Source organism: Lytechinus pictus, chromosome 1 (assembly GCF_037042905.1).
Source record: "Lytechinus pictus isolate F3 Inbred chromosome 1, Lp3.0, whole genome shotgun sequence".
In the NCBI taxonomy this organism is placed as follows: Eukaryota; Metazoa; Echinodermata; class Echinoidea; order Temnopleuroida; family Toxopneustidae; genus Lytechinus; species Lytechinus pictus.
This window is the reverse complement of record NC_087245.1, coordinates 24991973-25136151: the sequence shown is the minus strand read 5'-3', so window position 1 is coordinate 25136151 and position 144179 is coordinate 24991973. Positions and strand designations below refer to the sequence as shown.

Genomic DNA, 144179 nt, shown 5'->3' with positions numbered 1-144179 from the left:
ATTTGTTAACGTGAAACGGAAATAAATCAAATCTATTATGACCATTCTATACTTTTTTATTTCACATCTGATATCGACGAAATTTCATTGTAATGACTGTTTTCTGTATTTATCTAAATACCCTTTTGTTGGTGTGGGCTTATTGACTTTTGATAAGACTTAATGAGGAAGTATATACATTCAAAGAACATTGCCACAGCTTCTATATCCGTGAGTGGTACATGATTTTTTTTTATTTGGGGGGGGGGGCTTTTGTTTGAATTTATTCAATTTTCATTATCATCATTATTTTTCACTCAATCTAGATTTTTTTTAATTCATCTCATTTTTTTTTGGATTTGTTGGGCCCAAAACTTAAACCCTTAACCCACCTTTAGGGACAAATTTCAAGAGAAAATGGTACATACATTGTATTCAGGGATTTAAGGCAAAAAACTTAAGCCCGTGTTTGGGGTTTTGTCGTAAAAATTGGACCCTAACATTTCGTTCCTCAAACCTCAAGAAATACATCGAAAAAATATATAACAATGATTCAAATACATATCATCATAGATTCGCTGTTTAATTGCTGTTTTTGTGAAACATTCGTATTAAATGATGATAGTTAAAAGGAAACGAATTTAATTTGAAGTTTTACTAAAAGGCTTATAATCCAGTTTGCAACAGTTTATTCAGAGGTTCGAATGAAGTATAATAGGTCACCAACAAGGGCTCCAGTGGTGAACTTGATGGATAGCTTTGATATAGCCCTATGTAATTTGTCGACCCAAATAAAAATGAAACTTTATCTTGATCCGAAACATTTTTTTATTATATTTGTCGCATTTTTAACAGCTGTTGAATATGCGTGGAAAACTATATGATAAACAATTCAGTTCTGACTATTTGTATTGATACCGAAGCCCGCAGTGCCAGAAGAGCGACTCTTCATATTTTTCCCCCATTGATGTTATTGGCACAACTTTATGATACAGCATATTTTTGCCTGGGGCTAGCTGCGTCAAAATATGCATTCACCCTTCTCAATGGCATGGAATGGTGCGCAAAAGGATGTAAATAATTACAATTGCTTGATTAATAAAACCTGTTGTTCCTCAGGAAAAAGGCCCAATACTGAATGCTACCCTACCCCCGCCCCCCCCTTCAAAGAAAAAAAAAAGAATCAAATGACCTTTATGAAGTGAACTACTTCTACATCTCTTTGCCGCTATCCTTTTTTTTTTGTGTTCAAAATGTGGGCGACAATAATAAGCCCTCTCACTGATATGCTGAAATAAAATTGTTCGTGATGAAACAAAAGTTCAGAAAGAACAGGTCGGCTACAGTTGTAATAAATTCGTCATTGCTTGACCGTGCCTTAACTTGGCAAACATTGATTGAATCTTAACTATTCCTCTCGTGTCACGTACAAAGCCTGCAAACTTCAAGGTGTGGCGCTAACATGAAGGGGGGTGCCTTTAAAAAGTAACAGTAACCAATAGGATACTAAGGTATGCGGGGTTTTCAAGTCTACATGGGTAATAAATCACATTTATTTATCCAAAGAAATCAAAACGATAATGACCATTTTAATCGGAATGGTATCGGCCTATTCATAAATGCAACCATCCACTCCAGAACCGGGCGAATTCAATGATTGGAATATGCAAAATTATTCTGAAATTCTGGGGAAAAATAGAAATTAGGGCAAAGTATAGTTTGATTGCAGTTCAAGTATAATCAGAAAAAATAATAAATCTATACTAGTTTTAAAAAGTTGTATTACATAATATTAATGTATGGTATTCATGAGGCGCCGAATATATAGTTGCCTATTAATGGTGCACTATTATATTAATACCCCGGTTTTTAGCTCCAGTTGCTAAGAAGGCGCTTGTTGCATTCAATGAATTAATCATGCCGGGTACCCATTCACCTCACCTGGGTAGAGTACAGGACAATTTGGGTCAACGATATTACGCTTTAGCTTGGATTCGAACCCGCGTCCCTCAGCATTAAAGGCTAGGGTAAGAATCACAAGACCATAACGCTCCAAGCATGCCAAGTAAAACAATTTGAATTTCGCCCTTTTCATCATCTTTTTTTTTTTACCGCGGTGAAGGATCAACTCCTGTATCATAATGCACAAAGTTACTGAAATGCCGTCTTAATTTGTAAAAACGTTTTCGCTTTTATAAGTATTTACATTTTTAAAGATTCCGGGGCAGGTTAACCCGGAAATCAATCCGTCTGGGGCCGCATTCCGTTCCGGGTCAAAAATGGCCCAGAATGAGGTCAGATGAGACCTAGGATGGAGTGTGGAACAAAACGGAAAAATGTAATTATGTAACACACATTTTGTTAATTACATGAATGAAGGAAAGAGAACTACAAGAATATATGGTATCTAATCATTAGTCAATGGCGGGGCGGGGGCTTTTTTTTAACTATTCATTCAACATTATTTTGTCTAAATCAAATTTATCCGATTTGAAAGCTATAAATCAGCATTCCTTGTCCGACTTCCTTCCAGAGCTCCCATCCCTCCTTTCAGTTTTGTTTTCTACTTCCACATGATTCCTTTCAAGCCAGGTGGGATTTGCGGCGGGGGGTATGTACCTATTTTTGTCAAATCATTTTTGACGAGAAATTGCCCCCAATGTTCGTAAAATTTGACCTCTTTTTATTTTTTTGCTCGTCAGAACTATTTAACATCAGAGGCGTATTTCAGGCAAGCATTTTTATGACACTGAAAACATGCTGTACTTTTTTTGGAACACTTGCAATTGCATGAGAGAAGCATAAACTCCAAACAATGATTAACTTTCAAAGCAATACTTAATCTTATGATAAACACTGCGCTTCGCCCAGATATATACTGAAATCTGTTGAAGATCATTCTGATTCTGACAAGAACAATGATTTAACGAAAAACACACCTTATGTGAAAAATATGTGTACCAGTAGCCCTCAACCCAACATTGCCTGTAAACCAATGGCCAATCGTACCGATATAACGGTGGGAAGAAAATGGAAAACACGTTCACTATTCATTTTGTATTTTATAATTATGACATATAGAATATTTCAATTTTTGCCGATTTGACGATAAGGACTGTCGATGAAACAAAAAAGCTTGCAAGAATAATAAAGCCAAATATTCAAGAATAAATCAAATCACGTTTTACATCATAGTCAGAAAAAAAAGATATTTCATATATTTTATTTCGTATGATAAAATGCAAAAAAGAAGTGAGTGGATTACGTAATCATTTCCCTCATTTGCATATCACGGTCACCAGTGTTGTACACAACAATGGTGAAATCAAACGAAACTTTTAAAATGTCATAATTTTCTTATTTTACATCCGATATGTATGACATTTTGGGGTTTTGCTTGTTTCATTTTCTCCTTTTATTCAAATAAACTTTTCGTTGGGATGGACTCGCCCTTCAAGTTTAACAGACAAGCAGACAACAAACAACATAGCATATCGGATATTTATATTGGTGACGATGAAGATATTGAAACGATGCACATCACATGGCAAAGAGATGAATCAGAGAAGTGAAGCGCATTATGTCTTATATCTATGCTAATTGTAACGAATAGACCTATATCGGCCTACACGAAGAAGCATCTTAATGACCCACTGACCGCGTGCAGTCATTACCTTTGATAGCGTCTGGACCTTGTCCCAATATCTGCATTGATTAAACTTAATCGAACATTTCCTACGGTTTTTAATCACACAAGATCTAGAACAAAAGTGGCGTTCTTACCTCTAGTAGAGCCTCCAGTACACTGTCCGACCATCGTCGTGATAACATTAGCACAAACTCACATTAATAACATCCAATATGAATATAATGTAATATGCCTGATTAGCATAGATGCAGTCTACATGTAAGCTCTATTGGTATCTAGCTATCTTTGTATCTATCTGCACATCCCTCCCCTTTCGCCCCATCCTCTCTGATTATTGTCATCTGCTCAGGATGATAGGCTCATATCTCAGACGTTTGTTTCATAGTTGAAAAGTCATGCGCACATAATTATTGTTTCCGAGACAGTGATGAACAGGGGGTGAAGCCAGTGTATTTCAATATGGGGACATGGTAGGATGATCTGAATATGGCGGGTTTTTTAATAAAGAAGGGTGCTACCTAGTTCCACACTTTGTTTCTTTTCATTTCGTATTATTTATTTACTTATTTATTTATTTGTTTATTTATTTATTCATTCATTTATTTATATAACTTATAAATCAAAGGGGCGACCTCTCCCGTCCCTTTCCCTCTGACACCGCCCATTTGTAACGAATCACAGATAATGATGAAACAACCTAATTAGACTCTCCAGTCCCTTATTCCCCTGTGACGTACAGATTCCAAAGTTATCATGTTCCCAACCATTACATAGAATATCACTTTGCCAGGATTTATATATTTATTCATGAGAACAATCATGAGATAAAGTCTTAGCATTACACTTTAAGTCATTTAAATTTTGGCTCTATTGTGTTCGTAAGATGGCCATCCGCGAGACGTAAGAAGTACTCAACGTATTCTTAGGAAAAACGTACTAACATCGTTAAACGGAAACTCGCTTCTTTTTTATTAGAATGACATCAAACGGTGTTCGTAGGAAGCCTTGAGAACGTATATAGGCTCCATTTACGAATCTTTAAGAACTCTAAAATTCGTATGAACAGGGACATTCGTATGACGAAACAACCTTACTAATAATTATATGGGAATGAAACTTTGGCTTTGGAACAATTCGTTCTGTTTTTAACTACGGACCAGCGAGCAGGAAAAAGCAAAAGAGAGTGACGAGGTTATAGTGGCGCCATTAGAAAAAAGGGGGCATAAATGTCAATGACTTCCAGAAAGACGCCACGAAAATTCAGATCATGGCATGAGGCCTACATGTTTTTATATATTTATTCCGATGTTGTCTCAATGCAATCTGTACTTTTATCCTGAATTCCATTCAATATTTTTACGCTCTTACTGTTGCCCTCTTAAAATTGTATGCGTTAACCAGAATCAGTTCACAATGATTACATATTCATTTTTATACAATCTATATTCATATTATTCATTTTATTATTCCTTGCTCCTTGTGAAACCTTTTTCAATAACGTGATAGCAGCCTAATTCATTCAATTCTTTCATTTTAAAAATATTTAGTGTAAATTCTTGTCAAACTATTTAATTTTATGATCTTTTCTTATTAGTAACAACATATATCATGTCATTTTTGTTATTTTGTTTGATTTACCGTATATGTTATGCTTCTTTCATATGTGTTTACTTTTTACTTTGTATTGTATATGGACCCCATGGAAGAACAGTATAGTCATGTCGACTAAACTGATAATGGGCTATCCATCCGTTTTGCTTTTTTGTGTTTTTATACGGAAAATAAATACTATACTATACTATACTATAGGCCTGTGGCACGATAACAAAAGATTTGATGTAATCATGAGGGTCGAATTGGACTGCATGTCATTCGGTCTGACTGTTCCAATACCAAGAGGCGGAATTGCCCTTTAAAAAACCATACCACAGCACTGGCAAAGTTCGCAAGAATGATATAGTATTAATCCTATGATATGGTATTAATCTCGTCACCCAATATCAAAGAACAAAAAAATATAAAAAGCCAGCTTTAGGGTGGCGACTCGTGCTGAGGGGATATCCCCCATCCCTCCGTCTCTCTTCCCCTCTCTCTCCGGCAAATTTGAAAACTGGAAAGAGCAATATATATAATGTATAATGCTGTAGAGGCGTCGATCCTGGGAGGGGATGCAGGGGGCGATCATCTCCAATGAAAATATTTTGGCGTAAAAATACTATTAAACATGCAAAGTTGTCAATTTTCCGGCGCATTACGCGAGCAAAATGTTGTATTATAATATGAGCGCGCCATTTTTTAAACTGCATTTTTGCCCCCCCCCCCCATCCAAAACATGGGTCGACGCCATTATGGTGTCAATATTTCATAGCACCAATCCAGTCTGCAAATGCTCTAAAATAAAAATAAAATAACATTTTCACATCTCAAACCAGCAAAGTTTCTCATTTTGATTGCTGTGTATACGCTGCTTGGCAAAGTTAACTATTGTTTTGATAAGTAAATATGACTATGGCTTCACTCATTTTTAAGTGGAAGTACTTCTAATAAAAATGCACAGCTATTCCAGTGCATTGAATTAGACAATGCAAAATAGTCTCATAATCAATGCTATCAAAATTTGCCCCCTCCTCTGTTAAAACATTCAAAGGAAGGAATGAGATTTAATTCTTTGATTTGCCTTTCCGATATCCGAGAATGATCAAATCGCTCTCAATAAAATTCTCCCCTTCACTCATTTCTTTTTAATTAATTATTGTCATCATTTCAGATATTATGTTCGATCAAATTCATGATGATGACGTAATTATGCATAAGGTTCTATTAAAAATGCCAACTGACATGGACATGATCGGGAAATATTCTAAAATCCCTCATGATTTGAAAACTGTAAACAACGGCATCTAGGAAATTGTTTCTTTTAATAATGTTTGAATGCGCCTATTAGAAGCGTTAACTTTTATCGCTAGGTCAATAGCTCCCCTTCACTACCTTGCTTAATCGTTATGTAGGCCTACGTGTTGTAGTTGTGCAAAATGTAAAGTTTCCCTTCTCGAAAAAAAAAAAAATATTTATCACACATTCAAAGCGCCATCTAGGTTTCTAGTCTCGCCCGCGGTCTTGAAAGAAATTCAATTTCCTTGCTCGGATTAGCGATTTAACTTTCAAATTTCACTTCGAGTGCCTAAAAAAATAACATCAATAACAGTATTGCATAATGATAATATTAAAGGATTTTCATAGCTAAAAGTGAAATATGATGAGAATGTGTAATTTTCTTTTCGTCTCTTTTTTTCTTACTGACTTTTCGTTTTCTTACCGACTTTTCGTTTTCTTTCCCTTTCTTTCTTTCGTTCTTTCTTTCTTACGTTCTTTTTTTTTTCTTTCTTTCTTTCTTACTCTTATCCACCTTCAGTTTGCTTTTCTAATACATCCCTGCACGGCCTATAAAGTTACAACATAAGTTTGAAAAGATGACATGGGGCATGTCATAGCTTCGAACGGTGGGGATGTTAAATAACATTTTCTTTTCATTAAAATATTGAACTTGTCAATTTTAAGATCGGATGAATGGTAAACTTTCGCCGTGTGTACACATAGGCAAAATTCTAAAAGGTTTTTTTTAAGCATCCTCTTGAATTAGCCCGTATCCGCCAGAATACTCTCGAATTTGGATACGCGCACGCAGGGGGCGGCACCAGTATTTTGATAGGAGCAAGTCAACACAAAGATGACGTAATTTTTCTCAATAGAACAAAGGGAGTACTAATACGTAGTGTTACATGACCCACATCTCTCTCTCTTTGATATATATATATATATATATATATATATATATATATATATATATATATATATATATTTATTTTTTTTTAAACAAAATTAATTTGCTTCCGTCTTTCCTCTTCCCCTCTTTGGTTACCACCTCGCATGGACTCAAGGGGCGATCGCCCCTGCCTCCCTTTAGCACCGCCCCTATATATCAATGACAGATATAACGAACACGGTTGTAAAACGAGAGACTTATTTTCTAAGACTGGTCGTCTAATTACACATCGGTTTAACCGGTCATCATCGAAGACGACACCATGTGACTCTACCCTAAGCTATGCCCAATGACAACATACCAGGACAACACCGGGATACCGAAGACCCTCTTCAGATGGCTGACTAATCTATCACTGAAAACCTTCAGGATGAACTGTTTTTCTTTTGTACGTTGTAGAAACTGTGATATTATAAGCTGACACCAGTTGGTTCCTCGAGGCCACAGCTGAGGTGCTAAACTTACACCGAGAGATTAGACAGTTAGTTAGAAAGTTACAACCAAAGGTGCTGTGATACAATTATAATATCTCCCAATGGTGTTGAACTACTATTATCACAACTTTACCACCAAAGTAAAACCTGGTGAAGTGTTCTTTGTATACCGACCAACGCCACTGTGTTTTTTTTGCTGTATATCGGCCTGGAAATTTTCTTTTATCTTTAGTTTAGTACCCCCCCCCCAAAAAAAAAAAAAAAAAAAGGAAGCAAAGTTACGTTTAGGAAGGAAGAATAAAATAAGATTTTCAGAAAATTGCCATGAAAGGCTTCATATTATTTTGCAAGGAAAGTTCAGCATCCTTTGATTTTTGTTTAGATCTAATTTCGGTTTCTGCTTTTTATTTTTACTAGTGGGTATGTATAAATTACCAACTCATTTTTTCAGCAATCAAAACGATGAAAAAAATTATTTCAAAAAAATTGCAAAGTTTCATGATAAACCAACCATAAAGGAAAAAGAAATGATGAACACGGTTTGGAGGTCTACTGCACACGACAGCTAGTAAAATGATTAGTCTTTCACCTGACTGTGTAATAAATAGTATACCATTATTGAATAAAAGAGGATGTTACAAAACATCTGTGATTTGATTCGAGATAAACAGTATTTGTGGTTTTAGGAATACACCATTCATATATTTCATCAATTTAAAATATCATCCACATAAAAACATCATTTTTGCGCTTGCTTGACTCACTTTTATCTGTTTTTCTACAGAAATCGTGCCCTTGATAAAAAAAAAATCACCCCCCTGAAAACTATAGCCCCATGCACTGCCTTTGGTTGTTGGATGTCTCCCTCATTATCGAATTCTGCGGAATGGAATTACGGCAACGATTGTGAAATGTCGCCACCATCGTTAAGGTGAAGATAGTATAATGATTACAGATATAAAAATATAATAATGTAAGAGAGTTGAAGGCGACTTAAGAATCCTGCATTTTCCAGTGTCGTGAAAAGTTCATTTCATATTAAACTACAAAACAATGTCATTTACCATCAATTCTTTTTAAGACACAAAAATTATAAAATTCAAAGCCTCTCTTAAGTTTGGGGAATCCACCCCCTACCCCAAAAAGATTAGACTCTTTTTTCAGTTTACATTGAATTATTATGAATGAGTATGTTGATATTTTTATGGTGTTAATCATTAGGATTGTATTGAAATATTTTCAAAAATTATCTTTATTATTGGAAGATAAGTGTTGAAAATGCCATTTGTATAGATAACAAGTGGAGCGCCTTTGGCAGTCTCGCCTGCATTACGCTATTCAATATAGCAGCAGTGCTGACTTTGAAAATGACTATAAAATAACTATTCACAAAAAACACCATTCATATAATAATACACTACTTCGTGCATTGACCCTAAATGACATTTGACCTTGATCAAGTGACCTACGACTTGCGCAAGATGAGCAATGATACCGGATTACAACTATGTCCACATTTCATTAAAGGGGAATCCAACCCAAATAAAAACTTGTTTTTATAAGGAAAAGAAAAATCAGACAAGTTGATAGGTGAAAGTTTGAACAATATTGGACAAACAACAAGAAAGTTATGAATTTTTAAAAGTTGTAAGTATTGGTAATCACTATACCCATGGAGACTTCAAATTGGCCGCATATGGGATGTCATAGTGATGTAAGGCAAGGACTACTCTTCCATGTACTCCAATACATATTATGGCTAAAATGTCATTTTTCCCAAAAGTTTTATTTCAAATTGTATTTTTCTTTCATGAGGATATAAACCAATATACTACATGGGTTATATTTGGATTACTGCCCCAGGGGAATGGGTACTTAGGAGAAAACCACAAATCCCTGATAATAAAGTACATGGCCTATGGGAAAGTTGTCCTTGCCCCTTGTCATAATTTACTTACCCAGTTGCCAATTTGAAATCTACATAGTATTAGTGAGCTCAATTTTAAAGCAGCTATAACTTTCGTATTGCTTGTCCGATTTATTTCAAATTTTCACCATTCTGTTTCATTTATTTTTCTCCTTCCCCACACATCATTTTATGGCCAAGGCTGGATTCCCCTTTAACTATATCCATAAACTTTCAAAGTTATGATGGCAATTCAAAAATTACCTACAACTTGGCCAAAGTTCATCGACTTTAAATGACCTCCGACATTGGTCATGTGACCTGAAACTCGCACAGGATGTTCAGTAATACTTAATTAAAGGTCAAGTCCACCCTAGAAAAATATTGATTTGAATAAATAGAGAAAAATCAAACTAGCATTATACTGAAAATGTCATCAAAATCGGATGTAAAATAAGAAAGTTATGACATTTTCAAGTTTCGCTTATTTTTCACAAAACAGTGATATGCACAAATGAGTGACATGTAAATAAGACAGTCGATGATGTCCCTCACTCACTATTTCTTTTGTTTTTTATTGTTTGATTTATACAATATTTCATTTTTTACAGATTTGACAATAAGGACCAACTTGACTGAACCATATAGTATTAAACAATGCTAATACCACATGTTCAATTAGATTTTGTTTTCCTACTTGACAATGTAGAGAAAATTAGAATATTTCATATTTTACATAATAAAATACAAAAGAAACAGTGAGTGGATGACATCATCAGTTTCCTCATTTGCATACCGACCAGGATGTACATTATATCTGTTTTGTGAAAGTAAGCGAAACTTTAAAATGTCATAACTTTCTTATTTTACAACCGATTTTTATGAAATTTTCAGTGTTATGCTTGTTGAATTTTTCTCTTTTTATTCAAATCAACTTTTGTTGGAGTGGACTTGTCCTTTAATTACTCTTATGTCCAAGTTTTATGAACTAAATCCACAAACTTTCAAAGTTACGATGTAATTTAACAAAAAACCCAACATGGCTAAAGTTCATTGATCCTAAATGACCTTTGACCTTGGTCATGTGACCTGAAACTCGGGCAGGATATTTAGTAATACTAAGTTATGATGTCAAAAACGTAACCTTAGGTTAAGATTTGATGTTGACGACGCCGCCTATATTGGCTCGCTCTACTATGCAGGCGAGACAAAAAAAAAATCCTTGAGAGGGCGCTAAGTATAATCCAACGTTTATGAGAAATAGACCAAAACGCTTGTCTACTCCCATGCTTGTCTACTCCCAATTTTCCGGGCGATTCCAATTCACCATTAGGCCATAAGGCAGTCATTTTTCATTTTTTAACAGCTTCTTGCAGTTATTAAGGGTGCCGTATGCATGGCAGGGGTCGTGGAACCGGGGATGGGGGAACTTCATTCTAATTATGATTTTCAAAAATAAATCATTCAAGACACCTTTATAGTTTTGACATGATTTCATAAGATTGCATGTGTGCAGTAGCGAGGGAACCCAGTGGCGTAACAGGCGGGGGGGCAGGGGGGGGCAAGTTGCCCCCCCTGGCGGATTTCACCGGGAAAATAAAAGAAAAACGGGGGAAAAAAAGAGGGAGAAAGAAAGGGAAAGGGGAAGGAAAGGGGAAAAGGAAAGGAGGAAAAGGAAAGGGAAAAGTGAAAAGAAAACGAAGAAAAAACTTTTTTTTAATGGAAAAGGAAGGAAAGCGGGAAAATGTACGAAAGAAGAACATCTGAGAAAGAGCAAATCATTCCGAAATAGGCCTATGTAATGCAATATAGCACAGTGGGAAATAAATCAAAAGATGACAAAATGGCAAATTGCGGGAAACGAAGGTAGAATGTAATTAGTCAAAAGCTAATGGACTGCATACAACATTGTGCTTTAAGCTTGCTAAATGCGGGGCTAAATTGTATGCAAATAAGCTACCGGGGCTTTGCCCCAGACCCCATGTACGCAGTAGGGGCTCTTCATTTATAACCTCCAAATGGCTTCAATCACTGGCAGACAGGCGGGGGGGGGGGGTCTTGGTTCCACACCCAAGAGGAAATAAAATAAATTATAGGAGACAACGTATAATGAAATGAATGGAAACAATAAAAGGTGTTATTTGCTGAATATAAGTGAAAAATATGTCACATAATTAGAATTTAATTTCAATAGGCTTTTTTTTCCAGCTCGCTTTGCACGCTGGCGACTTTTTACAAATTTTTCCCACATTGCAATGTTTTGCTCCCGCAAAATATTTGGTTCATTACGCAACTGGGTTGAATAAATGTGTTGTGTAAAATTAAGCTATATTCTGTATATGCCCGCGATTTGATTAAAATAGCGGCAATCTGCGAGGTTTAAATGGCTTTGATATCAAGAAGTTCCGGGGGCTCCGCCCCGGACCCCAACCGCACAGCACAGCGTATGGAAGGGTTGGGCCATGGCTTCAAAAAGTTCTACAAACAAGAACAACAAAAAAAAGGAGGAAAGAAAAGCAAAGGAAAAGTGTAGGATATGATTTTATTTACTGAAAAAAAATCGCTCAAAGTTAGATTCTCAGGAAAAGGTGATTTTTATCGCTCGCTTCGCTCGCTCGGGACTTATATAAAGCAGCTTTTTAGCACATGTGCTATAATGCGCCCTTCGGTTTTTTTTTTTTGCTCTTCACGCTACTGCCGCACAGAATCCTGTTCACAGTGGCGTACAGACCACAAAAAAAGGAATCTAAAGAGAGAAGAGTGAAATATATTATTCTTTGGATATCATATCAAAATCTATCACAAAATTGGATTTTTGTATTAAAAAGGTCAAAATTTTTGCTCGCTCGCTTCGCTCGCTCGCAACTTTTTTTTAAAGATAAATTCTGCCTGATACGCAATATCTGGCCTTCTCAAAATAGTCGCCTCATTACACCATTACACCTGTTCATACCATGATATGACCGGGAAATTTTTGGCTCTCGCCCCCCCTGGCCACCGACCCCTGTTACGCCGCTGAGGGAACCGGAATGGAAACATCAGTATGAGGTTTTGTGGCTTAGTGGATAAGTTTCCTGAGATTTCCTGACTTTGAACCACAGGGACTGAGGGTTCGAATCCCATCGCAGCACTCGCGTCATTTGCCAATCTCCACCCATGCATGCGTAGTTAATGAGTACCCGGTATAAGAAGAAATTTCCTAAATGGTCCACCCGGCCACCGTCCTGAGCCCGTATTGTGAACGATCTTTAATCCTGTGGACACAAGTATCGCTTCTACTTTTAAAAACGCCGTGAGAAGATTCACCTACCCGATATCCGTACAATTGGTAAAATACTGATAATAAAATAAAAATCCTGGCGCACCTAAGATTCCTGCAGAAAATGACCAAATTGTCAGGTTTTACTAGCCGTAAGTGCCCTGGAATGTAATTCTGTTCTGACAGAGGCGCCTGCGATGAACTGATAATCGCAAGAAGCCCGGAAGCTTACCGTAAGTGACCCGGCCAGCACCCTTACACATTGATGACGGGGCCCTTGCACTATTTTACATTAGACTACATATTTCACCCTGTATCGATGTATTACTATCATGACTATAGGCTTATGTGGAGCCCTTAAACAGTTACAACTCAATTTTAGGCAACTCAATTTTGCGCCACGAAAATGCAAGAGCTCGTCCCAAGTTTGACTGGTTGAAAATCGGGTTTCGTGTGATTTTTAGAGTATCGTTAGATCGCAACTCTTTCTGCCACGGGTCCCACTTCACTTAAATATCAGCTTTGTCTCAGTCTCGTCTTCGATTTTCTACGTTGTATTTCGTTAGAACATTGAGAATTCAGTAAAAAAGGAAATCATATATGAGCAATGTGCGTCACGTTGCATAATCACCGGGCTGCGTTCCCGAAGTCATTCAATGTCGGTTTCTGAATTTAAATAGCAACTTGAATCATGATTGAAAACGCTATTACAAAATGCGGATATAATGAGGAACGAAGCAGGGGCGGATCCAGCTTTCGCCAATAGGGCGGGGGGGGGGGGGCGAAAATTTTTTTTAACCTATATTTTCCCCGATCGGCCGCTCAAAGTTGATTTTCATTTGTTTCTTTGAAGGGGTAGTCCTAACAGTCATCTTAGCTTTATTTTAAAAAAAAACATAAATAATGTCATATAAGCCCTAATTGAATAGCACGAGCGCGAACTATTTTTTTATAGAAAATTTCATGTATTTTGTCCTGAAAATTGAACATTCTGAGCAATGAATGTGATCGTGATCAAGATGTATATGTAACTAAATCATTGCTGCAAGCGCGAATCGCGAGCAGAAATTTTTTAATATACGTTCTGGCCTGATGGAAAACAGACCGTAAGGACTATGACATTGTGACATTTTGACCTAAAAATTAGACATTCTAAGCACTTTTTGTAATCATCTACAGAATTGGTATATAACTAAACATTTCATGCGAGCGCGAAGCGCTAGCGAAAAAAATGAGATTTAGACCTAAAACGGGACACACTATTCATGTTTCGTAAATCACAGAAGGAAGACTATTACATAAATAATGCGAGCGCGAAGCGCGAGAAGAAAATTTTTGATATTCCGATATGAAACTGGATAATTCAAGCACGTTTTGAATAAAGAACAAACTGCGTGTTTTTGAGATTTAGACCTAGAATCTGGGCATTCTAAATACATTTCTTTTATTATGAAAATCAAAAAAGCGCGAGCTGAAAAAAATCAATGGCGATCTGAAGAGGGTCAATTTAAGCACTATTTGAAGCATCGTAGAAAAATTTTAAAGTGGAGCGCGAAGCGCGATCCGATTAAAAAAATATTATTTAGACCAAGCACCCAGGGAAATTGCAAGGACATTTCGTCATCATATGAAAATGACATTTTTTGCTATTCCTCTTCCTAAGCGCGAGATGAAACTTGTCGACATCGATATTCCATTCTGAAAAAAGGGACAATTTCATTATTAGGAATTCATGAAACTGTTAACTTATTTATCAATCTAATATTAATGAGAGCTCGAAATCTGTTGATATTAAGGCCTAAAAACCGGACATTTGAAGCATTTTTTAAATATTGTTTTACGGCCAACTTGTGCACATAATTATGGTAATCTTCCTATGCAGAGCTAATTGGCCGTTGATGGAGTGCAGGTGACCCATATGCAGGAGATTGTCTGGATGCGCGCGCAGTTGCAGTAGCGTACGTGGTTTACCTATATGTGAACTAATTAAGAGAATACGTTGCCAATGCAAGTAGGCCTGGAATCGGGCCGGCCGTTACGAGGCTGTAAATTAAACATGGGTATGATACCTCCTTCGTACTTTTCTTTCTGTTTTTCAGCGTTTCTCTCTGAAGTGAAAAGGACATTTTTTTTGGTTGCCAAAAAATAGGGGGGGGGGCGGGGCGGGGCCGGCTCGCCCCCCCCCCCTTGGATCCGCGCCTGCGAAGGATGTGAATTTTGATTATTTGCCTCTCCCTTCTCGCGACACGATATGCGTAATGTGTGGTGCAAATAATTGAGATTAATGTCACGATCACACGGCCATGTTACGGACCTGCGGATGCCTGCGTACATTTTGGATAATGATAATGCATAATGTCTGCCCCCAATAACGAAAATTTGAGCAAAACTCAGCAAAAATTTACCTAAATTCTGCCGACGATATGGATTGGTTACGGATGTTACGTACATGAATTACGGATTTTACGAGTAAAACCTGCGGATGAGCCCATCCGCTGCCAACCCGTTGACACATGTAACGGGCGGCTTACGGATGACTTACGGACGATAATTACGGTTAACGCTTAAGTCTACGCATGTCGGCTTCTACTGGCGTCCGCACCGTTCGCATCCCACGTGGATCTAAATAATTTTGATTGGCGCATATATTCTGTTTTGAATGAGAGCGCCATTAAAAACCAATCAACAATAACAACAACCTTGCTCCATGCAGTCGCATTTCATCAAGTCTGAGAGCTAGTTGCAGTTTTTCCTCCACCAGATGCTTACTTATATTTCATTTTTATTTTTTTATTTCTGATATTTTGACAGGGTAGCCCATTCACCAATAAGTAGTGGTCTTCCATGGGGCACTGAATAACAATAAACATATTTACAAAATGCATAACGTATGTACAGAATGTTACGGCATTAAGATTCACATGAGGAATTGAATGTAAAACGAGACATTAACAAACTTAGCAGCAAACAAAACGCAGACGGGCACTCGTTTGACGTATAATCAAATATCAATAAATCAAATTAACTAAGAACGACATCTTGAAAATACTGATAATATACACCAAATCATCAAGGTCATGCTAACACAAAATACGCACAACAGTGGATGTTCCGCAAGTTATTTATAAATTACAAGTTCTTTTAAACATTCTCTTAAATGAAATGACAGAAGGAGCTGTTCTTTGAATTATCAAGCTTATTCCATTCAAATATTGAAGAAACAATTGGACTACACTTATAACAATCAGTGCGAAACTTGGGCACGCGTAAATATCCACTGTCTCTCTGTCTGGTATGATGTTCATGTACATCATTTGGATTGGTTAAGTTTACCTGACGGTAAGAAGGTGCTAAATTATGAACACATTTATATATCATCAAAACGCGACTGAGCTCAAATCGTTTGTCTATAGTGTCATCCATTTAAGACTTGCGAACAAATCAGCCGACGGTGTGTCGTATGTCTTGTTCAATATTATTCTTGCAGCCCTCTTCTCAATTTTTTGCAGCTTAATTGTATGGGATTGAAATCTATTCGACCATACAGCAGAACAGTAATCAAATCTTGGCAACACTAAACTGTTATAAAGCAACTTTAAGGACTGCACAGGCAAAGAACTTTTCGCTCTCTTTATTATGCCAATACTTTTCTGAGTAAGTTTACATACATTTTCAATTTGTTTTGACCATTTCAGTTCTTCATCTATCAAAACTCCTAAGCATTTGGTGAATTGAACTCTATTTATCAAATCAACGTTTAACGAAATCGTGAAAGAATCTATTTTCCTGAGATTAGCACGAGAACCTATTATCATGACACAAGTTTTTTCAGTGTTGAGGACGAGCTGATTATCTTTAATCCATGCCATGACCTTGTTTAATGCAACAGTTAATTTTTCTTCCAAAACTGTCGCATCATTTGCACTGACGGTAAGTGTCGTGTCGTCAGCGTACATATCTATGATACCTTCATGAATACATTCAGGTAAACTATTAACATATATTGAAAATAAAAGGGGACCTAGAATAGACCCTTGTGGCACGCCTAATTTGACGATTGAAGGGTGCGATTTGGCTCCTTTGAATTGTGTCACTTGTTGTCGATCAAATAAATATGATTTAAACCAAGTGATAGTCCTATTTCTACAACCAATGCAAGCTAATTTCTTCAAAAGCAGCTCATGGTCCACGGTATCAAAGGCCTTCCGAAGATCTATGAACGCAACTCCAGAAATTAAATTGTTATCAATGTTTAACGACCACTGATTTACAAGTTTTGCAAGGGCAGTAGTTGTTGAATGCATAGGCCGAAAACCAGATTGATTTGGGTGTAATAAATCATTCACGTCCAAGAATTCACTTAACTGTTGGTGAACAGCCCTTTCTAAAATTTTACTCACGATTGGTAATATAGAAATGGGGCGGTAATTATTCAACGAAGACATATCACCAGATTTAAATATTGGTACTACCCGAGCCTTTTTCCATTCACGAGGAACAACTCCAGTAGAAAGGGATTTGTTAATAATATCACAAAGGGACTCTGCGATAACATTTTTTGTCATCTTTAAAAGTTTGCAGTTGACATGATCTTCCCCAGTTGATTTATCTATACTCAGATTATCAATCTGTTTCAAAACAAAATCTCTAGTAATCAACTTTAGCTCAAATTGAGAGTGAATTGAACCAACATTTGTATCATCTTCTACTTGAACTCTCTGTTGAGACGTATCCCTTTGTAGGTCCTTAGTAATATTAGTAGCATTTGAAATGAAAAATTCATTAAATGTTTCAGCAATATTTGCATTGCCCGATACATCTGTTCCATCTACGTTTATGGTGTTGGGAGAAATAGGTATACTGACTTGGGCACAAGTTCTCTCAAACATCTCCACATTTTCTTACTATTGTTATCCGCAGAAAGATTTTTTTTAGATTTTCAAAATTCCCGCTGCAGATCTGCGTATATCTGTCTGTCTGTGGATTCTGCGGATTGAAGTACGCATGGATACGGATCCTGGCGGATGCTTCCGGATTTATCCGTAAGCATCCGCAGCTACCTTATATAGGTGGCCGTGTGACTGTAGCATTATGTAGCGTTGCAAGAAACTTTAAATCAAGCTTAGCAAGTCTATTTTCGTCCCTAAATCAATCATAAGTTTCGAAATTGCCGAAAATTTCAACAAAATCGGATGTAAAATATGAAATGACGCCTTTTGAAGTTTAGCTTTTGTCCATGAAACAGTTATCCTATTAAGGATGCGAATGAATGGGTGGCCTGACCAATTCACTAAAACTTTTAAATCTTGAAATATAAATATTTTAAATTTATCTTCATTACAATGTAAAAAAAATGTGATTCCTCCTTGGTCATAAGAAATTGCATGTGCAACCTATTCCGATGCAATGAAGAGGTTTTTTAATCGTCAAATCTGCAATCTGTGTCTGATTTGTCACCCGTGGCAGCAAGTATACTCGTGTAAAATAATTAAATAATCCAAATTACGCAACTGAAAACATCTGGCGGTTCATCAAAAATTGATTTCACAAGTAATATTTAACATAATATAGACCCCATTTTAACGTTCCAGGATGTAATGTTACCTCTTCCTCATTTTCCTATAAAGTATAGTAAGGACCTATTGAAGTGTTTCTTTTGAAGCGGGGGCTCGGGGGGGGGGGGGGGCGAGGCTCCCATCTTAGTGAGATATGCCAGTCATTTCAACGTAGGACGTTTATGACCTGCCCACGAAAACATTATGTAGCTATTTGATATATATTCCTTTCAGGTAAATGTTGAGGCCTTAACTGACGCTAGTACATAGAGATGATCTCGAATTAACTATTTCATTTAGTTATTTATTTATCTATTTATCTATTTTGTTATTATAATTATCATTATTGTTATGATTATCATTACTATCATTATCATCATCATCATCATTATCATCACTATTATTATTGTTATTATTTTTATGATAAAAATCATCATCAAAACTAAAAAAACAAAACAAAACAAAGTAAAAACTATTCCAATAATTATTTTATAATAAAAACAAATTGGCCGAAGATTGTAGAAATGTAAGTCATATGGTTGCGTCAACGGAACAATACAATGGAAACGTGTTATCAATATCTTTCAATAGCGAAATTGGAGGACCTCTCAAGGAGATTCTGATTAACAGTACTGCCATGGAAATTACGTAGATTTTTCTTATGGGGGGGGGGGTAAAATGGTAAAGGAGGTCAGGGAGTGGTTTTAATTGTGTTTTCAAATGAAAATCGTTATATGAATTGATAGTGAAAGAAAATGTTTTAGTTCGGTAACCATGAATCATGCACCTTCCAACTCTTGCTATTCTTATTTTTCGCTTTTATCAGTATTATTGTCAGCATTATAATTATCAACATTAATTATCACTTTCATCATCATCATCATCATCATCATCACCATCCTCATCGTCATCATCGTTATCATCATCATCATCATCATCATCGTCATCATCATCATCATGATTATTATCATCAAAAGTAGGCATAGTTGTGGTAGTGTGGTTGTAATAGCGGCAGTGTATAAACCGCAACGAGTGCAAAGCAAAGACTACAGTTTACAGTGATGTGACTTACTCTTTGTTGGTTTCCATAGTGACGAGATGCTGAAGGTGTACAGAAGAAACAGACGACATGTTTCATAGTAAGGAGTAACTGATTAACAAGGAGAAACTGCAAAATGACATCACTGCAACGCACGGCAAACTTGAGCAATATTGCTACAATAACAATAAGATCGGTCCTGATCAATGCGAAAGAAGTCTCTGGGAAATGGCTTTGACATGCTCCTTCATGCCATGTCACTCCATTGTAGGGCAGTTGACCGGGAGCGATCATCAAACACAACTTAGAGCACAATATTACCTATGTAATAAAAAAGTAATAATCCATTGCGGTTGTCACATGACAACCTTGTTTGTGGTGCCTTTATTACCACCATTCAGAAGAACTTTGAATCACATTTTGTCATTGGTGACACCCCAATCCCAGGGCATGAAACTTTCTGGAAAGTCGAGATAAACACTGCTGTCTAGTTTGCAGATGGAGACAGGAGAATAGCAGTGTGTCTTCTCCCTGGTAACGAGGCAAGATGATGCGGGGTTAGTTTGTCCTCCGGCCCTGTCACAGCGGTATAGTTGGATGAAATACTTCGTGGTATGGAGTTAGTCTCAACGACCATACCAGTATCTAACTACATTATTGGGGGAAGGTTTGGAATGGCGGGGGAGGGGGGGGGGGGGTCTCCTTGAACTTTCTACCCATACGTCATGATCTGCCCCCTCAAAATATACTCATTACTCCTTCTTGATACATGTATGCACCACGTTCAGAAAACAGAGAAAAGTACGAGATGAAATTAGGAAAGTCTTTTATTGACCATTGACTTTTGACAAAATGTTGACGGAATCGTTACTTTTTTTTCAAATGTCGCTTTATTTCTGTAATTGTTGACTCTCTCAATGACATGTGCATTAAACGAATTTAGGCTTATTCTCTGTCCTATCAAAAGTCACAAGCTTAGATTTCTTTACATCAATTCACAGCCAACTCCTCACTTCTCCTCTTATAACATCCTGTCTCAAGTTGTGAATATGTTTTGTTCTTTGCACCATTGTCATTAGCTGTTAATATTTACGCCTACACCTCAACCCTAATGGCTTTCATATGAAAATTTATATATATTCATTTATTTATTATCACTTCTTGGGTAACTGCTTTTTTATAGTGACCTGTGAAATCTTTTGTGGTAAGCAAATAATCACCGTTGGTGATAGTGAAGGGCGCAAACGATCACTTTCTATTTGAGCTGGATGCGGGCTGGATGTAGCTATCTTTCCGAAGCAAAGCTGAGAAAAGATAGCTAGTACATCCAGCTTGCCTCGTCACCTGAAATCAAGAGGGGATTACATGCTTTATATATCACATCGGGAACCACTATTCACACGTCTCTACAACAAGTGTGATTATGAGGCTATGTGTTGTAGCTCAGTGGATAAGTCTCCGGCCTTTGAACCACAAGGTACGGGGTTCAAATCCCACCCCAGGACTCCCGTCGGTTGGCAAGGCGATATACACTTGCCACTCTCCACCCAGGTGTAGTAAATGAGTATCCGGCAGTTACAAATTATTTGAACGTTCTATTTCCCGATAATAGTAGCCGTGCTAAAGCCGGTGAAATAGTATGCAGCGCTTAGAAACATTGTATTAAGCGCTTTATAAATGTTGCATATCATTATTATTTTTGACAAGCATTGACAAGAAAATAAAAAGGTTTTCACTTGTGTATGAGCGACATATTCCCATAAAAATATATATTTGTGACTTTCAAGGGGGCACACTGGTGTAGGAACGGCATATTTACATTGAAAATCTGAATTATGGCTCTCAAAGGGGGGGGGGGGGGGCCGGATGTGCTCCCTGTATCCGACACTGCTAGAATTAAAGATAAATTCCAGTTTTGGTAACGATCTAAAAATGACTTTTTACAGAATCTAATATAATGACCACCTAAATGTCTGTTTGTATGAATAAAAAATATGTGCCAAAGGATTCTGGAAGAAATTGTGTAATTGCTGAGAAATAAGCAAAATAAGCGCGGATTCGGTCACTTCCGTCGGGTCTTTATTTTAGCAATAATAATACAGTGTCCCACGTGTGCCTATCTGTGTTGGTGATCTTCAGTGTGAACATTTTTCAGCGTAGATTTCAAGATTTCACAAAGTTCAGTTTATGTAACTGTACCAGATCTAGATCCTCGATGATATACTGACAATTAAGCCTTGTTTTACAGACTTTCTCATGAAATCAGTGTTTACTGCAAATACTGGAATTTCTCTTTAAATGTCGTACATGTGCTGGCTCCTACATCGGGGCATTAGTTGGTAAGCACAGAGCAAAGAGAAAAAGGAGAGCCCGTATGTAAGTCCATGCCTCCCAACTAGAAAAAGATGGCTGAAATTAAAGACTGGTTCGCCTCTATAGCTGGACGCAATTTATAAGCAAACAAACAAATTGGGGGCGCCATGAAAACAACGATTCACAATTAGTAGCTCATCTACCCTCCCAACGCCTCTGATTTATTCCTGTATAACCTGTCACTGTTAGTTTGAAGAACTAGGCCAACATCTTGGTCAAAATGGGCATCCTCTAACTCGGAGAGAGTAGACAATGCTGTCACTTCTTGCACAACATTATTTCGTCTGTTAATCAATAAAATGAAGTGAATGGAATGTATTTATTGTCCTTTGTACAGTGTTGTAGGAAATTCCTTTCACATCGGGTTCACAAAATTACAAATACGTATGCACATAGACAAACTGAAATAGGCTTACAATACCGTTGGGATTACATACAAAATGCCTTATACGTTTTTAAGTACAATGCAAATATAGATATTAATTGATTATTCAATTATTCAAGTATCAATTGGTTTGTTGGTTTTGTGATTTATATAATTCTTATGAAGCAGTATTATAAAGATTTCAATGATCGTAGATCAAAATGCCGTATACGTTATTTTTAATTAGAATAAGTACAATGCAAATATAGATATTATTTGATTTTTTTCAATTATTCAAGTATTAATTGGTTTTGTGATTCATGTAATTCCTATGGAGCAGTATCACAAAAATCTAATTCTATCTATATTGTTTTCTATTTTTTCCTTCTTGTTTAAACTACATGTAGTTTATAATCAGAGTGAACTCCCCTTTTTAAGGAGAGAGCGAGCGAGTTAAGTTATAGAGTTATTAATGTTTTGTGAAACAAAGCGCTGAAAGACAAATTCACAAACGGGTCTATAAGATGGGATTAACCTCGATTACAATATGGGTAATTCACAAATTTCATGATATAGATACGGTCGCTGGTTTTATTTTTCAAGAAGATCATACCATTTCCCTCGTTTTTCATGAGATGTTTGGCACACGTACTCTTTAGAATATGAGGAACGATATCATATGAAAATTTTGTGGATTTTAAAAGAAATTCATGTTCTATCGTAAGTAACATTTTTTGGGGAGCGCAGACATATGCCCCCTTTAATACCGTATTGGGTGGCAGTAATACAGTGAAGGAAGGAAAACAATCCATTTTGTATTTCGTACCATCGTCGCTTCTTATGGTCTTCCTATATATACTTGTTCTGCAAACAACCAACGCCATCCTCCGTTGGCAAGAGATGATTGTTGGTGTCAAATCAAATTATGGTAGCAATCTCTCGAAACTTGATGGGACAGACCAGGTGATGAGAAAGGCAGCCCCACACCCCACCCCAAAATCAATTTCAGGATGGAATGACATTTCTGAAACAGCATACTCGTATTAATCCATAAAGTGAACATCCCGGTGTACTGATCACTGGTCGGGAATCGGCAACTCGAGATAATAACAGTGCGCCTAAGAAATGGCGCTATGTAAAATGCATATTATTAGTATCATTATTATCATTACCATGAATATCATTCGTCCTATTATTAGCATTATCATTATTATTAATGTTATTATGATGAATATTATTAATTTTATTGTTATTATTAATATTATCATTATTCATCAATATTATCATTTTCAACGTCCTTATTATCAATATTATTCCCTTGTTGACTATAGAACTGGGTTTCATCAAATTGAGCGAGGACAATCGCGGGACACGATACGGAGTCCTTCTGGCTTAGTCATGTTGGTACCGTCTTGGGTTGTCGCTGGTAACGTCCTAGTTGGCTGATTTCGAAATCCTGTCCGATCTTCCGAAGTCCATCCAAGTTCTAATTGGGTGAGGTCCAGGCCAATTTTACGTTCGATTTCATCATGGGCGACGTCTTGGAATCCACCGCGTTCATAGCGTTGTACATCATAGGACTCATCGCAGAGCTTGTTTGAAGATAATGTTGCTCTTTACTCCCAGCAGGGAAGTGAGAGTGAGAAACAAGCGGTTGATCGGCGGAAGCGACCCTTTCCAATGTTCCACATTTACTTCGTTTTTGCAGTGATGTTGAATACAAACAAGAATCTGATTCCGAAAATAGAAATCCCTGCCTACCAGGGCTCTTCGACCAACCTATAAACTGCTTGTCTTTGGACGGAGGAGACGATGAATTAAAAATGGGTATGGGCGTGGATTTCGTTCTCATCAAGTCAAGTTTATTTCCCTCTGGAATCCCTTGTACATGTTGTAGACGAGACTTGATTTTCTTGAAGCCATAGTTTTGCGCTTCGAGCAGATTGCCATCTTCTTGAAGATCTACGGGTTTTCTTTCATAATCAGATTCTTGAGTAATGGTTTGGGATATCCCTATGCTCGTGTAGTAACAGTCCTGGAGCCATTTGCAATCAGAAATGCATGATGGCACGTCATGCCCACTATGTACAAACACTGACGGAGTGACATTGATTGTTGGTACATGTTGATCGAAACACTCATTGTTCAGACCTGAACATAGGACTTTCCTCGGTACTGGGCTGGCATTGGTTTCACTGCTTCCCAAAATTACACCTTTCTCCGCCATTTCAGGGTTTCGTCTACAAGGAATAGGCAAACAAAAGTGGAGAAAAAAATATAATCAATCTAGAGCAACATCCAAACATAACGATGTTGGCGGCGCGATGTCTATGGCCGTTTCTGAAGTCAGGTTTAACTTAGACCATGGTCTGTAAACTCTGTGCTAAAATTATGGAAAGCCCAAAAATGTCAAAATTTTCCTTACATTGTAGGCCTATGTTTCTTATGTTAACTGTGCTCTAGCCCAACCCGAGAATGGTGAAGAAAGCTATCTTATTTATCCTTCCGAAACAGTTAAGAATGATTTTGAGAGAAAAATGAGCTGACACAATGAAACTAAACTTTTGGGGATTTATGCTACTATTGGCTATCCATAGTTAAACCACAATTTTAAACCTGAGTTTACATTAAACGCGACTTGTAAAAGAACCAAGGGGGGGGGGGTCGTTGATGTACTTTTTTCTGATGAGCCCCTGTTGCTGATATAGCAGATTAAAAAATTAGGAAAATACTGCTACATGAGATGAACATTCATATTTTCTCAACCCGGTCATTGAGTCTCCTTTTTTCTTTTCTTTTTTTTTAGAAAATAAGCGACGTTTATTTGCCTTGACAGCGAGTGTTATCCATTAAGTTGGTGAAAATCAGTATAATTGTCAATTAATTTGATATCAAGTTGCTCTATAAACACATTCAAATGAAAAAAAAACCATGATAAATATGATCATGAACTCATTAAAAAACATATAGAATTATTACTGCCATCATGTGTTGATTTTGTGATTTTCCCCCAAATTTTCTCCACATTTTTCCCTGAAGGGCCAGATGGGACTCCAATATAACCTGAAAGGGTCAGAGCTGAGTGAACTGAGAGATTTACATAAAATAAACATAGTGTGGAAAGCGCAAAGTTTATTCATTTTTGCGCTTTGAGCACAACATGAGCGCGAAGCGCAAAGATCCTTGCGGCCTGAAAGCTCAGGGAGGTTCATGATATTTTCTAATGCAATTTGGCAATTATGTTGGGAGTATTTTGTAAAAAAATCATAACATTTTTTTATATGAAACACAGGAGAAATGACACAAGATTCTAGAATACAAAGAGTTTCAATATTTTATTAAGAAAAAAGTGTACTTCTTTATAGAGGATATTAATGAAAATTATACTTTTATCAGTTTTAACACATACCAGGAACTGAGGAGACAAATGTAAGTAAGTATAAATAGTTTGGTATTCAAAGTACAGTTGTATACCAGGCCTGCTGTGGACTCCAGTGGCGTAATGAGCCATACATTTTGAGGGGGGCAGACATGGCGCGTGGGGAAAAAGTTCGAAAATTCTGCAAGTGATCAAAGCGAACGAGCTCAATTTTGTGCCCTTTTTAATACATACATCTAGTTTTGTGATGGGCATAAAAATTCAGAAGATAAAAATCGCATTTTACCCTTTCTATTTTTTCCGTTGACATATTTGTTTTAACTTGGTCGTGATTATTTCGAGGTTCCAGGGCCCTCAAGCCCCCCCCCCCTCCCAATATGTTTACCGGTGGTAGACTGATAAATCTTTCCCCATGTGTGTCACTTTCAGTAGAAAATGTTGCACTGTCTGTAGCAACGCGTTGCTTAAACATTGGCCAAAAAAGGAGTGATTCCCAGATGAAACAACTTGTGCAAATCAATTTAACTTTCATTTCCTTTCTAATACCTCGGTCACATTTGTTCTATGGCGACCGTACGGCGAGTCGAAAACAGCCGTTTTATTCATTTTTATTCAAACCACTTATGTATAGCTTGAACAAAAAATGTTCGAGTAAATGTGACAGAGGTATTACGGTCGCATGGACACATATTGAGGCATGTTTAATGTTGTGGCGTATAAGTGATAAAGAAGAGAGAAAAAAAAATAGTAGTCTCGCGGGCCTGACCCGGGGGCCTGATTGAGAAGCTCCCTACTTTAAGAAACACATTTAACATGTTTGTATACGTAAAGCAAGTAAGTAAAAAACAAACGTTATCTAAAAACGTAACAATAAACGAATTTATATATAAATTCGAGTAAAATATGATAATTATGTCGGATGATGTACTTACTTATTCTGACTATTCACTTTCTTACCTACACAACCCGTTCACTCACAATCATCATTTCATTCCCAGAAAAGAGTATGTTTGAAAGAAGAGATTGATAAATCAAAGAAAAGCAATTTGCTAATGTTTATTTTATGAAAGCATGTCATTTTCTGATCACCAATTGGTACGCACCCATATCAACTATTTGAAGAAATACTATTCAGCTCCTTGCAAATATCAATTATCTGGGATTGTTTGGGTTTAGTTAAAAAAAAAAAAAAAAAAAGCTTCTCATAGATACCTCATTTCGACTTACAATAGATCAAATTGTATATTCACAATGATAATATCTGTCATTGAGATTGTGAAGGCAGTGCCAAGCCAACGAGTGAATACATACTTATCCTCATTAATTTCATGGGCGGATCCAGCTTCTTTTGGCAATAAGGGGAGCCGAAAAATATCTTTCCTCGATCGGCCACAAAAAGGTGACTTTTGTTGTTTATCTAAAGGGGGTAAATCTATCCATGCTAACTAAATACTAAATTTTAAGTACATCTTGACTTTATCCTCATAAACATGATAATGAGTTCTATCAGGCCTAAATAAATAAGCGCGAGCTCAAACTTTTAGATATTTCATGTATTTAGACCCGAAGATAGCACATTCTGAACAACTTTGTAATCATGAACAAGATGTACATCTCAATAAAAAAATTACAACAGTTCTAGAAGATCCCCATTTTACGTTAAATTTCAGATGTTGAGGGTATATATGGTTTCAGAATTTGGGACCGTGCACCCATACCCCTTTCAAATTCGAGTGTCTCCCGGTTATAAATTAATTTAAGAACGGTTAAACACGTAGTGAATTGTCGCCCATGGATAATTAAAACATGTATACTGTTCAATAAAATGTGAGTTTACAAACTAATTTATATTACAATCACCGAGTTATGATTACATCAGTCACCATTATCATAGCAAAATAAATTTTAGAAGTTAGATGACACGAGATCAAAAAAATACCACGAGGCCGTCAACAATTTCAATCTCCAATGGCAATGTCCTGCGCCTATCAATTGCACATTTCTCTCAAGAAAATTACAGTGTGTACTTTACATCTTTCTTTTGTATTATTTATATTACGAGTACATGCTTTCTGATTTTGCATACACGTATTGCACAATCATTTGAATGCATAAATAAAGGCAAGCAAGCAAACGAACTAAGCGATAAAATGTAAAATAACTAATATATCAGAGAAGTGAAAAATCCTTTTACCTTTACAGATTGGTGATACGCGAGACAAAAAGGGTAAATGATGTGATAAAGGTTAGCTTCAGATCCAGGATGCTCTCGTCTCGCCAGCAGTCATCCCCATGTGAGAAATGAATAAAATGTATTTTAAATGCTTTACGTAGTTGCCTTTTATATCATACAGGAAACAAACTTTTCGGTCTTCCCCATAATTAGATTGCACGTCATACTTCGTCATCTTATAGAATGACGAAAGCACTCGCGCAAAACGCGAGACAGAGAACGCAGAGAACGAGTGAGATGGATGGTAGGTGGAGAGAGAGAGATAAAAGAGAGAGAAAAAAGAGCTTTAAAGTACTGAATGGGTAGAACTTTCAAGAATGGATAGAGATTTGATTGAATGGTTTTGCGATACTGCAACAATTAACAAGTTAGATTGATTATAAATTTGATTCATTTCTTTATTTACAGGAAATAAATCATACACTAAACAAAATTTTAAAAAGTATCTGACATATCTTGAAGAGTCAGTTCTGAGTAATCCTAAATTATGATAGTCCAAATTATCCGATTTAGCTGGCAAGGAGTTCTTTAAAGGGAATGAAACCTTTGGAACAAGTGGGTTTGTGTGGAAAGAGAAAAAAATCAAAGAATAAGATCAAAGAAAGTTTGAGAGAAATCGGTCAAATAATGAGAAAGTTATGAGCATTTGAATATTGCGATCACTAATGCTATGGAGATCCTCCCATCGGCAATGCGACAAAGATATGTGATGTCACATGTGAACAACTTTCCCTGTGAGGGACTATAAAATACCCGTAAAATGTCATTTTTTGCTCTTTCTTATAGTGATACAAACTTCTTTATCCATAATGTATTTAAAAAAATCCGTATTACATGCCCTCTTATAGAAAGAATACATGATATACTGATAGATGTGATAAAAGAGGCAGTTTAAGTGAAATATAAAGAAAAGTAATGGGAAAGTTGTTCACAAGTGACATCCCACATCTTTGTCGCATTGACAACTGGAGGATCTACATTATGATAATGATCTAAACTTCAAATGCTCATAACTTTCTTATCATTTATTCAATTTTCTCACACGTTTGTTGATCTGTTTCTTTGATTTTTATGCTTAACACAGTCTATCTTGTTTCAAAGGTTTCATTTTCCTTTAAGTTAGAGTCTACAATGTGGGCGATGAAGAAATTGATGTTAAAACACAATGAATAATTACATTCACTGTAGTGGGTTGAAATGTCCGTGAAGACGAAGTGGATGATGGTAATTGGTAAACAGTTGATTTCAGTAGTCCATGGGTTGAAAAATGTTCACTAGAACAGGTTGATGATCTCGATGAGAACTGAGAATTCCTCCCTCAAAATTGGAAACAGTTTATTGATGGTGTGCAAATAATTCCACAGAAGTTAATTCTGTATTTCACATAGAAGTGAATAATACTCTGTCATGAAGACTGGCGTGAAAATCTGAGTTCTGATCTGATTATAATGATGTCATTGAACAAGCTGCTTATATACAGTGCTTCCCACAAAATAGGAAAGTCGTTTTCAGATATAAATTTCACCATTATTAAATATTTTTTTACTATTAAGTTGATACTCATGGTAAGAGAAGTGAAATCTTACCCCTCATTTGAAACCAACAGCTTAGCAAGTCGTTTACGCATGGCAGATTACAAACAATAAATATCGAGGCATGTCAGAAACGATTTGCGCAGAAACGTTTGAATCTGATTCCACTCTCATTTCAGGGATAAGTGAGAGGAGCTTAATAATTGGGTGGGTGACTTCGGCAGCCACCTGAAGGAATAGGCTTCGATATATCAGCACTTCTTATTATGTAGCCAAGAGAGAAAAACCTACTCTTTCGTATCCAAGTGGTTTTTAGACAATGAAATTAGCTTGCTATATAACAGAAACACTTGGCCTCAATGGATTTGGCCTCAATAGATTTTCCCATAAAAAGCCGCCATACGGAAAATGGGTGGGTGAATTCGGCAGCCATCTGAGGGGATAGGCTTCAATGTGCCAGCACCTCTTTATATGTAGCTGATAGAGAAAAATCTATTTTTTCATCTCCAAGCTTTTAGAGAAAAGTTTTACATTTTAGGGTTCATTAGTTTGCAAAGTTTATTTTATCTTCATCTTCAGAGTATAGCCACCATTGGACTTACTGCTGTGTTATTCATCATCAAGTTATAACCATCTTCAATGAATGTGTACACTTTATTATGAAATGTACATCTTGTATTGCTTTGTCTTCATTTGAGACTGGTTGAAAATAAATGTGCAATAGATCCGACAGCTACATAACAAAAGCTTCAGTAAATTACTGTTATCCATCATCGCGCAATCTGTAGTGGATATCGACGGCTGATTCTTTGTGTAAATTTGAAATTTAATTATTTGTGTATCTAGCGCCCTCTTTCGGAAATATTCATATAAATATTTATATTTCATTCGTTAAAAATGACCCTTTAAACACTTATCTAAAAAAAAGGTATGGATTTGATATTATCAAGGTACAATGTTTCAGCCCATTCAATGATAAAGAAGAAATTTAGGTTTAAAAGATCAAGACGTTAAGTGGTTTCAGACCGCCTCAAAGAACTGTTTCCCCATCTCACACAAGATTTACGATTTGACCCATACTATTCACAAGCTTACTCAGACCATGCCCAAACCACGAGTATATCATTAAATATAACAGCCGCGGAACCGGGGCTGGGGGTTTCAGCTACTCCATTATTTTCCAAAACCGTGTGCAAAAGAATAAAAATTACCATCTGATTTTGATTTTCTGCATGTTCCCTCTTCCCTTTCAAACCCGTTCCGGGGCCCCTGGTATAATATCTACCGGGTATCTCTATAACGATTCATGTCTTTAATAGGATCGCAGTGGATTACAGCGTATCTATGTGAAACAATGTGAGGCAATGTTGCCATCAGGCACGTACCGCAATACATTATTAATCGGTGGCATACCGTGGGTTATGACATGGGGGAGGGGCACCAGCAACAATTTTGAGTCACTTAGTGGGCACGCGAAGCGCGCTCAATAGCCAGGTATAGTAATAGTGACATTTTAAGGACTGTGCCATTAAGATGATAATTTTGTATCGCACCGATGAAAGAGTGCGAAGCGCGAGCTGAAATCTTTTGATTTTCAGACCTAAAATAGGGACACTGTAAGCACATTTTTGTAATCATGATAAGTACCTGTCTCACTAAATAAACAATGCGATCGCAAAGCACAAGCTGATTCTTTTTATATATTGAACCCAAACAGGGACATTTTAAGGAATTTTAAGGAATTCAGTTTTGTAGTCATTGTAATCATGAACATGATACTATCTCACAACTCAAATATTGCGAGCGCGAAGCGCGAGCTGAAAATTGTTGATATTTAGGCCTGAAAAGGGGTATTCTAAGGCTTGTTTGTAGAAATTCATTAATATCAAAGGCCTACGTATTTCACCTGACCAAATGATGCGAGCGCGAGCACAAATTTTTGATATTCAGACCAAGAGTCATTTTAAGGAATGTTTATAGGAATTCGTGAAGAGCAGACATATCTCACAAAACCACTAATGTGAACGTTAGCACGGACTGAATTTTTTTATTTAGACCTTAAATGGGGGCAATCACTTTAAGTACTCATGAAAAAGAATCGCATGTCATTATATGAAATGATAAAACTCGAAGTGCGAGGAAATATATTTGGTATATATTGACTTGAAAACGGGATGTTTTAGTACTTAAGTACTTAATCCCCTTGAACATGATTATTTATCTCATTTAACAGACAATGCGAGCACCAGAAATGATTAACACATAGGCCCTAAGCAAATTATGTTTCATAAAATTCTGAAAAAAATATTTATGTCATATTATTAAGTATAATATAACATAGCACAATACAATATACAATAATTTCTTCTTTCCCACTAGGTTTCTCTTTCTTTCTTTCACCAAATATGTGCACGAAATCATTTATTTTCGCTTCCTCGCTTTTAAGTTTTATGCGTCTTGCCCCCCCCCCCCCCCAGCAGGAAAAAAATCTGCGTACAGCCTTGGTAGAAAGAACCACGGTGCAAATCATCCTAACCATATCAAATGAACTTATTTTTTTTAAAGTATACAAAATGAATAGGTGTTGCATTTGGATGACTGATAATTATGAATTCATGATAATGGTTCGAAATATAATAACAATATTCTGCATGTATCAGTAGAAAACGAATATAAGTAGTATCCATGTATATAGCCTATGCGATATATAGTGAGCGATAAAAATATGATCTGAATGCGCATTAAACATAAAAAGAAAACATACAGGAGTTGAGGGAGGAGGCTGGGGGTGTAGAAAGAATAGATACAACCAACAAGGATCAATTTTCAGTCAGAGTCCTTTATAATGGTTGAAATTTTCTGATTGGACGCTTTCGCTTGTACTTTGAGTAGGCCTAGACACGAATTTGTAATGTTGTTGTTTGACATTTTAGGCGTTCAATAGACCAACGTACATGCATGCTTTATACCTTGTATGGTTTCTGATTTACCATATATTTCAAATAGTGTTTCAATATTGCACTGAAAGACAGTATATACTGGAGAAAAAAATGACGTAAGATAAATATGTCAAATGCGTGGTTTGTGCCATCACATGGATTATAATTATGTTAATGTCAATCAATGGAATGTAATGGTAAAGGTAGTGATAAATACTGATGCTGCTGATGATTATGATGATGACGATAGCAATAGTAGTAATATATAGTAAAAGTGTTATTGAGACGATAATATAATTGATAATAGTAGTAACAATAATACTAAAATAATATCAATAATAACATTGATAGTAATAGTAATAATAATAAAAACAGTAATAAAAACAACCGTTATAAAAATGATAATAGTGATAATTATGATAATACCAATAAGAAGAAGAAAAAAAAAGAATAAGGAAATTGAGAACATAAAAACGATAAGAAATAATGATAAGATTAAACACGTTTATTCTACAGTGTATAAGTAAGTCCTCACGCAAGGAAATCTTTTGTAAGACTTTAAAAAAAATGTGCCTCTCAGCAAAACATCATGATACATTAATTGTGATTCGTGCATAATTTTAGAAAATGTTATTTATGCAGATCAAGCCTGGCAAACATAATATAAAGACACTGTGTTCCGGTTTGATGGCTGATTTCACTAATGAAATTCCGTTTCCGTGTTTTTTTTCCTGAATTCCATGTGTTTTAGTTCTTCCCCGTTTCGGTATCGCAGAAGACTGGGAACTCTACCATTTTTACAATTCCTGGAGGATCCAGTGTCATTATATTCCTCCATCCCATCATTCGACTCGAGCTATGGCCCCGACAATGAGAAGGCCTCATTTCACAAAGTAAAACGGATATGAAATCGGTAAGCAATTTTATGTTAATTGAAATAAGGATTATGTTTATGCAATAACTTGGATGACAAATATTCGAGTGAAAATTCAATTATGAGGGGAAAAAAGATATCAAAGTAATAGGACAATCTGAATTCGGAAATCTTTTGGAATTCTTTTGAAAACTGATAATCGTATTCAAAGCGAATGTGGAATTTATTATTATTATTATTTAAAAGAAGATTATTTGGGATTTTTTCTATAAAAAGAAATAGGCCCTTCCTGTATCTCTCATCATCTTTTTTTAAATGGTGATTTGAAGAACTGTTAAAAAACCATCTGAAATAGGCAGAAGGCGATCAAAAATATACACAAGACGCATGTAACTATATGCATATAGCAACTATATATATATATATATACACACACACATACACACCCACACACACACACACACACACACACACATATATATATATATATATATATAGAAATAGTCTGCTTCGGCATATGGAATAAAATAATCATAAATAGTTTGGTAAATGCCGTAGAAATAAAATATGCTCCTTTTAAAATCTACGATTTTATTTCTACGGCATTTACCAAACCATTTATGATTATATATATTTATATATATTATATATATAGTGAAACTATATTTACATCATAACTGTAACTGTATATGAAACTATGTATATCATAATATAGCTGATTGAAAAAAGTCAGCTACGTTCAGCGTAAACTTTCATGAACGGAAGCGTCGTATTGCAGGAGATCCGATGTGTTTTATGTTATTATCAATGACATCCTCACTGTTTAAACAAAGAACACGTATCATATTGTAGCGATTGTCCACGGGAGAAAAGAAAAGGTTGAGATTTTATGTAACTAGACATATTTACATGGGAAACAGTTCTATCAACTTTGCTTAATACCAGAAAGAACAATTTGATATGATCAGGTTTTTATTAAATAGTTTTTTCTTTTCATTTTGCATTATTTTGTTTGAGAGAGTAGAACAAGGGCCAGTGAAGAACTTCAAGTGCGGGAGGAGGCTTCGAAAAACGAGCGTGAGTCACACAGACGCAGACTCCGCCATTTAGGGGAGCTATATTCAACCGAAGATTGTATTGCACTGGATATCGATAGGTCGTGCTTCTAATTCAAGTGTGACTGGTGAAAGTGTGTTGTTACTGAGCATTTACAATGGATGAACAATAAAGACCATAGCGAGGGTTCATTCTGAACAGATGATGCACTGCTTGTTCGTTCTTCATTCATTCATTCATTTATTTCCGAAGGTTAGCAAATTATAGATCCTGTTTTGAGTTTTCCGTCAATTTGGTGCAACACTACAGAGACATTGAACTTCACGTTCATGTATTTAAGGTTTTGATTGGGATAGGCCGACGAAACACCACCAGCAACATAAGGTAAGTACTCCTATTTTTGATATTGCATGCATTGGTGTTTCCTTGGTAGTAATGAACTTCCTGGAGAATGGACAAACACTGGTTTTGCAATCATAATAATACTTGTTTATGTTGTACTAAATGTCAAGAATTGAAACATAATAATAATAATAATATTCCGCATTTATATAGCGCTTAACACATCGGAACGACGTCTCTAAGCGCTTTACAGATATATTATTACCCCGGTCATCGGATCCTTGCATGCCCGCATACAATGTATGCACCTTCTCCACTCCCTGGGGAGCATTCCAACAAGAGTTCTAAGACTCAATTGCTAGGCATACTACATAGGCTTTCGCATCTTACCAGGTACCCATTTAACACCTGGGTGGAGAGTGGCAAATTGTGGATTGACGCCTTGCCAAAGGACGCTAGGCCATGGTGGGATTCGAACACACGACCCTCTGATTACAAGGCGAGAGTCAGAACCGCTACACAGAACATGCACATTTTGTTGTTTACATGGCGTCTGAATTGCCTTTGCGTCATAAAAAAAACCGTAGATCAAAAACTGGTAAAGAATTTGTGTTATATTGGTTCTTCTCTCTTTTCTGCAGGGGAAACAAAGAATATCATAATTACTGGGGAAATTTGAAATTCTACCAAAAAACCCTTACACAATGAACATAACGTCCCATTGCTGAATTTATAGCCTTATTTTCTATCTCTCTGAATATCAATATAAATGATGATGTTGTGGGGCTGACTTTACATTTAATCTACTGTCTTCTTGTCCACTCATCACATGGTCTAACTTTCAGTGTGATATCACTTTGTCCATCAACATTTCGTTTAACAACTATTTAGCCCAGCATAGGTAGGCTATAACCATTTTGTCTGTCTTCAGGTTGTCTTATATTCATTTTGTCTCCATCAATTTCGTCAACATATCAGTCTACTACTAATACTACTACTACTGCTACTACTACTACTACTACTTTTACTACTTCTACTTCTACTACTACTACTACTACTACTACTACTACTACTACTACTAGTGCTACTACGACTACTTCTACTATACTACTACAATTATACTCTTCTATTACTACTTCTACTACTACTACTACTACTACTGCTACTACTACTATTCCCCCCTACAATCTAATAGCAGGGGGCAGTTGCTCCCCCCCCCCAGAAATTTAAAAACGTATATTTTACTGAAAATTTTCACATCAATCACTAAATGTGCAAGAAATTCAATTTCACTTTAGAAAAAGCAAAAGCACCCTCATGGCAAGCTCGGTCGCTTCGCTCTATCGCCTTCTAGCCTTCCAAATTCTATAATGCGTCTTTTCCCCCGGTAAAAAAAAATCTGCATACTACCCTGGGATTGTGTACATCAGGAAATAAACCATAGACTGTAGCTGAATCGCATATATCAGACAATTGACTGGTTCCATTAGAACGAGTCTATTTTGTACAAATTCTTTCATCTAAAGTAGATTGCTTATTATAATTATGATCGGACTTCTACACACAGTTGCTTACTATAGGTATTCTGACCCGCGCCCACTTTTGTGTGTATTCATCAGCGGCGTAACAGGGGTCGGTGGCCAGGGGGGGGGGGGGGGGGCAAGAGCCAAAAATTTCCCGGTCATATCATGGTATGAACAGGTGTAACGAGGCGACTATTTTGAGAAGGCCAGATATTGCGTATCGGGCAGAATTTATCTTTAAAAAAAAAGTTGCGAGCGAGCAAAAAATTTGACCTTTTTAATACAAAAATCAAATTTTGTGATGGATTTTGACATGATATCCAGAGAATAATATATTTCACTTTTCTCTCTTTAGAGTTTTTTTTGTTGGTCTGTACGCCACTGTGAACAGGATTCTATGCGGCTGTAGCGTGAAGGGTAAAAAAAAAACTAGGGGCGCAGTATAGCCCATGTGCTTAAAAGGTGCTTTATATAAGTCCCGAGCGAGCGAAGCGAGCGAGAAAAAAAAATCAACTTTTCATGAGAATCTAACTTTGAGTTTTTTTTTGACATTATATTCAGTAAATAAAATCATATCCTACACTTTTCCTTTGCTTTTCTTTCCTCCTTTTTTTGGGATCTTGTTTGTATAACTTTTTGGGGCCATGTCCCAACCCTTCCATACGCAGTGATGTGCGGTTGGGGTCCGGGGCGGAGCCCCCGGAACTTCTTGATATCAAAGCCATTTAAACCTCGCAGATTGCCGTTATTTTAATCAAATCGCGGGCATATACAAAATATAGCTTTTACACAACACATTTATTCAACCCAGTTGCGTAATGAACCAAATATTTTGAGGGGGCAAAACATAGCAATGTGGAAAAAAGTTGTAAAAAGTCGCCAGCGTGCAAAGCGAGCTGGAAAAAAAAATTGCCTATTGAAATTAAATTCTAATTATGTGATAGATTTTTCCATTATATTCAGCAAATAACATATTTCATTATACGTTGTCTCCTATAATTTCTTTTATTTCCTCTTGGGTGTGGAACCAAGACCCCCCCCCCCCCGCGCACCTGTATGCCAGTGATTGAACGTGATTTAACGGGGGGGGGGGCGTTATAGAGCCATTTGAAGGTTATAAATGAAGAGCCCCTACTGCGTTGGGTCTGGGGCAAAGCCCCGGTAGCTTATTTGCATAAAATTTAGGTAAGCTTATAGCACAATGTTGTATGCAGTCCATCTTTCTTCCCGCTCTTTAATTTCAATCATCGGCAGCCCGGTCGTGTTATTATTTTTTTTCGTGTCCCTTTTCTTTGTTTTCCAATTAAGCTTTCGACTAATTACATTCTACTTTCGTTTCCCGCTATTGTTTGCCATTTTATCATCTTTTAATTTATTTCCCACCGTGCTATTGCATGACATAGGCCTATTTCGGAATGATTTGTTCTTTCTCAAATGTTCTTCTTTCGTACATTTTCCCGCTTGCCTTCCTTTTCCATTAAATTTTTTTTTTCTTCGTTTTCTTTTCATTTTTCCCTTTACTTTTCCTCCTTTCCTTTTGCCCTTTCCTTCCCCTTTCCCTTTTTTTCTTTTTCCCATTTTTCTTTTATTTTCCCGATGAAATCCGCCAGGGGGGCAGCTTGCCCCCCTTGCCCCCCCCCGCCTGTTACGCCACTGGTATTCATATAAAAATATGTATCAAAGGTAGAATAATGAGACTCGCCAGGGGGGCAGCTTGCCCCCCCCTGCCCCCCCCGCCTGTTACGCCACTGGTATTCATATGAAAATATGTATCAAAGGTAGAATAATGAGACTCGATCTATTTTTTTTCAACATGAACAGTAGGACCTGTATCAAGTATAGTTTGTTCCAGAAGTTGTGAGTTAAATCTTTATATCATGTGACATTTTACCAGTTCAAACGAAAGGTTTGTTTTGTAATCATTGCTTGACTTAGCTTATATTCGGAGAAAATTGTTATTTAATGCTTTGCATTATTTTATCTTGACAAACGTTCGGCAGCAAAAAATGCAAATCACTTCCTTTATGCTGTATGTGATTCTGTTATGTATAGCCGCATTTGTTCTTCAATGAGTTGAAAAGTATCAAATGTATATTATTTGACATGAGCAGTTGAATAATGTATAGGTTACGTCATTAGGGCTCGATAACCAGGTGAATTTAGGGAGCTGGGGGTCCATTCTCGCTTCTTTTAAATCGAAATTTGAGAGAAAATGATCAAATTACCTTCTAATATTCTGATACGATGACACTTTTTGAATGATGAAGGAGCTTGAATGTGAAAATATCAGTCCGCCCAACGAGGAGGTAGTGAGTTCATCCCGTGCGAAGCGCGGAAGTTCTGACCTTTCATTAATTTTGAGAGGGGAAATGAGGCGATTGATGGTATACTTTAATCGAACTCCGGAAATGGACGGTTTCATCCGACATGAAAGAATTAAACAAAAACTGCAAGTTCGTATGTCATCATCATAATTTTGTTTAATTTCGTTTTTTTCCCCATTTTGTTCAGATGGAAGAGTCAGCACCAAACTCAAGGCATGAAAGCAGTAGGCTCAAATCGGACGAGCAGACGACGTCGAATTCGAAAGAAATTGTGACGTCCTGTGGATGGTGTGATTGGCGCCCTCGATGGCTTCAACGATTTAACTCTCAACGTTGGCTTCTGGCTTCATTGAGTGGAGCCGCTTTCATGACGGTAAGCAGTATTCCAGTTCAGATAAGATATAATATGTTAAACTTCCATGGCAGGTTTGAATATGATTAATTTTGAAGCCGCTGATTAACCGTATATTTTCTGAAAATAACTATGAATTTAAATTGGATCATTGTTATTCTTTTCATTAGTTTGGTCGGAAAGCTTATTTTTATAAATACACAATTTTACTAAGTTACTCATAGGAGTATCTTCATTTCCTCTTACCGATACCTAAATTCTTTTTAAAAATGTATCAATTACAGGTATCATGATGATAACAATAGGTTATATATTTATAGCACCTTCAGAGCATATATCTTTAAAATATATACCCATAAAAAGAAGATTTTTGAAACAGGAATGCCCCGGGAGGGATACTGCTGCTAAGACAGAATTGTTTTTTGCAGTATAAGAAAAGATAGATTTTGCTCTGCATCAAGTTACTGTATATGATTACGGGGCATAAATACTTCAATCAGTCAATGGGAATCAGGCACTGAGGCGGATCAGCGAAAACGATTGTTAACGTTTGGAATGATAACGGTTCTTAATAGTCATCGCTTCACTCGTTATTTTGAATACTAGCTACCTGAGAGTAAAATACAAAATTCACAATAGTACACCTCGATAAAACTCAACTCGGTACTTAAGACACGCACTGAATGGCTTTCTCAATTCCAATAAATAATGGAATGAGATTGAGATGGATCAAGTGTCCATTTTGCGTCCCTGAACCCCCTCCCCTTAAAGGGGACTCCAACCCAAATAAAAACTTGTTTTTATAAGGAAAAGAAAAATCAGACAAGTTGATAGGTGAAAGTTTGAACAATATTGGACAAACAACAAGAAAGTTATGGATTTTTAAAAGTTGTAAATATTGGTAATCACTATACCCATGGAGACTTCAAATTGGCCGCATATGGGATGTCATAGTGATGTAAGGCAAGGACTACTCTTCCATGTACTCCAATACATAATATGGCTAAAATGTAATTTTTCCCAAAAGTTTTATTTCCAATTATATTTTTCTTTCATGAGGACATAAAACAATATACTACCTGGGTTATATTTAGATTACTGCCCAAGGGGAATGGGTGCTTAAGAGAAAACCACAAATCCTGATAATAAAGTACATGGCCTATGGGAAAGTTGTCCTTGCCCCTTGTCATAATTTACTTACCCAGTTGCCAATTTGAAATCTACATAGTATTAGTGATTTCAATTTTAAAGCGGCTATAACTTTCTTATTGCTTGTCCGATTTCTTTCAAACTTTCACCAATTTGTTTAATTTATTTTTCTCCTTCCCAACACAACATTTTATGGCCAAGGCTGGATACCCCTTTAATAATCGCTTTTTATGAATCTACATACCCTCTTGTTACATTTCATGAAACTCATGTCATAGATAATACTTCACCATGTTCACGCATGGGTCAATATAAACAATTTAAAGATAAGTTATCAAAAGTTATTTGGCGGAAGTATATAAATTTCTGCTCTTTAAAATGACACCTCAACAAAATGAGAAAGAATAAACAGAGTTATGACGGAAATACTGATACATTATCTTCAAAATGAGCATAGGCTTACCATGACAGAATGATCTTTGGTGAATATGAAGTGGCTGCCTATCATCACTGCTTTTCCTTACGGTATCTGTTTCTATCGTTTTGTTTTAAATCTATAATGATCATATATATATGTATCGAAAATCTAAAATTTTGACTACAGCGTAATCTTTTCCGCTTACATTATTTTCATCAAACTTTTGTGCGAATTAGAGTTTTTTTCATAAAGAGTGACATTTCATAAAAAATGTGAAATAAATGGGACTCTTATTGTCTTATTAGATTATTTCACATCTTTCTTTTCCTTTTCCATTTTTTTTAGCTCATGATCGAGGATGGGTTTACAAATAGTGCGATCACGTCTATCGAAAGAAGGTTCCAGCTGCGCAGTAGAGATATTGGTACTTTATTGAGCATCTATGAATTCACCGTCATCATCTCGATGATACCAGTTACATACTTCGGTGGGCGTGGCAATAAGCCACGTTGGATTTCGATTGGTTGCTTTCTAGTGGGCATGGCTTCACTGCTTTTTGCCCTGCCCCATTTTACGACAGAAAGATACGCCTATTTTGTCGAAAAAGTCGCCGGACAAACGACGTGCCAACTCCCACAGGCGAATAGTACGTCAACATCTTCGCCTGATGGTTGTCAACGGAGCGGAAAGAGCAGTTTGTCATTATCAAAATATATCATTCTCTTTGGAGCAGCCAAAGTTATAGCGGGAATAGGGGCAACACCTCCGGGTAGCCTCGGGGTTGTGTTCCTCGATGAGAGCATCACGACCAAACAGAATGGAATGTACTTAAGTAAGTTTTAAGGAAAGGGTGCGATGGTATGTGTGTGTTTCTTGTGTGATTTCGGGCACGATGTAGGAAAGAATACATGTCTTATAAATAAAGAGAATATATACTTACTTCAGAAACAAGTCCATGTAAATATTAAAACATTAGTCATGATATAGGAGACTATGGAAAGATGCAGTATTTTGGATATAAAGGCACACTTTTTTACTTGTTTATGCTTGGGTGTATACAGAGACTTGAAGCTAGCTCATTTATCCCCCTTTACTATTCCGTCCTTTCTCAAATATTGGTCAAACGTGATTGGATTATTGTGCCAATACCTGTCTAGGGATGACGTTAAGTAGTTAAAGGTGGCAGCATTGACTACTTCATTTGGCAGAGCATCCAACTATTCACATTACTTCTTAAAAAGCATGCTGTCTAAATATAGTGTTGAAACGTTTTTATTTTTATTTTGTTACTTTATTGAAGTTGTGGCCTCTCGTTGTTGAGTCTCCGTACCGGTGATTTGTAATTTGGTTAGCTTAGGTCAACTACAAAGTATTACAATCTCATTGTAGTTTATAGAAAAGGGTCTTTGATGGAGGTTATTGAAAGTATTTAACAGCCTATGTGCCGATATTTTAATCGTCTAGTGTCCAGCACATTGGAAAACGTGACTATAAGGCTGGGTTCACATAGAAGTATACTATTCGGGTATACGGTGCACGTTTTCGAGGGCACGCGAATAGCTTGAATCGAACAATAGGATTTCCTAATACCGGGTCACATGAGAGGGCACTATACGAAAATGCCGTATAGCTGCGTATAGTATAGTATATACCGTGTTTACACTTAATCGGCAATTGGTTCTGAACCAAATGCCGATGCAGAATCGGCATTTGGATTGCGTTTACACGTTGTTACAGCTCGCGGTTCAGAACCGCGAGCCGATGCAAAAACCTGAAATGATACGCATACCTACAATATACGTCATAATAAAGACGACGCTGGATCAGTGCGCTTACAATTACGTCACAATGCTAAAGTAATTGAAATGCGCACAAATTGCCGGTGCAGAATCGGCTTTCTGTTTACACGTAGTAAAAAAGCCGATTCTGCATCGGCTCGCGGTTCAGAACCTACTACTTTGGTGGTGCAAATTGCCGGTTCTGAACCGCGAGCCGATTCAAGTTGCTCGCGTTTACACGCTATGAAAAAGCCGATGCTGAATCGGCTCGCGGTTCAGAACCGCGAGCCGATTCAAATGCCGATTAAGTGTAAACACGGTAATAGTGGGAATCGTACTTGTTAGATTTTCGTGCAGCGTATACAGACGTGGCAGGTGGTGTTCTGAATTTCCCTATAATATTTACTGTGTGCGTTGGTTAAATGAGGTAAGTTCAAATGAAATGATTTCTTGGTACTCATTTTGTTGGAATTTCATAGCACATGGCCGTCATATGTAAGTTATCCAGCACTTCAGAGTTTATCTCATGCACATGCTGTATGATTTATGTGGGCTCTGCATTTTTCGTTCTGTCTTTTTTTACCTTGAAATTTCGGGTAAATCAATTAAACTGATTATATTTTGTTTAATAACATTATAATTTCATCATGATACACAACACTGCATCAGAACAGCAGTCTCTATGCTTACTTTTTGTAACCGTAAAATTTCAGTTTCTTGGGGGGGGGGGGAGTCATGGAGTTGGGTCAATTTTATAATCAGATTGAGTTGGGTCAACTTGCATTCATATAGAAGTTTGGTACATGTCTAATAAAACATTAGTTCTGCTATGTAGCATCACAACTTATGACTAATGGTTTTTTTTATTCACGTACTCACTTGTTAGGCCTATTTGTTTCACTCACCTGATCGTCAAAAGAAGCTTCTCTTCTCCTGATATCGGTTTCCTCCAGTTTGATCTAATGGGACGGATGTGGGGCAAAATCAGGTCTTTTAAACCTTTGTAGCTGTCGTACGACATCCTCATGTAGTTAAAAAACACCTTCTCATCAGGGTGATCTATCACAATTTTTAAATGTTGTGTGGAACTCCCCCAACACAGGTCGCATTTGGAAGTGTTGTCGTACCCGTACCGTTCTTCTTTTCTTCATATGTACCTCCTCAGCCTCGGCCAGTAGGAGAAGAGCCAAATCTTCTTCGTCTGAAGTATCCATTTTGAATATTAAAGTAGGACACGCGTGCTACCTTTATGTGACCCGCCATGCCCGTATAGAGAATAGCGAATAGCGAATAGAGAATACCGTATACCGTATATTTCTATGTGAACCCAGCCTAAGCGAATGCGCCCTTTGGTAACTGCAATCACGTGCAAGTTCAGTGGAATCTCCCTTTACCCCATAAATAAAATCTAATGTGTTGCCTTTTTGTCGATTCACCGCAACTTAGCTGAAATTGAAATAGATGAGTAGTGCGATGCAGGCCTCACTCTAACTTAATTGATCAGTTCAAATTGGCGACATTTTATTGATAGAGCTTTGTTTTTAAGCGGATATTGAAATGAATATCACCATGGCAACTCTTTACAGGTACATGTTTCACCATGGCAACCTTTGGAACTGCAATCGGATATCTTCTAGCTGGCTTCTTCCTCAACATCTATACAGATATTGAAATGCCGCCCGGGTAATTCGTTTCATTTCAATTCTTAATATCTGTATGTAACAATATTACAGTTTCGATCTCTATTTGTTCTGGAGTTCCAAAAGGAAATAAGGACAATAATGTTATTCATGTGATATTCTCTGCATGTGATTTATAACATCCGTATGACACCATTATATTGTTTATTGACCAATGTGTTGGCTCAGTTGGTAGATCGTCCGTCTCACAACCGGGAGGTCGGGGGTTCAAAACCTGGCCGCGTCAGACCAAAAGACGTTAGAAGATGGGAGTTGCTGCTACCCTGTTTGGCGTTCAACAATTAGGGATAGAGCCTCGTCGACCTGGCGCTGCACAGCGGTTGCCGGGCCAGCGATCAATTGGGAAAAGCAAATTTTCAGACTATTTCATTTCATGTCTATTTAGAACAATAAAATATGGACTGGATTTTAATTTCATTTCATTATTGTTCTCTGATGGGTGTAAATGAAAGTTTAGCAAATTCCTTTCGTTTAATTAGTTTCCGTGGTAAGTGTAAAAGACAAAACAAATTGCAAATTGTTCAATTCATTAATGTGCACCGATAATAATAATGCTCGATGAGTAAATATTATGTTATCAAAGCGAATACTATATCTTCAAAATACTATACACTAATAGCTCGAATCGGGTCATTATAATAAAAATTTATCTCGTTTTATTTTAACAATGACTTGGCTCACTCTTTGAAAGATTGAGAATGAATGGTTGAAAGTATATCGTCAATGACAATCAAAGGCGAGTAGAATTCAACTCAGTTGAGAGTGAAATTATATTCACTCGTTAAAAAAAGACGGCTGCAGATTCGCTCTTTTACACAAATTGAATAAAATTCAAAATTCCATTGATTTGAAACAAATCATTGAGAGATTGATTGAATTGAAGACCAATCCAAAATAAGATTGAAAAAAGGTTGCGTTCTAAATCTTAGATTGAGATTTTCAATCTAATGCACAATAATGCACATTAAATAATTTGTTTTTTACTTTGTCATCAGAGTGTCTGTATCTCCATCAGATCCTGGTTGGGTGGGTGCTTGGTGGTTAGGCTTCATCGTGGCCGGGTTAGTCATCATCATACTCTCTATACCCATCGGACTCTTCCCTAGGGAATTACCAAGTGAGTTAGCCAGCAATAAACAAATGTATACGTATAATTGTAATACCATACAAGAAAAGTAATGATGTTTAATAAAGCTTTTACTGATTTAAGTTTTTATTGTTCTTCAAGTGCACTGCTGCAATTAAAATAACCAAATAATGAGCAAGCTTGATAAGGGGTAAATATACCTGATTTTATTTTAGAGGAAAGAAACAATATTATTTCAGAAATGTCAGTTTAAAAATGTGTTATGAACTGTTTGGTTATTTTTATGGTTGTGATTTATTTCACATTTGTGATACTAATTCTATTGTATCATTTTGAAAATAATGCAATCACTCTTTATTTGTGAATTTTCTATCCAAAACCTTTGTGTGTAACGAAAGAAACTGCTAAAATCCGAACTGAGAAGCCTGTGGAGTCTCACAAGAACTCTGGCCTACACAAAGGTGGGCACCCAGGACAGTCCAGCAGCGAGTCGTCTCGTCTAGTCCAGGAGATCAAGGGTGTGTTGAAGATTCTGAAACACCTGGCTATCAACCCTACCTATGTCTTCACTGTATGTTCGACCGTCCCCGATATCCTCCTCATCAACTCCTTTGCCGCTTTCTTGCCTAAACTCCTCGAGAATCAATTCATGGTGACATCGAGCATGGCTACCATCATTACAGGTTAGTCAAATCCTACACAAGTACACCCCAAAACACGACACCATCAAACACAATTGATCACTTCCGCCTCCACTGGTCCACCAACTTTCGAGAAAAGCCTCTCAGCTCTCCATTGTGATTTGACTTGTATTTTCAAAGGTATTGGTGCGTTTGTAGAGAATTTTCCCGTAGTAAATGCGAAAAGTCCGGATAGCCCCATTTGCACCGATGTATCACCTACCGAAATGACTTACAAAGTATATCATCAATCCTCGATTCCACGGTCAATCCACCACCACGACCGTACCTATTACTAAGTGACACTGTCACCGCCATTATAGCAACATCAGTATCGCTCAATTTACCTAAATACATATCATCGACGCCACTAGTATCATCATCGCCACCATCATCATACGCTACCACCGGCACAAATACCACCATTAACACCGCCACCACTACCTCCGACACTATCACCACATGACGACCACATTGTAGACATCACAATCACTGCAACCACAACAGACAATGGCACCACCCACTATATCACTTACCAAAATAACTAGCCAAGATGCGTATTCTCAACCCTCAGTTCCACGGTCAAAATCCGCCACCACGTCGACCGAAGTTACGATCATCCAAATAATGACAGCAACTTACACCACCACCGCCATAATTACCACCTTTGCCACTACCTCCGACACTATCACCGCTACCATCACCAACATAACACCTACCACATCATCATCATTATCAACATCTACTTCCATTTATCTCCGTCATACCTAACAAATCACACATTTTCCGAAATATTCCTCCAACTTAACTTACCTTACGGCTGTTCCTTCTCTTTAAAGAGGTTGGATGTCATGATGTACCATCTGTCTCTGTCCAGTGCTATATTGCAGCATTCGTTTATCTTTCTGCCTGTCATCTCTTCCTCTTTGCCTTCAATCTTTCCCTCCATGATTTCTTTGACAAAGATTCGTGTCTTCTAGTATGGCCATAATATGAGAGTTTGCGTTCTTTTATTGATATCAATAGTTCTTTCCGTGTGAGATCCATTAGTTTCTGGACATCATTGTTTGATTTACTTTCCGGCACATTCTGCGATAGGACCTCCAACTACTAAAAGTAAAATAATTACTTGAATTGTAGAATAATTTCGAAGATGCTCAATAATTATGTCTGACAAATCTAGAAAGGTGACATTCAAGCCGAATCTTCTGTGATACATATTTCATCCATTCAGGTATCGCAGTGATCCCCGGATCTGTCTTAGGGACGTTTCTAGGAGGATGGGTGATGAAGCGATGGAAACTGAAGGTCCCGGGTCTTATCAAGCTTGCCATCGTAGGGAGCACCATCGAAACCATCGCATTCCTTGGTGTTTTCATGCATTGTCCGCAGGCTCGGATAGCAGGGGTGACAACCGCGTACAGCAATGGGTGAGTGTATAGGACGGTTGTGAAAATCTTTACCGACTGTTTAATAATGGATGGCTATCTTAATTTCATTTGTACGTGATTTAAACTTTTTTTTTAAATCTAGTGGAAATGTATGATGAAGAAGAATAACGATGCTGATAATGATCATTATAATGATAATGATGGAGAAGATGATGATACAGCTTCTGATGCTGCTGATGATGATTATGATAAATAAGGTGGTGGTGATAATGATGATGTCACGAACAAATGGTTACAATAAAAGTGGAAATATAACTTTAACTTTATCGCAGATTTATTATCAAGGACAATTGTTATTTCATTCTCTCTTCCCCCAACTACTCATCCCCCTCTACTCTTCCCCGTTCTCTCCTGTCTTTCATTCTCACCTCCTCACCTCCTCTCTTACTCCCCCCTCTCCCCCTCTCACCCCTCTCTCTCCCCCCCCCCTCTCTCTCCCTACCGTCCAATATCTCCACCACTCTCTTGATCGATGAAATACAGATCTAGTCTTCTCGACTTGACGTCCCCATGCAACCAAGCCTGTTCCTGTTCTGTCGATAAGTTTAAGCCAGTGTGTATGGAAGAAACCGGCCTCAGCTTCTTTAGCCCCTGTCACGCGGGATGCAGCCAAGATCTTGGGAATGGTGTAAGATAACAAGGGGACTGCAGTTCATAAAGTGGATTGTAAAGTTACATGTAACGGCGCAAAAAAAAAGACTAAATATTGACTATATTCCAGCTGTAAAGCTCATTTATAAAAAAATTATTTGGCAATGAAATGTAACGTAACGTAATATATGACATGATGTGACATGATAAAGTGAAAGGTATATTTTTTTACCATGTTTTCTCGAAATGTAATCTTCAAATTCTGAACATTATCAGAATTTTATATTGACTTTTATGGTTCTACGTCCTGTAACAAAAAGCTTAGCGACATTTTATTTTTACAGTTACTCGCATATAATTATCAATACAGTTAATCATTATAAAATCAATCCTATAGTAATATTAATCAATGAATTTTGTGTAACAGACCCTAACAGTGTCTAAATAGGGTATCTAGGCAAATTAGCGTACTAAATTGTAAAATTGACCGATACCATGATTGAATACTGTGTAAGTTTGGACTAGACGAGCTTTGGTACACGCGGGATCATCTGATATACAGTAATTTGGAAAAGAATGTTAGTCATTTTTACCAAGATCCGTGCTTGTACCCTTGGTAGTCAAGTCTGACTAACCGTCGACATAATTAGTGGTACAAAAAGATTACTAGGTTACAGAGCCGGTATATTAATACAGAGCTACATCAACTCGAACCCGGTACCTTTAGACCCGGAGAACTCTAAATCAACCAATATCCGTCGTTCTTATTATCTTTGACAGACGTTTGCTGGTTGCGTCTGTTCTCCAATGGCTAGCTCTGGAATGTTGGGTACTGTTCACCACGGGAAATGCTCCACACCATGTAATCTCTTACCTGCATTCATTGTTATAATGAATATAGTATTAGTCGCCATATTCATGGGTAAAGTGCCTCTGATGAACATAGTTTTCAGGTAAGAATGTATACATAATGTCCTCAAATGAAAAAATTGTATGTTTTGTATAGTTAGGTATTTTGTTTTGAGCAGAATATTGACAGGTGCCAATGATGTTTCAAATCAATGTAAATCAAAACAGTTCTGCGTTGGTGAGTTGAGCGGCAAACAACAAGGTCAAAAAAGAAAAAACATGCAAACGGTCTATTTTGTTGACATTTCGGTCAAAGATCTTTTATCGGACGTTTTATTTTTGTTAATTCTTTATATATATATATATATTATACAAAATTATTTGTTGGTATATACTATATATATATACAGTATATACCAACAAATAATTTTTTTATTAAAATAAAATATGTTTTCATGGTAAAACTGCGTGCCGTACGGTGGCTAAATCGTCCAGATGACCACTCATAATATATCTAACGCTTTGGCCAAATAAACTATCAAAACCTAACCAAGTCGGGGATGTACACAATATCATTTTCATGATGCGCTACTAAAATCTACTTATTATGTTTCATTATAGGTGTGTTGCCGAGCATGAACGACCAGTAGCTCTAGGAATGAATTCTGTTGTGGCCAGAACACTTGGTAAGTCTTCAAAGGGCCATGTTCATCCATTGTGGTAAACTTGTCAGTATAATAACTACCATGAAAGCGAAGGTTTGGATCGGCTGAGCCATGTCACCATGGTAGATACCAAGATAATAATTTATCTTTTTTTTCAATGGACCCAAGTTTTCATAATTTTTGGAAAATGAGTAAAAAAAAATTACTTTTTTATGTAGAGGATAATAACGTTCACCGTGTAGAAAGTCTTAAAAAGGGCAGTTGGTATTAGAAATTGAAAGGCAAGAGAGTGAATAAGAATTGAAAAGCAAGCATAAGAATGAAGTAATAATCTTTCGTGAATGATATTGATAAGGGAATTGACTGTAAATCATATGACGGCCTTTAGCTAATGAACAATAAATAGGATATGGATGCTTGTTTTTAATTTTTTTTTTAAGCGTATTCAGTTTAATCATTATCGACTCTGGTGCACATGAATGTAAAAATAATCAAGATACAAGTAGTTCAAGCAGGATATGAAAAGGATATACTTGCACTAACGAAAATGGGACTGGAATACGGCGGTTGTATAAATTGGAGGAGGGAAAAATTTTCGATATTAATTATTTTGGTTCCAAAATGATTTAGATATTTGATCTAAATGTCATTTCATTAAAGGAATTATATTTTTCATGAGTGCAATATGTTGACAAGCTATTGTTGGTATACAGTATATAGCTTTGATGGTCGATATACATTTTGAATATTCATACCATTGCACAATAGTCTCGATAACTATGAATATTTTTTTGTCTTCGTATTTAGGCGTCATTCCAGGCAACATTTTGTTCGGTGTCATCATTGACAGTACATGTGTACAATGGCAAGAAACGTGTGGTGAACGAGGTGCATGCTGGCTGTACGACAACAAAAGCCTGTCCTGGAAACTAGCAATACTTGCGCTTGTTTGCAATCTTCTAACGGTGCTCTTCTATTCGCTGGCGCTTCGGTTTTACGAACCGGCTGCACACAATGATTCGGATACGGATAAGCCGGATGTGCCTGAAATCGAACCGAGCCTTGATCATGAAAACAGTATTTGAATGAAGTGAAATTTTTACTATTTTATATCAATGTAACTTGATTGAAAATTTCGATGCCTTTTTTATATATATACTTTTATCAACATTGATTTTGTGGACAAGCTCTTGCCAAAAGGTGTGGACTTTATTCAAGCCAAGTGATACGTTTTCATTGTTCTGATAAATGTCAATCAGTACACCATAGATTGATGCCAAAAAGATTTTAACTTATATGGCCCTTTTTGGTCGGATGTTTTAAAGAAAATCAAATATAATCTTTCGTTATCTTTGTATAATACTAATTCTGATAATTGCGAGTGATAAACAAATATGAGAGCAAATTATGTCGCGCACTCACTTTCATATTTCATTATGCTGAACATAGAAATTTCCGATTCTTGGAGATGTGACAAATTAAAATGGAATCTTTTGATCAAATCACAATAGGTTACGACGCCAGGAAATTGCATCTGTGCTCAAAGGAACCAAATCATACGTCTCATTATAATGAGGAAAGAATAAAACTCGCCCAAAGAATAGTGGCTTGGGTGTTCCCTCATTTGCATGCCTACCTGTTTTTGTTTGCATCAGATTTATCTGAAATTTCGTTGTTTGGCTTGTTTAATTTTGTTCATATATATATATATATATATATATATATATATATATATTCAAATCAGCATCATAGGGTGGGTTTGCCATTTAATGAATCATAATTTTAGCATATTTATCTGATATTGCTCAAACTTCACTTATCTCACTTTAATCTCGTTTTTTTTTCTCTTTCCTTTTTTTTTTTTACTTTACATTCAATTGATTAATGCTCAAAGTTTCACTATGTTGTATTTGTCTTTTTGTTTGTACTGTTTATACGAATGTTTTTAATAGATATTGCTTATATAAGGGGCACTGAATTAAGCAACAAAGAAGGAGCGTGTATCGCTCAAATGCTACAGTCATACCAAATTAACCGACTCAAGACTGATCACAGTTATTACGTTATCACCAATGACATAATATCGATCGGTTTGGATTCAGTTTCGTAGGCCTTACTGCAGCGTGATATTGTTATAAACTTAAAGAGTATGGAAGGTAATTACGACAAATGGTGGGATTTTTAAATAAAGTGATATAGGAATTTATATGTAACGACAATACTTATTCGCCAACGTGGTGTCATTCATGAAATTTTGCAAGTCGTCAACTGTTTATTTATACCTCTTTAAAATTCGATAAATTGCAAATAAAGCTCATGCATGACCCCAATTTTCGAGAAAAACACTACGCCCTATAGGACGAATAATCATTGATTGACCTTAACAAAATATATGTATATATCGAGAGAATTGCCAATGATAATGTGCCTTTTATGATATTTGTTTAATTTCTTTTATTCGTCACACTACTTCCACTATGTTAGCGTTCCATCATCATAATATGTATTGGCCAAAGTCAGGGTTATTATATCCAAGTCCTTTGGAAGCGCATATAGGGACGTTATATCATAATGTAATATGCACAATGAAAGAACTGTTATTATTATTATTATTATTATTATTACATGTATTATTATCATACTTCTTCTTAATATTATATTTGTTATTATTGTCTTAAAGTATTGTGGATTGTCTTTCTGAGAAATGGCAGGGGCCCGTCTTTAAAAGAGTCGCGATTGAGCCGATCAGTTGCAACTATGGAAAGCCAGCAAGGTCAGCATCTAAAATACACGTGACTGTGTTCAAAATATTTTCTAGAAATGACGTATGTATATTCATACAGTAACAGTGTTTACTTGACAATTCAGTATGCTTCTCTTTGTTTTTCAAAGGACATTGGGCAAATTTCCCAAAGAAAAATATATAACGTTGATGGATTTCCATATACTTGAGATTAATCATATCAATCGTAACTCTTTGTAAGACGGGGTCCTAGTGCTATAATGATAAAACGATGTGATATTTGTTCTTTATACTTGTTATCAGGGAAATATATCACTTCACTTTTAATGGAAAAACATCTCGTGCTATAGATTAATGCGATTTCTACGATAAGACTGATGGTATCAGGTATGGTGCCAGGCGAGAGGTGTTGGGGAAAGGAGGTAAAGAAAGAAAAAAGAACGGGAAGATAGGAAACAGAAATCTGAGACGTTAATTATCGGTCATATATAAATTGGGAATATGACGTCATCTTTATCGTCTCACCTTCATCTCTCAAACTATCATGGCGCCATTCCTGATTTGTATGCACACTTAAAGAAATGGCTCCAAACGAGGAACCCATATCAAGTAATAACATTTGATTCTGTATGGTGAAGTCATGATCAAGTGCAAAAATAAATTCACTCGACTTTAATCCATTCGGTATTTGTTGTTTTGATGATATTTTTATTAACAACGCACAGAACATGTATGCACGATATGGTTATAATGAGGACTGTTTTATTAACACATTTTCTATATTGTTTATAAATTGTATTAAGCATTGTATTCAGTTTTTATTTTAAAAATTACTGCAAGTAAGGAAAAAAGGCCTTACAAATAATGGTTTGATTAATGATTGGGTTTAAAATATTATGGGCGAGATGTGAGATTAGTAGAGGGTTGTTAAAAAAATATATTTGTAACTTGGATCAACCGTTTCAAAATTCAGAATTAACTTGGATCATTCGTTTCAAAATTCAGAATTGAGTCAAAATCCTAATTCAGTGAATTGCCAATATGTAATTGATGACTAGAAAGCTTTTTAAACAGAAAGCATTAATTGATGTATCTGTAGTGTAATTTCGTTATCACTAGCAATCGACAGTGGCCGTAGAACGTTTTTTAAAGTTTGGGGCTGACTTTCAAAAAAAAAAGTTTATTGAAAAACTTGGAGAGGGGCTTAAACCCCTAGTCCCGGCCACTGATCGATTTTTGCGATTAAATGCACTTCCATATAACAATAATATTCATCACAATTTTGAAAAAAAATTATATGGTTCCCTTTTATCATATATGAATCAATATGACTCTTTTTATTGAAAATTTGCAACAAGGAGGAGTGTATTATGGTGCAGGTGAAATCTTAACAGTTTGTGTCTCATGAGTTACGAGTTCCCATTGTATGTTTATTCGTTAATAGTTCACCTTTTTAGTTTTTTTCTTATATCCTGTTACAGCTTTTTCTCATCATTATGTAACATCATTACCGTCCAAAAATAACTATTGTGATGCTCAGGGAGTGAATATAATAAATAATTTAAGCACTATGAAACTAGTCCATTCATTTTAAACTTACTTTATTTTTGTTTTGACATTTTAAACTTGCTATTCTCCTTTTGTTTATTCTATTATGCCTCCTTCTCTCCTCGTCTTCTTCTTTCTCTCTTCGTTTTCCTCTTTCTCTTTCTATCAGTTTTAATTTCTTCCTTTTCTTGCCCACCCTCTTCTCTATTCCTATTTGTTTTCCTTGTCATATTTATTATCTTATCATGCAGGATCAGTAACAATCCTTATTCCGTCATCATCATCATCATCATCATCATCATCATTGCCATCACCATGATCATTAACATTCTAGACTTCAGAAGAAGCAACAACTATTTAAGAATAATTTTAGAAATTTATTTAAAAAAAAACACTTAAACAATTCCATAAACACTTTACATCGAACAATGGAGCATCATGATTTCTGTACAACTCTGATGGCAAGTTCACATTAAAAGTATTGATCATTTCAACACTAAAACAATCTTTGAAAATCGACATAAAATCATTTTGTCGATAGATGGCGGTGAGATGATAAAAACGTCTTTTACATACATTGGCATATAATCAATATCATCGTTGGAATGTAATAATAGGAAATATCAAGTTAAACAAGATGATAATTGACGTAAAGACAAACAAAATAAGAGATTTAAGAACAGTTTTAGTAATATCAAAAACATTAATCTTACACTCCGTATTGCACGTGAATTAATGTAAAAATAACAACAGTGAGTTTTTCACTGACTTCAAAGCCCCCCTCCCCTTGTGCATGCAATTGGCCTAATATTTAGAGAGCACCTTATTTGGTATTATATTTTTATCAACCCAGATTTAACGATTATTATTATAAAAAACGCCTTTTTGACACCCCAGCGTTTGGTACAAGATTTCGTCACCTTTCACTTTCGATGTATACCTCAATACTGCGTCATCTTCGTTTTAACAATCATTTCTTCTCCTTAGACATTACGTATGTCTTTGTCTATAATTTGTTGTTTCGAAAATTTTATATGTAAACTGACTTCTACTTCGACAATATTATGTCTAGAATTCCTTGTATTTTGACATCCTCATATGTAAAATGACGCCTGATTCGATAACCTTATGTCTAGAATTCTTTGTGTTTCGTCAACGTTGTAACTATATTTCCGTGTGTTTCGACAACTTTTTATTTAGCATTCCTTGTGCTTCGACGACCGTATGTATAGAATTCTTTGTGTTTCGACAACCTAACCTTATTTCTACCTTTCATTATATTTTAACAACCTTATGTCCACTGGCGTACCTAGGATTTTCCAGAAGGGTGCAAATTTTTGGAGGATATTTCGTCCGCGAAAAAATTTGACAAGCAAAAAAAAAAAGCTCTCCAACCAAAAATAAAGGATTTCTTTCCACAAAAAAAATTGACAAGCAAAAAAAAAAAGGATTTCTTATCACAAAAAAATTGACAAGTACAAAAAAAGGTCTTCAGGTTCAAAAGAGGGGGTACACGTCTATTTTTATCGCATTTTTACATTACAAATTATTAATTTTGCTTCTCAAAAGGAGGGGCCACGTCCCCTGTATCAGTTTTGACTCTGCAGGGGGGCAGGGATACGTCCCCTGCATGAGTTGTGACTCGTCAGGGGGGGGGGGCAGTCTACCCCCTGCCCCCCCCCCTTAGGTACGCTAGTGCTTATGTCTAAAATTCATTGTATTTCGACAACTTTCTACCTAGAATTCTTTGTGATTCGACAACCTTATGTCGAGAATTCTTTATGTTTCGACAGCCATACATTATGTTTACCATTCACTGTGTTTCAACAACCTTATGTCTAGAATTGCTGGTGTTTCGATAAAAATATACCTGTCACTTTGCTTTGACAACCGATTCTACATCTAGACACCCTTTGGTGTGACGCGTATTTTTAAAAATTCTAAGTAAAATTTTACGTTCAATAATTCTTAAAAGTCGAATGGATTAATTTAATGAACTCTTATTTAAACCACGCTTTGATATTCAGATTTTCAAACACTATGTTTACTCATTAATGGAATGGTTCTACATTTCAATATATAAGTTGTTGCCAGAACACGCGAATGAAACTTGTCTTCTTGAAAAGCAATAATGATTTGAACTATGGACCTGGTATAATTGTCATTATATCTGACATCGTGAATAATCACATTAAAAAAAAATTCAATGGACCTTGAAATTAAATTAGTCTCATGATCCATGATCAATATTATTTTAAGTCACTTGTAATGTTTCTACGACTCTCTATTTCACTATCAGAATCTACTATCAATTACATAAATTTAGGACGTTTATAAAGTACATCTTTCTTTGTAGGACACAATACACACAACAGTCAGTCTCGTTGATATTTTCAAATCCATATCAACACAAAAGGCAAGAGAAACTTACATTTCTAAACTCATGACTTAAGTCAATATTTATGGAGGTTTAGCTCTAGCGCATGTTAGAACTGCAATAAAACTATCTGGCAATAACAACAAATGACAAATATTCAACCAGCTCTTTCTCAGTTTGTGGTTTTTGTCCGAGGTATGATACTTATGTAACAACGGATTCCGCTAAACGTTATACTAAATCTCCTTGGTCATACACTTGGATATGACTGGCCATGACACAGCATGTTATTGATGTGATTGTACGGTGACGGGGGAATGCTGTATCCACTCATACACGATGGCTGAGGAGGAAATGGAGAGAAACTCTGCGCCGGAAAGTACATATTACCATACGGCTGAAACGCTTGATTGGGTGCTCCCGGCTGTGTGTGCACGATGCTCTGAGGGTAGAGCTGTTTGGCGCCCTCTTGGTTGATATAGCTTTGATCTGTGGTAGATGTAAACTCACAAGAGGAAGGACTATTATGTTGGTCTCCGAGATCTGTCAGCTTTGGAGAGATACCTTCCGAGAGCTGCTCATCTGACATCTTCTGTCGCTTCGCAGCCCGACTCCCACCGTCGCTAGAGTTGGACTTGGAATCGGGCGAACAATCCGAGGAAGGTGGAGTATTGAGCCATGACATGTCCTGCCTGTCCAGCAACTTCTGGGTATCTTGACAAGTAGTTGGCGTGTGCATGTCGGGTAAATGAGGAATATCTACCTGTGGCGTCGGATCACATGGGTTTGAAAGATTAATCATTCCTGCAGAAGAGCGATAATGAATGGTTTTGGTGTCTCCATTAGCGGAGGTTGAGTCGCAAGGGGAAGGCAGCTGGGAGTCACAATGCTGCTGCTGCTGCATTTCGTGTTCCGTCCCACAGAGCGAGTCCTGGCCAACGATTGAAGCGAGCGAGGTAGGCACTGGAATCGGAAACGGCTTCGGGGAAGATGTCGACGAGTGCGGTGGGCTGATCGGGACGAAGGTGGGACGACTCAGATTCGAGGCATTTCCCACAAGCTTGAAAGCGGTCTCTTCGGGGTTTGGAAGCCGGAAATTCCCACCCGTCGGTCCGGTGCATTCGGCTGAAGATTGGCCAATGCTGCATACTGGGGCCAACTGCGTTGGTCGGTGGTGGAATGTAGGGAATCGAAGGTGAGGGTGGTGGGGTTGGTGATGCGGGGGTGGCCGATAGTGGGCGTGGGCGTTGTGGTATTGGTGGTGGTGCGGATGCTGATAGTGAGCAGTCTGGTGAGAGTGTGCCGCAGGATACTGTCCCATGTTGATGTTGGCTGCGTTAACTACCGGTGCAGGACAGGAGTTCCTACTGACTGTCACGTTCTTTGACCGAGGACCATTCGAAAGAATACTGATGTCCCGTGGTGACAAGCTGCTCAAGAATTAGAATGGAAAAAGCGGGGAAAATGAAAACATATTAAAAGAAATTATTTTTAACAATAGGCATCTCGCAAACCATCAACATATATAATTACATCCCCCTGAAAACTATATGTTCTTTAAAGTTAGTGGAAGGGATCTCAGACATAGCAGAAGGGGTTGCTTTGACGTCATTATCTATAACAATATATTAAATTACTTATTTTGCTAGCAATGCATGAATAATCGTCTTTCAGGAAAATGACAAAAAAATTGAATGATAATTTGATCTGGAGGGAAACAGTGGACCTCTTTTGAGCCCCCTACTGGTTAATCCTAGAGTTGCCGTATAAGATAAAATAAGTACGGCACAATAATTAAAATTTAACGTCACACTTGCAGAAATTTCTATTTCTGGACGAAGCAAAATTATTTCAGTAGATAACTTACTTGTCATAGTTATCCCTGAAGCCTTTCGCAAATGGGTTGTAGTCGATTTTTAGTTGTGTGACCTGAATGGAAATAAAACGAGGTCATAAAAATGAATGGTACAAAATAATGTATATTGTCTTTTCTCGTCAATTAGTAAGAGTTTAAATGAATTTTTGTGAAGCTTCTGAAAGCCGTTCACACATGTAAAGTGACAAATAACATTTTAAACTGGCAGCAAAAGACACCTTTTCAAACGCTAATCCATTAAGCCACAGATATCGTCTATCATTCATGAAATGATCGGTAACTTGATTTTAACTCGACATCTTTGTTTGTAAGTTGAGGATCAACTGCTTAAAGTCCTCGCAGATGGACGGGTTGATATGAAGGCCACACCAAAATGACAATTAAGCAATTCAGTTCAATATCCATAACTTTCCATAATAAAATCAAAACACCTCAATAATTACTTATTACAGCATAAAGAGTATCGTTGAACATTCCATCAGGGGCCCGTTTCATAAAGGACTTGCAACTGTTGTAACTTTGCCATTATGGCAATTACCATGGTAACAGGGCTCAACAGCCAATCAGAATCAAGGTTTCCATGGTAGTTGCCATAATGGCAGAGTTACAACAGTTGCAAGTCCTTTATGAAACGGGCCCCTGGTCATCAAATTGTAAGCATCCAATTCACTTTGAAAATAAAACTTGTCGGCGCTGAAAAAAAAAACGAACGCAAAAAAGGGAAGAGATGAGAAGGACTTACATCAGTGTTTTGATAGGCTGTCACGCCAAAGAACTGCGTCTCAGGAAAACTGTGAGTCTGGATATATCGACTTTCACTCAACTCAACGACATGAATCCGAGGCTGATATTTGTGCATTGAGTTTAAAATCACCTGTGTAAAGGGAAATGAAAAGAACGATGTGTCACTTTCAAGATATCAAGGAATTTCCATGACAAATGACAATGGAATATTTTTTAACGAGAAACCCTGAAAAAAAAAAGCAAATAAAAAAAAAGAAATGCAATGTGGACTGGTCTCTTTGCAAAAAAATTGCGTTTGAATTAAATCAAACTCAACGAGATTTCAGCAGATCAAAAGTATGGCCTACATATTCGCTGGCTGACTATCGGTTTCTCTTTCGGGGAAGCGGTGGCCAATAGCTCCCAAATTTTCACAAAGTGATATTTTCGTTTTGTTTAGCCATTTTACATAATATATTCAAACATATTTCTCGTAGAATTCCATTCATACCTGGTCATTCCAATCTCCTTTCTAAATTACCAATGATCATTCTTTAAACTTCTGCTCTCTACAATTTATTCTATCCTATTCTGTTCGCTTACTTGATGTATAATTATGTATGTATTCTTATCATCTTTGCACTGTATATATGTTTCACATGTGATCTATACAAGCTGTGCTTTTTTAACAGATCACCTCAGTTCTGCATTTGAATCATTGTTAATTCATTGTTACTCATTGATGACATGTATAATGTTTTTGTAGAATTGAAATAAAATTGAACTTGATCATTTTTGAAGGATATGTTTCGCCCGCTTTGATCTCTCGTTCGGGCAATTTCAGAACTCAGCCCACTCATTTTTGCTTTAGTATGCCATTGTGAACCATGTAATTGATTTTGGCTTAAATTTAAGGGCCCATATTCTGAAGTCGGGTTAACTTACACTCCGATTTAAAGTTGTGGTTTAAGTATGGATAGCCAATTGTTACATAAATCACTAACAGTAGAGATATAATATTTCAGCTCATTTGGCTCTCAAATCATTCATAATTGTCTAGGAAGTATAAATAGATGATTGCCTTCACCATCGATGAATCAGGAAAGAGCATAGTAAACATAAGAAACATACAAAAAAATAGACACTTTTGGCTTCCAATAATTTTAGCACAGAGTTAGACCATGGTATAAGTTAAACCCGACTTCAGAATACGGGCCTATGTCTTTATTGTACATTCACGGAAAATAAGGAACAAAAATGAAGATTTGGTAAATAAATTGTAGAAATGAACAAAAAATGCCGTATTCAATATTTACGAAAATGTGGGAAATTAAACTTTATAACAAAGAGTACTCACAAATCCATTGTCTTTTCCCCGATGATTGGTCAGTTTGAGTTTACTGAATACGATGTCCTGATGCATCCAATGTAGTCCATTACTTGGCGAATCAGGGTGAAGATAGATGTTGCTTACTAGAAACGCAAAGAATGAAAGAAAGAATGATTCTATGTTATAGGCTATATTCGTCATATATAATTATTGTTTATCGTTTACGCAAGCAAGGTTTTCGTTTGAAACATAACTAAAATTTAATTAAGTTACGGATTATTTCTTAATTGGACTCATTTTTTTTAATGACAAATTGTTGATGAAGGAGGATGTTGATTCGGATTCATCTTTATGATGTGTATCAACTACATCAATTGCAATTGCGTTGCGTATTATTAATATTTAAGTTGTCAAAATTATTGGGGAGCAAGGAGGGAGGGGTGATCGCCCCCCCCCCCCCCCCGGATCAACGTCTCTGCATGGTTTGTGATGTTGGCGATGATAATGGAGATGTAGGTGACTGTCAATATCCCGCGGTATATTTTTTTAAATCTATAAATAACGCTATTTGGCACAGGACGATAGGGTTCAGCGGACCAAATCTATTGTTCCGTGCTTTCATAGCATGGAAGTGTATCAAATGATGCCGAAGAACACTGTATAGTGACGACAACGATGACGGTGAAGATGACGATGATGATAAGATTTCCTTTCCAGTTGTACATGAAGATAGTGATGGTAATGAAGAAAATGCATGGTGACGACGATGATGATGTCGACAATAATGAACGCGATGGTGATAAATATAATGAAGATGATGATGATGACAATAGTGATGTTGATTACAACTATGCTGCTGATAATGGTGATGGAAACAACGTCACATCATCCTTTGTTTAAAATATATTGCAATAATAAACTATGTATGAAAAATAATCATCTCTCTCTCTCTTTCTATGAATTTGTGTGAAATACCTTTTGGTATGTTCTCGGCCTGTCCACACGGCATCCATTTACCACACTGGAACTTCCACTGGTTCGGATCACACAACACCAGATCAACAAAGACGTTGTATTGTGAGGTAGGATTGAGACCGGTAAGCTTGAACACGAGCTGTGGAAACATGCGCCTGCATCAGGGAAAATATGAATAAGAAAATATGGCGTAGAGCATGAAATAGGAAAAATTAAAATATAATAAGAAAATCAAGGTTTTTGAATTAGTAGCTAAATGACGCCAGGGAATTAAGACACGGTCTCGGTTTCGTCTATCGACCGTGTTTTTTTTTTAACAATATAGTGAGAAGATATGTAAGTAGACAACGAGACGTGTATTTTTTTTTACTGGATGTGCTGAAAATAAATATTTGTATTATTCATTCTACTTTTACAGCATCTCCTTTTTTTGCATGCAACTCCATATATATTCAGAAAAACACGATCGCCGGTGCTTAAAAAAAAAAAAAAAACATGTACGATGGGCTGGAAATGTGGTTTAAGACGCCACACTAGACCCGAAAGCAGTGGCGTAATGACCCCCCCCCCAAAAAAAAAAAAAACAATAATAATAATAAATGAATAAATAAAGAATAATAATAATTGAGTGGGCCAGACAGGTGTATGCGACACAAAAAATAAAAAGACAAAAACATATTTTATTCTTCAATAGATTTGACATACGATTCAGAAAGTGATATCATATTTCATTTTTGTTGTCTTTCCTTTCCTTCTCTCCATTTTCTTGGTCGTGAAACAGGGAGGGGAGGGGGGCATGACCACCCAAGTCCGCTCCCCATCTGTACGCCAGTTTGATTTTCTTTAAATTGCAGCATGTTTCAGACACAAGCTCAAACATCTGATTTTAATTTCGTCATCGTTAAGAGGTAGAGCAGACGTACCCTCATATGTCAAAACTTTAATCCCCCTGTTCCCCGATTCTTTGACGAACAAACAAATCAATGAGCTACGGACAAAAACAAATCCAAGTTCAAAGTACATGGTCACGAGCTTCTTTGACGTGTTTCCTTTGTCTATCAGCACAGGATGTCATGTTTTTGTTTACCAATAAACACATTTACAGCACATAATTTGCCCAAGCCGTCTATACTGGTACCCAATTGGGAATCAATTAATGCATCCTGAGTAATGTCGCCATGTCTCACTTTTTGATACAAACACGAGTTGAATAATGAAAGAATGTGAAATAAGTTATGGTGATATATTTCAATACCATCGATATTATGACATAGATTCTCGTTACAACGCATTTCTTTTTTTATTCAAAATGTGATATACATGTAGTAATCATAGTCGCTAAACGCGACTAGTCAAATAAGAAAAAAAGGACAAATCTAATTATATTTCACGTAGTTCCTGATTTTACAAGTCGCGTATGATTGCTCAAATATTTAAAAAGTCGTTCCATTCATAAAAAGAAAACGTAAATATCTATGAACCTAAAAACAGAAATGGAATTTAGATCCCCTTTTTAATACAAAACTACGAGAATATATACTTAGTCAGGACTGGACTGACTTGAGAGTTAATTCTCACCAGTTTAAGACAAATGGGAAATGACAGTGACTGCGCCCCCCTTTTATTTTTACAAAGCAGCAAAGTTTTAAACGAAATTTTGATTTATAGAAAACATGACCAGACTGCGATTCAAGTCTTATTGTATCAATACAATAATGTATCCCCCATTTTCGAGTTACTGGATATAATATAGTCACATAATGAGCATAAGAGAGAGAGAGAGAGAGAGGGAGAGGGAGGGGGAGGGAGAGAAAGAGGGGGGGGGGGCGAGAAAAAGGAACAAAGGAAGCGTTCCGAGTTAGATATTAAAAGTTTCGATCACGATTAAAGAGTTGAAATATATCGAATACGAGAGTATGGAGAAATGGGGATTTTGGAAGAAATAAACAATATACAACAGTTAAAAAAGTAAAACAGAGATATATAATTTCGTGGTGAGGCGGGGATGAAAGCGGTGGGGGTCGAAAGAAGATAAGGGGATACTGGAAAGAATGTACGACGCCGTCCAAAGAACCCTCTTGACATTTTTTTTACTTGTTTATTGTTCAATTGGCGACACCAGATGGTGGACAAGGCAGCGCAACGAAATACATATACTTCGCTCAGATTTGAATTGGAAATTAATGAGATAGTCGACTTTATTCATTAACACTTCTTGATTGAAATGTGTAAAAAATAAATGAGGTGGGCTCATCTGAAGAAAATTCAATGAATCCTGAAACCCCTACTTTAACGGAAAATTTCTAAGCTACAATCGTTCAAAATCAGGCATACGCTAATTATTGAAGAGACGATGTCGTTTAGTTAATGATGTATACGACTATGCGAGAAGAGAGGGGGTGAATGTATTGTCCATTTTTTCATTTTTAAGACTAACAAGAAGAGGAAATATAAAAAATAATTGATGTGGTGAAATATAGAGGAAGATGACGATACACGAATTGATAAATTATCAGAATTATTTCGTGATTCATTATTTCCAGATGACACATGCATTACATGTATATACCTTCTCACAATAATATCATGATTTAATGTCTATTACTAATAAACAAATTATTGAATCATATATTTGGTTCTGTTGTAGTAAACTTTCCTCGAATTTCGATAAATTAAATACAAAATTTATGATTTTCAGAACAAGGATCAGGAGGGTTCAAAAGACCTTATAAATCTTGCTAATGGTCATGATCACCTGTGGGAAATATTCAAGTGTTAGGTATTTACAGCTAATTGATTTATCTCGGTAACCGCATATTAGCAGTATAAAGTGTAAAGGTGTATAGGAAGCATATCAAGAATTCATATTGATCCCCCCCCCAAAAAAAAAAAAAATTACTTTATCTTGCCTCACCTAACATACTGCAACTCAGTATGGGGACATATACATGTATACTTTTAAAAGCCATCTTTCGAGATTCTCAATATAATATAGTATATAATACTGCAGAAAAAATATCAATTTAGACTTATTTCATCTCTTCCATATAAAAAAAAAGAATATTTATTCATATCTGATATGATTTTTGTGGATTCTCTAATTTCTATGTACAAATACAAATGCCAAAAAATTCAAACATGTTTACTTCACAAGTTCACAACACTCGCCAATGTATATTAATTCATCAACCCAAGGTTTCCTCTTTTATATGACCTTAAATTCATTCCGTATCCAATATAATCAAATTGTGGAATAGTCTTGATCATGGTACTCTACAAAGCTCAACTCATTCAAAATTCCAAATTTCCTTAAAGAGATTGTATTTTTCACCCCCCCAAAAATAAAAAGAATGAATGCATGCTGAGAAGATTTATGCAATGTGTCTCATCTTCTTCTATTTATCTCATTGTCTTCCTCATCTCCCCTTCATGTACTACAAATTCACCTCTCATTTTCTATTCAGAATCTCGATTCATTTCTTCGTTATGACTTGTTCTTAATGTACATGTACATCTGAGGTCTCTTCTTCTCTCTTCTTTCTGTTTTCTATATATTGTGTGTCTTTACAGGGTTGTACATGTAATTTTTTAATGTACATATATTTTTTTAAGTATTTCAATGTTAATTTCACATTGTATGTTGGGGCCATCATGCTTACAAGCAAACCTCATTTTTTAAAAATATTTATACATCTGATGTTAGATATTTTGTATTTTGTATTTTTGATGTTGTTTGTTGTTGTTGTTCATAGTTATCTTGACATGTATTTTAAACTGCAGGGCGCCTTTGTAAAGCAGTTTTAAGAACTGAACAGGCCTACCCTGCAGTATAAAATAAATAAAACAAAATAAATAAATAAATAAATAAATAAATAAATAAATAAATAAATAAATAAATTATGTATTATGTTAATGTTATATCATACTTAGAATGTATGCTAGCTTTTAAAGATGTGAAATAAAATTGAAATGAATTGCATTGACTAAGATTGAGTTCTCTTGATAATGGTGATGTTTGTGAATGCTAGCTATCGGCTCGATTGGACCATGGACCTATGAAGAGATGGACTATCAACGCGAGCATTTCTTTGGTCCAATGATAGTCACCGTCGCTTGGTTATGCACATCTTAATGAGAACATACAGGTGTTGTAACAATAGCAATTACCATGACTACCAAGGCGTATCTGATTACCTAAAGACGGAACAGTTACCCGGTCTTGATTTTTGTTGGCTGATACCCTGTTTTAGCATGAGCCTTTCAGTCAACATGCTTCATATTTGGAGCGGCAAACATGAGAAGCAGACGATCTTTATGATATAAAATATGATATCATTCGATCCGCTAACTACCGCTCACACATAAGGACCTCAATAACATTGAGAGATACACGATCTATATATGTTATGTACCACGTATATTTGGAATATTATGGAGAAACTTGGGAAATTGAATTTTAAATGGTAAACAATCAATCACAATATTGCCTCTACATTAAAATATGCAGACATTTCTCCCAAATAAAACACATGGAACTAAGATTACCAAAGGTAAAAAAGAACTGCACATCGATTTGCCATGATTTAAGTGATTTGTTGTCTATTGCGCATATAATTTGTGAAATATAAATGTCCAGTCACGAACTGCTTCCGTCCCTTCTCACGGTGACGATCATGGAACCAAAGAAGACTAGTATGAAGAGAATGTTATTCAGAGGACAATTACAGTCACCTGTTAGTGAATTCATTAAGTAAGCGATGAATGTCCATCTCTTCATAGGTCCATGATTGGACCAATCTTCATTTTCTCAAACGTTTAAAAAAGAAACCACAGTTTGAAGCAACAATTTATATTTAAAAATGCCTAGATATGATGAAATTTCCAAATTCTTGATCGAGTAAATAATATCGAGTTATAAACGGCTTTCAAAAGCTTTAGATTGTTTATTTACATTGATTTTCTTCTTAAAATGTACTTCCTGCCAAGCGAGGCTACGCGGTATTTTCACACGGAAAGACTAAATAAAAGTGACGTAATTGTCTTCTTTAAGATGGGCAGTAAAGAGCTAAACAATAAGGATATCATTCTTATGCACTTTTTTTTTCTTTTTCCTCCTGTTTTTTCTTTTTCCTTTTATTTTTCCACTTTTCTCCCTTTTCACTACTTGCAAAATCATAGGGAACAGACTTACTTTCCTCCTATATAACACTGTCCCTGTTGCAGCAAGCAAAGTACAGGTAGATCTGTAGGCCTAATAAAGTCTATTCAGGAAATAAAGAACTGAATAGTCGAACAACATCTGTTTTTATCTTGTTCTCAAATAGGCCTGCATACATTAAATAGAATGATGTTTGCTTGCATTCAGACCAATAATAATAAAAGATTATGAGCATAAGGCCCCTTTCTTTGAAAAAAAAAACCTTATTATTAAGCCTCGCAGCGGCTTAACGCTACACACTTGTAATGTATTGAATATTCGTACAATGGATTCTCGGAAATTAATTAGCAGCGAATAATATTGATTACAGGTGTAATGAGTTAAGAACATACACATCGGGATGCTTTGTAAAGATTATGACCGTCATGACCACTTGGTATCAACAATGATCGATGAAACAGGTGCACGCTGAAAATAGACATTCCACATCCGAACTAGACGCGCCATGCGGTTAAGTGGCCATCGTGTAAACACTATTCCGAGTTCAAATTCATTCATAGACTTTCACAGTGATGGAATCATCTCTTATGTGATTACTGAAAAGTCCACATGATTTCATTTGACGATCTGTCCCAGTTACAAGTATCAGTTGACATGATAATATGAATTGAAAAAAAAGATAAGATTTTGGCTTTGAATGAATAACCCATGATATTTTGTTCAATCAAAGCTATATACATGTATCCACCCACGGTTCTGTTTGTTTTATTGTTAATTCATATTTCATATATTGTAATGACCGAATTGATAATAAATACATAAATAAATAAATAAACATTTGGACGAACTTTGTTTTGACTAGAATATTTTTACATTTCAGTAAAATTAAAATGATCAAACGAGCTATGCGATGCTTTTGAATTCAATACCCTTATATACGTTTATGATACGACTTTCATTGTATCAATATTTTATCATTAAAAAAGAAAAGAAATGTGAAGGATATACTCTTCATATATAATATATATATATATGTGTAAAGTTATACATGTACAACAGCTTTGGCAACTCTTTTATTTAAATATTGTAAAGAAATGGATGAAGATATATATAATATATATATATATATATATATATATATATACACTGTAAATAATGAAGTGCTAATTTAGCACTTACAGTGCTTGCATAGTGACTGCACTACGAGTGCTGATTTTCAAAATTAAACTAGAAAATCAGCACTCGTATAGTGCAGTCACTATACAAGCACTGTAAGTGCTAAATTAGCACTTCCATTTTTACAGTGTATATATATATACATATACATATATATATATATATATATATATATATATATACTTGGAAGACAGAAATAACGATGATTGAGACGTATACCTAATATTATACCTAATTTATATATATGTAAATACTATGTTCGTTCCATCCGATTTCCTTTTTTTGTAGGCCTGACGAAGGCCGATGATGGCCGAAAGCTTGCAAAAAAAGGAAACCTGAGAGCTACGTCTCACTCGTCGTTATTTCTGTCTTCCAAGTTTATCTACACTAAATGATGAGTGCCTGCACTACTCGTTGTGCTGAGGGCCCCCTTACATTATATATATATATATATATATATATATATATATATATATATATATATATATATATATATATATACTCTTGACCCTCGCACAAAGACGAGATACGGTGATCGCTCTTTTTCTGTTATTGCCCCTACTCTGTGGAACAAGCTCCCAACTCATATCCAAAATGCTCCCTCTGTTGAAATGTTTAAATCCTCACTCGAAATTCCCATTTTCTCAACACTAGCATACTTTTTTAAAAATTCAATTAATGGGCTTATTGTTTACTTTAGTCAGCCAACATGTGCGCTCTGAAACACCCGTATACAAAGCGCCCTATAAATGTTGTTATTATTATTATTATTTCCAAATACCTGTCATTTTTGGTGAGGAATGTGGTATTTTAAGGCTTTATGGGTGTTGAAAATGTATGATTTATTTATCAATAAGGTTTATATCGGCATAGGTTTTTAAAATCCTACTCATATAAATGTATAGTTCTTGTTTCTGTTCTGAAAACAAAATTATTAATGCTTTATCTAAAAGAGTATCTCACCTAAAATAATTCCATTTCAGGGACTCTACCCATCATTTGTTTTCGTTTATGATTTGCTTTATGTATTCTTATCTACAAGTATATTTTGCATGGTGAAAATAAAACAAATAATTTTTTGGGTATGAATACTGTGAAATGAAATTTGAGAGAATTCCCTTCCTGGTATTCTTTATCACATATCGTCTGAGACCACGCATTTATCAACATGATTGGGTGGCATTAAAAAAAACACTTCCAAAATGTGAATGAAAAATCCGTTAGACCAATAGGGAGGCGAACATTATTCAAAAGTATCATCAAATATAATTATGTGCACGAATGCGGTTGTTATCGTGTCATTGTTTTATTAGCATATATTAAAATAACCGCACAAGAAATTCTTAAAACAAATATATATTGTCAATAAAGAATAAGCTTTCTGATTTTTGAAAACTTATAATTTTGCCTTCAATTTTTCCCACCTTTGTTAAATCACTGGTTTAATCAATTTTTCTCAAAAGACCGCGAACAAAAATTATTGTAGTTTGTGGTGACGCCAAATGATCTGTCGAAATCGTCTTTGTTAAATTATCAAGAAATTTCCATAAATTGTGTGTGTGTTTATCATACCTTGTCAAAAATGTGCCCTAAAAGTAGCTTTAACTTAAATCGATCTAGAAGTTAAATATCATTTATCAAAATGACATACCCTTTAAAAAATCGTTGTTTTGGATATTCGAAAACTTGCTAGATGATGATGAATGCCAGACTTACATGTGGCAACAATTACCGCTCATAGATTTTATTCCAGAGATTGCCATTCATTTATTAAACAGAAGAATGTTTTATTTTTCATTGACCTTAAAAACATACACTGAAATAAATTTAAAGTGATTTAGACAATTTTACGCATGTTAAGCTACAAAAAGCTACGAATTGTTTTGATTATTTTGATAATTTATGTGGGAGATTACTTGATATTTTGCAAAAATATACAACTTGGGTATAAATAATGCATAAGAAAATAACCTGACACGCACTCTATAAAATTGTGAAAAGATATAAAACGAAGAATGGGATTTTGGTTTTATTGACGTTACTCCTTGCAATGTAAAATACAATATGATCGGGGGAAGAGTATAATGGTTTTATTTTCTTGTGTGACACAGGGAAGTAGAATATACAAGTATTCATTTCATAGAGAAATATGACATTGTGTTTGTAGCTGGTGCATGGCTTTTTAAAAGTTGCATTTTACTTACCTTCCTTGTTTTGTGATAATCATCTCCGTATTATGCTGATGGAATTTCCGCCACAGGTCGCGGTTGCAGAGGTAAACTGACGCCTTCCCTGGCCCGTTGGCGACCTCGACGTGCTGGTGACCCGCTGGTGGAGGGTATGGCTGGCTGACGACATGGTTCGGAACGACACCCTTCGCATGTTCGTCCTCGTGGTCCTGCGAGGCGCCATTTGGGAGGTGACCGAAGGTATGGGGTGATGGCGGAACCAAAGAGGCGCCAATTAGCTGATGTGGTGGAGCACTGGTCGTCTGAAGTATTGGTGGTTTGTTTTCAACAAAGAATGGTGGTACTTGGACATCGTTATGTTCAAGTTCTTTCTTCATGTCGAATTCCTGCAACTGTTGTGGCTGTTGTAGCAACCTTTGGTGAATAGGATCGTGGCTTGCACAGATCGGCATTGAGGATTTTTCATCTGCACTGCAACGGCCCGATGCGGTTGTGTCGTGACTTGAAAACTCATTGGTGTCATGGAGATGGTGGATCAGTGCATTGCTATTTCCTGATGGGGTACCGATTTCGGATATTTGCTGGTGGGTTTGGTGTGTTCCCGACAGGTGCTGGAACCCATCTATGAAAGGCGACGTCCTTTGAATCACCTGTTGTTGACTGTGCGAAGTGGCGGGTGGCGGGGTGGGAATTCCAGTGAAGTTGGATACCGTGCAAGTATTCAACAGGTAGTGCGGTAAATTTGCCGGTTGCTGAGGCTGGTTTTGGAGAGATGACAGAGGACAATACCTCTGTAAATTCCCATGCAAATCATGATGGGTTCCAAAATCGTGTAAACTGTATGACTGTTCGGTGTTCCCATGTCCATTCCTCTGTAGTGACTCAGACTGTCTGTTTTCATCACAATTCTCTAGATTTGACTTGATCTCGCATAATTCAAATTTCGTTTTATTTTGGGAATCTGCTGATTTATCGACGATATTATCTGTTGATTCACCATTAAGATTCTCATCTTCAGAAACGCAAATATTTTCTTCTGGTTCTGTCTTTAGAAAGTTAGTCGTGTCTGTTGCTGCAGCCGCATGCTGAAATTCATCTCCCATCATAATCTTCTGAAGCCCAAAAAAATCTCGAAAAAAAGAAATCGCGCCAAATCAAAAGGCGCAAACGTGATAAAATTCAATCCCTTTAGGACAAAGTTGGAGTGCGAAAATTCGGTTAGCAGTCATGAATAAACAAAGAAGTGACAAGGCGTGAACGCTGATGAAATACCTCTCTTAAATGTTAACACTTTTCCTGAAATTCCCCTGGCGTGATGTGTGTGCGATCATCTCATTTGGGCGTGAGACGATGATGAACCGTCAAATTTGCAGGAACTGTCAAAATCCAACCTGCGAAACGTCTTTTACATGAAAAGACTGAACACAATAGTGAAGAAGTTAGTTAAACTTTGCCTGGATTGAGCATCGCATGCTATCATACACATTGACGTTTCGCTTGGTTGACTCTCTTTATATTACGTCATAAGTAAGGCACCACTCTTCGGGGACTTGTTAATGAGGCCTCCCTGTCTGATCTCGTGGGGCGACCAGACAATGGCGACTTGAACGCTGATTGGTCAAGAGGGAGGCACGCGACTTGAAAGTAACATTAGTTGACAAACGGATAAAAAGAATTGAGTTATAGAATTGGCATAGAAGATGATTGTTTATTTTGGAACTACCATATGCCAAGGGGTTTTGATGCTTATTTCATGGACAAACAGAAGACGATATATAAATTCCTTGATCTGCTAATTAATATACGTGTTCAGCTTTCTCTATCCTCCTCCTCCCGGGCCTCCTCCTCTCTTTCTTCTGCTCCTTTAAGCTATTAACTGCTTCCTTCATTTCTGAAAATTCATGCATTATTAGTAGCGGGAAGTTTTTCTTCAAGTCTTCTTCTTACTCTTCCCTTTATTATATTTCCAATATACTTCAAGATGATTAGGCCTACTATATACTACTACTACTACTACTACTACTACTACTACTACTACTACTACTACTACTACTACTACTACTACTACTACTACTACTGCTGCTGCTGCTGCTGCTGCTGCTGCTGCTATTGCTGCTGCTTCTACTACTACTACTACTATTACTACTATTGCTACTATACTACTACTACTACTACTACTACTACTACTACTACTACTACTACTACTACTACTACTACTACTACTACTACTACTACTACTACTACTACTACTCCTACTCCTACTACTACTACTACTACTACTACTACTACTACTACTACTACTACTACTACTACTACTACTACTGCTACTGCTACTTCTACTACTACTACTACTACTGCGACTACTGCGACTACTGCTACTATACTGCTACTACTGCTACTACTGCTACTACTACTACTACTACTACTACTACTACTACTACTACTACTACTACTACTGCTGCTGCTGCTGCTGCTGCTGCTGCTGCTGCTATTGCTGCTGCTTCTACTACTACTACTACTACTACTACTACTACTACTACTACTACTACTACTACTACTACTACTCCTACTACTACTACTACTACTGCTGCTGCTGCTGCTGCTGCTGCTGCTGCTGCTTCTACTACTACTACTACTACTACTACTACTACTACTACTGTTACTACTACTACTACTACTACTACTTCTACTACTACTACTACTACTACTACTACTACTACTACTACTACTACTACTACTACTGCTACTACTACTACTAATACAAGTAGTGCCTACTACTATTATACTACAATCATAAATGTTTTCGTAAAAAGTAGCTACCGCCTCTACTTTTCTATTAATTTTTTTAATGCTCGAAAAACAGTCATTGATGCTGTGACTTTTCTTGGTTTCAAGTCGTACGTACACAGCGTGGTAAATGGTTCTTATCTTAAATCAAAGAGTAAAACATAATAATATGACGGTGATTCTCGAATCCCCCTTGCTTTCTAGGAATGTGTTCTCAAGCCTCTTCCTCATCAGGGGGTCATTTCAAGGAAGTCTTCTCTCATGACATCATGAATAAATAATTAGTGGTCGAAGTTCAAATCCGACCGGAAGGGATTAGATGACCACTCACCAGACAGGAAAAGGTCAATGACCGCTTTGTGTTATCACCATTGGGTATACGGAACGCGCGTAGCAATCTCATATACACCTAATTATTTTGTTTTGACAGCAGTGGCGTACAGATGGGGGCCCTTGGGATGCTTGTCCCCCCAAAAAAAAATCACGACCAAGAAAAAAAAAGGAAAGAGAGAAGAGTGAAATATGATATTACTTTCTGAAAATTATGTAAAAATATATCACAAAACTTGATATTTATTATTAAATTGAAAATATTAAAAATAAATTTTGCCCAATACGCCATATCTAGCCCCTCAATGCCTTTGGGCTCATTACGACACTGTTTGAAAGTGTAGCATTTGCACGCCAATAGACGTTGTTAATAATATTGTAAAGTTTGGCGAGCGATTGCCTAGACAAATTAAGGGGGAATTCAGATGTAAAGAATTATGCCCATTGTGATAATGATGGTAAAGTTTATAGTGTACATGTAAAGCTATTCTCCGTATAAACGTGTATATATATATATATATATATATATATATATATATATATATGTGTGTGAAGTTATACATGTACTACAGCTTTGGCAACTCTTTTATTTAAATATTGTGTGAAAGAAATGGATGAAGAGAACAATGGTAGGCGTAGCTTAAATCAAGGTTCCCCAGAGCAATGTTTTATACATAGCAATGTTTTCCCGGCTTTAAGCCAGGAGCTCTGGGGAACCTTGATTTAAGCTACGCCTACCATTGTTCTCTTCATCCATTTCTTTCACACAATATATATATATATATATATATATATATATATATATATATATATATATATATATATACAAAACTGACGTATAGCCCATATTCAGTTTTGTCAACATGACAATACAGTTCTTCCATGGGGTCCATATACAATAAAAAAATAAACACATATGAAAAGAAGCATAACATATACAGTAATCAAACAAAATAACACAAAGGACATACTACAGCCTGGTTTGAGCATCGGGAGGTGAACATCTTGGGGAGGTGGAACTAATCCGCTGTTGAAAGCAGAAGAAGGGGTCCAAATTTCATTTTGCTTGCCAGTGTCGGAACTCCTCTGTCTCAGCGGGAGAGTGCACGGTGCACTCAGTGCACCCCCAGCCTATACGCCCTTGCGACCTGTTGCTAATATATGAAAGATTATGAAATTCAATAATTTGGCAAGATTTTACACAAAATCGTTTTATGAAATGCATTAAGCTGCTATCAAATTATTGAAACAAGTTTTTCACAAGGAGCAAAGGACTGTTGTATATATAGGTAAGAAATAATACACTCTAAATTCCAAGGATTTAAAATAAATCCAGATCGGCTGTGAATAGTGACCAGCTGAATATTAGATTTAGATTTAAACCTTGTTGATTTAGATATAAATCTAAAAGATTTAAATCTAAATCTTTTGAGATTTAATAGTTAATCCTTAAGATTCAAATGAATTTTAAAAAGATTTGGCTGGTCACTATTCACAGCCGATCTGGATTTATTTTAAATCCTTGGAATTTAGAGTGTAAAATTATAGGCCTACAATAATTATTGTGGAAAGCCATATAACACAGTTTATTTGTTCACGCATACAGTTTTTAAGAGCCGGACAGCTAAAGTTGAGGGCAAAAATATTGTTAAAGGGAATTAATAAAAAAAAAGTTGTATTAATGTTGATGGTGACTATTCTGCTTAGATGATGGATTAATAAAAACAACACAATAATGAAAAATAAGCAATAGCATCAATGATGATAAGTACAATGGTTTTAATTATGATATCGATAATCGCTAAAATAATGATAATGACATTTTTCCTTCGTTATCCTTTGATGTTTTTTTTTTTATTCTTCCTCCTTCATTTTCTTGTTTTCTTCTATTTTTCTGTTCTTCTTCTTAGTTTCATTTCCCTTCTCTCCTTTGGTTTCTCGTCCTTTTCTCTTTCTGTTTCTCAGTTCCTTTTCTTTCTTCAACTTTATTTCACGTTTTCACCCAAAATGTGAATAGAGATAAAAATGAAAATTTTGGAGCGACCCCTTGCTTGTCTATTTTTCTTGCAGAGAAACTTAGAAAGTATTGAATTTTTATAGACTTAATATTTTGACAGCCCCCTGAAAAAAAAATTCAACGAGCGAGTAGGCCTATTGCTCATAGTTATGAAGCTATACTTTTATAGATGATTGAAACACAAATTAATATTATTCTCTGTAACCGATGAAGAATCTCGAATTATTAGAGGCAAGATACCAGCTTTTGATTCACTAAAAATTAAAGATCATTTTGGTCCCGAGAAATTTCACAAGGCCCCCCTCCCCCACAACGGAGAGGGGTTCTCTATAAAATGAAGGTCATTTTTATCAATTTTTTCACACCTACCAGACCTCCAGGGGTGCTGCCTATGGAGAATAATACACGCAGCACCCCCGGAAAAATCTTGGGGTGCTTCAGCGGGGTTACAGGGGTAGGGCCATGTGGGACTTACTTATCGAGGAGTAAAAAAATAAAAGAATATAATAATTTTGGAAATAATGTATCTTCATCTTCTGCTGATAATGAAATCGAAAATAAGTTCAGCTCGATCGTTCTCGCGCATGCGCGTAAGAGTTGACAGTGCCATGTTGATCTTGTGAACTCAGATCATCTTCTATTAGGACTATTCTGCTTTACCTATAACCTTTTGAGACGTTCATCATCAATCTGGGTTAAGGAAAATCAGGAAACCATGGCAAGCTTCTCTTACATCATCTCCAATCTCTTGGAGAAGGTAATGGATACAAATTTTGTGTATTGTTCAGAGCAGCGTAATTTGCCGGGTACTGCCCAATTTCAGTCCCACACGTTGCGTACGGCGTATGTAACTCAGCGCAGTTAGTAAGGGAACACGGCTCCGCCGCCAAATTATTGTCGGCGTCGCGTCGGTGGAGTTCAGCCTCGGGATTCTTGTGAATGTGTGCGCGGCCAAGAATAATCGGGTTACCGTTGGTATAAGGTTCCAAATATTTCAAACAAACAGAGCAACAAAAAATAAAGTTTCCATTTATACTATACTATAGAGTCTTGCATCAATTTCATGATTCTATCTGTCCGTTATTCATTTATTGACCATGATCTGTTGTCACGTTGAAGAATTTTTTAAAAATAAAAATTGAAAAAGAGAGAAAGTTATAATTGTGACAAGTATGGAAATACTCTACAAGAGGGACATACTATAATGTAAGAAGAAGAAGGAAAAAAATAACCGGGTTCCAGTCTATCCATGCAATGGCAATGCAAAAAAGGTAAAATGCAAACTCGTTAGTTCGCCATCGGTAATATTTAATCAGCAGTGTTCAAACTTCAACTTTGCCAAAAAAAATTATACTTATAGTCTACCCAAATATGCGTATGAGATAAAAGTATCCACAAATTCTCTCAAATATTCAATTTTTCCCCTGATATATTGCATTTTTAAAAGTAAGAACGTCACGTACTTCCAGACCAGATCAATGATGGGTTTGCATGATAGGGTATAATTTAAAATGTTAATGCACCCTTTATTTGACATGTGCCAAGATTTAACATTCAATCTTGTTTTCACAAGCCAGCACTTATCCAATCATCACAACATTTTGTCATGGAATGAAGTTAAGTTGCGCAATCATAGGGCCGATTGGCAAGCCAGCTAGACAATTGAAGCCATGCAGTATTGTGATTGTCCTGCTTCATGATCGGCTCATTGGTAATGCGCAACAGCTTTCCTTAACAAAAGCCAAAATGGTGGTGTAAACATTGCCAGATTTTCTTTCTGGTTCGTCAGATATAATTTTTAAATACAGTAAAGAGGTTCTTGATTGATTCATAATAAGTTGAAATAATGGTAATTTCATACATGTATGTTCAAAGTTTAGTCAAATCCTGTTTTTCCATTACAGGTTTAAAATCCCATTTGATATCATGAAAGAAATAAATTATAAGTGTGATATGAGTTGGTCCCTCATTAGCATAGTGCTTGTGTTAGCTACATTGTTTTGCGATGTAGAAGTCTAGGCAAAAGTTAAAAGTGCTATTAAAACATTTTGATGTACACCTGATTTTGATGAAATTTTCATTGTTATGCTTGTTTGAGTGAAAACTATTTGTCATTTGGATGGACTTGCCTTCAAACAAAATAATGGTTAAAAAGTCAGGAATATAATTGACCTGTAGATGAATTTTTATTTTCTGAGGAGACAAAGTTTTCAGCCCTGATTTAATTAAGTCTCAATATTGTAATGTTTTCATATTTTGCAATCTTTCCCATTTACATTACAAATCCTTTTCCAAGTATGTTATTTTTTTATTGGGTACATGTACATACATGTAGACCACGTGATTTGCTGGGATGGCTTTCAGTTGTAGCTTTTGGGAATGGCAGGATCATGATTCATTTACTTGATGGGATAGTCCCTCATGCAGCTAAAAAAACTTGATAACTCTCTCCCCAGTTTATCCTTTTTTTTCTAAAGCCCCCTTTTTAAGAATCATTTTCTGTCTTGGTATGTTTTATTGCACATCACACAATCTAGTACCGGTAATTAATAGTTATATTTGGATTTGAAAAAAAACCCAACAAATTATTATATTAATTTTCTATACAGATGACGTCCAGTGATAAGGATTTTCGGTTTATGGCAACTAATGATCTGATGACTGAGCTTCAGAAAGACTCCATCAAGCTTGATGATGACAGTGAGAAAAAGGTAAGTACTGTAATTTTCCCAGCATGATTTACAACAGGGAAAAACTTACACAGTGTTTTAGGGTGATCTGCCAGCCAAAGTGTCACAATAGGCCTGATAGGTTTAGCCCCTATGTGTTTAATAGAAAAGATACCGGTAAATTGTGTAAGAATGAATTATTGTGATCATTTTTTTTGAAAAACTAAATCAAAATAAAACCTGCATTGAAACTAATGATTTTTTGGATGATGTTTGCTTGAGGTAGAATTTTTGTTGAACGTTTCTACCCCCACCCCCCCCCCAAGACAGTTGAGAATTGATAACAAAATTACGTTCATAGCTAAGGCCAAGAAATTGAATGTACTGTAAACTACCACATAAATGTCCATGGTTGGTGGCTGCAATCCCTTTGGGAATTTACAATAATAGGAAATAAAACTCAAGTATACATGCATGATAGATATTAGCTCCAATGAAAAGCTCTCATGGAAAGTGATTTAAGGTTTTGCACCACCTATTGTACATCCCTAATTTATATTTGACACTTCCATTTTGTTAAGAAATTTACATGATTTTTGTGATATGTAAGATATTGGTATACTTTATTGCTATCAATGGGCATCATGGCACAATAAACATTAAGTACTATTATTTGTGTTGTTACCCATGGAGCAAGCTGGGATAGGCGTTCATAAAGAGATTGTGGATTTCAAATTTCAGTAGATTTTTGAAATCCTAGTGCAATTGTTTTTATTTTCAATTTACGATTATCAGTACTTACTTATTCTTTAATCAACATAAAGCATACACACAAGTTAGGCCTGATGCATGAAGATTGGTTATTGACGTGTGTATTTGCCCATTATGAATATTGTAACCCCTTTCCCCTAGGTTTGAGTTCATAATTTGTTTCAAATTTTTCTCATAAAAATCCAGGTGGTGAGGATGCTCTTGAAGTTGTTGGAAGATAAGAATGGAGAAGTCCAGAACTTGGCCGTCAAATGGTAAAATATATATTCCATTGTTGTGAGATTATGTAGAAATTCCTACTTGTATGAGAGTTTTTCAACTTGTTCAACAGGTCTTTGATAATAGTTTAAAGTTAGATTAAAGTTTAGAATCCAAAACAATGGTCTTGCTGCTGTAGAGATAAATGATATAAAACTTAGATTTCATTTTCTTCTACTCACCCCTCCACTCTCCAACTTGGGGGGGGGGGGGACATTTAAAAGAAAATGATATCTGTGAAAATGATGTAATGGTCGCAATTGTGATTTTTTGTTAGATTTGGATGTCAGATACATGTGATGTAGTTCACAGTATTGGTTCATTGTCAAAATTTTTGACACACTTTTAGCATAACTAAAGGTGGAATATTTAAAGATTTGTTTTATTTTATGACTCCTGCATAAATTGATGGAAATATGAATTCATATGTAATCATATTGCCCAAAGCTAGTAAGTACTGATGATATGAATACAAATTGATTGGAAATCAGGGGATGCAATATTTACAATGAATTGTATCTTTTTGTTCATGGTTTTCCATAGACAGAAGACGTACATGTGCAGTTACACTGATTTGTACAATTGATTTTATATTTCACGTTACAGGGCCCAGGACAAAGTAATTTATTATTCTATTTTGAACATTTTACAAATTAAGTGACTTTTACCACAATCTTATTATTGATTCATTTCAGCTTGGGTCCATTAGTGTCAAAGGTCAAGGAGTACCAAGTGGAGACGATTGTGGATACACTGTGTAACAATATGCTCTCAGATAAAGAACAACTGAGAGATATCTCCAGCATTGGTAAGTAGCATTAACTCTTTGGATATACATGGAAAGCCAAGTGCTATCAATCTCTGAAGGAAGGGTATAAATACCAAGTAGGCCCCCTCCCCCCAAAGAAATGTTTGTTGTAAGGTTGGTAGCTCTTTTTTGTCTCGATTGAACTAAGTTCAGCAGAGACCTAGTGATCAGTTTTCCTGATGGTCTGTTAGTCTGTTACAAAAATTTAAAAGTTTTTGTTTAACTTGCTCTCGTTTCTTTGTTTCTGCATCAATTGCGTTCATACTTGGTACAAATGATTCCTGGGTAATATCACATTTGTGGAGATAGAGATGGCGAGGGCAAAGGTCATCTAGGAGTAAAAAGGTCATTTTGCAGGTTTTAATAATCACAAAAATGAGGCGAGACAAGTGGTTTGTTAACCATCTTGTTTTTGGTTATTTATTTTTATGTTTTAGGTAAGATGATATGAAAACACTTGACTTATTATTTTCTTGTTTGTGTGGGAGAGACTCCTTGCAGAAAATAGAGTCATGTGCATTCACATTACACAAAAATAAATATATTTTTGTATTCTTAGTTACAAAAAACTTGCTTATTCAAATAAAAAGAAAATTGAGAGACTACCTTATTTCTGAATACATGTACTTGGCATACATGCCATGTATACATGCCATGTACTATGCTGACAGTTTTGACTGGCTTATGTGTGAACAGCGATGTCTGTCATGCAGCTATATGTACTCGTATCTGTTACCATGTTTATGACAGCCAGTGTAATTGAGCATACATACATGTACACCCTTTAGTTGATGAAGGTGGGGTAATATGATAGGATGGTAAGGATAGGTTTCATGCATGCTAAAGATGACTGTGATGGGCAAAGACTGTAAAAGTTGTTTACAACGCTTGATTCTCTCTTAATAGTTGTTATATAGATATTATTTTAGAACTTTTTTCAATTTTAAAGATTATCTCCCTTTACATCCTATTAATTGGCATACTGTATTTAAGGATCTATCAGAATTTCATTGTTTCCTTGGTCAATGTGGAACGTATTTTATCCTTTTTTAAATTTTGCCAATTAATTAAATCAAGCACTTATGGGTTTTAAAATACAATAATTTTACGGCTCGGCAACTTTTCTATTGGGCATGTCTATATTACTGCTCAACTTGAAATTAGATAAATATTATCTCTGGTTTCATTCATATTTGAGGGGTTGATATGGATATACAATTTTTTTTAAAGAGACATGTCCATATCCCCAAAATGAAAAGAAGTCCTCAAGCAAGTACATCCTGATATCGGTATCTCCAATGGAGCCATGAACATTGTAACAATGTTGATGTTCAAGAATTAATGAGGTTAAGAACATTGATGTATCATGTGGAAAAAAAAATGAGGTTAGAATCATTGGTTATAAATGATTTATTTTTATATTTTGTAACATAGGTCTGAAGACAGTCATCAATGAACTGCCACCTGCTTCCAGCCCTTTGGCAGCTAACATATGTAAGAGCATCACTGGCAGGCTAACCAATGCCATTGCCATGGTAAGTATGCTTTCTCACTTTCTTAGTATGAAGAATGTCGATATTAGAGGTTTCATGAAAGATTATGGTATGCCCCGCCCCCCTCCCCTAGATATTTTTACCCATTCTTACAGCAGAATGAGCAGAATCTTTGAGAAACTGATTTTCCCTGATCAATATAGCATTTACAAAATGCAATCTGCTGAATTGTGAATTAAAATCAGAAGTTGATTATATGTTATTTATTTTTAAATGACAACTAAATTTTATTTTCTTTCTTTTGTTTGTTTCCAGCAAGAGGATGTGTCAGTCAAATTGGAAGCCCTAGACATCTTGGGTGATCTTCTCAGCAGATTTGGAGGTAATTGGGAAAAATATTTTGATGGTCTGTCTTGAAAGATCTGTCACTTACTGAAGTCTAAAGATACCATCTGCTTCTGACAATTTCTTGGTCAGGTGGCAACAGACAGCAGCAAAGTATTTGTTCTTGTCATGAATACTTATTGGAAAAAAAAGCACTCTCTGGGTCTCATAAAAAAATCGTACAAGTGATTGTACACTGCTTAATGCAATCAATAGCTAAATTTGTTCCACGATCGAGTGCAATGCTTTGTGTTACAGCATCCTGTTAACTTCTAAATGTATTCATAAACCAGCTAAAAAAAATGAGTTGACTGAATAGCTTTGAATATCATGGCCATTTACCATTTGCGACATTCATCATGGAAGAGCCGTGGTGTAGTGGTTCTGACTCTCGCCTTGTAAACAGAGGGTCGTGTGTTCGAATCCCACCGCGGTCTAGCGTCCTTTGGCAAGGCTTTAATCCACACTTTGCCACTCTCGACCCAGGTGCTAAATGGGTACCCGGTAGGATGCGAAAGATATTGTACGTTTAAATTTGCCAGCGCCATTATGAGGCTGCGATGAATGCAAGGAATGCTCCCCAGGGAGTGGAAATTGTGCACTTTTCGTGCGGGATTGAAATGAATCCAATGACCGGGGTAATAATATGCCGTAACGCGCTTTGAGCCATTCTGGGAAAAGCGCTATATAAAAATTGGCTATTCTTATTATTATTATCATGAAATTCAATAAATGAGGAGAAAAACTACAGAAAAGGCAATAATGAGAAATATCATTGCTTAATTTGGGCCAGTTTCAGTTGATGTTTACTACCACAAACTTTGGTAAGTTGGTTAAAAAGTCTCTTTCCAAATATATTTGATTAATTTTGAAGTCATTTGTTTTCTTTTGGTTTGATATCATTTTTCTGAATGTATTCATTTCAGTATATGATATTTTGGAGATACATGTCCTTGAAATATCTTGAAGCCCTTAGAAATATTGATGTTCTCATTTTGTTTGATTTCTCCATTATTAAGGTCTGTTAGTGAGTTTCCATCCATCAATCCAATCCTCCCTTCTTCCTCAGCTTGCTAGTCCAAGGATGGCTGTCAGAAAACGAACTATCATTGCTATTGGTAAGTCTTCTCTGTTTGTCATTGTGAACATCTGCATTTGTTATCAGACTATTCCTTTCCATGAATCTTAAGTGGTACATAGTCGCAAAGCCTACAGCCAAAATTCATGAAAAGTGTGGTAGGTTTTGTCACATACATGTAATCTAGCTAGATGCTGAAGTTACAAATGTCACAGAATACATTTTTCAGAATAAAAACTCTTCTATTCCTTTAATACACTGGACTATGTCAGTCTTGTCGAGATGTCAGTCTTCAGGATTTGCAGGCTTTATATTTTTCAACTAATGTGAGACTTTATCATGTTCTGTCTTCTTTTCTGGCCCAGTCTCTAAAACTGACTGGCATCCCTGCTTAGTAATGTCACATATATCTGCATAAATGATCTTATTGTATAGGTGCTGACATAGCAGCAGAGCTATTTCTTTGTGATTCTCTCGAAAAATTTGAAATTGTTGAGATAATGTGTGTGGAAGCATTGTGGTCTCGTGGTTTAAACCCTCATCTTTGAATCAGAGGGACATTGGTTTGAATCCAGCCATAGCATTACTTCCTTCACCAAGAAGTTTATCCACATGGTGCTGCACTAGATCCTGATGTACAGTAGTAAATAGGTGCCTGGCAGGAATATCTCTTCAATGAAATGCCTGTGCATCAAGATGCAGAGCTGCCAACCATTACGTTTTTGCCGTAATCATTACGTTTTTTCATTCAAATTACGGCATTATGGTTTTTCTTTTCAAATTACGTTTTTTGACAATTTTGATAATGTGTGTACATAATTGTATGTATGTGGAGTGCGTGTTGAGCCCGAGATGAGCCTGGTACTTGCGCGTGCGTAGTCGCCTGCCGGCCAGTTTTCCAACGCACTTTAATAATTTGATAGCGTGCACGTACATATACGTTAGTTGAATATGCGAGCGGCATGCATGGTACGAATCGCGATGTACAGCGACTGGTAAATACGTCTGTAAGGATGATGACGTCATCCAAGATGGCAACTTACGATGACAAACGAAATGATCGAGGATGATTATGTTTTGATCATCATTTGAAAGGAAATAACAGTAACTGCGGTCTAAGGTACGATATTTCTGAATTTTATATATTTTATCTTAAATTTGCATGTAATTTCTTTCCTATAAAGTGATGTTTTATGTACAAAAAAACGATCCGAAAATCAGATTTCCGCCGAATGTTAGATCTAACGTTACTGCTAATACGTTGTCTTTACGCACGGGCCAACACTCTTCAGGTGAGTGGAGCCAACGTTTGTTCTTGCAGCGCAGAGCGAGGAGTACGATGAATTGGGTAGGGTAATTCCCCAAATGTAGTAAGAGAAGAGTCCATTTGTAATGGAGGGGATTTGGAGGTTTGAGGGAAATTATTATTCCATTTGCAAAATTTTACAAAAATACTCATCATATATATTAAAGATTGAATCATCAAAAGATATTTTTCATATACTTTAAAATTAATTGTAGTGATAAAGAAATGAAATTTTGAGGCTATTTTCTTGAATTGATTAATATCAATTCCCTTCGGATAACGGTACTGTCTGGTTAATTTTCATCAACTCGTATCAAACAAATACGATGAATTCGGCTTTGAAAAGACCTGGAAAGCTCTTCATTGTCCCCTGAAGTAATAATTCTGGGTGATATTCAACATTTATTGACAGTTTCACATGATTTATACTAGAGAGATGTCCTACTGCCTTTGGAATTCATTAAAAAAGTCGGCACTTTAGCATTCAGTTTAGCAGGAATGGGAAGATTTCTTCCCGGTTCTGGCGGCCTAGATGTCTGCTCTATAGTGCTGTCACTGCTGGGGATGATTGAGTGTGCGTGCAGTGTGATTGAGGCTGAGCTGTGCACATCGTGAAGTGATTTACGATGGGACTTTTGTGGAATGATTTCAACTTCTTAATCTTATCTATAGATCTATTTGAATTTTAGATTAGATTGATTTATGAATAATTTTTCTATATTTGTGGAATGTTACATGTACACTTCCATTTTATGACACTTTAATTTTAAAGGGTACTGTTTGGCAAAAACAATGTTACTTGGGAAGAGAAGTCTGAACTGATGTCAACTTTTTTTTTTATTTCTCTTAGTCTACAAATTGGTAGTTTTGTCTGGAAACTCAACATAAAACAATGAATTATTTTAGAAGTGGAAAGGAAGCCCCAGAAAAATGGAGCCCTAAAAATGTTCACCAGAACTGATTTTGGTGCCCTGGCCCCTGAAAGAATTTTTTCTCGACAGATCTTCACTTTGATAAGTGCCGGAGTAGGTTGCACTACAAAATGAAAGGCCTAGCTACTTATCATTTTTAGAAAAATTTGCCTAGGTGCCCATTTGACTAGAATAAAAGTGGCCTTCATGCCCTTTAGAATGGCCTTGATACCCCTTGAAATTTTGCGGCATTCAAGGCCACTTTGCCGGTTGCCCCAAGCTGAAAGTGCCCATTTAAAAATGGCCTTGCCCCTCTCAATTCTTAATTCAAGCCCTGCTACTGACTTAATTAAAGTTGGTAGATTATATCAAACGGCCCAAGACTAAGGGTCCAATTTGTAACACTCCGTTACTTAGCCCAGACTAGGCCTAGAGATTAACTTTTTTTAAATTGTTCACTGCATACATACTTTTTGCATTGGATGTTTGTTGCGTGTGGTTTTAAGGTTCGTTTTAACACATTCCTTTTTTTTGTTGGAAATTCCTTTTTTTGGCCATAATGATTCCTTTTTTTGCTTGCACAAGGTTGGCAGCTCTGAAGATGGCAGTCAGGCAAAGCCAGAGTAATAATACTATGAGTAGTGTGTAGATCATGCTCTATAAATTTTTGTATCATGAGTAGCTGTAATCTCAATCGGCCATTGACAATTATTTGTTTATTCAGGTCACCTGGTCATGAGTAGCAGTGTCAAACTTTTCTCTGATTTGATGGACTACCTGCTCAGTGAACTGAGTGCTAACAAGAGCTCTTCTACTACAAGGACATATGTACAGTGCATCGGAGCAATCAGGTGGGTGTTCCATAATTAACAGAGTATGGTAAGCCAAATGGTTGAGTAATATTTATCACTTTTTTAAAGCTTTGCTTTATTCTCTGAGGTGATGAGCAGTTAGTAAGAGTCAGTAAGATTTTAATTTCGGACTTTTTTAGACTTATAAATAAGTTTTATTTCGTGATTCCTCATCATAGACTGTTTGATGAACCCGTCTGGAATGTAGAAGCATATTTTTGAGCCACATCTTGCCAGGTCTACATGATCTTATTTGCAGTTCTCGGTACCACAGTAAGTTGGATGATTGTGTACAGTCCCACGTACACATAATTTTGCTGGAACTCGATGGTTAGTTTAATCTGGATTATAGATCTACATAGACTATCATACATTATTGTTGAACTGTGACCGAAAGGGTTGTTTATTTTGTACAATCACTACTCTGGTGTGGAACTTTTATTGCTGTTTTGGGGCTCTCCAGCTTGGTTTTTGGAGTGATATTATTAGCTAAAAATCAGCTAAATCTACATAGTACATGTACTGTAGATCTACTACTACTACTAGTCTTACGGCTTAGCTTCTACAGGGGTTCTGAATTACGAATTGACCCCTTGAGTTTTAGAGCTTATCATGCCTAGAGAAAAGAAAGCTACACCATCCGAGCTTGCACAAGATGTTATTGTAGAACTTCTGAAAAATGAGGAATTCAAAAGTTACCTAAAAACAACAGTGAAAGAAGCCATCAAAGAACAAATAGTGCTAGATGCATTGGTGAAAACAGTTGAAGAACAAGAAGGAAAGATTATGGATCTAGAGGCTAAGGTTGAATCCAAATCTAATGAGATTGAAAATTTGAAGAAAACCATTGCTTCTGCTACTAACAACGTTTCTTTGACCGATCGTAAGCTAAACGCTCTTGAACAGTACACAAGGAGAAATAGTATTCGTGTTCATGGAATCCAGGAAACACCTAATGAAGACACAGACGCCCTTATCATCGAACTTGCTCAGAAGAAGCTAGGAGTTAACTTAAAGATGGATGAAATTGATCGTTGCCATAGAGTTTCTTCCCCAACTGCTGCTAAGAGTGACCCTAATGACAGAGGAGCTGCGCGTAACACACGGAATCTCCCCTGTCCAATTATTGTGAAGCTCGCTACATATCGCATTCGCTCAAAACTCATCGCAGCTCGGAAGAATCTGAAAGGAACAGGAATTTTCGTTAATGAAGACTTAACTAGATCGAACGAGTCACTATACCACAAGGTTCGAAAACACAAGAAGGTCTCGCGCTATTGGACATTAGATGGAAGAATTTTTGCCGGTGTTCCTACATCATCTGGCAACATCGTGAAGAAGCTCATCACATGCGATGAAGATTTAGCGAGACTGTGACTGTGATTCGACTTTGCTTTGTTCCTCCTGTTTGGACATCTTTTAACTTCTATACCTATGATATCCTATGTACTGAGTCTGTATTACTCAATGTACATTGTGTGCATGTGCGGAGTTTATATTGCTCTCTGCTCTGATCTCCATTTGTACATACTTGTGCAATACCAGTCACACATCTTTGATGCCTGTTTGCCTGGCTCAGCCAGGAATCAGTGAATTACATGTATCTATTGTTCTCCGGTTTGAGGCAGGTAGGCAGTGTCGGGGATGTGTGACTGGTGGTGTTATTTAATTGCACCTGGCAAGACTTTATTAAGCTTTTTTTTATTCTGTCAAACTAGTCTTAAGCATTAAAAAAATCTGATATCACTTTTTTTGTATTCTTTTATTTTGAATAATATATAAGTGTAATTTTTGTATGTATAATCTTGAGAGCCAATATCTGAATAATATTACAAGATTAAATAGATTTTTATCACCTGATGTTGATACCGAAGATGCTACTTTTAACTTATCTAATAATGTTTTTTCTATTTCTAAATTCAATACCAAATTGAGGGATTGTGTGTCAAATAATAATTGTATAAATGATAAACATTTTTCATGTATACATATAAACTGTCGAAGTCTTTCTAAGAACCATGAGAATTTGATTTCATTCTTAAGCTGTTTAGATATCAAACCTACAATCATAGGCCTAACAGAGACTTGGATTTCCGAATCCACACCAAGTGCAATATTTAATATCGATGACTATAAATTTGTTGGTTTAGAACGTAAGAATAAAAGAGGTGGAGGAGTTGGTTTTTACATTCGTAATAATGTTGAATACTCCCATGTAACAGAGTTTGATATCAATGAATGCCACGTAGAAGGTATGTCCTTGGAATTGAAACTTTGTAATAATTCTATATATGTCGCATCTATTTACAGACCACCTGGTCAGCCCATTGGTTTATTTGTTGATTCATTATGTGCAATACTGGATAAAATAAATATATCTTGTAATAAACTGTATTTACTCGGGGATTATAATATCGACTTGTTAAAAGTGAATAGGAATTATAAGGTTAATATTTTTTTAGACACTTTGATATCTTATTCCCTGAACACTTTAATTCGTTATCCAACCAGAGTCACTGATCACTCTGCGACTCTGTTGGATAACATCTTCACCAATGACGAAAGTGTTTTTTTGTCAGGTGCATTGTTTTCAGACATAAGTGATCACTTTCCTGTTTTTTGTTTAAGTAACACCATTCTTAACTGTAATAAATATAATAATATATCTGGGAAGCGGCGTAAGATCACAGATCAAAACATTGCTAAATTCATTCTTGAATTAAATAAAGTTGTTTGGAATGTTGATCATGAAGATCCTAATAAGTCTTATGATAAGTTTTTAGACAAATTTTTACATGCATACAATGTATGCTTTCCATATTCCTCTTTTTCCATAACCAATAAGAATAGGAGCTATAAGCCATGGATGACAAAAGAAATACAAAAGTTAACTAAAAGAAAATGTAAGATGTATAAGAAATTTATTAAGAATCCATCTGAATATAGGAAATGTGTTTATAAGAAATCAAGAAATAAACTCACAAATTTGATTAAAAAAACAAAAAAAGAATATTATCGATTACAGTTCCAAAATGCCTCTGGTGATATGAAACAAACATGGAAAGTGATTAACAAAACACTTGGTCGTTCTCAAAAGAAAACTGGTCTTGATAAAATTACATACCAGGATCAGGTCTTAACAGATAATAAAGTGATATGTAATACAATAAACAAATACTTTGTTAACATTGGTCCGAAGTTACATTCTGAACTTACATCTAATATAAATACTCAATCTGATTTATTAAAGTATATTACTAAAAACGACAAATCTTTATTTTTGTCCCCAATAACTCCTAAAGAAATATTGGATATTGTAACTGGTTTTAAAAATAATGTCAGTGCTGGTTTTGATGGTATTGATGTCAAGGTTGTAAAGAAGTCAATACATGTAATTGCTAAATTATTATGTGATATATTCAATTCTTCTTTTGTTACTGGGATTTTCCCAGACCAGCTTAAGATTGCAAGAGTGGTCCCTGTTTTTAAATCTGGTTCTCCTGACATTATTTCAAATTATTGTCCAATTTCCGTTTTATCAATTTTTTCAAAAATATTAGAAAGATGTATTTATTCTCGTTTACATAGTTTCATTTCTCAGTGCAATATTCTTAACAATAATCAGTTTGGTTTTAGAAAGGGGCACTCCACATCTTCGGCCTTAGCAGAATTTGTATATAAAGTCACAAGTGCATTAGATAAACAGGAAACAATGATTGGTCTTTTTATTGATTTAAGCAAAGCTTTTGACTCACTTGATCATGATTTATTATTACGTAAATTAAGTTATTATGGAATTAGGGGGGTTGCACTCAGTTTATTTGACAATTATTTTCAAAATCGTTAACAGTTTGTTTCGATTGATAATTTTTCTTCCTCGATGCAAGGTATAAGATGTGGAGTGCCTCAAGGGTCGATCCTCGGCCCACTTCTGTTTATAATTTACATTAACGATTTAAGTAATGTCTCCAAAATTGTGGACTCTATATTATATGCAGATGACACCAGCTTGTTCATGTCCCATAAAAATGTACAAACTTTACAAAATATTTTCAATAAGGAACTGAAATATGTATCTAACTGGCTTACTGTTAATAAATTGACCTTAAATGTTAAGAAATCAAATTTTTTGGTTTTTACAAATAAAAATAGATCACAATTCAAATTTGAGGTTTGTTTAAATGATAAGCCAGTTAATGAAGTAACATTTACTACCTTTCTAGGTGTTAATGTTGATAATAAGTTAACTTGGAATGAACATGCTGGTGTCATCTGCAATAAAGTTGCCAAAATCGTTGGTGTTATGTATAAACTCCACACATTGCCGAAGAATATTCTTCTTTTATTGTATAATACCTTGATTTTACCATATTTGAATTATTGCAATATAGCCTGGGGTAATGCCTTCCAAACACATATTAACAGAATATTTCTTTTGCAGAAAAAGGCCATGAGAATTATAACTCACTCTTCTTATCTCTCCCATTCTGGACCATTGTTTACATCTTTGAAAATTTTGAATATAATGGATTTGAATAGAATGAATATTGCACTTTTCATGTTTTTCTATAAAAAGGATCTCTTGCCTAATTCACTTAAGAATTATTTTTTATTAAACACATCTGTACATACTTATTCAACAAGAAATGCCCAAAATATCCATATTCCACAGTGCAGTACTTCCATCTTCAAAAACAGTATATTTTATCAAGGACCAGTTATTTGGAACTCAATCCCTTCTGACATTCAATCAAGCCCTTCGGTATCTGTTTTTAAAAGGAAATACAAAACATTTTTATTGTCTAAGTCTTAGATTTATTTTTGGTTCTCCCCCCCCCCCCATTCTCATTTGGTTAAGGTTTAGTTAGGTGTTTGTTTGTTATGTTTTTTTGTTTTTTTTTTCACATTGAATTTGTAATTATATGATGTTTTTAATATTTCTTTAACTTTAAGTACAATTTTTGTTATGGGTTGGCCTCACACAAGGTTTCTTCCTTTTTGGTCATTACCTTCCTCACTTTCTTTAAATTTGATGTTCATTGTATTTACATTGTCTATTTTTTATGTATTTTTATCTTGATCTCTTGAGGAGAAATAAATGAAACTTGAAACTTGAAACATTAGCTTAAGTTGCCTGATGATTCTACAACACACATGAATTTACCATCAAAGGGAGTATGGCAAGCCAGATGTGTCTTATCAATAAGTTTCAATGCAATTGGCTAAAGTTATTTAATCGTGCATCTCACATTACTTTACCAACAAGAATTAGTTATAAAGCACATTAGCTGAAGTTGTATTATGATTTTACATTTAACATAACATTACCAAGAATAGAAGTATGGCAATCTGAATTGATATCTCAGTCAGTTTTCATCATGCTAGCTTTATGTTGTAAGATATCATTCCATTGATGATTGTGACAAGAATGTCAATGTGGTGTATTGTAATTGAGGGGAGTAGTTGAATGCACGATGTGTCAATTAACTTTCAATCAATAGATACAGTAATGTATATATTTTTATTCCTTAATTTCCAAACTATTCTTTCTGGCATCTTGGCCTATGGTAGAAAGCTGTACAGCCCACATGGACAACCAGTTGAGCCTTAAAAATTGTATACCTATGTAAAGAAGTTGCCAAATTCTATTGAATTAGATTGTCCTTTTTGTTACTGAAATTGAATAGTTAAAAGATGAATGAAACCAAGCCTCTAAAGGCACAATAGGGTATTTAACACTGTGTTATATCCTGATCTATCTGGTTGAATAGACCTTTTGAATAGACCAGATAGCATGGTTGAATAGAAAGCATTTCCTGTTTATTGTTAGATGTGTTTATTACAGCTTGATTTTGGCTTGTGAGCTTTGAGTTAACTTTCATGCACACGTGCAAAGCTTGCCATTGTTTAACTTAATTCATTTTAGTGAACTTTATTCATTTTAGTGAAAATCTTTATTTGATTAGTTGTAAAACAACGTTATCATGGTAATTACAATCAATGGCAAAGTTAAACATTTATATCATGAACTATATTTATGCATTAGTTGATTAATCCAAAAATTTACTACTAAATGATATTGTGTTGACATTGATCTTACATGTAGTTTGTAAATTGATATTTTTATTTTATTTAGCCGTCAAGCTGGTCATCGTGTTGGGGAACATTTGGAGAGGATCATTCCCCTGATCGTCAAGTTTTGCAAGGTTGATGAGGATGATGAACTCAGAGAATATTGTATCCAGGTAAGTAGTTGTGTCTTTAGTTTTTATGTTTTCCTATATTTCAAAGAACTTCTGTACAGTTTAACACTGTTACTTCCTGTTCCCTAGAGGGAATAATAGAAATCCTTGAAAAACTTCAGAATGTGGTGTTTGATGAGGATAATTTAATGGTAAAAATATGCAATGAAAAGTGGCATTGCTTTTTCAGCAAATCATTTCTACAGTATAACAATGAAGTGGAAAACAGTTGGAAAGTATATCGTAATACATTTATATGTCACTATGCTATAAAAACAAATAAAGCACCTATCTTACTTTTTCATGCATAAAAGTAATGCAGTTAGAACCTTTTAGATTATAATGAAAACTTGGCAATATTATCCTTGCTGATCATGCATAATGTGGAGCCTGTCTGAAGAATCATTGTTCCAACATCAGTTTAACCAATGCACCCATTTTCAGACATTTTCGTTCAGTTTGTGGTTTATAACTATTTTTTTTTTTTTTTTTTTTGCAGGCTTTTGAATCTTTTGTTAGACGGTGTCCCAAAGAAGTGTCATCTCATGTTTCAACTGTAAGCAAATTTTTGTTTTCCATGTTACTATTATATTGTAGCTGTATGGGTAGGGATAAGTTAATTTTTTTTATTGTGTTTACCATGAAAAAGTCACCAACCCATGATGGTCCTAGAGTAAGAGGAAATTAATTTGATTCGCTTTAGAATTTGGATTGACAATTTTATCGAGGTTGCATGCTTCAGTTTCTAGAATTGCTTTCTACATGTATACATTTTCCAGGCTTTGAGAAAGTAAAGTTGAAAATTATTCATCTGAAGATGGACAGGCAAGAAGATGGACAGGCAATTACTGTCCCGCTCTCCGTGATAATTGCAATATTGTCAGGCGAATTGCCACCAATACTTTGGAAGGAAATACTTGCTTTATTAATTTTTATATCCCTTATTGAAGTTTGAAAGATATATTTGTAAGCTAATCCTGGTTGATTCGTAGCCCAAATCTGAATAGTAGAAGCTCTTTTGTTTGATAACAAATTCTTTGTGTATGCAGTAGGGACTGTATTTGTAAAGATTTGTTATGACAAGGGCACACTAGACTACCTAGACGTATGTAAAGCCCCTGTCACATCGTTCCGTGCAAGCCTTGCAGATGAGTTGCAGGTGATTGCCCGTAATTCACCTGCAAAAATGTTTTGAGCATGTTCAAAACTTTTCTGCATTCGCTTCTGTTGGCAACTGCGTGTGAGATACTTACGAGATACATGTACTGTCAATGCAGGCAACATGCAGGCAACCTGTGGGTAGCAAAAATAGTCATCCGCAAGTCACTCGCAAGATTTGCACAGTGCAATGTGACAGAGCCTGACCCTTTGGACCTTATATATACTACATACTCTAGATATATATTTTCATTGTTGTACACTGTTTAGATTGTAGACCTTTGTCTCCAGTACATCTGTTATGATCCAAACTACAATTATGAAGACGATGATGAGGAGGAAGATGCTATGGATACTGAAGGAGAAGAAGATGGGTAAGAACAATAAGATTATCATATGTTTGCCGTAATTGGTATAGCTAAATACCAAGTCCCCCAACAGCAAGTTGAATGAATAGAAAAATATAAAGTATACTATAACTGAAAAGCTCATCAAAATCAGATGTATAAAAGGAAAATTTAAATTTTGATTTTTAAAATTTTATTTATTTATTTATTTATTTAGTTAGTTAGTTATTCATTTATTCATTCATTAATTCAGTCAGTCATTTACATGTATTTATTTATTTATTTATTTATATAGTTATTCATTCATTCATTCATCCATTGACTCACTCACTCACTTACTTACTTTATTTTTATTTATTTTTTTTTTTGGGGGGGAGACTTAGCTGTACATAAGAGTATTAACAACACAATCTGCTAATGAGCGAGCCTGGGATGTTTCGTATTTTATTATATGAAATATAAAAATGTTTTTTTTATAGATCTATGATATATAATACTATAAAGCTCTTCATTGATTCATTCTAAATAAGTTACACACATGCTAATATTTGGAAAGGGGGGTTAAATGATATTTTAAAACTGTTGGAGAAAGAAAAATGAAATATGATAGTTTAGATCACAAAATACAACATAAATAGTGATACTTTCATATCATTGGCTCCCTCATCAACATACATCCTGTTTTGTATCTATCACAATTTTGTAAAACAGTACAAATTTGGTAAAGTGTTTACTTCCTTATTTTACATCCGATTGTGATAGAATTTCCTGTCTTTGATTTTTTTACATGCGTATAAAATTGTTGTTGGGGTGAACTTGAGTCTTAATTCAGATCTATCAAAGATCTGCTTAAGATTCATCCAACTGATTCCAAACAATCTTACTTTGAATAAATATGCAAGAGTAGAATCTATGGAACCTAAAGAGAATATTGAAAGATTTTTATTTTGCTGCACAAACCAACTTATTCATGAAAATACGCATTATAGTACAGTGTCTTATAAAGAGTGGTTGCCATAGTGTTCGTCACTTGGATAGCAGAATTCAGTTTGCACTTTACTAGATCTGTATTACGTGAATATCAATTTCCTGTATTACATGTGTTCTTGTATTTCTGGGAAAGAGGAAGCAAAAATGTGCACTTTCAATTCTTTATATGATGTAAAGGGAGAAGATGGTAGAAAAAAATGGTCTACTGCAAGTGATTGCAGTTCAAGTGTCCGTGCATTCATATTTTGATTAAATTTGCCAAAATTTCCTGGCTGACCATTTGTATGTTGTCCCATACATTAATTCCTGTGCGCATGTAATTCTGGGCTGATTTTCACTAGTTATCAAGTTGGTGATTTCGATAACTTAGAGCAAGCATCATTTTTTTACATGCTGTTGGAGCATAATAGTTCACATTTCCCAATCATTCTGGGACAGTGTTTTTCACATTTCAAACTCATGACCAGAAGAAAATTCGGTCTTTGATGTGTTATATGTGATTATAATGTTTGTGGATGTTTTGCTGCTACCCCACAGTGAGAGTGATGATGAGTACAGTGATGATGATGACATGAGCTGGAAAGTAAGGAGGGCATCGGCGAAGTGTTTGGATGCTGTGATTGGATCTAGACACGAGATGTTGACAGAGTTCTACAGCACAGTGTCACCTGCACTTGTCGCAAGATTCAAAGGTATATCTTGTAGCTTAAAGCCACTTAGCCTTTTTAAATACCAGTCAGTCTAGTTCCTAGATTGCAATTGATACAACTTTGGTTATATTAATTGACCATTTGTTCAGTACTCAGTGAAACCAAGGGAGGTGAGTGGGTATCCAAGATGATTATTTCCTGAATCCATAGTAATAGATGTAGCAGCCTGAAAGATTGATAACAATTGTAGTTCACCTTGGAATAGACATTCTAGATAAACAGTGCTATGTAATTGCCTATTAGTAGTAGTACATATGGCTGCATGATGTAACAATACTATCAGTTTACAAATAGGGAATAGGCATTTGTGTGATGATATGAGATTTCGCATGAGGTGACAGAAAGGAGCCCTATCCAATAAGGCATAGCAGGAATAAGAATATTCACTATTTGTGTTGTACAACATGTTTTAGATAAATTGATAGGAATTAATAAAAAGGGATTTGATTTTGACATTATTCCTGTTACCCTGTTCCAACTCGCCAGAGTTGAAGGGAAATGGTCATAAAAATATCCAAAAATATCCAACCATACTTATTAGATTCCCCATTTTATAAGGCATGGGGATGTGACTCTTGTCAAAGTTCCTACCTTGTAATATGACAGAAGCAAAGTTTATGAAAATTTCAGACTTAAAAAATCACCAAACTCCTATAATAGTATTTGTAGCTCCAGAATAACAATGTGTATTAAAATAACTTCATTTGAATGCAACATTTTTTTGCTAGTAAGAATGTTCACCAAAGTAAGTGTTATCCATTGTTTTAACATGATAGAGCGTGAGGAGAATGTGAAGGCTGATATCTTCCATGCATACATCACCCTGCTTCGTCAAACTAAACCAATCAACACAGGCTGTTTTGATCCTGATGCTATGGAGGAAGAAGAAGGGTAAGACAACCTTTTTTATTTTTAGTTTTGCATTGTGTTTATTTTTATTAAAAACCCTCTCATGGGGTTTTCCCTAAAGCCTGGCTGACACGTTGGATTTTCATCTTGCGTTCAGTTGCGTTATTGACAGAACGCAGACAAATGCTGCATTAAATGCAACACAATGAAATGAAACAAGTGCATATGAGGTTAACATGCAGACTAATGCATTGGCCTTGTGTTCTAGCGTGCAAGCTTGACATTTTTTGTTCAAACTTACGGATCTAACTTCAAGATAAAAATCCAAACAAGCAAAGATGGAACAGTGTAATTGCAACTGAATTTTACTGTATTCTGTGCAGTTCTTTGTTTTACTTTGTACTGAAGCATACGGTACATGCAGCAATTTATTCTAAAAAAAATTATAAGTATGAGCCAGAATTTAGAATTTTTATTGTTGTATGCCTCGCCTCCATTTAGTTGGTGTTTCATGCTCTATCAAGTACACATCATAAAGCTTATGTGCGTCCTTTTTTATGTCCTCTATTCAAATATTGTATCATCAATCATCTCTTTGATTTCTTAAGAGCTAAAATAAATTCAAAGACAATGTAGACCACTTCAATATCATAGAATTTAATACATCTCACTTGAAATTGATTTTAACTGTTAGTGTCAGTGAATCATTGTCGTGATGTTGTTTTCACTCTTTGATTCCTTGAGAGTTAAAATCAATTTAAAGAAATGGTAGACCACTTGAATCTCATTACATTGAATTCATCTCAAATTTTAATGTAACTGTAAGAGTGAATCATCGCCATGATGTCTATTCCATTCCTCTTTTTTTTTTGGTTCTTTTTTTTTTGGTTTGTACAGACCGATAGCCATCTTGAGACTACAGGTGCCTAACATAGTGAAAGCCCTTTACAAACAGATGAAGGAAAAGAGTATCAAGACAAGACAAGGCTGCCTCAATCTCTTGACAGAGCTCATCAACGTCTCGCCTGGCGCCCTCACAGCTCATATCCCATCACTTGTACCAGGGATTGAGTTCTCTCTTGTGTGAGTAGACGCTTGAAGGAAATGTCATTTATTTCAGTGTTTTTTATTGTGAAATTTGAGCCAAACACCAGTCTGTTGTACCAGTACCAGAAACATCATTAGTAATCAATCCAAGTCGGTGTTGAAAAAACTGGAGTTAAAGTAGTGCTAAAAAAGTGAATGACTGAAATTCCTCTCTTAGAACTGTTTAATTGGTACAGAGTGTATACTGTTGCAATAAGGTTTGATATCTGATTTTTTAAAAATTCTGTCGTAATTTGCAGTCATTTTGTTATAATTTTCTTTTATGACCCCAGCTTCAGAAATATTCGACAAGACAAGATTTTGCCTCTACGAAGTCTACCCTTGCCTATCTGTATATCCTCTTGCTACTATTCTACATACATGTACATCTCTGTGTCTATGATTTTGGCGAAATTCAAAGGCTATGTTAGTTGATATGTGTTTTCAAACTTATGTATTAGACAGGTTTAATCTAGTGCTCATGTAGATGAAATGTTAAAGCAAATAGCCATTATATTTTTAATTGTCCTTGCCTCATATTACTAACCTTGGTCCCACATTGCCTAAACCAGGCAAAGGAATGTCTGTAATTTGATTCAATGGGAGAGTTTAAATTGCTAAACCCCCAAGATGTATCTATATATATTACGTGGACTTTCCGTTGTTCTTAACTGAGTCCAGCGTCTGCAAATTGTAATCTTCTCCCCCATGTAAACTCAAGTCTATTAAAGCCAATTTTCTTTTCCCACCAGTGATAAGAACAGTAGTTCCAACATGAAGATTGATGCCTTGGCTTTCCTCAACTGTCTTCTGCTCAACCACAGTCCAGAAGCTTTCCATGATCACATATCTCTCATCGTTCCAGTAAGTTAACCTCTATTCAAATTTTGATTTATTTGATTGTAACAGGGCATCTGAAAAGTACTCCTTCAAATTAACATTTCAGTCATGCTAGTAAACTTGACTTCTATTTACTTGATTTGACGCAAAATTATGTATATTCGAGGCAGGGTGCATTCTTTGGTTCTAAAAATATTTTCTGAATTTCATATGATAACATTTAAGTTTCTAATTTAATTGACCTAAAAATCACTTTGATTTTAAGAAATCTATGGTAAGTCAAGGAAAGTTTTCCTCAAAATGACATTCCAGAAAGTCAGAAAAAAAATTATAGGAATGTAAAAAAAAAAATTAATAAGAAACAGCCCTTATTCATTCACCTTTCCCATCTGACTTCTCATCAAACTCTTATTTGATATTGATTCAGTTTTGTTGATGTTCATTTCACTTCAAATAAATAATTCATATCATGACTTCTAAGAGGATACAGGGTTGTTTTACCCTTTACAAGTCTTGTGAAATTGAGATGAGATCTATACATGTTGAGGTTTGAAAACACAATTTTAAACTTTCTTTCATACAGTGAATTGAGATCAAGATACAATTCCAGCAAAGTCCTCTTATCCCCAATCAATCAAGTTTTATCAATTGAAATAACCCTTTTCCATCAAAGTTATGAAATATCTTCTGAATTTGTTTTCTTTGTAGCCTGTGGTCGCAGCAGCTGGTGATCCGTTCTATAAAATCACATCAGAGGCTCTCATGGTTACTCAGACTCTAGTGAAGGTCATTAGACCACTAGGTATGTATGGATCACTTAATTTATTCATACATGTATAGCGATCAAGCGATTGTTGAATAGACTGTCTGACTAAAGGATTGAATAAATGTGTGATAGAATGGCCAAGTCTTTGTTATAATTGATTGATTAAGTGACCGTTTATGATAAAAGTTTTGCAATGACCCCATTGCATTAAGACCATATCGGGGCTCAAAAGCTAATTTAAATAATTGTTTCCATGGTTGTTATCACAATGGAAAAGTTACCATAGAAATAAGTTTTGATGCAATTTGCCCATGCATTTACTATTTCCTGTACATATACATTTTGGGGATCTTCTTTTAAACCATATTTTGATTGTACAGAACCCAGCTAATATATCTCAATCAATTTTCATGTCATAATATATCATTGGATTTGTTTTTGCTTCAAAACAATCTTAATCTTATTACTAGTACAAGAAAATTTCTTTATATTTTGTTGTATTTCATTTCAGAGAAAGACAATGGTTTCGATTTCACTCCGTTTGTGCTTGACCTGTACGGTTGCACACTGACTCGTCTCAAGGCAGCAGACATTGACCAAGAGGTCAAGGAAAGGGCAATCTCATGCATGTAAGTGCATTGACCTCTCCATTTCATGATCTTCTATTTGTGTCTTCTTGTTGTCTAGGAAGGATTAAAACTAAGTCATCATTTATTAATGATAGGCTTTACTATGCATTAAGGATGTATGCTCTCTGAATACAGTCTGACTTTTCGGTGCCAATGGGTGGGTATTCTGATCATCAAACCTAGATTTAACCCTAGTCTAAACTAAAAACTTAAACTTCTATGGAATGCTGGGCTTCATCATATTTCTTCTTTGTTCATGCACTTATAATGTATCAATTAATTCATCAAAATTCATTATAATTTTGTGTTTTCCTATTCTTGCAATTTCAGGACTCAATTAATTTTTTGACCATTTTTTGCAGCAGGATAAGAATTATTCTTAGTTGGTGAATGAGTTGACAACTGGCACTCCATAAAAGTTTGGTCTAAGTTAACCAAGGTTTATCTAAACCATGACTATCAGAATACCAACCAATATGTTTCATTTGATATAACTTGAACATATTCCCTGAATGTGTTAAAAATGTTTTCCACTGATCATGCATAGAGCATACTGCATTATGATGTAATGGAATGTAATGGGAAAGTAAGAAAGATGAACATATATCATTGGGACTAAATGTTATGTGACTGTATACACCAGTACTTACCGGTGAACTTTTGTTCTCCTCCCTCATTTACATGTATTTTTCTGATCAGGGGGCAGATCATCTGTAATCTTGGTGACCATCTGAAGTCTGAGCTGTCAACTTGCTTGCCGATATTCTTAGATCGTCTGCGGAATGAGATTACCAGGTTGACCACAGTCAAAGCGCTTACTCTTATAGCTAGCTCACCCCTCGAAGTTGATCTTTCTCCCATATTGGTAAGCTTGATACATTTTATTTTCTATTTGATTTATCATATCATCAATTAATGAAGTTTAATTACATGGAACATAATAAATAACATGCTAGTAGCAGTGGGATTTTGTAGGATTGAGGTGGGGAGATGGTTCATATTCATGTTGTCTAATTGCTTGTTGATCTGCACTTCACTTGGTCAAAAACCCTCTTTGTCTATTTCTCATTTAGTCTAATACCCAGTTGGTCTAACTTTCACTTTGTCTTCAGTGAATATAATGCTCACTGAGCCTATAAATATTCACTGAGGTGACGTCAAAACCTAGAATGAAATGAATGCAATCCTTGCCTCTTGGGTCACTTGATAACTTTTTTACTTAGCACTGATCTGAATCTTTATAATCTGTTTGATATATCAATTTATGTTTCATATCTTGACAGGGTCAAGGTGTTCCTATCTTGGCATCCTTCCTGCGAAAAAATCACAGAGCTCTCAAATTGGCAACCCTCTCGTCTCTCAACATACTCATCAGAAATTATGGTAAGTGGAATGCCCCCACCCCAACAATGCACATTCATTCATTTTGAGAAAGATGACAAATCCAGTTTGATAAAATACTTGGAATTGAAATTTCTGATGAATTTTTTACTCAATTATCAGTTTTATTCAAATAAAATGTTGACCAATTCAATCCATGATACTGTATGGTTGCAGTGTCAATAGTAATAATACATGTAGTCAATATTTCTTTGCCCAGAATATTTCTTCGCCTAATTGGTAGCATCCTACCAAAGTGTGGAGTGATGCCTTGCCAATGGATGCTAGGCTGCAGTGGAATTCGGACACACGACCCTCTACCTCACAAAGTTTTCATGTGGCTTGAAAATGAAAGGGCGTGACCTTTGACCCTAGTTTTGTTTGTGTTTGTTACTTTTCAGGTCCCTCTCTGACCAGTACAATGATGGATGGCATCATGACAGAGCTCCCTCCACTCATCAATGAGAGTGACCTTCACATCTCACAGTTGACCCTTAACCTCTTGACCTCTCTATGTGAGATCCACCCGTCTAGTATGTCAAAGATCTATGATCACATCCTCGTTGAGATTCTTGTTCTGGTCAGATCTCCGCTTCTTCAAGGTAACCCCTTTTCCATCACATACACGGTAGATTTTCATTTTAGGCACCTTCTCAAAAGTCAGAGCTGTCCTGCAAACAGCTTTTCAGTACAAATAATCACAGTCACTGTAGACAAAATCATATGGAGACTGCAATGAAAAGTTGCTATCTTATAGCAAGGTTCCTGCTATGAGTCACTTCACAGACTTTTTACAAGTTGCCTTAATGTGTTTGTTTTTATAAATGAAATTGAATTGTTTCACTATTGTATATTTCTTAAAATTACATAATTTCCTTGTATTATTTGTTTATTATTTATAAGTGTATTTTTTGTATCTTACCTCATTTAAATATTTTATCTGTTCTTGTTTGTTGTTTCTCTGGGGGTGTTTTACAAAGGTTCAAGTTTGACCTTAACGCATACTTAAAATCCCAGTTGTGTGGTAAAATCACTTTCAGAAGACAACTTTTTAGAAGGCAACTTTGTATTAATCAATTATATTGTGTGTTAAATATCATGTATGTGTAGGCACTTAAGAATGGCTTCAATTCTTTGTGGAAACACCCCTCTAGATGCTTCACAATGTACTACCCGGTCAGTCTTGTGGCTACCTTCATGGATGCATGAATCCTGCAGAACTCACTACCCTTCTTTGTTTTATTTAGGTGGTGCCCTGAATGCCATGTTAGATTTCTTCAAGGCTCTAGTCTTGACCAAGACCGCTAAGATGGGATTCCAAGATCTCCTAGGACTACTGACTGCTCCTGTCTACAGCCCCACGGAGGCTACTCAACCATCTAGCACACCCTACGCTGTTCACAAACAGGTAAATGTATGGATTTGACTGAAAATTATGTTAGTTCATAAAGCTGCCCAAGCTCTGCATTAAAACATGCCGTCTATTTAGAAATGGTCTCTTCTGAGGAGCACTATTATTATCACTCCGGCTTTAGCTCGAGCTACGGTGTCCAGCACTGCGCATACAAGGAATTAATCCTATTGGGTTCCCATTCATCTTACCTCGGTTGAGTGCAGCACAATGGCTAGCATTTGAATCCACGACCCTCTCATTGAAAGACGATTGTCGGAAGCACTAGACCATCCTGATTATGTTAGGTTCTTCTATAGAGGAAGGGCGCCCTTTTCCATGGGAAGAGACAGTAGCCATGTGACAATGCTGATCTAAATTTTCACCAAAATTCTGACAAAGAGAAGATTCTGGCGGTAAGCAAAGTATTTTTCTGTCGATTGATGATCTGTGGCAGTGATTGAGTAAAAATGGGACCTAAAAGACAATTAGATACTCCTGAAAAGAATAACCCCAAACTGACGGCCCCAAGGAAAGTTATCGTGCAAGATTCTGACGCGACTCAGGCCAACGCCCCGGGGGAGGTTTCGGCGGTGGCGTCTGCAGGGGAGATGCTGGTCGGTACGGCTAAGCACAGTGTTGGTGAGATGAAATCTGACCCACCTCCACATTGGTTCAGTAGTTTTATCGATCGATTTGAGTCACGCTTCACTCGTTTGGAGCAGCACATGGAGTTACTTCTTCTAGAGAGATTAGATGAAATGAACCTGAAAGTGTCTGAGAATGAGGAGAAAATCTCTGCGTGTGCCATTCAACTTGATGATGTAGTGGCAGAAGTGAAAAAGCTCAAATCAGAGAGAGAAGACATGATTGCCAAGATAGACGATTTAGAGAACAGATCTCGTCGTAATAACCTTGTTTTTCATGGTGTGCCGGAAAGCCCTAGAGAAAGCTGTATCGAAGTACTGCAGAATTTCCTCCATGGATTTGTGGGCTTATCTCCAGAAGAGTCTACATTTGAGAGATGTCACCGTACACCAACATCAAAGCGCTCATACCCAGATCAGAAGCCAGATCCAAGCCCAAGGGTAATACACGTGGCCTTCACATCATATACCATAAAGGAGCGAGTTCGTAAGGCATGCATCGCTAAATTGAAGGAGAATAAGGGAAAGAAGATCTTTGTATCGGAAGATTTTTCTAAATGTGTATTGCAAAAGCGGAGAAACAAGTTGGATCTCATCAAGCGCTTGAGAGATGAGGGGAAGAGGCCTTTCTTCCTCTACCCGGACAGGGTGGGCTTCAGAGCTCGAGATGGAAAGTTGAACATCGTTGGTTGACTTACCACGTTATAGTGTATCATAATGTATGACTGTTTTATTTACTTCATCAGAAACTTTGAAAGAGTTGTTAACTGGTGTTGATTTTTATTTTGTATCTTTTCGTTGTCATGAGTGTAATATCACCCCAAGGCTGTTTACTTTAATTGTATTTTACTTTCATCCATTGTTACTGCCCTTCAGTGATCATAGTTAGTATTTGATAGACATCACTTCATCTGAGTCTACTCTCTAGTCAGTCTTTTGGTGCCTTTATGTACGTGTACTGTTTTGATCTCGGTCTAGGTTATTAGCACTCATACACAGGGCTGTGTTTTTGATTTGAAGCCCTTTGTTCGATCTTGTGCTTGCCTTGCTTTATTTTTTCCATGTTTAATAATATGTATTTATTTATTTTTTATTTTTATTCTTATTTTTTAACGTCCTCGGTAATGGCAGATTGCATAACATTCATGTACCTTTTCTTCTTTGTGCTATGTTGTATTCCTTATAGTGATGATGGTTTTGGAATCGGGTGTATCTTAAAAAATAATGTCTATTAAGCTCAGTTCGTTTAATTGTAGGGGGCTACAGGATTATGTTAAAAGGAAAAAGGTTTTTCATTTCTTGCGTTCCCTTAAATCTGATATTGTATTTCTCCAGGAAACCCATTGTGATATTAATGATGAACACTTGTGGAAAACCCAGTGGGGTGAAATAGCTTTTTTTGCTAGTTTTGCATCGAATAGTAGAGGTGTGGCCATTCTTATAAGAAACTCATTAAATACAAATATTAAATCTATCTTTAAGGATCCTCATGGGAGATTTTTGATTATAAATTCCATAATAAATGAACTCCCTATCACTTTAGTAAATGTTTATGGACCAAATAATGATGACCCAGATTTTTTATTGAGAGTGTTTGCAGAACTTGAAAAATTTGATAATGAATTTATAATAGTAGGCGGTGATTTTAACACAGTTATTGACGACATTGATTATCAGGGTTCTAGAGATCACCATTCAAATATTAAAACTAGTGAAATGCTTTCTGTATTAATGGAGGAATATGGCTTATGTGATGTGTGGAGATCTTTTCATCCAGGCTTGAAAAAATACACTCGACATCAAAAGTCCCCTAGAGTATTATCCAGATTAGATTTTATTTTAGTTTCAAATAACTTTTTGGATAATTGCAAGAAATCGCAGATTTTACCAGGGATCCAGTCAGATCACTCAATTGTTTCTGTTGATTTCAATGATAATCAACCAGTGAAAGGTAAAGGTTATTGGAAACTCAATACCCATTATTTACACTTTGATACTGAATTTATTAATTTAGTTAAGGATAAAATTAAGGAATTTAAAATTATTCATCAAGACTCCCAATGTAACAACAACATTATCTGGGATACCTTTAAATGTTTCATTACAGGAGTCTGTATTGAATACTCATCCCGTATGAAAAAACAAAGAAATTCAGAAAAAAATAAATTATTGGCTGATATTGATAAAATTAAGATACAATTATCAAATAATGTATATGTAGCTGGTGACCCCTTGTTCTCACAATTGGAGGAACTTGAAGATAAATTGGATAAGATATATGAGTTTGAAACTAAAGGTTTGATTATCAGATCTAAAGTTAGATGGTTAGAAGACGGTGAGAAAAGTAGCAAATATTTTTGTAATTTGGAAAACAGATCCTGGCAGAGGAAAAATATAAATAGGCTTAATGATAATGAGGAAAATTTGATCACTAATTCCACAAAGATCTTAGAAAGTATACATGATTTTTATGCCAAGTTATATTCATTACCAGATAATAATTCAGGCGTAGATGATGATGATCTTAATGGGGCAATTTTTGCTAATATTTCAGTTCCAAAACTTTCTGAGGATGATAAGAAGTTCATGGAAACACCTCTTACCAAAAGTGAATTGTATAATGCAGTTAAAGCAATGAAAATGAACAAAACTCCAGGGTTAGATGGCCTGCCTGTTGAATTTTACATTGTATTTTGGAATGATATAAGCGATATGTTAATTGATTCCATCCAATTTTCATTAAAGAATGGTGTTATGTCGTCTTCTCAACGAAATGGAGTTATAACCCTTCTCCCTAAAAAAGATAAAGATCCTTTGTTCATAAAGAATTATCGACCTATCACATTATTAACCACAGATTACAAAATTCTAGCCAAATGTATAGCAACTCGTTTAAAGTGTTCTTTACACTCCCTTATACACGATGCCCAATCTGGTTTTATGAAGGGAAGAAATATTGGTCATAATATTCGTTTTATTTTGGACATTATTGAATATACAGATTTTAATGATATCCCTGGAACTATTTTGTTACTCGATATCGAGAAAGCATTTGATAGTGTTTCTCATAATTTTCTATTTCAAACTTTGAAACAATTTAATTTTGGCACAAATTTTATTGATTCAATAAAAACCTTGTATTCTTCTCGTCAAAGCTATGTTTTGAATAATGGTTTCTTAACTAATCGTATTTCTATGAGGAGAGGAATTTTTCAGGGTTGCCCAATTTCCCCATATTTGTTTTTATTGGTTATTGAGATAATGGCTCTCTCTATTCGTCAAAACGATCAAATTAAAGGTATCCCCTTGCAAAATAATTCTGAAGTTAAAATCTCTTTATTTGCAGATGATTCAGTTTGTTTTCTAGATGGCTCAAATAATTCATTTTCCAAACTCTTTGATGTCTTGTCAAATTTTGGTAAATACTCTGGTTGTAAAATAAACTTTAGTAAAACAGAGGCGGTCTGGATTGGATCTAAAAAAGGATGCCAAAATTTTCCTTATTCTAGCCAGGGTGTTTCATGGAAAACTACTCAATTTAAATGCCTAGGTGTACACTTCTCATTAAACTTAAGTCTCTTGTACTGTTTGAATTACAAAGAGAGATTGAAAAAAATAGAAAATACTGTAAATTGTTGGCGGATGAGAAATCTCTCTTTAATAGGCAAAATTTGTGTTATCAAAACTCTTGTATTGCCACAATTGATTTATCTTTTCTCAGTTCTTTGTATAAAAATACCTCGCTCCTTTTTCACAGAGTTGAACAAGATTTTTTACAAGTTTATTTGGAGTGGAGGTAGGGATAGAGTGCAGAGAAAAGTTATGTGTAATGAGTATAGAAATGCTGGTCTTAAAATGATTGATCCCTTATTATTCGCCATTTCCCAGAAATTGACTTGGGTTAAAAACCTTCTTGATGAAAATTTTGATGCTCCCTGGAAGAAAATTGAGTTAACCTTTTTGGAAAAGTTTAATCAAGATGTTTCTCTTTTGTGGAAATGTAATGCACCAGAGTGTGTTTTGAACTCTCTTGGCAATATTCAATTGGCTGATTCTTTACGTTCATGGTATTTTTACAGAGAAGAAGCCACTAAGGAATTTTATGGTCACAAATTCTCAGAACTAAGTGCATGTCAGTCATTATGGTATAACAAATTAATTCGTTCAAAATCAAATCCTTACTTTCATTATGAAGATTGGTTTAATAAAAACATCCTTACAATTTCAGATTTGTTTAATCCTCCTTTTCCCGGACATAAACTTTTCGAAGAATTGGTACTTGATTTTGGTATATCCTTGAGAGATAGAAGAAAGTTTAATTTTTTGATGAAAAATATCCCAGAGAGCTGGTTGGTAGAATTTGATGTCGACATTATTGGTGTTCATGATACTATTGTGTTTAATTTGTTACATTACAAAAAAGTTCCTAAGAGTGTTTACTACATCCTACTTAGCCCTCATGTTCCAATCAAGAAATATGCATATTGGAATGATAATTTATTGTTACCTGTTGATATTAGCTGGGAGAAGATTCATTACACTAATTTCTTTTGTACTATTGACACTAAATTAAGGTCTTTTTATTTTAAAATTTTTCATAAAACTATTGCAGTCAACAGTTTCCTATTTAAGATCAAGAGGAAAGATTCTCCTGACTGCTATTTCTGTGGAAAGAAGGAAGAAACCTTAATCCATATATTCTGTGAATGTGAAAAGATTACTCCTATTTGGCATGACCTTATCACTGTTATCTCACAGAAATTGAAATCGAACTTGTCTGTAACTAACTTTGAAATGCTTTTTGGCATAAGCACTGACAGATTTCTTTCATATCTATTTTTACTTTTGAAATATCACATTTATTCCTGCAAGTTTAGAAATATTCTTCCAAATTTTATTTCATTTAAATCAGTGGTTAAAAAACAAAAAGAAATTGAATATCTTTTAGCTAAAAAGAAAAATAGACTGCATAGTCATTTTAAGAAATGGCGTTTTGACCTTTAAGGGTGTGTATCATTATTGCATGTATACTTTACAGCTAGTGACCATGCTGCACTATTTCCTCTACATTACAGAAGTTTCTTGTAGAATTGTCCATGCCAACCTCTGTATTTATTCCTGTGACCCACGATTCTGATATCTAAATTATCTTTTTCTCGTTTTTTACAGATTTTCGACACCTATATTGTTCCCCTTACCTAATAATCTCTAAGTTAAAATTCATACTGCCACTGTATAATATGATATAGTGATTATTGTTTGTACATTATTTTTATATGAAGAAAACCATGTTTATCTTTGAACTGTTATCTTTCAATGCATAGTACGGTGTAAGAATGTATTGCTTGATTCGTCCGTATACTATATGCACACATATGTATGTACTTTCAAGGGCGACCTCCGAGACTTAATTTATGCAAGCGCATTCTGGAGAATGTTTGACCTCCTGACCTTTTTCTCGAACTTGCAAAGTGTTGATGGTCCATATTTGGCAGGATCTTGGATTGGATGGAGTCACGTGGCTGAGGGTTTCCTCCCCTTTTCTTAATTATGTGAGCGTGTGTGTGTGTGTCGTATGCAGGAGGGGGGGGGGGAGGGGCAATGATATTTGTGTTTGTACGGGGATAAGGTTTTAATGTGCGTGTGTACGAGTGAAGGGAGAGTGAGAGGGGGGGGGGAGGGAGGGAGAGAGAGAGAGAATTGTGGCGGGGGACCTTCAGCTGTCTGACCTCATTCTAGTCCGATTTTTTTATTTGGCTTCTGTTCTTCAGGGCGGTCTTTTTTGTTTCTATCTCGGCGCCTCCCTCTTGAAAACTTTTAGATAATTATAATCTTATATCTGCCTCTTTTTTATTGTAATGTTTCCATGATTTTATGCTTTTTTCATCATGCTAATCATTTGTAAATATTGTGATTGTTATGATTTATTTCAATAAAAACTTAAATAAAAAAAAAAAAAAAAAAGGTTCTTCTATAGAGCCTTATGCTTACTTTATCTGAAGTCCCTAATTCACTCTACAATAATGAAACCTGAATGCTATCATCCATATGCTATCTTTGATTTTTTTTTCTTGTGACATGATGACTTTAACCTTTTAAAAATCTTAATTGCTTTGTAGGCTTTCCATTCAATTGCAAAGTGTGTTGCCGTTTTAACGATTTCCTGTGCAAACCAAGGATCAGCTGTTGTTGTTCAGTTTGTAAATGATATAAAGGTGAGAAGGAATATTCTTTCAAAATCTTTTTTTGTTATATGATAGCCTTTAAGCCTCTTTTGGGGGGTTTCTAATTATTTGTTGTTATTATATAGTTCAATTTATAATTTTAATAGGCTGTTTTGTTTGAAATGTATGTATTTCTATCCATTGATGCTCTATTTTATGAAGTACCTGTGTTTCTTTGATTTTTTTTTGGGTAAAATGTATATCATTATTCATATCTTGTTACATACAGTAATTTTTTTTTTTTTAAAGTGATTATACAATAAATCATTGTTGTATTTTTTTTTTTTTTGGGGGGGGGTAATTACTTGATCTGCATAAATAATCAAAACTCATACCTTTCTTTCACATTGAGTGAATTCAAAACTTTTTGTTTGTCTGTGTACCAACTAAAGTCTCTATAGATGGTTCAGACAGTATGGCCCATTTCATAAAAGTAGTTTAATCCCCACGGGGTATTACCTTCTACCTACGTTTTTGAAGCAAGTATGCATGTACATTGAAAATGATCAAATCGTGAGTAAAATAGTTGTAGGTGCAAACTTTGCTTATATACACTTATTGGCCTTCATTTTGAGCACTTGAAAAAACAGGAGTGTGTGTGGTATCCCCTCCTAGTTTTACTTATGTGAAATGGGGTCAATATCTGCATTTCATAATCCTTTTTTCTATTTTTTTTTATTTCAGAATTCTGAATCAACGGATTCTATCAGATTGTTTGCTTTACTGGCCCTTGGAGAGATTGGAAAACATGTGTAAGTTTCTTCCGAAAGAAAAAGGTTCTATGAAGATGAAAATTAAGATAGTAATAATTCTCACTATGAGAGTGCACAATAAGGTAATTGTTCTGAATATCAGTGTACAACAGACAGTCATCAGTTTACTTTTTGTGCTGAACATCATAAGGTAGCATTCCGTAAATTGTGGATTAATTTAACTTCAGTAAAATTGATTTATATTTCCTGTTGTGAGAATCAGACCCATATATGATTTCAAATATCAAGACTTATGATTGAATTTATAAGCTAAAAGTGACTGACAGTGTCTCCTGAAACTGACTACAACAGTAACAAATATTCCTACTATTATTAATGCAGAGATTTGAGTGGTCAGGCTGAGCTTCAGAAGGTCATTGTAGAATCTTTCTCATCGCCTTGTGAAGAGGTCAAATCGGCTGCTTCTTATGCCCTTGGTAAGACATTATGATTTTTCATTCATTTCATTATCTTGAAAGTGATAATTCGAAAAACAAACAGGAAAACGAGACAAGACATTAAACTCACCTAGGGAGCATTTCATGAAAGGACAAATAATGTAGTTTTCTAGCAGTTGCTATAGTAACAGACACCCATGCTTCCCATCCAATCCAAATCAAGGACAGTTGCCAAATCCGACAGCTTCTCAGACAACAAATATTGATGAAATGCTCCCTTGTTGACTTTTATTGAAAAGCTCTCTATTTGGGACATAAACAAACAGAAATATTGTGATAACCTAGTGATGCTGAGCAAGACAAGCACAAGCCAAAGTTGGAAAAAAAGTCCTCTTTTCCCAGGACAAGTTATATTTATCCCTCTTGAATATTTCTTTCCTCTTCCGTGGAATTTTATTTCATGAAATCATGACAATATGATTACTTGTACAAAGAATTAGTCAAAAGGTATAGAAAAAATATTGCAAAGCTGAATTTGCAAACATGTATATTTAATCTATTTTTTGTTCTTCTATTTTCTTCTTTTCTTTTGAATAATTAATTTCCTTCCAGGTAATGTTAGTGTAGGCAACCTTCCCAAGTACCTTCCATTTGTTCTACACGAAATAGAGACGCAGCAGAAAAGACAGTACCTCCTACTACACTCTCTTAAAGAGGTAAAATATTCTTCAGATCATACTAAAAAAACTTGGCATTTGCAATAGGGACATTGTATAGAAAGATGGCTCAGAGAAGAATGTGCCTTTTTTGTGCAATTATATTAATTTGATCTAAGAGAATGAATGAAAGTATATGTTTAGCGTGTTATCTTATAGAAGATGTCTCTTGGTAGAGAAGAATTTGTCTTATTGTGAATTTGATCTAAGAGAATTTTTAAATAAATAAGAGGAAAATATACAGTTCATGCTGTATCAAAGAAAATTGATAATGAAAGTGAGAGAGGGAGAGAGAAGGAATGATGTACTAGCACATCAATGTTGTGGTGCTCATCGGGCATCTCGCAAAGAAATTTAACACAATTTTTAATTTCTGCCCAATAGTCTTGTGGTCAGACCTGGCACAGAAGATGGCATTAACTGTTACGTTAACATTATTCATGGCTAACAAAATAAGACAATTTAATTGCCTTTTGTCGTAGCTTCAATGAAATAGAGATGAATGTGCATCTTTCCAACTTTGCTTTTGTCACAAATAAAAGCTGGATATCACCATACATGTATATACTGATAATGTCTGACACCAACCGATACCCTTGTTAAGCTCCTCGGAGATGGGTTAAAGATGGGGCCCGGCTAGAAGGCCCCCCTCCAAAATTCAGAGTTTGAATTCATTGCTGTTTTCCCACTGGTTCCCTGCTAGCCGGCCCGGAATCCCAGTACAGCTATGAACTAAGCTTAATCGGTTGCTTACAGATGGCACAATTATAGCATATATAAATATATGAATGACCGTGTATAGACCAGCCTCCCTGCCTTTAAGATCAGGTGAGGCTAAGATTAAACTTTAAGCTTGACACAATATTATTACTTAAGCTTAACAAATTTCTTACAAATTTTTATGTAGAAATAGCTAGGTCTCCCTCACCTAAGTTCCGATTGGGGACCTGCAAATTACATCATAACATGAGAACATAATTTATTAAAATCCACATGCCTGGCCTAGCATGGGAAGGAATACCCCACTATATTCTATGAAAATTGTGATATTGGCAGCATAATTGCCAAATTACCACCAAACAAGAATATATTTAAATATGATCGTCGCAAAAAACACTCAAAATGATTCTAGCATGAGTCTACAAAATCCATGCCCTAATCAAATCAACCAAAGATTAATAGTCCCCCTCAAAGAACACACATATCTGCCGTTTTTTTTTTACCGTTGGTATTGATGACAGCCTAACAATTTTGTGAGCAAATTATTCCTTATTCCAGCACCAATTTAGAGCTACTATTATTATCGCCAAATCACCGAGCGTGGTGAAGGGGGGGGGGGGGTATATCACATTGTCATGGTTTTATAAACCACCCCTACATTCGACCCCGTGCACCTCTAAAATAAACTCATAAATTGTTTACTCATATCATACACTCAAATGTAAATGCACCAGCAGTAAATTTCAACAAAGTTAATAATATCACTCCAACGATACCAACTCCTGGCCGTCCAAAAACACATCCAGTGCTCCCAATGAAATACCATTCATTGGACGGACAGGAGCCTGTCTTGCCGGAGAAACTGCGGGGAAATGCATAATAAAAAACAATACTCATCTAATATATGACAAGCCAGCTTTTAGTTTGCCAATAAATCTATCAAGTCCTTCATCGGCTAGGTGCAGACCATCATTCCTGAATAGTGAAACATCTTTATGAGTTATTGAATGTGTTACGACCTTCCCATCATATCTGGAAGCTAAGGACCGAGCATACCTGTTCGTAGCCCTCCGTTCAAGTCCAACTTGCCTTTGCTCATCTGGAGGACCATATTCATATCGTACCCGCTCCAAAATGTCTAACCATACTAGCTGAAAACTGCCCATATTGGAGTCAAAAATTTTATAAGCTTCACAGACGAGCTGTCTCCTCGAAAGGGACTCAATGTCGTTTGTCCCTACGTGCATCATGACAACTGACGGATTTGGCTCATGGCGTTTGATTCTCTCTAACCAGTCCATTACTCCACCCAAATCAGCGAACGGATGCCCCAAGTCCCAGATCCGCCTTGCCGGTCTTTTCCGTCCTGCGCTGGGCCCAAAACACGATGGAATCTCTGAGTATCCATATCAAGAATCAAGAAGTTTATTTTCATTTCCATGACAAATATAAATCAAATACAGATACAAAACAAAGTATGAGTACAAGATCAATTTTACCTCAGCATAATTATATAATATAAGGTTGTATAAAATAGTATTAAGCGTGTATGGAAATGAGGGGATCCACTAAAAAGCATTGCTTGTAGAGCATGGATCCCCTATAGCGAGTTGAAGAAATGATTTATATTAAGTAATTGAGAAAAGGCTAAGTAATAACAGTTAATGAAATGTGGAAATTCATTCGATTGTACAAAATGTACAAATATACAATATTATAAAATGGAAAAGTAAAATGTGATAAATAGGAAAAATGTTTTAAAGAAAAAAAAGAAATGATAGCAAAAATTGAAAATAAGGTGACAGAAGTACGGGACGACATGCATTATCAAAGACACACACACACACGAAACAAAGAAAAAAAATATTTAAAAAATACAGAGACGTATTAGAGGATGGAGGAGAGAGTGAAGAAATAGGCTGACCGGGCAAGGCTCGTCCCTGGTTACATTGCTTTGCACCGTTCCTGTCGCCTGACAGCGGGAACACCTGTGTTCATAAATACAGGCCTTACCTTGTGGCCACTTGCCTCTGTCAAAGGCGAAGCAGACGCCCCGGCTAGCCACGCCAGGTCCTCCGGGCCCTTTTCCGCCGCCAAGAAAATATCTTTTTGCACCAAAGTCCCCCCTGTATTGCTGACTCAGTGCATGGGGTACAGTGGGGCGCTGCCGCAGACCGTTGGAAGCCACCAACATCAACCATAACTCAGCATCAACACTCGCCCATGATCGCCCGGGAAAACGGGCCTGTTTAACCCTAAAATGGGTATCGTAGTCCCTAAAACCATAGCCCGCAAACGCCCAGGCTGCATGCCTTATTAAATCCATATACTTCATTAGCTCCCTGCCCCTCTCAACATGCTTCTCAATATATATCGAAGCATACACCAAGAACACCGAAGTCCACTGCTCTACCGACACAATCTTCCTATTCTTTGTCTGCGGTTGGAGCTGCAAACAAAGACCAAATTCCAATTGGCACAAACTCAAAGTAGCCCTAGTGTCAACTACACCCAATGATGCCCCTAGGCCTAGGCCTAATTCATCGCGTGTGCCAAAATTCTGTTTAAGGAGCACACTCAAATCAATTTATTCGCTCGACCAAATTTTCTCCTTCAGTGATACAGGCACCTCGGCCCCTAATGGGTCGCAGGCACTCACAAATGGCTCCGGTGCCCCGGATGCGGCAGGAGACCTAGTCCCCAGCCCAAGAGAGGCAGATCGTCCCTCACTAACCTCTAATTCATCTGCCCCCGCCGTCCCCGACGGCAACGTACCCACCGTGAGACCTTTCCCTGGGCCAGCTAGCGCTTGCTCAAGCGTAACTATTTCTGGGCACGCCATCAGACCCCCCCCCCCCCCCCCCGTACCTTCACTCCCCACTTCACAATTAGAAAGGGAAGGAACAAGCTCAACATTTGCATTGTCTTGTTTCTCTTCTGCCCCGCTGCCACCGGCACTGCTACCCTGGCGAACCGGAGTTGACGGCCGGACCGTCCTCTCTGGTGCCTCAGCCCCTGCCTTGTTGCGAGCAGCAGCTCCCTTCTTCTTCTACTTTGCCTTCGGCATGACGACAAATCGAACTGTTCTCAGCAAAATAGTAGATAGGGTCTAGATATATCTATAAATCCTAATATTAGGCCTCCTTTGTTCTAGAAAACAGCACCGCTAATACTAAAATCCAATGTATAAAGATTTGGCACAATGAAGTGATGCTTCAAACTCCAAATGTTTCATTTCAAGTGCTTCAGCTTGAGATACCTTGATACTCTTTTCATTGAGTTCTAGAATGTGGAGTCCTGCCAAGCATGTTACTCTACTCAAAGCAACATAATGGCTATGGGGAAATGTTCGTGAACTCATGTCAATCACCACTTCATTCATTGTATCTCCTTGAGACTTGTGAATATTCTTTGCTGCAGCTGGCCTGAGTGGAAACTGAGTTCTGATCACTGGGACACGGCATCCGGTGACAAGGAAAGTACGCTTGGCAGCAAATATGGGTGTTCACTTTTTGTTGATTCCTTGGTCAAAGTATGATTTGAATTGTGCTCTTGTTTGCCTTGTGATTTGGGGTGTGTATCTTCTTTACAATACAGCTAGAACCATTGGTGAGTCCATCATCAACATTGATATTTACAACAGTCTCTTATCGCATCCCTTGTCCTACTTGTAGTTCATGTGGGAGACCTGCTGTTTGAGATGGGTCCTTTGAAACTGAAATGAATAAAACAATATGTCCAAGGTACAGTGTACCTCACATTTTAGGAAACTTTAAGTCTAAAAACACATGATTTTTTCATCAGTCGTTTTTGTAACGTTTCCACCTGACCCTTTAAGTTACTATAGCGACTCAATTGTTCATTGAATAGTACTAATTGTTTTGCATATTATAGAGCTTGGGTAGATGGACATATTGCAATATCAGTGTGAGTTAAATGGTGATGCAATAGTGAAATCAATTTTAAAAATTTGCTTAAATGTAACGTTACCAATTGTGGAATCGTCCTCTTTTTTTTAAAGGAAACGTGTATTTAGATTATTCTTGTGAATCAAAAAGAGTTTGAGACAAGTTTTCGCTTGATCGCTGTGGTGTAGAAGATGTAGCTTGAGTAGAACTTGGAACACTTGCCATTGCTTGTGATGTACCAGTGTTTTGAGCAATGTCTTGCGAGTCGATCATGGACACAGTCTCAGAAAAGAAATCTTGTGCAGTTGCAGGATCACTTGCTGTTGTTTGCGATGTGCCTATGTCTTTAGACTCCATGACTGAAGTATCCTGAGATAAGAAATCATCACTTCTGCATACACTGCACAGAGCTGTATTTTTGTGTGTTTCCTTCAGTTTTTCCAGTTCTTTTAATACTTTGCTCTTATAGCTTTATTCGATTTTGCTACTGAATTGTGGAGTCTTGTTATTGTCCCTTCTACTCTATTTACTAGTAATAAGTATACATGAATCAACTTCTTCAGTTGTTTGGGTGATGGTATCTTGAGCTGCTCGTAGAGATAGTCTTTGGGCTTTCATTCTTGCTACAACTCCACTAAGTTGGAGTGTGCATGCCCTCATGTTTCTGTAGGTATCCATCTTAAACTAAAATAGAAATGACAACACGTTAGTCACATGAAGGCACTGTATGAAGAGGCAGATTCAATTTTCAATGAATCTTTTTTTTTCTGTTGTTGCATTATTTATATGATCTATTTGAACTTTCCTCGAGGCTGGGTCCATAAAGCACATTGTGCCTAATTGGCTTTCTAAAAATAAAAAAATAAACAGCATGAACGAGAGTGGGCTAAATGTTAACCTGTGAAAATTAAAGTGAACACTAAGATGGAGCTGCTTAAAAGCAGCAATTAATAGAAGGATACATATGTATGAGTAATTCTTATTGCAATAATGTGCAGCGATGAAATGCGTTCTTGGTTGCGGTGCAGATTTGGGCTAGTAGATGATTTTGATAATGTACTGTCACAATTAGCCTGTTGTTTTATTAAAAAAGCATGTTCATGAAAACACAAGATTTAAAAGGCTAAACATGAAAATAGTAAAAAGACATGCACATCAACAGAACAAAGAAGAATAATCTTCGGGCCGGATGAGCTAAAAACTAAGGTCCTTTGCATGTTTGTAAGGGTGTGTGTTGTTGGTGTTGATGTTGAGCTGTTAGAATGACAGTCATTTAATCTTGCGTATTTTTGTGTCTCGCCATGACATTTATCTCCTTGTACATACCATTATACATGTACATGTGTTTTCATTGTTCATCTTCATACATTAAAAAAATTGGGCTCTATCAAGTGTTACTGGTTACAATTAACTTAATAATGGAGCTTGAATCCTATGATGATACATGTACCTCATTCTTTATCAAATTCCTTTTTGGCTAATATTCAAGTGAGTACGAAATGTGCTTAGGTTTATTGAAGTGTATGGTTGTAGTCCCATCTCATATGAATTAATTTGTTCTTTTTTTCATCTTTATCTTTCAGATCATCTCATGTCAAAGTAGTTCACAGGCTGGTGTTGATGGTCTGAAACCATTTGTTGAAACAATCTGGTAAGTTACACAACAAAACATATAAGCAGCTACATTGTAAAATTATGTTAGTTTTGTTTATGGTTGTCTTCTTTCACTTTATTATTTTTTTTATCCAAACCGTTATATAGCTTCGACATACAGTCTATTGTCATCGATTCTGTTGTGTAATGGTTTTGCCTATTTTTTATTTAATTGTGTTTTTTTTTTGACAAAGAGGATACTTGTGTAACTTACAAATGGTTATGAAACCTCTGTAGACATCTCACAGGGCAATTTGTCCAATGTACAATTTGTATATTTTATCGATTTGATGTGTGTAAAACACATAGAGAGTCTTCAATGATTTATGCACTATATAAATTTTTATTGTCATTAGAATTATCTCAAGCATCTAAAAATAAATTGTAAGGAAATCTTAGGATTGAAACTCAATCTGAAGTCTTGCAATTAATCGTAGATAAGCAATGGCTTGATGGTGTGATTCTTACAACAGAGAGTGAATTAATTTTCCGTGTTTGAAGTTGATCCATCACTTCCAAATTTACGATTAATTGCAAGCATGGTGTGTACATCACCCCCATATTGATATAATAGGATGATCTCTGCAGTCAATCATAGTTTTATTGTGTTTGTGTCACACCTCCCATTGGTGTCTCCAGGTCAATGTTATTCCATCATTGTGAATGCCCGGAGGAAGGAACAAGAAATGTAGTTTCAGAGTGTTTGGGAAAGCTTACCCTCATAAATCCTGAGCAGCTGCTACCAATGTTAAAGGTAAGAAATAGATTCCAAAACACTTTATCATTTCACTAGCCTGATGAAGAGGAGATCAATCAGTTATCAGGCTGAATTATAACATGTTATTGATCCTTGCAAAAAGTTGGTTGAGAACTGTCATGTGAACAGTCTTTATTTAGCATGATATGCAATCGTTGATAAGTGATACTAGTTATTCTTCATTGTTGACCAAGGGTATTTTTTTTAAATTGAAAAGTAACCTTATGAATTACGTATTGTGTTGAACCCCAAGTGTTTCTAAAAACAAGTTCCATCTATTTATCAAATGATTTCATCGAAATGGAGGCCAAAAAACATACATGGTACAAATAAATGTTTGTTTGAAGTAGGAAATACTTTTGAACATCATCATCAGCCACAAAACATACATGGTACAAATAAATGTTTGTTTGAAATAGGAATGCTTTTGAACATCATCATATTTCCACTTCAGGAAAGTTTCCAAATAGATGAGGGTTATAATAGGGTTGCTGTTTGTTCAAAATAATGTTTGATTAGAATGAGTGTTAGGGTAAGGATTGTTGGTGAAGCAGATGCCATAGAACCTACTGATGACATGCACATTATTGTTTGTATCTATATTTATTTTTACCAGAAAAATTTGAAGTCTGATTCTGCCTACACAAGGAATACGGTAATCACAGCGGTCAAGTTCACAATCTCAGATCAGGTAAGCATTACTCAGTGGGCAATGTCAATAAAAGTAGCAGTATCAATTAAAATAAATGCAGCGTTTTTATGCCTCAGCCCTCTATAGATGGTTACCAGAGGCATCACAGTTTGTTTACGTGATAACTAAAAAAATATTTGATGGATCATTTTCAAGCTTGGTTCAAGTATGCTTAATGCTTATAGCGATGGCAATGATCTGATAAATTTTTGCTGGACAATGTCAGAGGACAAAGGTCGCATAGGTCACTGTATACATGTACCTGAATGTATATATTGTTCTTGTGATAAATGAAGAACCATTTTAGGGTTCGACTTCAAACATGGCTCATGTATTATGGAGTTGTGATGAATTGATTAGACTTTAGGGTCATGAGGTCAAAGGTCACAGAGGTCATTTTGTTTATTGAAATATCCTTTTCTCATGATAACTGAAGAAGTGTTCAAGGGATCAACTTTTTTTTTACAACATCAGAAGTGATATACCATGTATCCAATGTTATCTATTCATTGAAGTTGAAATATTGTGCTTTCAATGTTGTTATCATGGAATGCAGCCTTAGTGACTTCCTTTTCTTTGACAGCCTCAAGCCATAGACCCGTTGCTGAAGGCATGCATTGCAGAGTTCTTACAGACCATGCAGGATCCCGATCTTAACGTGAGGCGGGTATCTCTGGTTACCTTCAATTCAGCAGCACACAACAAACCAACCCTTATCAGAGATCTACTAGAAACAATCCTACCACATCTCTACAATGAAACAAAAGTCAAGGTAGGAGACAATCCGACAGGTGTTTCATCAAAACTGATTTTCTGATCTGACAATTTACTTGGGTTTTATTGGCTGAAAAGCATCCGACTTTTAATGTTTGAGCTGTCAGATTACAAATTATTGTCAGTGCTAACAACTTTCAGTTCCCATGGGAACTGTAATTGGTAGGAGTTCAGAATTATTACTCCAAAGTCCTGGTTGAAGAATAGAAATTAGGGTTTATCTCTTAAGTATTTTATCACTTTATAAAGTTGTATATAATATCATTGCATCATTGGAAAGAGTTAATTTTACGTCTGATATTGCTCCTTTCTTTGTTTAAACTTTTTGATAAGTAAGTAAGTTTGGAGCCTGAAAAGATGTCTAAAAACATTAATTCCTCTGTTTTCTCTGGCCACTTGTTCAAATTTTTTAATTTGAGCCCAAATAATATTCATATTATAGTGTATTATTATTTGTTGATAAAAAGTTCCTTGATAAATTTTTGCTTTCTTTATTTTACAGAAAGAGCTGATCCGAGAGGTAGAGATGGGTCCCTTCAAACACACGGTAGATGACGGCTTAGATACGAGAAAGGTAAACTATATGTAAACCTTGTATCAACTTGGATGCTTTCCTTCCAGATGAAATTTGTTATCAAGATACTCTTTTAGGCTACCCCAAAGCTTTCCATTATTGATCTTCTGTTATCAATTGATTTTGTGATGTGCTAAAACACAGGCCAACATAAGTAAACAGAATTGCTTTGTGTATTACACAGGTATATATTTTAGGTTTTGACATTACTTCAGTTAATAAAATGATATATTAACCAAGGTGATGTCACTCACTGATTTTTCAACACAGGTGCTGCGTTATTCTATTATGATGCAGCGGGCAGTGCAAGTTTCTCATATACCCAATTCAGACTCTGATAAGAAATCTACATTGACTATATAAATATGACAGATATTGCCTGGTCAGTCTGTTCCTCCATCCACCTCTCTGAAGCTATGTTTCCTCTTGGGGAGAAATATTTTCCCACAGCGATGTGCGCTTCTGGAAAAATACAATCCCTTGTGGAAAAAAAAACCACCCTGGGGGGGGGGGGAATTAATAGTTATATTCAACCTGTAGGCAGGCAGTATCTTTCTGATATTGATTTTCTTGAAAACAATCTGTTAACCAGGTGTGGTAATACATGATACATACTTTCTGGGTGGTTTGTTGAATGGATGAATTTTCAAATTTTCGAGGATATGATGAGTTTTTGTAACGTTTTCTTCAACAGGCTGCATTTGAATGTATGTATACATTACTAGAATCATGTCTGGACAGACTGGATATCTTTGAGTTTCTTAATCACTTAGAAGATGGGCTCAAGGATCACTATGATGTCAAGGTAAGACAGTGTTATCACTCAGGGTCATTCAAAGGGGTCATGAATCAGATGGGGGAGTGCTTTCACAACCACGAAAAGAAATGAATAAAAAGATTAAAAGGAAAGGAAAAACAGTGAATTGTGATATCATTTTCAAAAAGAGATGGATTTTCATATTAAAAAGGTCCACATTTTTGCCTGCTCACAGCTTTCTAGAAATTTCGCCCTACATGCCATGTCTGGCCCCCCTCAAAAATTTTTGCTCATTATGCCACTGTTAGAGACTATCAATACCTTTTGTGCAAAGGTCACAGAGATCATATTACATCTGAAATTATTTTGTTCTTACGATGACTGGAGAGCCATTTAAGAGATCAAATTACCATAAAACTTGACACATGTATACATACATTATGTGAGTGGAAATGATCAGAATAAATTTTGGGGTAACAAGGCCAACAGCCATACAGGTTATTATTAAAAATTGTGATCTGGCAAAGGCATACAGTTTAGTTATAGATTTCTAGTGTATGTTGTCAGGAATCCTTGTCTCAAAATGACATCTGCTTTATATGGAATGTCCTGCCTGCAACAGTGTGTGGAGCCACCTCACACCATTCACCCTCAGTTAACTCTCCAGTTGATAGGTATCCTTTTATCTCACACTAAAGGATTGTACTCAATGGAAGAAGGTAGCAAACAGTGTGTTTTTGTTGTTTTGTACCACAGATGTTGACGTACTTGATGCTGGTCAGATTGTCAACGCTCAGCCCACATGCAATCTTACAGAGTGAGTCGTGATTTCGGTTCATTCAAGGGAAAATGGTGGTAATGATATTTGAGATTTACACCCAGGTGGATGTTTCATAAAGCTGTTCGTAAGTTAAGAGTGACTTTAAGAACGACTGGTGATCCTTTCTTGTGGTAAATGGTATATTCATTGGTGATGGTTTAGCGCGTAAGAAAGGATCACCAGTCGTTCTTAAAGTCGCTCTTAACTTACGAACAGCTTTATGAAACGGCCCCCAGGTGTTTAATAGCTTAGGGAAGGGACCATGAAGGCACAATTTGTAGCATGGAAGTGTTGCACTGCACTGTTTCATGAATAATTTATTTTAAGTCTTGTTCAACGTTTTAGAGCCAACTTGACACCCGGGTACGTGGTTTTGAAATAAGGTGACATTGTGTAAACCCAAAATTGCCCCCAAATTTTATTTTATGCACAACTCTGATGCTATTCTGTTTCCAGCCAAAACTCACTAATGTGTATTTACTTTTACTGATGAAAAACAATTGATTTCAGGTTCTTTTTATCTGGTATTGTCAGTGATATTTATAGGTGATTTGATTTTTATTATTTTTGTAAACAATATATTAGTTTAATTTATTCAGATCATATAATCCAACTGAATGGAATTAGATGATTTTGTAACTTCTTCTGGACTGGTCTATCATTTTCACACGTTACATTTACTCACCTAATGAGTTGTAAACTGTTGAGATTTTGTCTATGAAATGATTTCTTGTATCCTATCCAGGGCTGTTACATTTACTCACCTAATGAGATGCAAACTGATGAAATTTTGTTTATGAAATAATTTTCTTGTATTTATCCAGGGCTAGACAGACTAATCGAACCACTGAGAACGACATGTACCACCAAGGTTAAAGCTAACTCTGTCAAGCAGGAGTTTGAGAAACAAGATGAGTTGAAACGATCAGCCATGAGGGTTGTAGCTGCTTTACAGGCTGTTCCAGATAGTGGTGAGACAACAATGAAATTACACCCTTCCCCTAAAAAATCATAAATCAAAATTATTCTTTTTGTTTTAATTATTTTTATTATAACTGGTTGGCATCAACATCATCATAATGATAATAATACAGTATAGGATGTAGCGTGGCTCACCTGGGTTGAGTGCAGCACATTGTGGATCAATTTTTGCCAAAAATTACGCCATGGCTGGGATCGAACCCATCATCATCATCATCACCATCATCATCACCATCATCATCATCATCATTATCATCGCCATCATCATCATCTTCATCATCATCATTATTATCATCATCATTATCATCATCATCAATCATCGATCATTATCACCATCATCATCATCTTCGTCATTACCATCAGTCATCACTATCAATTATCATCACCGTCATTGTCATTATCATCATCATCATAATCATCATACTTTGGCAATTATGAAATACATCAAATAAATCAATACATCATACAATGCAACAATAAACATGTTGAATGAGCATCCACTGGACTGCCAGGGTAAAGATAATATTAGGGCAACTGAATAGCTAGTCAATAATGACTATTTGACCCTATCCAGTGGATGTTTATCTTTTCTTGACTTATTCCTCTTATCTTTCCCCCTGATTTCCTCATCTAATCTCTTATCCTTATCTCTCACTGTATATCTCCTATTCTAATCTCCTCCGTTTATCTCTCCTCCTTTTTACAGACAAGAACATGCTTCTGACCGAGTTCCTGATGCAGATCCGCTCCAGTCCTGAGATGGCTACCATGTTTGACAGCATCCAGAAAGACTCAACTCTCAGTAGCAGTGATTCACTCATGGATACCAGTTAGATGTCATTTATATTTCACTTCTATCAATTTGTAGAATCTATTGATCCAGGATTTCTTATTCAAAGAAATGAAGATACTCCACTTTATTGTTTGCCTTAAATCATTTTGGATACCACGCATGGGTGTTATTTTTATTATTATTTCATCGGCTGGACATTACTAGAAACTGCTATCCTATTCAATGTTGTGAGCAGCCTCTTTTTGCTATTTTTCATATGTCACCATCCTTGAGACTTCATTGTTAAAAAACCTCACACAAAAACTACACAATAAAGCCTAGTGCTACACATTTTTATTATAAGGATATATGATATTCTTGATAATTAAAAAAGGAATTATATGCACTAGCATTTTCTGTAGTGGTACATTAGAGTCCACAAATCAAATAGAATTAATTTCATTTGATTTTAGAAAACTAGGTCAGACTTGTGTTCTCAAATTTATCTAGAGATATGTATGATTTTGACTGATGAGTCTTAATTTGAATGCAAACTGATAGAAGACTTCATGTTTCATGGGAAAAATGATATATTTTCTATTTTATTGTGAGTTATTTGTTTCTTGTTTGTATTCTTATAATTCTTTTTTTTCCCCCCGCTTGACCTCATTCTTCTCTGAATCATGCAACCACTTTTACTAGACATGTAAGGTTAAGAATCTCTCCATGTTTTCTGTATTCTGGTAATCTGGGCCCTGTCTTACAAAGAGTTGCGATTGATCTGATCAACCTCAACTATGGAAAGCCAGCAAAGTCAACATATAAAATGCATGTTTTGTTCAAAAAGTTTTCTACATATGAATGTATATCCATTAATTCCTTGATTTCTTGACAATTTGGTGTGTTCTCCTTTGTTTACAAGGGACAATTTGCAAATTACCTGTAGAAAAAATTATGACACTGATGGATTTCCATAGAGTTACAATTGATTGGATCAATCGTAACTCTTTGTAAGACGGGGCCCTGGAATTATCCCTGAATAATATTTATTTTTCCAGTTTGTTACACAACACTCACATCTTCTGAATATATTTCTGTATGATAATAGGGAGGAAAGTTTGAGTGTAGGACCCACACCTTTGGTAACCCCAGTTAGACACTTTTGAAGGATGCACGCATCATGGTATTATGGTGTTTATACAATTCCTAAAACACAAAGATTAAAATTCATGCATCATGTGTCGGTGCTGACAGCTTTCATGAAATGGTCTGTAGAAGATAGAAATGACAATTAAAATGGCTAGAAACAAAGCATTATTATTATTTTTTTTTTTTGGGGGGGGGGTAAGTCATGCTTGGACTTGTTTCTTTGTGCTTGTTGATCAGCTGCTATGTGTTATAGACACACTATTTCAATCTTATGTTGTATAAATGTTCAACCTGTTGGCAACTGGCTGGTTATACTAGAAGAATACAACAATTTCCACAGTCCACGTACGTGCAGACTCTGTCTCTGTGTCGTTATAAGCTACTTAAAATCCATCCATTTGATTGGTTGAGAGCAACTATGTCAGTAGAAATCACAGGCAAAGATGATTCATGCAACATGCTCCCCAAACTCTTTGATTTTGATGTCATTATATTGACTTTTCTTGCAGCCAGCTAGGCCCTGTAACATAACATCAATGTTTGTGAGTGATTATAACTCTTTGTACTAGGTATACCATAGATTTACAGTTTCACTGAATAAGTACGATTGATCTTAACTCTTATGTTACAGGGTTCATTTATATCTTTACATTATATGTATGATTGGTTCATACCAATGTATATGCTTTATTTGTCTTTGGTTTTTGTTTTTGTTATGAACATGCCTTCTTGCGTGTACATGTGGAAAGGAATCATGTACCGTACTTTATTGTGTATTGTTTTTATATGTAGTGTGATAACTTCAAGTATTGTAAATGTACATTGGTATTTAAAGCAAAAATTGGTATCGTATCCGTGTGTTAAGAAACACATGGGGAAAGGAAAAAATGTCAGATTTTCACCATTCATATTTCATTGGTGAAGTAGTCCTTGATGAATGTATCCTTTTCAGTAGTTGTGTGGGGGGGGGGGGTTAAGATAAAAAGGATGTATGCACTAGCCCTTTATAAATCTATATGCTTTCAAGGGTTGAGCATTGGTGGACAGTAACTGTTTGTCATTATAAGGCATTTTGGTTTTGAAAGGCTGGCCAATCGTTAAGTAAGCTTTCTAAGTGTCCAATCAGTTTGTAGAGAGTGATGTACAGTATTGAATCGATACATGGGAAAGAAGTATTTGTTTAAAAAAAATTGACACTGAATGTTGATATCTTTGATAAGGAATTTCTGCATGCACATACTTGGAGCAAAATTTATATTATTAAGGATTTATGCATATTATGTTGCTTATCGTGTATTTTTAGAGTTTTGATACAGAACAGCATATCTCCCTGCAAAGCTTGCAATGATTTGCAATATAGGGAGATCGTGAGAGTAATTGCAGAAAAATGCAAGACCCAAATATTTCTTTAAGTGTTCATCCTTGAAAATGAAATAAATATGACATTAAGCCATGTTCTTTCTGCAGTATAAGTAATCATCATTTCTGAAAGCTGGAAAGTTTGATGGCCTTATATTTGTTGGTCCCCCCAGTAGCCCCTTGTATAGGAAATCATGTCTTGGCTTCTGCCAATTTGAGATGTTTAAAAATGAATAGCCTTCTTAACATTGCATGTGGCATGTAATGATTGCTGTTCTCTTTGTAAAAGCTTGTAATATAGTTAAAAGGACTGGTGGGAATAAGCTTTGGAGCAACTATTTTTAAATTTGGTTTGTTTTCCATCATTATTTAGGATTGGTGAATTATATTCTTTAATGAACCACTCTGAATATACTGGATATTAATAAAGAAGGAAATCTATATCGAAATCAAAATTTCTTAGTAGAGCAACCTCCCTCCCCTTTTTAACGTGGAAATTTTATTAGCTGAAACTACAGTAGACTGCTTACATGTAAGTTTAGCTCTCTATAAGTCGAATAGAGGCCCAGTTCTAAGCATTTTTGTCTCGCCTGCATAGCACAGGGAGGCTATAGGCGCCGCTTTTCTTATGGCGGCAGCGGCGTCAACTTTGAAATCTTATCTGAAGGTTAAGTTTTTGAAATGTCATCATCTCTTAGAAAGTATATGGACCTAGTCCATTAAACTTGGACATAAGGGTAATCAAGTATTACTGAACATCATGCCTGACTTTCAGGTCACATGACCAAGGTCATTAAGGGTCAATGAACATGTTTGGGGAATCAACATCAAAATCTTAACCTAAGGTTAAGTTTTTGAAATGTCATAACTTTGAAAGTATATGGACCTAGTTCATGAAACTTGGACACAAGGTTAATCGATGACACAACATTTGCTCTGGCTTTGATATCTCAGAAGGCATATGGTAAGAGTTAGGATTGTAGTTGAGTTTTTATCTCAGAATAATGTAAAGACAAGGATTAGGGTTTATTAAGTTTCAGAGGTTAGGTTTTATGTTTGGCTTAACATACAGATTTTCCATCGGAGCAATTGTCAATTAATCAAGTATTACTGAACATACTGTGCGAATTTCAGGTCACATAGCCAAGGTCAAAGGTCATTTAAGGTTAATGAACTTTGGCCATGCTGGGGGTATTTGTTGAATTACCATAATAACTTTGAAAGTTGATGGATCTAGTTCATAAAAACTTAGACATAAGAGGAATCAAGTACATGTATCACTGAACATCCTGTGTAATTTTCCGTTTACATGACCAATGTCAAAGATCATTTTAGGTCAATGAACTTGGGGGTAATTGTTGAATTGCCATCATAACTTTGAAAGTTTATGGATATAGTTTATGAAATGTGGAAATGGGGGTAATCAATTATCACTGACAAGTCTTGGGTCACATGATCAACTTCAAATGTCATTTAGGGTCAATGAACGTAGTGTGATATTACATGTTTTTTGTGAATAATTATTTTTATAGTAGTTTTCAAAGTCGGCACTACTGCTACATTGAATCACATAATTCAGGCGAGAGTGCCAGATACACTCCACTTGTTTTTTCACACCAGAATATGCAGACATGTATTATTTACATCTTTTACGTCGAAGTTTGCCAAAGTCAAACAGATTTCTGCCGTATTGAAATTTGACTGAGGGAAATGCACCTAAAGCCATAGACCAAAAGCTTCAGTCTCTGTACATCGGTTGTTCCGCTGAACTTTGTTGGCTACGCTCGTCGATACATATATATATATATGTCAGATGTTGTTAAATAAATCCCCAGAAACGGTTATTCCTGTCTACTACCGTAGAGCCAACACTTTGCTTCTAGGCTAGGCCCATGAATTATGAACTATCATTGTTTTGAAAATATGTAAAATTGCAGTTGGTTTGCTGTAATGCTGAAGACACATAATGAACATTGATGACAAGACTCGAGAACATGTGTGTGAGATGGATGGGAGGGGGGGTGTGCACAACCTTTTTTTTAAATGAACATTTCAGCTCAATTGAAAATCCTTATCATTTCATCATGTCTTTTGAATGCCAATACTGGGGGCTTATGGTTACTTTTTATCAAATCTGGGTTTCCTTATTTTTAAAATGTCCACTTTATATCTTATGCAGGCTAGTCTGTCTACGTTGAATGTTAGGATCCATGGAGATCTATTTGATATTTAGGTCAAGTTTGACATGTATAATGCATGACTTTCAATGTTCGGGGGACCGTTTCATCAACATTTTTGTCCGACAAGTTGTCAGATCTGACATCTTTCCTTGATTCTGATTGGCTGAGAGGCACTGTTACTATAGTAACTGTCGGATAAAATGGGACAAGTCCTTTCATGAAACGCTCCCCTGGACTTACACTTGGCCTACTGTTCCACCTAAGCAAATCTAACTGTATCTTATTTATAAGTTTATAAGCTTTAGTACACTTAAAGGCAAAAGACAGTAGTTGCAGCAAACATTTTTTTCATGAAAAAGTCTTTGAAATCAAGGTTAATTTTCAAAATATTATCATACATCTAGATCTGGTACATTACTGTAAACTTACCTTTGTAAAATCATGAAATCTTAGCTCAAAATCGATAATTCTGATGATCCCTTACACAGAAAAGCGTGTGTGGGACATTGCATTAATATTGCTTTGAAAAATACCCAACATTCAATGGAATTCCGTGCTTATTTTGCTCATTTCTCAGCAATTAACGCATTTTCTTCCAGAGCCATTTGGCAACTATTTATTATTTATACATACAAACACTTAGGTGGTAATTTCATTGGATTCTGTTCAAACTAATTTTGAGATCATTTTCACAATTAATGATGAAAGCGTTTTAATAATGAATGTTATCGTTATTAACAAATGCTGATCCCCAGATTGATGATAGAATTTGTAGGTATGGTAATGGAGAATTGGCACTGCATTAAAAACATAATCTCCTGTTATTTTGATGAAAATTTATCCTCTTTTAAGCTGTGCCAGACTACCTCTGGTATTTATTGAATTTCCAATGAGACTTACCAACTATGTTTTACATCTGATAGTCACTGGTCAGTCTTTTAATACCACCTTCGATAAATTCATTATTAATGCACCGGCATATACAATTTACTAGATTTAAGTATGATTATCTTTTTTTTAAACTGAATTTTGGTGCATATATTTCTTTACTACGTAACATGTCGAATTGGAATGTGATGAGGATACAGCAGTTTGTTGCTTGATGAAGTGATTTTGTGGATCACTTTAAAATGGATATGTTAATAAATTTGGTTGCCATTACAGATTTCCATGCTTTCTTGTCATGATTGTATCTTTTAATGATTTGTCAGAACAAAATAATTGTCAAGAGTGAATGTGTGAACCTTTGTAGTCATTTTGTTTGGAACCCTGTACACTCACTTATAGCACAACACAGTACACCCCCAACTCTTCGTAAAAAGTAAATGTACTATGATGATAAATTGATAATTAAAAAAAACCTGCCAAAAAATGACAGGGGGGCATATTGCCCCCTGGGACTATTAAGGTTAGAGTCCAATTATAGATCATTTTTTCCATTTGTTCATTATGAAATATTAATTACATGTATATTTATAATTATATTTTTATTCGATTTTATTCTATTTGATTGATTCAATTCACTCACTCAATCTTTCATTTATTTATTCATTTTTTTTTTTTGTTTTTTTATTTATGCTTTATTTTATTTAGTTATTTTATTTTATTTATATATTCATTTTTTTTTTTTTTTTTTTTTTTTTTTTTTTGGGGGGGGGGGGGGGGGGGTCATTCCAAGAAATCCAACCCCCAACTACAAGGATGGCTTATCTGTTCACTCAAGGATGTATTGAAAAATATTAATTTGCAAAATATTGTGATCAAATTTGCTTTCACCAAACTGGTCCACCTCTCCTTCCAAACCCCAACATGTACATTAAGTGCTCTGCCTTCTTATTCATCGCCTAGACTTAGAACATCGCTCTCTGTCCTCACAATCATTTTCAATCAAACACAATGGCCCAAATTTCCAAGGGCGGTTTTGAAAACCATCGATTGAACCCATGGTTTACGCATATATATGTATAAATTATGTTTATTTACCGCGTAGTCTATATTAGAAAAATGTCCAATGCTGATGCAAGCTTTTATCACAGGGCGGTAAATTGATGGCTGTTGCCATGGTATGTTGTTTTATTCGCGAGTCCACTGCTTTGAGTCTACTCTTCAGAACTGTGAACTCCTGAATAAAATAGCATACATAAGCATGGCAACGGTCGTAAATTTGGCGCATTGTGACGAGCGCGCATCAGCCTTGGACATTTTGCTAATATACGCAATAAATAAACATAATTTATACAGGAAATCTGCATAAACCATGGGTTCAGCCAATGGTTTTCAAAACCATCTTTAGGAATTCGGGCCATTGTCTCACTCATACCCAGCATCGTTAATCTTGCACAACTCTTATACACTATTCTCTTCCCCTTCAAAGAAAATCTTATCCCATGCAACAACTCTCCATTCTCGCCCATCTTAATCTCGCTCTACCTGTCACAGCAGACTTGCATCAACCACCACCACCCACAACCTTTGTCTATAATCGAGACGGGGGCTGCAACTATTTCTTTGCTAATACAAGTCTGCATGCTGCTGTTACGCACAACGTCAGATGCAGCGAGACTACAAGCAGCCACCGCCCAAACACTAGCCTTGCTTTAAAAGCCTTCCCCCCCCCTTTTTGTTGACAATCGTCTGACGGCAATTTCTTGTACGAAAAACCTGCACCACATTGGAGTTGATAAAAAGAAAATGACAATTAAAGCAAGATGGGAGTGTATAGGGGGTGGTTGCCTCGCACTCACTGTAGTCTCCCAGCATCAGATGCATTTAATTGCAACAGTAAAGGTACAGCTGTAAATCCGCCTAAACTTCAGGCTTCTCGATCTCTTCTCTGGCATCTTCCCCACAAAATCTCTTGCAAAACTTTGGGTCACTTGAACTTCACCTTTGTGCATCTCCAGTGAATCCAATTTCCACACTCCTCACACAACAGAGATCAGTCACACAATACTGAACTTGCTTTAGCCCTCTTTCCCCATATGGCACTTGGGTCGACCTTTGAGTTTGTTTGAGAAGTGATTTGTAAAACACTATTTGCTGTCGTCTATATCATGTGATCCCTAGCAATGTACACACAAATAACGTATTTCATTGAATGAATTGTAGTTGGTATAATTTATTCATCTCATCACACATTGAAACTAAAATGTTCATCCCATATGCTTGCAATCACAAACATGCAGTAAAAAGGGACTATGAAAATACTGAGAAATTAACAACTTTGGAGTTAAGCTTATAAGCTCTGTCTTTACCAAAACAAGAGTTCATGTGCAGAAGATGGACTGCCATCATTAACTTGCAGAAGATATCATTTTCTTGAAAGTGTTTATGAAATAATGGTGAATGGCAGAGCAGACCAATAGTCCACTAGCATTCACAAGGAGTGCACCAATTTATCAAACTCATCAGAAGGTTGAGGTTGTTCTTGTCCCATTTTACTGCAAGCTAGTGAGTCGATGAGAGCAAGTTGGCTAGTCAAAGAGTCCGAATCCCATGTCGTCGTCGGATTCCTCCTCGGATTCCTCCTTCTTGGGTTCTTCTTCCTTTGTTTCCTCAGCAGCCGCTGGAGCAGCCGCCGCAGTTGCTGCCAAGAACGCTGATGGATCAGCCAGGAAGGCCTTTGCCTATTGAGTGAAAAAAAAAGACACATTCAAGATGGATGGTTATCTACTCTTGGGAAGATGGCCTCACAAGATCTCATACCAACACAACATGGGCAAAATGCCCTTTCCATCTCAATCCAAATCCTAGGGCCTATTTTAAAAAGAGATACAACAACAGTTGCAACTTTGGCATTATGGCAACTACCTTGGTAAAAGGGCTCTGCAGCCTATCACAATCAAAATTTCAATGGAAGCTACTATAATAAATTTTGAAGAATTTTAAGTCACTATGAAATGGACCCTGTTTAGAGGGGAAAATGCATATATGACATGTACAATACATGTACTCCCAAGCTAAAAAGAGGAAGCATCTCATAAATAACCTGACGACTTTTCTCCTGGTCTGAGGTCAATAGTTCTAGTCATCAATACACCATCCAACCAAATTAGTAAATTACAACTGGATTCCCCAAGCTTCTCCAAAGGCACAATATGAAAGGAAAACATAGTTTGATTTCATAACATGACAACAGCTTTAGATTACAGTAGATCGAGCAGTTTGAATTGGATCGTAAGACCATTGCTAAACCCCCAAAGCAACTTGATTTTCAATCAGAGACTTGTGTTTCTACAATGGTCCAAGGAAAGCTACGAGGCCAGGTGCTTACTTGCTCTGCCTGGGGGAATGTGATCTCTGTTGCCACAGCAATAGCCAGGACGTTCTTGAAGCCGTTGACGACGGAGTGAGGTACGCTGGCAAGGGTCGGATAGCCAATCTGCAGGCAGAGTGCGGCCACGTTGGCGACGCCGGCAATGAACTTCGCATGAATGTCAGCATCAGTAATATCCAAGATACTGGGCTGGAATACAGAGCCATCCTGGTACACTGCAGGATGTAGAAATCAAACAAAAAACAACACAGTGATAATAACGAGCCCAGTCAGTAGGCAAGTTCTAAAAAAAGAAGCTTCTTTCATTTAAGTGATATGCATGACAAAGTCTTGTTCTGAAGACTTAATGAGCTTCAAGTTGTGTTTCTGGTATATGCAAAGGGGCATATTTATTTGTTAGTGTCATCTAGTTGGATTTATTTGAAGCTTTCCTAAAATAGGTGGAATCTTAGATCTAAAACATGCTACAAAATTTATATTTTCACTAGAAAAAAATATTGTTTTTTAACAATTTATTTAGTTTCAGCCCAAATAATGATGAAAAGTGGAATACTCTGCATATTGAACGAATAACAATTTAAATAAGAACTAGAACACAAACAAGTCAGTACAATAAAGCTATACCTACATTGCAAATAAGAGGCAATTAACAAAGCTACAAACAGATTTCACTATAATATCCTCTAAAAGCTAGTTTATAACAAAAAACAAATAACGATCTGAATAGAAATCCATAGAATATTGATTTCATTCTATTAGATGCGAATAAAGCACTAAATGAATTCAGAAGAACTTCAACTTGTTTCAGGCATTGAATAACAAGCATGTTATTTGAGTAGTAGTAGGGAATCCCTGAAGACTCACCTTGGCGAATCTGGAGACCATATGAAAATGGGAAGATCTTCAACATCTGAAGCAGGGTAGCCTCAGAAGCTCCTACCTTCTCATCCTTCTTGATCAGATGTACCTTGTTCTGTAGGACAAAATACATATTCAATAACAAAGTGAATAACACTATATTTCTGGGCCCCATCTTACAAAGAGTTGAGATTGATCCGATCAATTGCAACTATGGACGGCCAGCAACGTCAACATATAAAATGCCATGTTTGTTCAAAATTTTTTCTAGATATGAATGTATATCTATAAATTCATTTATTTCTTGACAATTTGGTGTGTTCTCCTTTGTTTACAAAGGACATTTCTTTACAAATTTCCTGTAGAAGAAATTATGACACTGATGGATTTCCATAGAGTTACGATTGATTGGATCGATAGTAACTCTTTGACGGGCCCAGAACTAAAGAACTGAACAATTGATTACACTCATCAAGTAACACGGTTCCATGTCATTGTTTCAGCAACAATTGCTGGGAAGTTTGCATGATATGCCAAACATAAAACCGAACCTCCATGACTACATAAACCTATTATTTATCTGTACATTATTCTAAACCAAAAACTATTACAATCCGAACTCGAACCCTGTGCCCTCTGATAAATTACGATTGGAGCAAATGTCGCAGGAGCACAGACAAGGGCATCCGAGTCCATTCCATTGGAAGGGAAAAAGAGAACTTGTTTAAAATCTGTTGGTAATCGTGTATAAAGACCACACTAACATTCCTCTGAAATAGCAAACTATGTACTACAATGACAAAGAAATTCTACAATGAACTTGGCTGCTCCATTTCAGAAAGGCTCTTGTCAACAAAGGAAACTGGCTCAGACACATTATCAGGGGCTGGTTTTTGGTCAACGTGGGATGCTGGCCTTCAGTGGGTTCAGCCATTTCTGGCTCTGATGGCACTTTATGCATCGCACTGGCAACATGCCCTCAGATCATCATTACCAGTTACCTCAAGTAAATACTCGACTCTTTGATGGAGATTGCCTACTTTGGACCCCCCCCCCATCTCTTCAAATTTATGCCTTGATCCTATTAATATCCTTTTCTCCTTCTCGATAATCAACATGAAGAGACCAGATTCTTACCAAGATTTCAATGGTTCCCCTGGCGATCTTGGTGGCGATGGAGAGAGCCTGGAAGAAGGAGGTCTTCTCGGGTCCCAAACCAGTGTTGTGGCCATCAATGAACACATCGATGGGTGCAAGAGCACCGGCCTTGGCTGGGGCAGCAACCTGTTCAAGACAACATTGTGGACAAGTGTAAACATACATTTATAGGAAGCTATTTGTAAAAAAAAGAAAAATCACAATAGCCATTTAAATGTTTAGCTTACCAGTACAATGTTCCTCCTGACAATGCAGCTGCAACTGTTCTTATAAGATTAATGCAAAGGGGGCAGGAGGCGATTTGTTTTTATATAGTGACAGGAGAGAAAAAAATCTTGCTTGATAACAATGTGCTTTCATTAGATTTGGGTGATGTAACACAAAATAGGCAAGCTCAAAATTCATGGCCATACTTCCCATTTGGCAGGTTTTTACATTTTGGATTCACTTTGAATTCAATCCATACTCAATATCATATTTGCAGCTCATCTAAGTTAAATCAAATCTGATAGATCAAAGTATACTATTCATATATATATAGCTCAAACAACATCTTTTCTAGCAACAACCATGGAGCATTTTAAAGATGGGCTGTGCTTTGAAACTTTGTGCTTATTAAAGGTGTTATAACATTATTTAATAATCACACGTAGCAATATACCAACTGATTGGCATCAATGAAAAGCAAATTTTCATAAAATTATCCCAAATGTCAACAAATTTGAAATATAGGCCTTGGCCTAGGAAGGTCTACTATAGAGGTAAGTGGCATCATTCTTTTATGATTCAGACGTGTTAATAAGGGCTTGTTTTTTTGGTCAACGTGGGATGCGGGCCTTCAGTGGGTTCAGCCATTTCTGGCTCTGATGGCACTTTATGCATCGCACTGGCAACGTGCCCTTATGTCATCATGATCATAAAACATGGCACCAACCCCAATAATAACCAAAACACACTCCCCAAAAGCCAAATATTACCAATTCATCAAGTTGACCCTAAAATAATTACTCAAGCACATCCCCCATCCCCTCCCTGAACATATTTTTGTAGGGTGTGTTTACCTTGTTGGCAAGGATCAACTCTCGAACTTCCAACAAATCTCCCTTGGTGAACACAAAACCAACATTGCCCTTCATGTGAGGAAGGAGTCTGCAGAAAAAAAAAAGAAGCACGGGGAGAAAGATGCTTAAAACATATTGACTAACAAAAGACATATATGGATAACCATTAACTGTACCAAGGGAAGGAAAGCTTGGTAGCCACTTCATTTTATATAACCAGCTCTTCCAACACTCCCTGCACAACACATTGTGTTAATCCCCTTTCTGGTAAGCATTTGTTTGAAGTGTCTACTACAAAGACAGTATCTTTCCTCCCACTTGCCAAAAACCACCACAACTTAAAACCTGTTAAAAAGCATTGATGTAACCTCATTAACTGGCCTAGTAAACCCTATAGAACATGGGATTTCCTGGTCAATCTTCTTCATTAACTTTTTCATTTTCATCCCTCATTATAACATGATTTCAATTGTAATCTCAGCAAACCCAGTAAGAAAATGTCTAATGAATATTAACTTTTTTTCAGGTTTTCTAATCAGTCACTGTAAAACTAATCTTAAAAAAGGTTTTTACAATAGTAAAAAATTATCAAGTTTTCCTGCATTTTTTTCTTTTAAGTTGCTTGTTTTTCTTTTGCTGTTTTTTTTAAGGAACTAAACCTGTATGAACCTACTTCTCTAGGCCAGGATCTTTCTCCAAGTGTCCTCTGATGGCCTTGCGGATCATGGTGTTCTTGCCCATGAGGACAACACCATGTCCTCGTAGAGAGGAACGGATAGCCTGCATCTGCTTGGAGCCGACATTGTCAACACCGACGATGAAGCACTTGGGAAACTCATTTAAGTTTTCCTGAAAAGGAGAAAGAGCATGAAATGTATTTTTCACCAGAATTTTTATTGTGTCTGACATTTTGCAACTTCAAAAAAATGAAGGGCTCATTTCAAAATAATAATTTGTTAGAATCTTCTCAAATACATGTACAAAAGGGTAGATCCAAGCAATTAATGGAGGGTTCAAAATCAATTTTACCCTACAATGACCTCCCCCACAAATAAATACAATATGTAAACCACAAATATCAAATTCAAATTGGTCCATAGAAATTCAAACTTATAAATTGAACTTTATTCCCAACAGATCATATAAACATTTCTCTAAATTTCTCATTTTATATTTCGAACAGCTAATCAAATGACAATTCAAGCATTTCATCCACTTTGCCTTTTATGCTGTTAAGTTACACATATTTCCAAGAGATTGGTTGGCACAATACACTTACTTCATGCCATTGCAAATCTCTCTTCTATTCTGAATGATTACAACAAAATTCAATTAAGTACAATTTTCAGGGATCTCACTGGGCCAGTTCGCCTGATCAATCCCTATTCTTTTCTGAACCTGGGATTTCTTTCATTTTCCATTGTCATTCACAGCATGTGCTTTCTAGGAAAACACTGGCCCAAAGTGGAAAGAAAAGTAGGCCTCCAATGCTAATGTCGAACATTGGTGGCCATGTATTGTGAAATGCTTGAATTATCAAATGTGGATAGTATTTTCAAGTGCTGTAATATTGGGATAGCACTAGGCTCACGCTTACAATGAGTTTGACGAAGTAGTTGGACTTCCATGTGGTCTTGTCTTCCCTGACCATCTTGTGTGACTCAAGGATCGCCGAAGCTGATTTAAAGACAAGACAAACTGGAACCAACCAGTGGAAAATAGGGGAGAAAAATAAAAATGAGATATAGATAAATTAGTAACTTTTTAATTTTTTTTTACAAATAAAATCACAATAAAAGAACCTAAAAATGTTGGCCATTTAAAAAAAAATTAAACAAATTAGAAACTACTGAAGACAGTTATTCACATGAAAGGATTTCAGACTAGACTACGTACTGCAGCTGATCTTCTTTAATTAACGTTAATATTTTAACTTTTGAATCTAAATTCCCCTTCTCTCTGATGCACATACAAAAAAAAATTGCAATTACAAATAGGTCTAGATCTAAATAAATGTCATTCATGAATCTCCCAAGGCATGGGCATGGCCAAGGCAATAAGGTTCATCGCTCATCAGAACCGCAATGCATCATAGCCTGGATCGAAAAGGGGCCGTTAGCTAGCTAGCTATATCTGTGCACTGACTGTCCGCAGTGCGCTAACGGCCCCCTTTTCGATCCCATAACGCATTGCGGTTCTGATAAGCGATAAACCTTAAAACACGGCATGCATTGCATCGACTGTCAAATTCACAAATTTCTCAATCACTCACTATTCTCACTCTCAGACTCGGCTCAGCCCAGGCCCCAGTCAGCCTAATCTGTAAATTACAGTGTAATCATGCCAACAATCATTCATCATCACATTCAGACATAAATTGCAATTTAACTTTGCATTCAACAGCAAGGGCCAATGCTATTATTTGTGTCTATTCCCATTTCCCAAAGAACCCACATGTTGCACTTGCAGTTGCACAATAACTTAGCAACTATTCGTGAACCACACTGCACTGTCCACAGCCAGACAGCTCTCATCAGCATGATACACGCACACACGTCCACACGCAGCGAACGCTACCTACACGATTGTTCATTTCACAAATTCTTTCGACTTTTTTCAAAATGACTCGTTATCATTTTATTACACATCATCTCCCCCTTCAGATATTTAAATCGGAAATTTCAATCTTCATACATCACAATTATCGCTCATTTCACACAATTTGCATTCAGAAAATAGTAATTTAAGTCAATTTCTAGAGGGTTATCATTTCCACATTCTTACAATTTCAGATGAAGATAACGAAAGAGACAGATTTGGCTGGTAACTAGTACACGTGCTTTGCTCGTGTACGCGACCATACTCCACCGAGTCACAGATGGAGCAGCGAAAATCAGTATGGGCGTTGAATGTAAAGAGACGTTACTCCATTGAGCAAAGCACACCTCAACGGTGGTACATGAGGGTAGAGAATGGGTAAAGTACGAATGGGTAAAGTACTCGAGGCGCAAGCACGATGAAACAGTGTCAGTGGCAATGGCGGATCCAGGTGCATGGGGGAGGGGGGGGGGGGGGGGGGGGCGAGAGGGAAGTGCGCCCTTCTACGATTTGAAAATTGCCCAATGCTAATATAGCTAAATCTGAAAAAATTGTTATCTTTATCTTTTATCCTTACAAAAATAGTGCGCACCCCATCTCTTTTCAAATTTGCTATTAATTGTGCCCCCAACATGCATGTCTCTAAAAATTCTGAATCTGTCACTTACGTTATCATCACTAGCTGGCGGATCATCCCTTTGAGAGGCATAATAAAAAAAATGTAAATATGTCGTTCTAACACTGCCCCCCCCCCCCATTGAAAATGAGGACCTTTTAATTTTTCTTGTCAATTAAATTTCCCTTGGAAAAATGTGCCCCCCTTTCGAAATATCCTGGATCCGCCCCTAATATCATATTTTCTTTTTGTGATCACACATCCACACCCTCACACAATACACATATCAATACATAAATAAATGTAATTATCTCGATCTCTTATAGTTTCACGTATCAATTTAATTGGCTTCATTCAGTGATAACAACAGGCGCATTTATATATATCCAGGATTTTGCACCCGGGGGCCCGACCTAATGTTTGCGCCCCTGTGAACTTTTCAGAAAATGCCGGGGGGGGGGGGGCGGGGGGGCCCCGCCAGGCAAACATAGGTGCCTTAAATGCATGTTGAATTATCTCATTGCATAGCCACGTGAAAAAAGGGCAATCGCGAAGATCACTTTTGTTCATGAAAAAATATCCATGAATATGTTGTAATATAAATATACCACTTTTTGAAAAGAATAGAGGCGAACTACAGAAAACCGTAATTAAAGCACTGTGGGGATTTACTTTACTTTAACTTCTCATCAGAGTAGGCTCTGTAGTAAAATTATGTGAGCGCGATGAGCTGACATTTCTTTACCATCAGGGAAGGGTCCAGCTTTCGCTATAATAGCTATAGGGGCCCGGGGCGGAAAAATATTTTCATCTCGGCGATCAGATATTCTAAGCACTTTTTGTAAAATTTGTTTCGCCGATATTTGCTCCGCTGACAATATTGCTCCACCTACATCCAAATGGGACCATGAGCAGGTCTCAATATGCAATTAATGCAAGCGCGAAGCACGAGCTGAATTCAATTGTTTTCACACACTGACCCGAAAATGATTATGCAAAAGGATCGTGTGCAGAAATTCGAGGAGGATAGGTGACCTCACTAATTAAATAACACGAGCGCAAAGCGCGAGCTTATTTTACATTACATGTATGCAGTCCTGAATGGGACCTTTTAAACATATTCTTTCAAGTGAAGCTCGTGCTAAAATGATTGGAGATGACATTTTAAGCACTAATCTGATCAAGTCATGATCTCACTCGGAGACAATATTATGAAAACAAGAAATCAACGCCCAACCCTTATGAGTAAATGGGACACCCCAATACTTAAATCTATATCATGAATATAGCGCCCCAACCTTAATTACTTATCGATTTGGCGCCACTATAAGGTTCCGGGATAAGGTTATGATCAAACACGCTCCACAACCTCTTATTTTTGCGTCCCTATATAACTTTAAAACTATTTTTGAAGCCCCCTTGCTTTCCGGGCGATTTGGCGTCCCTCAAGTTTAAGATCAATATGGCGCCCCTAATTTTAGGAAAAAACGAACTTAGGAAGATGTTGGATGCATTTTATGAAAGCTGGGAGATCGGATTTCAGTCGACGGTAAAAAAAGCAACACTTGCAGGCGCGTATCCAAGGGTGCGGATACACCCCGTAACCCCCCCCTCCCGAACGGTTTCCTTCATTTTTTCCCCTGTCTTTTGGCTCGTCTGAATTTGGGGAAATACTGTAAGCAGTGGCTTACCTGGCATATTTCGTCAGGGGGGGCAAGCGACAAGGATGAGCAAGGTGGGGGGGGGGGGGGGGGTAGTAGACATGGACGTATAGGCACAATTTTTTTCAAGGGGGGCTTATAATCATTGCCCAAATATGAACTTCACAGTTTTTGATTTTCGAGCGAGCGAAACAAATTTCATTTATTATTTAGCCTTATAAAAATAATAATTGCGAGCGCGAAGCGCGAGCTGAATTTTTCTAAAAATTTAGACCTAAAACGATACATTTTGTGCACTTAATTATGAATATGAAGGGTATATTCCTTTATAAATTGTGCGAGCTAAAAATTTTGATATTCCTAACTGGACACTAGACATTCTAAGCAGTTTTACAGGATGGGTATCTAAACAGTTGTGCGGGCGCGAAGCGCGAGCTAAAACTTGTTATTCCGACTTAAGAACTGGATATTCTAAGCACTTTTAGTAACCATGAACAAATTGGTTTCTAACTGAATAATTAATTTATGCGAGCGCGAAGAGCGAGCTGAAAATCTGAGATATTCCCTCCTGAAAACTGGATTATTCTAAGCACCTTTTTTTTTTAAACTATGAACGAGATGATAGTTAAAAACAATTAATTGGTGTGAGCGCGAAGCGCGAACTGAAATTTTTTGATATTTCGACCTGAAACTTTACATTCTTAGCACTTCATTTCATTATGAACAGGATGGAATATTATGCGAGTGCGAAGCTCGAGCTGAAAATTTTGATATTCCGACCTAAGAACTTGATATTCTAAGCAATTTTTGTAACCGTGAACAAATTGGTTTCTAATGATATATTTTTGATATTTTCATTTTTTATATTCCGACCTGAAAACCGGACATTCTAAGCACTTCATTTAATTATGAACAGGATGGATATACCTAAACAGTTATATATGTGAGCGCGAAGCACGAGCAAAATTTTTTGATATTCCGGTTTAAGAACTGGATATTATAAGCACTTTTTGTAACCGTGAACAAAATGGTTTCTAACTAATCAATTGACGCGAGCGCGAAGTGCGAGCTGAAAATTTTTGATATTTCAACCTGAAAACTAGACATTTATCTTATGTATCTAACCTAAAAATTGATGCGAGCGTGTATTGTTATAATTATATTACCTAAAAGTTGTTCTCTACCTTTTCCTGTCCCTGGTCAGCCCAATCCGTCCTCACTATCGGTACAGAGCGCTCTAAAAGTCGCATTTCGTAAAAAATCACAATTTACCGATAAAAGTGTACAGTTTAATTTATATTTAGCGACAAAGATGGTGGAACTAAAAAACCGATTCAGTTGGAACAGCCCCGTGTTCCCGACAGTTCATAATTTTTTCCGACAGTCTGCAGTCCAGTTTTTGTTTTCCCCTTTCTCTTAAACTTTTTTTTTCTTTTTACCCTTCCCCCTTTTTCTCTTTCTTTTTTCCCCTTTTTTCGCTTCCTTTTTTTTTTGCTTGTGACTCGTCAGGGGGGGGGGGGGGCAGTCTGCCCCCTGCCTTCCTTAGGTACGCTAGTGACTGTAAGCCTATACGTGGCCCTTCAGAGGCGAAAAAAGAAAAGTGAATGAAAAAAGAAAGAAATATTTCGCCATCTGAAATAAATAACAAATAAAGAAAATCGACTTTAGGGCGAAAATGCGCAGATTAAAGAACGTGTTACATCACAAAGTGCAAAGTTCATTTTGAAAAAAAAAAAGAGAATATTTTCCTATTGGAGACATTGTGGAGGGAAGTGTCCCCTGCCCCCTGGTTCTACTGTCCCTGCAAAAGGAGAGGGTGTTAATTCCAATTACATTTTAACAGACTGAACATTTTGGATCTTAATAAACAGGTTATTTATTTGAGGTATTTGAAGCTTTAGATATCGAGGATGTATATACCATAATAATGTGTTATTAATTTTGTGCAATTGTGTTTCATTCAATCGGTGGCACAAAAATCGAGGTGAGGATGAATAATTCTTTTGTATATAATAGCGGTCTTATAACTTCTTTATATAAAGCGGGACACTTTCAATGTGTGGGGAAAAAAAATCGATGAATGGGTACAGTAAAAGTATCAAAACGTTTAAAACGTAACATCATGTTGAATTGAGACATTATACAGATGAGCAGCATATTCAGCGATTAAGGAGGACATATGAATTTTATGTTAAGAGTTGTATTACTAAGTAAACCCGCCATTTTTAATCGCCATAAGTTGAGACTTTTCATACTTTCATAAATAGCTAATTTCGATATGAACTTTATGAAACTTGCTTCTATAAATGCCAGTGGAGGCCACGGCCCTGGGAAGCGGCAAACCCAGGAATTTCCTTGGGCATGCGTGTATTGTGGGGGGCCTTTCGGGGCCCGCCCCCGCCCCCCTGTGTAGGAGAAAAGGGGGGCGCCAAAAAGAAGAAGAAAAGAGGGGAAAGAAAAGGGGAGGAAAAGGAGAAGAGAAAGAGAAAAAAAAGGGGAAAGAAAGAGAGAAGAAGAAAAAGAAGGGGGGGGGGGTGCCGAATAGAAGTTCGACATAGCCACATAGGGGCGCCGAATTAGAGTTTGATATAGGGGTCGGCGAATTTATGTTCGGTCTAGGATGGCGCCAAAGTGAGGATCGACATAGGGAGGGGGAGCGAAATGAAGTACGACATATAGGGGCGCCGAATTACAGTTTGATATAGGGGGCGCCGAATTAGAGTTTGATATAGGGGGCACCAAATTGATGTTCTACCAAGGGGCGCCGAATTTATGTTCAAACTAGGGGCATCAAATTATTGATGTTCGACCTAGGGGCGCTGAATTTATGTTCTACCTAGGGGCACCGAATTCATGTTCGACATAGGTTGAATTAGAGTTTGATATAGGGGGCGCCAAATTTATGTTCTACCTAGGAGCGCCGAATTGGTGTTCGACATATTATAGGGAGCGCCGAATTGATGTTTGAAATAGGGGGCGCCCAATTGAAGTTCGACATTGGGGCGCCGAATTACTCTTCAACCTAGGAAGGGGGGGGGGCGCCGAATTGATGTTCTGCCTTAGGTGCCCAAGTTTTTTCAACCTATAGGGAGGGGGCCCCAAATTCATATATGACCTTTGGGGCGCCAATTCGATATTTTTCCTGGGGCACCAAATTCATTTTCAACCTAGGGATGGGGCGCCAAATTTATATTCGACCTTTGGGGCGCCAATTCGATGTTCGACCGGGGGGCGCCAAATTCATGTTTTACATGACTTTGGCGCCCGCGCTTGCACTCAAATGCATAGTTAGATGCCCATCCTGTTCTTGATTACCAATAGTGATTATAGACTTTCCATATTTATGGTCAGAATATCAACAATTTTTAGCCCGCGCTTCGCGCTCGCATATAATTTGTTAGATAACCATCCTGTTCATGATTACCAATAGTGCTTAGAAAGCAAACAATTTTAGGTCAGAATATACAAAAAAATCATCTCGCCCTTTGTGCTCGCATCAATTGATAGGTGACGATCCTGTTCATGGTTAGAAAAGTGCTTAGAATGTCCAACTTTGGGTCGAAATATCAAAAATTTCAGCTCGCGCTTCATACAATGTTTTGCTATATACTCATCCTGTTCATGATTACCAAAATATGCTTAGAATGTCCAAATTCTAGGTCAGAATATCAAAATTTTCAGCTTGCGCTACGCGCTCGCATCAATTATTTAGATCATATCCATCCTGTTCTTGAATACCAAAAGTGTTTTTAGACTTTTCAAATTTTAGGTCGGAATATAAAAGATTTCCATCTCGCCCTTTACGCTTGCATCAATTGATAGGTGACGATCATGTTCATGGTTACGAAAAGTGCTTAGGAAAGTCTAGTTTTGGGTCGGAAATTCTAAAATTTTAAGCTCGCGCTTCGTTTTGTTAGGTACTCATTCTGTTCATGACTACCAACATTATGCTTAGAATGTCCAAATTCTCGGTCAGAATATAAAAAAATTTCAGCTCGCACTTTGCGCGCGAATAAAAATAATGTTGAGATAGATACCCATCCTGTTCTTGAATACCAAAAATGCTTTTATTTTAGACTTTCAAAATTTTAGGTCGGAATATCAAAAATTTTAAGGCACCTTTATTTGCCTGTCGGGGGGGGGGGGGGGGCGCCATTTTCCGAAAAGTTCACAGGGGCGCCAAAATTACGTCGCCCCGCGGGTGCAAAATTCTGGATTCGCGCCTGTTGGGGGGGGGGGGGGACTGCGTGTATTATTTTTCAGGCAGCACCCAAGGTATTCTGGGAGGGATGTAAAAAGGAAAAAAATAACCAAAATGACCTTCATTTTTTTAGTGAAACTCATTTTTTTTCTTTTCATATTTATCAGGGCCAATTTGACCTCCATTTTGTAGTGAAAACCTTTTCTTTTTTTTGCTTTTCAAAGTTACATCAGCACCCCAGTGAAAAAAAAATCGTTCCCAGGGCCCTGGTGGTGGCATCCGGGGGAGGGGGGGGGGGGGCACGGGGGCACCTCCAGTCAAGGTCTTATCCCCCCAGAAATTTCGAAAACTCGAAAAAAAAAATCTTACTAAGCTGTAAAGTGCCCCCAAAACAGCATTATCTTTGCATATTCTTCAAATTTTGAAAATTTTCTCATTAAGTCATTATTAATATACTAATTTTTTTCAGG

General features: G+C 36.3%; 4 protein-coding genes and 1 pseudogene across 7 annotated transcripts; 2 read left to right on the top strand and 3 right to left on the bottom strand.

Moving 5' to 3' along the window:
- Nucleotides 1–34689: 34689 nt before the first annotated feature.
- Nucleotides 34690–52381, top strand: LOC129259771 (solute carrier organic anion transporter family member 4A1-like). 2 transcript variants are annotated; one of them, XM_064098950.1, is made up of 11 exons: nt 34690–34778; nt 38771–38956; nt 40848–41334; nt 43867–43963; nt 44976–45097; nt 45466–45750; nt 46982–47177; nt 47682–47826; nt 48570–48742; nt 49260–49324; nt 50111–52381. In XM_064098950.1, exons 2-11 carry the CDS (start codon nt 38771–38773, stop codon nt 50386–50388), a joined length of 2034 nt encoding a protein of 677 aa, XP_063955020.1. In that variant the 5' UTR covers nt 34690–34778; the 3' UTR covers nt 50389–52381. The 2 variants fall into 2 exon arrangements, with proteins under 2 accessions (XP_063955020.1, XP_063955026.1); XM_064098956.1 differs by lacking the exon at nt 34690–34778 and adding an exon at nt 38085–38165 and having other exon boundaries at nt 50111–50484.
- Nucleotides 52382–53950: 1569 nt separating this feature from the next.
- Nucleotides 53951–70853, bottom strand: LOC129259755 (T-box protein 1-like). Of its 2 annotated transcripts, XR_010293448.1 has the most exons (7): nt 69414–70830; nt 60876–61030; nt 59928–60043; nt 58590–58721; nt 57839–57900; nt 55294–57401; nt 53951–54982 (listed from the first exon to the last, which is right to left on the bottom strand). XR_010293448.1 is itself a non-coding variant. In XM_054898009.2 (6 exons), the coding sequence occupies exons 1-6, from the start codon at nt 70502–70504 to the stop codon at nt 56222–56224; spliced, it is 2736 nt and encodes a 911-aa protein (XP_054753984.2). In that variant the 5' UTR covers nt 70505–70853; the 3' UTR covers nt 53951–56221. The 2 variants fall into 2 exon arrangements, 1 of the variants encoding a protein (XP_054753984.2); XM_054898009.2 differs by having other exon boundaries at nt 53951–57401; nt 69414–70853.
- Nucleotides 70854–75102: 4249 nt separating this feature from the next.
- LOC129259743 (cullin-associated NEDD8-dissociated protein 1-like) lies at nt 75103–128443 on the top strand. 2 transcript variants are annotated; one of them, XM_064098927.1, is made up of 34 exons: nt 75103–75289; nt 77142–77243; nt 78159–78226; nt 78926–79038; nt 80473–80573; nt 80847–80913; nt 81935–82033; nt 84935–85061; nt 91198–91306; nt 91803–91859; nt 92732–92835; nt 94336–94490; nt 95285–95399; nt 96255–96440; nt 97196–97307; nt 97992–98085; nt 98561–98678; nt 99378–99543; nt 99962–100061; nt 100460–100660; nt 101306–101466; nt 108215–108310; nt 109004–109071; nt 109414–109508; nt 110082–110185; nt 116397–116464; nt 117106–117220; nt 117840–117914; nt 118498–118686; nt 119191–119262; nt 119957–120067; nt 120776–120836; nt 121664–121810; nt 122527–128443. In XM_064098927.1, exons 1-34 carry the CDS (start codon nt 75248–75250, stop codon nt 122652–122654), a joined length of 3726 nt encoding a protein of 1241 aa, XP_063954997.1. In that variant the 5' UTR covers nt 75103–75247; the 3' UTR covers nt 122655–128443. The 2 variants fall into 2 exon arrangements, with proteins under 2 accessions (XP_063954997.1, XP_063955004.1); XM_064098934.1 differs by lacking the exons at nt 119191–119262; nt 119957–120067; nt 120776–120836; nt 121664–121810 and having other exon boundaries at nt 118498–118705; nt 123570–128443.
- Nucleotides 111667–113747, bottom strand: LOC129271721 (uncharacterized; annotated as a pseudogene).
- A 1939-nt stretch (nt 128444–130382) lies between the features above and the next one.
- Nucleotides 130383–137624, bottom strand: LOC129259732 (large ribosomal subunit protein uL10-like). The gene is made up of 8 exons (XM_054897996.2): nt 137418–137624; nt 136231–136331; nt 135307–135482; nt 134634–134721; nt 133552–133698; nt 132421–132529; nt 131554–131771; nt 130383–130906 (listed from the first exon to the last, which is right to left on the bottom strand). Exons 2-8 carry the CDS (start codon nt 136282–136284, stop codon nt 130754–130756), a joined length of 945 nt encoding a protein of 314 aa, XP_054753971.1. The 5' UTR covers nt 136285–136331; nt 137418–137624; the 3' UTR covers nt 130383–130753.
- Nucleotides 137625–144179: the final 6555 nt, after the last annotated feature.

What these genes read in the sequence shown, in the direction of transcription:
- LOC129259771 (XM_064098950.1), top strand. Translation starts at nt 38,771, where the DNA reads ATGGAAGAGTCAGCACCAAACTCAAGGCATGAAAGCAGTAGGCTCAAA. An exon ending in GTGGAGCCGCTTTCATGACG is followed by an intron (nt 38,957 to 40,847) that starts GTAAGCAGTATT and finishes CATTTTTTTTAG; the next exon opens with CTCATGATCGAGGATGGGTT. An exon ending in GATATTGAAATGCCGCCCGG is followed by an intron (nt 43,964 to 44,975) that starts GTAATTCGTTTC and finishes CTTTGTCATCAG; the next exon opens with AGTGTCTGTATCTCCATCAG.
- LOC129259732 (XM_054897996.2), bottom strand. Translation starts at nt 136,284, where the DNA reads ATGGTCAGGGAAGACAAGACCACATGGAAGTCCAACTACTTCGTCAAA. An exon ending in AGTTGATCCTTGCCAACAAG is followed by an intron (nt 133,699 to 134,633) that starts GTAAACACACCC and finishes TGTCTTGAACAG; the next exon opens with GTTGCTGCCCCAGCCAAGGC. An exon ending in TGGTCTCCAGATTCGCCAAG is followed by an intron (nt 131,772 to 132,420) that starts GTGAGTCTTCAG and finishes TACATCCTGCAG; the next exon opens with TGTACCAGGATGGCTCTGTA.
- LOC129259755 (XM_054898009.2), bottom strand. Translation starts at nt 70,504, where the DNA reads ATGATGGGAGATGAATTTCAGCATGCGGCTGCAGCAACAGACACGACT. An exon ending in ATTATCACAAAACAAGGAAG is followed by an intron (nt 61,031 to 69,413) that starts GTAAGTAAAATG and finishes TCCCTGATGCAG; the next exon opens with GCGCATGTTTCCACAGCTCG. An exon ending in TTCAGGGATAACTATGACAA is followed by an intron (nt 57,402 to 57,838) that starts GTAAGTTATCTA and finishes ATTCTTGAGCAG; the next exon opens with CTTGTCACCACGGGACATCA.
- LOC129259743 (XM_064098927.1), top strand. Translation starts at nt 75,248, where the DNA reads ATGGCAAGCTTCTCTTACATCATCTCCAATCTCTTGGAGAAG. An exon ending in ATGATGACAGTGAGAAAAAG is followed by an intron (nt 77,244 to 78,158) that starts GTAAGTACTGTA and finishes ATAAAAATCCAG; the next exon opens with GTGGTGAGGATGCTCTTGAA. An exon ending in CATACTCATCAGAAATTATG is followed by an intron (nt 100,062 to 100,459) that starts GTAAGTGGAATG and finishes GTTACTTTTCAG; the next exon opens with GTCCCTCTCTGACCAGTACA.